This window comes from Oryx dammah, unplaced genomic scaffold, assembly GCF_014754425.2.
Source record: "Oryx dammah isolate SB20612 unplaced genomic scaffold, SCBI_Odam_1.1 HiC_scaffold_21, whole genome shotgun sequence".
NCBI lineage: Eukaryota > Metazoa > Chordata > Mammalia > Artiodactyla > Bovidae > Oryx > Oryx dammah.
Genome location: NW_024070205.1, coordinates 77,317,344 through 77,461,522, shown reverse-complemented (window position 1 = coordinate 77,461,522; position 144,179 = coordinate 77,317,344). Strand labels below are relative to the sequence as shown.

General features: G+C 39.6%; 3 protein-coding genes across 14 annotated transcripts; all 3 read left to right on the top strand.

Moving 5' to 3' along the window:
• Positions 1-30,391: 30,391 nt before the first annotated feature.
• Positions 30,392-73,475, top strand: ZC3H11A (zinc finger CCCH-type containing 11A). 12 transcript variants are annotated; one of them, XM_040263019.1, is made up of 20 exons: positions 30,404-30,555; positions 31,051-31,112; positions 36,460-36,513; positions 37,845-37,904; positions 44,733-44,932; positions 46,052-46,171; positions 53,341-53,464; positions 54,563-54,766; positions 54,890-55,006; positions 55,281-55,361; positions 57,613-57,723; positions 58,811-58,873; positions 59,770-59,868; positions 61,313-61,381; positions 67,452-67,955; positions 68,752-68,831; positions 69,538-69,868; positions 70,389-70,555; positions 70,990-71,057; positions 71,473-73,475. In XM_040263019.1, exons 5-20 carry the CDS (start codon positions 44,879-44,881, stop codon positions 71,729-71,731), a joined length of 2,451 nt encoding a protein of 816 aa, XP_040118953.1. In that variant the 5' UTR covers positions 30,404-30,555; positions 31,051-31,112; positions 36,460-36,513; positions 37,845-37,904; positions 44,733-44,878; the 3' UTR covers positions 71,732-73,475. The 12 variants fall into 12 exon arrangements, with proteins under 12 accessions (XP_040118948.1, XP_040118953.1, XP_040118951.1 ...); XM_040263022.1 differs by having other exon boundaries at positions 30,407-30,536; XM_040263020.1 differs by having other exon boundaries at positions 30,436-30,536; positions 31,051-31,256.
• ZBED6 (zinc finger BED-type containing 6) lies at positions 31,406-36,399 on the top strand. Its single transcript, XM_040263012.1, has one exon. It carries the CDS (start codon positions 32,308-32,310, stop codon positions 35,248-35,250), a length of 2,943 nt encoding a protein of 980 aa, XP_040118946.1. The 5' UTR covers positions 31,406-32,307; the 3' UTR covers positions 35,251-36,399.
• A 9,239-nt stretch (positions 73,476-82,714) lies between the features above and the next one.
• SNRPE (small nuclear ribonucleoprotein polypeptide E) lies at positions 82,715-92,290 on the top strand. Its single transcript, XM_040263056.1, has 5 exons — positions 82,715-82,880; positions 83,597-83,623; positions 85,052-85,114; positions 86,014-86,092; positions 88,715-92,290. Exons 1-5 carry the CDS (start codon positions 82,827-82,829, stop codon positions 88,768-88,770), a joined length of 279 nt encoding a protein of 92 aa, XP_040118990.1. The 5' UTR covers positions 82,715-82,826; the 3' UTR covers positions 88,771-92,290.
• The last annotated feature ends 51,889 nt before the right edge of the window (positions 92,291-144,179 follow it).

Below are 144,179 nucleotides of genomic sequence, written 5' to 3'. Positions count from 1 at the left end.
TCCTTCCAATGAATATTCACAGCTAGTTTCCTCCAGGATTGACTGGTTGGATCTCCTTGTAGTCCAAGGGACTACTGAGAGTCTTTCTCCACTAACACAGTTCAAAAGCATCAGTTCTTCAGTACTCAGCCTTTTTTAGTGTCCAGCTCTCACATCCATACAAAACTACTGGAAAAACCAAAGCTTTGACTATACAGACCTCTGTTGGGAAAGTAATGTCTCTGCTTTTTAATACACTGTCTAGGTTTGTTATAACTTTTCTTCCAAGGAGTAAGTGTCTTTTAATTTCATGGCTGTAGTCACCATCTGCAGTGATTTTGGAACCCAAGAAAATATAGTCTGTCACTGTTTCCATTGTTTCCCCATCTATTTGCCATGAAGTGATGGGACTGGATGCTATGATCTTAGCTTTCTGAATGTTGAGTTTTAAGCCAGCTTTTTCATTCTCTTTTACCTCCATCAAGATGTTCTTTAGTTCATCTTCAGTTTCAGCCATAAGGGTGGTGTCATCTGCATACCTGAGGTTATTGATATTTCTCCCGGCAATCTCGTTTCCAGCTTCTGCTTCATCCAGCCTGGAATTTCGAATAATATACTCTCCATATTTCCCATGATGACTCTGGAAAAAGGTCAGTTTTCATTCCAATGCCAAAGAATGTTCAAACTACCACACAATTGCACTCATTTCACACTAGCAAAGTAATACTCAAAATTCTCCAAGTGAGGGTTCAACAGTATGTGAACTGAGAACTTCCAGACACACAAGCTGGATGTAGATAAGACAGAGGAACCAAAGTTCAAGTTGCCAACATCTGTTGGATCATAGAAAAAGCAAGAGAATTCCAGAAAAACATCTGTTTCTGCTTCATTGACTACACTAAAACCTCTGACTGTGTGGATTACAACAACCTGTGGAAAATTCTTAAAGAGATGGGTAATACCAGATCACCTTACCTCCCTCCTGAGAAGCCTGTATGCAGGTCAAGAAGCAACAGTTAGAACCAGACATGGAACAATGGACTGGTTTAAAATTGGAAAAGGAGCACATCAAGGCTGTATATTGTCACCCTGCTCATTTAACATCATGAGAAATGCCAGGCTGGATGAAACACAAGCTGGAATTAAAATTCCTGGGACAAATACCAATAACCTCAGGTATGCAGATGACACAACCCTTACAACAGAAAGCAAAGAGGAACTAAAGAGTCCTTGATGAAAGTGAAAGAGGAGAGTGAAAAAGTTGGCTTAAAGTTCAACATTCAGAAAACTAAGGTCATGGCATCTGGTCCCATCACTTCATGTCAAATAGATGTGGAAAAAGTGAGAGACTTTATTTTGGGGGGCTACAAAATCACTGCAGATGGTGACTGCAGCCATGAAATAAAAAGATGCTTACTACTTGGAAGGAAAGTTATGACCAACCTAGACAGCACATTAAAAAGCAGAGACATTACTTTGCCAACAAAGGTCCGTCTAGTCAAGGCTATGGTTTTTCCAGTGGTCGTGTATGAATGTGAGAGTTGGACTTTAAAGAAAGTTGAGCGCCAAAAAGCTGATGCTTTTGAACTGTGGTGTTGGAGAAGACTCTTGAGAGTCCCTTGGACTGCAAGGAGATCCAACCAGTCCATCCTAAAGGAAATCAGTCCTGAATATTCATTGGAAGGACTGATGTTGAAGCTGAAACTCCAATATTTTGGCACCTGATGCAAAGAGCTCTCATTTGAAAAGACCCTGATGCTGGGAAAGATTGAGGGCGGGAGGAGAAGGGGACAACAGAGGATGAGATGGTTGGATGGCATCACCGACTCAATAGACATGAGTCTGAGTAAACTCTGGGAGCTGGTGATGGACAGGGAAGCCTGGTATGCTGCAGTCCATGGGTCACAAAGAGTCTGACACAACTGAGTGACTGAACTGACTGAACTGAGAATGCCTTGAAAACGCCACTTATGTCGAGTTGGTTGATAGTGTTGAAGGTCATACATATGCTTACTGACTTTCCTTCTACTGGTTCTATCACCTACTCAAAGAGGAGCATTGAAGGCTTCAAATGTGATTGTGGGTTTGTCTATTTATCCTTTCAGTTCTCCCCATTCTGTCTCCATGTGTTTTGAAGCTCTACTGTTAGTTGCATGCACATTTAGAATTGTTATGTCTTCTTAGTGAGCTGACTCATAATTATTTAATGTCCCACTTTATTGCTGATAATATTCCTGGTTCTGAAGTCTATTTTATCTGACATTAATATAGCCACTAACCCCTTCCTTTCTTCACTCTTTCTTTCCTTTCATTCACTTGAAACAATGTTCAACCTTTCTTATTTTAAATTAATTTAGACTTACAGAAAAATTCCAAAGTAATACAGAGATTTCCCACATATTCTTCATCCAACATTTCCTAATGTTAATATCTTGCATAACTATGACATGATGATAAAAACTGAGAAGTTAACATTGATACAATATTGCTGACTAAACTATATGCTTTATTTGGATTTTATTAGCTTTTCCAATGTCCCTTTTCTGTTCCAGGACCCATTCCAGGATACCACACAACGTTTAACCGTAGATCTTAGTCTTCTCCAGTCTATGGAAGTTCATCATTCTTGCCTGGTTTTTCATAATTTTAACACTTTAAGTGTTAATACCAGTCATTTTGTAAAATATTCCTTGATTTGTTTTTAATATCTTCTCATGACTAGATTAAAGCTATACGTCTTCTGGCACATGTGCTCCTCTCTACATTATGTCAAGATGTCTTCTTACTGGTGGTGTCTAACTTGATCACTTGATTAAGCTGGTATCTGAAAGATTTCTCCACTATAAAATAATTATTTCCCTTTAATAATAAATAAATATGTGGGGGAAGATACTTAGAAAATATTCAAATACCTAATTTCTCCTTACATTTTCTCCTTTTACTTTTAGCATCTATTGGTGAATCTTGTCTATGACAATTATTGCTGTTATCTCATAATGATAATTTTTTATTTCCCTCATTCCCTCTACACTTATTAGCTGGAATTTTTCTGTAAGGAAGATCCATTACTTTGCTCCTACCAGCTTTCTTTTTGAATAGTGTTTACAGATTATATCCTTTTCCATTCTTTTACTTTCAACCTACCTGTGTCATTAATTTAAAACGAGTTACAGTTAGCACTCAAACAAGGTAGTTTTTTAACTGCATGCATCCAGTTCTGTGCAGACAATTTTCAATAGTTGTTTTGCCAAAAGCTTTCACTTTTGTCTCAGGTTCAAGGGATTTGTTAACAAAATAATTCACTCGTTCTATAAAAATAAATAATACCAGTATTTATTAGAGACATACCCAGCTTACTTTCAATATACTAACTTTAAAAGAATAAGAGGAATAGAAACAGCAGAGGATGCATCACCAAATTGGCTTTTGACCAACATCCAGACTCCAACAACCCTGGGAAGGCCCATGTCGCAGCACATCTGGAGTCTCAGCTGGGAAGAGGTCCCCGCAGTCCTTCTGCTCCATGGGTGGGACTTCAAAGACTGCAGTCTGGGGGTTCCCGTTTATAACCTCAGGATGCAAACTGATGCCATCATCAATCTGTGAACAAAACTGCAGCTCTGGTATTATATTAATTGTTTACAACGCTGTTTGCTTTGTTCTGCACATCTTGGAATATTGTTAAGCCTGGGGCTTGGTTGGCCAGGCCCCCTCCAGGGACTCAACAATCTCAACATTCTTTTCCCATCTTATCTGTGGTGCCCCAAGGCTTGCATTCATAGCAGTTAGTCACTCAGAGACACTAACAGGGCAGTATCCATGCAGGTTGGAGGTAAGGTCAGAGGCCTGCTCTGTTTTGCCTCAGTTCAGTTCAGTCGCTCAGTTGTGTCTGACTATTTGCGACCCCATGGACTGCAGCACGCCAGGCCTCCCTGTCCATCAACAACTCCCAGAGTTTACTCAGACCCACGTCCATCGAGTTGGTGATGCCATCCAACCATCTCATCCTCTGTCGTCCTCTTCTCCTCCCACCTTCAATCTTTCCCAGCATCAGGGTCTTTTCTAGTAAGTCAGTTCTTCACATCAGGTGGACAAAGAATTGGAGTTTCAGCTTCAGCATCAGTATTTCCAATGATTTTCAGTATTGATCTCCTTTAGCATTGACTGATTGGATCTCCTTGCAGTCCAAGGGACTCTCAAGAGTCTTCTCCAACACCATAGTTCAAAAGCATCAATTCTTTGGCACTCAGTTTTCTTTATAGTCCAACTCTCACATCCATACATGACCACTGGAAAAACCATAGCCTTGACTAGACGGACCTTTGTTGGCAAAGTAATGTCTCTGCTTTTAATACGTTGTCTAGTTTGGTCATAGCTTTTCTTCCAAACAGCAAGCGTCTTTTAAATTCATGGTTACAGTTACCATCTGCAGTGATTTTGGAGCCCAAAAAATAAGGTCTCTCACTGTTTCCACTGTTTCTCCAACTATTTGCCATGAAGTGATAGGACCAGATGCCATGATCTTAGTTTTCTGAAAGTTGAGCTTTAAGCCAACTTTTTCACTCTCCTCTTTCCCTTTCATCAAGAGGCCCTTTGGTTCTTCTTCACTTTCTGCCATAAGGGTTGTGTCATCTGCATATCTGAGGTTATTGATATTTCTCCCGGCAATCTTGATCCAGCTTGTGTTTCATCCAGCCCGGCATTTCACTTGATGTACTCTGCATATAAGTTAAATAAGCAGGGTAACAATATACAGTCTTGATGTACTCCCTTCCCAATTTGGAACCAGTCTGTTGTTCCATGTCCAGTTCTATGCGTTGCTTCTTGATCTGCATACAGATTTCTCAGGAGGCAAGTCAGGTGGTCTGGTATTCCTATGTCTTTAAGAATTTTCCAGTTTGCCGTGATCCACACAGTCAAAGACTTTGCCATAGTCAATAAATCAGAAGTAGATGGAACTCTCTTGCTTTTTCAAGATCCAATGGATGTTGGTAATTTGATCTCTGGCTTTTCTGCCTTTTCTAAATCCAGCTTGAACATCTGGAAGTTCACGGTTCATGTACTGTTGAAGCCTAGCTTGGAGAATTTTGAGTATTACTTTGTTGGCGTGTGAGATGAATGAAATTGTGCAGTAGTTTGAGCATTCTTTGGCATTGTTTTTCTTTGGGATTGGAATGAAGACTGACATTTCCAGTCCTGTGGCCACTGCTGAGTTGTCCAAATTTGCTGGCATATTGAGTCCAGCACTTTCACAGCATCATCTGTTAGGATTTGAAATAGCTCACTTGGAATTCCATCACCTCCACTAGCTTTGTTCATAGTGATGCTTCCTGAAGCCCACTTGACTTCGCATTCCAGGATGTCTGGCTCTAGGTGAGTGATTATTTGGGTTGTGAAAATCTTTTTTGTATAGTTCTGTGTATTCTTGCCACCTCTTCTTAATATATTCCGCTTTTGTTAGGTCCATACCATTTCTGTCTTTTATTGAATCCATCTTTGCATGAAAATTCCCTTGGTATCTCTAATTTTCTTGAAGAGATCTCTAGTCTTTCCCACTCTATTGTTTTCCTCTATTTCTTTGCATTGATCACTGAGGAAGGCTTTCTTATTTTTCCTTGCTATTCTTTGGAACTCTGCATTCAAATCGGTATATCTTTCCTTTTCTCCTTTGCCTTTAGCTTCTCTTCTTTTCATAGCTATTTGTAAGGCCTCCTCAGATAATCATTTTGCCTTTTTGCATTTCTTTTTCTTGGGGATTGTTTTGATCACTGCAGCTGTACAATGTCATGAACCTCTGTCCATAGTTCTTCAGGCATTCTGTCTGTCAGATCTAATCTATTTGTCACTTCTACTGTATAGTGTAAGGGATTTGGTTTAGGTCATACCTGAATGGCCTAGTGGTTTTTCCCACTTCCTTCAATTTAAGTCTGAATTTGGCAATAAATGATTTGAGCCACAGTTCCCAGTCTTGTTTTAGCTGACTGTATAGAGCTTCTCCATCTTTGGCTGCAAAGAATATAATCAATCTGATTTCAGTATTGACCATCTGGTGATGTCCATGTGTAATATTACTCAGCCATAAAAAGCAACACAGTTGATTTAGTTTGAATGAGGTAGATAAACCTAGAGCCTATTATACAGAATGAAGTAAGTCAGAAGGAGAAAACAAATATTGGCTACCAATGCACACACATGGAGTCTGTAACTGGTAAGAGGAGTCTATTTGCAGGACAGCAATGGAGAGGCAGACATGGAGAATGGAGGGGGTGTGCCTATGGCTGATTCATGTCGATGTGTGACAAAAAGCCAGCACAATATTGAAAAGCAATTATCCTCCAGTTAAAAACAAAAGAATTTTAAAGAAGAACTGGGGAAGTTTTAGCTTATTATTTCTTCCATCAGGTGAGTGTGTATACCCCTCGGTTCTGTCTTGTCACAACAAAGATTTGGAGTGACGGACATTAAAGCCCTCAGTGTGTCACAGCTCTCAGGTCTTGGACAGACCGTGTCATAGCTCTCAGGTCTCAAACGCACCGTGTTATAGCTCTTAGACAAATCAGTGTTACAGCTCCGTATTACAGCTCTATTTTATTTAGATAATAACAGGAAAATCCATCCTCAAGGCGTGAGGGCATGTCGACCCAAAGATGTGAAGAGAAGAGCCTCCTAGCGCAAGGGGGAGAGAGAGAGAGCGAGCGAGCTAGTTTTGGCTCCTCTTTTTATATGTTTTTCTCTTCCTGGGCCTGTCCTATGTAAACTGGGCCAGCCAGGAGTGTTGTCTGTTTTACCTGAGATCCTCATTCCGGGCCTCAGATCTTCCTTTGCTCTATTTTCCCAGGCTTTTCTCTTCCTTATCTTTTAGCCACCGCCATTCTGGACTCCTTTTCCCTATTCTAACTACCTAACACTTCTGACATATTTCTGCATCAATTTGTCTTTCCTCTTTGCAACTCCAGTGTCATCAACATTAGGACTTTTGATATCATTACACAGAAACCTGAGATTCTGCTTATTTTTCACCCAACTGTTTTTCTCTTTGTTCTTTCAGATTGAATACACTCTACTGATCGATTTTCAGGTTTACTGATTCTCTTTTGCAATCAGTGTAAAAATTTTTTGATCTGATTCTTCTTTATAGTTTTATTTCTCTTCCAAGAACTTCTATATTTCCATTCACATCAGTTATGTTTACCTTTAACTCATGAAGCACAGTTACCGTAACTACTTTAAAATCTGTGTGATAATTCTAACATCTAGAATTATCTGGCATTAGGCTGGCATTTGTTAATTGTTCCCACAACTTTTTTTTAATACCAAGTAATTTGGGATTATATGCTAGACATTTTTAATATTGTGCTGTTTAATATCTGGGTCCAATTAAAATCCTCTGAAGAATGTTTATAGAGCTTTTCATTATAGCAGATAATCAGTGCAGTGAGGGTCAGACTGCTAGTTCTGCCTTACCTTCTGTGAGCAGTAGTTTCACTCTCACTTGACTTTTCAAAGACATTACTGTACTGATTTCAGTCTGTCCCATGCAAGCACTGTTCCAGTATCAACCCATGACATGCATAGGTTCACACAGAGAGGCAGGTGCTCCCTTCTCCCACTCTCTCCTCCTCATGAGTCCTCTCACACTCTCACGTGCTCAGAACCACCTTTTCTAGTTTCTCTGGCCAGATAGGACGTCTCTATGTTTTGGGTGTGCTGAGTCTTTGTTGCTGTGTGTGAGCTTTCTTTAGTTGCAGTGACTGGGGTCTACTCTCTACTTGCAGTGCACAGGCTTCTCACTGCAGTGGCTTCTTCTGTTGCAGAGCATGGGCTCTAGGTGCATGGGTGCAGTAATGTCGCAGACAGGCTTAGTTGCCCCTTGGTATGTGGGATCTTCCTGGACCAGGGATGGGGCCGAGTCTCCAGCATTGGCAGGTGGATTCTTAACCACTGGACTACTGAGGAAGTTCCAGATAGGATTCTAACTGAAATTTTAATTGCCTACATTACCATCCTGGAATGCGAGGTCAAGTGGCCCTTAGGAAGCATCACTATGAACAAAGCTAGTGGAGGTGATAGAATCCCAGTAGAACTATTTCATATCCTAAAAGATGCTGCTGCTAAAGTGCTGCACTCAATATGCCAGCAAATTTGGAAAACTCAGCAGTGGCCACAGGACTAGAAAAGGTCAGTTTTCATTCCAATCCCTAAGATAGGCAATGCCAAAGAATGTTCAAACTACCACACAATTGCACTCATCTCACCCACTAGCAAAGTAATGCTCAAAATTCTCCAAGCCAGGCTTCAACATTACATGAACTGTGAACTTCCAGATGTTCAAGCTGGATTTATAAAAGGCGGAGGAGCCAGAGGTCAAATTGCCAGCATCCACTGGATCATGGAAAAAGCAAGAGAGTTCCAGAAAAACATCTACTTCTGCTTTATTGACTATGCCAAAGCCTTTGACTGTGTGGATCACAACAAACTGTGGAAAATTCTTGAAGACATGGGAATGCCAGACCACCTTACCGGCCTCCTGAGAAATCTGTATGCAGCTTAAGAAGTGACAGTTAGAACTGGACGTGGAACAACAGACTGGTTCCAAACTGGGCAAGGAGTACGTCAAGGCTGTATATTGTCACCCTGCTTATTTAATTTATATGTGGAGTACACCATGCGAAAGTCTGGACTGGATGAAGCACAAGCTGGAATCAAGATTCCCAGGAGAAATATCAATAACCTCAGATACAGATGACACCACCGTTATGGCAGAAAATGAAGAACTGAAGAGCCTCTTGATGAAAGTGAAAGAGGAGAGTGAAAAGGCTGGTTTAAAACTCAACATTCAAAAAACTAAGATCATGGCATCCAGTCTAATCACTTCATGGCAAATAGATGGGGAAACACTGGAAACAGTGACAGACTTTATTTCTTGGGTTCCAAAATCACTGCAGATGGTGACTGCAGCCATGAAATTAAGAGGTACTTGCTCCTTGGAAGAAAAGCTATGTATGACCAACCTAGATAGCATATTAAAAAGCGTAGTCTTTACTTTGCTGACTAAAGTCCATGTAGTCAAAGCTATGGTTTCTCCAGTAGTCACATATGGGTGTGAGAGTTTGACTATGGAGAAGGCTGAGTGCCGAAGAATTGATGTTTTTGAAACTGTGGTGTTGGAGAAGACTCTTGAGAGTCCCTTGGACTGCAGAGAAATCCCACCAGTCAGTCCTGAGGGAAATCAGTCCTGAATGTTCATTAGAAGGACTGATGCTGAAGCTGAAACTCCAATACTTTGGCCACCTGATGCAAAGAACTGACTTGTTGGAAAAGACTCTGCTGCAAAAGGTTGAAGGCAGGAGAAGGGGACGACAGAGGATGAGATGATTGGATGACATCAGCAACTCAACGGACATGAGTTTGTGAGAGCTCCGGGAGCTGGTGATGGACTGGGAAGCCTGGTGTGCTGCAGTCCGTGGTGTCGCAAAGAACTGGGCACGACTGAGCGACTGAACTGAACATTTCCATCACAACTCCACAGCTGGGGCCCAATTTCAAAGAAAATGTAAGAGAGGGGGAAAAATGAGGATTACGTACACATACGCTCTTCATCCTCTTTTCCTGGTTCTTCTTTTTAGAAAGGTGGAGTTTCTACCTTAAATACAGCTTCTTCTTTCCCCACCACACAGCTTCCCTGGTGGCTCAGACGGTAAAGCGTCTGCCTGCAATCCGGGAGACCTGGGTTCGATCCCTGGGTCCGGAAGATCCCCTGGAGAAGGAAATGGCAATCCACTCCAGCACTCTTGCCTGGAAAATCCCATGGATGGAGGAACCTGCTAGGCTACAGTCCGTGGGGTCACAAAGAGTCAGACACGACTGAGTGACTTCACTTCACTTCACTTCCCCGCCACACACTTGTGTAACTGGTACCTGCTCTCAGGTCAAAGCTATGAGAAAAAGGAGGAAATTTTTTTAAAAAACAAGAGACTCACCTCTCTATGGCTCATTTCTCAAAGTTTTGACTTCTCCTCATCATTCATCTTTTGTTTAATTTCTAGATTTAGTTGCTTTTCATGTTGTGTTCAGAGTTGTAATTCATAAGAGAGAGGCTACAGTGGGCTATTCCATCTTGGAAAGAACTAGAAGCCTCACTTTTATTAATTTTTGAGTTATTTGATTAAAAATAAAAGTGTTTTGGCTTGTTCAACCTAATATCAAGTTCATTCTGGAGTCTCTTATATAATGTCTTCTTTCAGATATTAAAGCAGATAGGATAATATTCCTTGAAATGTGATGGTTGGGATGTTACATAGAAAGGTTGAGAACCACTGTCTGACAACTTATAATTCATCTTCAGTTAGTTATGGCCATGCTGTTACCCAAAGGTCAGCAGAAACACATTCAACTGGCCACCTTCACTAGGGCTTGGGCCAGTGCTGATTGTTTTTAAATGCTATTTTCAACAGGTTTAGCCTGTTAATTAATTAAAGAATGAAATTTTTCTTGTGTTTTCCCCTGTTTTATATGTCTTAAGCCCTATTAGATTGCACTGTATGTATGCCCAGGAATATCAAGCAATTCTTAAACGAACAAAAATAATTAACTCTTGAATGACTCCCAGAAGCCCATGTAAGAAAGAGAGCCTATGTTATGCTTTTGCACTTTTATTCTTAGCCCATGTTCAGGTCTGGATTCTTCACCTGCTCAAATGCAGGATAGAAAAGCAGATGATGGGGAAGAGAAGACTCTTCATGTATCAGTCAATTCAATCAGCAGACCCCATGAAGACTGGATAAGTCAGCTGATGCTCACTCTCTCAAATGACGCTTTGGCAATACATGGATGGATCTGACGGCTTAAAAAGCCAGCTGCTGGGAGATCTGTCCTGCAGCCTTGGGGCAGAGCAGCACAGTCCCAAGCCCTTTTCACCATCACACTTCCTGAAGAACTGTAGTAGGCACTTTCACAAATATTATCTTGTTTCATAGGCAAAGACTTATCTGAATGCCACTTTGGGGTGACCCTGAGTTATTCAACAGTTGAAGAAATCTGCTTGATCTAACATTAGATTTGATAACCAACACACAGGGAGAATTTTTACCAATCTTTTTACCAAGATCTTTAATCTCTTACTTGTGAGAAAAGAATTCATCTTCAACATAAAGTTCTCCAGAAACCTTTGCCTTTGGCAGAGTTTACATTCTCAACAGTTGTCCTAACCTTAGGGCGTGTTAGGGATGACTCCTTGGTTTGGGGCCTAAGCAAATAGATAATCAGTAGCGTCATTGGCTGGGGTAGGGAAGACTATGGAGAAACAAGTTTGGGAATGGGGAATTAAGAGCTCTATTTTGGATATATTACATTTGATATACTTACAGACAGCCAAGTAGAGATGTGAAGTAGGTGATTAGATGAAAGTTTGGAGTCGAGGGTGTCACAAGCCCACAAATAGAATTTAAAGCCGTGGAAGGGGAAGTGGTCCCCTGGGGAGAGGATCAGGATAGAGGAAAGAAGGAGATGCAAGCCCCAGTCCTGGAGCTCTATCATTGGAAAGTTGGAGCAAAGGGCAGGGAAAGAGACTAAATTGCCTGATGCTATAGGGGGAAGACTGTGAGAGTGTGTTGTTACAGAGGCCGTGCAAAGAGAGTGCTCCCAAGAATGGTATCCATAGTCAGTGATGCTGAGAGGTTGAGTGAGAAGGGGCATGGAGATGTTCTTTGGGTTTGTCAACACAGAGCACAGAGTGACTTGAGTTTCTCTGTCAGTTAAGTGGGCTGTTTTGAGGATTATAGATTATAGATTATAGAGAGTCTGTATCTAAGACGTCATTAGCTTGAGTTCAAATGATTTTACTTTTAAAAAATTGAAGTATAGTTGATGTACAATACTATAGAGGTGTATAACAGTGATTTACAATTTTTAAAAGTTATATTCCATTATAGCTATTATAAAGTATTGGCTCTGTTTCATGAGTTGTACTGTTTATTATTGCAGCTTATTTATTTTGTTCATGGTGGTTTCTGCCTCTTAGTCCCCTTTCCCTACCTTGCTCTTCTCCCCCTTTCGATCTCCCTACTGATTTTTCCTCTGTATCTGTGAGTCTGTTTCTTTTTGTTATAATCAAGTTTGTTTTGTTTTTTGAATTTCACACATAAATGATATCACACAGTGCGGACAAAGAATGTCGTTTGCATTTCAGTAAACAAAGGATATTGCAGAGATAAAGACATCAGCTACTGCAACAGCCCCTGACGGTGCAACCTGAAGGGAATTCAGGATAGAGAAAAACAAGATGCTGGCCCTAGATACTTAAAATGCATATCAAAGGAATATCGGCAATGAGCCAGATTCTTGCATCTTCCCATTAATAGAAAGGTACTAAAATCATTATTCGTCAGTAATCTTTTGATGTTTGAATACATGGCTTTTTTATTTTCCAGCAAAAACTCCTACATGTCCTGGCTCCTCCCTTTCCTCTTTGGAACAGTCTCTCAGAGCTGTTTCCCAGATTTAAGTCCTCAGTACGTCTGCCAAATACAACATAATTCTCAGACTTCTCTGGTGGTCCAGTGGTTGGGAATCTACCTTGCAATGCAGGGAACACAGGTTCATTCCCTGGTTGGGGAAGATTCCACATATCAAGGGGCAGCTAGGCCATGTGCCACAGCTGCTAAGCCTGTGCTCTAGAGCCCATGAGCCGCAACTGCTGATGCCCACATGCCTAGGACCTGTGCTCGGCAACGAGAGAAGCCACCACAACAAGAAGTCCAGGTACCACAACTAGAGAGCAGCCCTGTTTCATTGCAACTAGAGACAGCCTGCATGCAGCAATGAAGACCCAGCACAGCCAAAAATAAATAAAATGAAATAAATGTGTGGATGTGAAAAAGCAGACCATCACAAATGTTTTTTTAAAAACATAATACTTTTAGGTTATGCAATTTTTTTCCAGTCAAAACTGTACTTGTCATTCTAAGTATAAATTATTTTACTTTGCAATGATATTCTATCAATGATTCTCAAACTTTAATATTTAGTTGAATCACCTGTAAGATTTACTAAAGTACAGTTTTTCTGACTCAGTAGGTCTGAGAATTGTATCTCTAACAACACTCCAAGTATTTCTGAGTCTCTGCCTGTCTGACTAATAGGAAGCCACAGCCTTTTCCAGGGGTTACTTTCTGCTGCTGCTTTTGATAATCCCCATGATGCTAATATGGCCATGAGTAAGCCTTGATACTGCTTGGTACTTCAGCCCATTGGTGAAAAGGAGACAAAAATACACTCGGAACTGGGCCCAAGTTCTGGTTCCCTAACAGCCCCTCAGAGACACCACTTTGACCAAGTTACTCCTGCCTGCTGGCCTGTGCTCCAGAGTGGGCAGGCAGGCACCTGCTGCTGCTGCTAATAATGGAACCACTCAGTAAAGCTAGAAATCCATCAACAGCACTGGTGTCAGTTTTCTTGGCTCCAACCCCAGCTATGCAGAAGGAATAAAACCCTAGTCGACTGCTACTGGCCTTAGTTTAGACCTCTCTAGGTTTCCCCCAACAGTACAACTTTGATGAAATGGGAGAGAACACACTCCATCTCCACTAAACCCATGGAGAAGCTGCCTGACTCTCCAAGTGGGGTGTGTGTGTGTATGTATGTGCACACTCAGTTGGGTCCAACTCTGCAACCTCATGAACTGTAGCCCAAGAGGCTCCTCTGGCCATGGGATTTTCCAGGCAAGAATACAGAGTGGGTTGCCGTTTCCTACTCCAGGGGATCTTCCCAACCCAGGGATCAAACCCACGTTTCCTGCCTGGCAGGGCAGATTCTTTACTACTGAGCCACTTAGGAAGCTCCTCCAAGTAGGGTAAGTTCATTCAACTCACATGCGTATAACTCCTCTAGAGTCCCCTCCACTCAATACACTGTCAAAGAGGCTCCCTTTTTGGTCTTTGAATTGACGTCACTGGCCCCAAGTCCATTTTACATTGTAGGGATTTTAGGAACCTGATTGTCCTTTCCTGAAACCTTACTTTGGTTGGGCCTTCCCCATTCATCAATCATGTTTTTGTAACCTTAAATTTCAGTGGGCTCAGAGTTCCTGCTCCCTCTGTTTTGTGGGTTAGTTTCTAAATAAATTCTTGGCTGCAGAAAGATACCAGTGTTTACACCAGAATCCACCAACCACAACAATCAAACCCCAAAAGCAAACAGATGCACTGGGGCAGGAACCTTGAACTTTCAACAAGAGCTCAAGGTCCACTCAGGCCTGTAACATGCTTGCATGTACATGGGATAGATGTTCAACAAATGCTACTATCATACTATTATTGCTTGCTTCTGCCTATAAACTCATCCTTCTTCCCAAACCAGCTTCTCCTTAGACTTTCCCTACCCATCCCAGGGCCATAGCCCTAATCTTAGTACTCCTTTCTTTATACCAGTGCTGCTCCCAACATTTGACTGTCTAATCTTTCTTCCTCCAGAATCTCTCTCCCCAATTCCATTCTATCACAAGAAACAGTGATTTTTTATTTGTAATTACCCAAATTCCTCTCCCTGGTTTTCAAACTCTATTCCTCTATCTACACAGTTTAGCATTTACTCCCCCAATTTCATTCAAACACATATTGAATGCCTTCAGGCACTGGGGCTATGAAGATGAGCAAGATGTTGCTGTTCCCAATGAGTTTACAGTGTATGGAAAGAAGGAAATGAGCAAGATGCCAATTCCTAAACCAGGGGACAAAGCAGAAGCTGCTGGAACTCAGAGGCTCAGTAGGTTGTTTGAGGGTGGAGAAAGGATATTTGGGGGCAGAAGAAACTATACGTGCCAAAGTACAAGGACTTGAGAAGTAGAATACATTCAGGTTACTGCTGGTTATTCAACAAGACAAAGCAAAGAACTAGAGGAGGAGAGTGGACTAATAAGTTTTTGAGATGAATAGATAGGCAGGAGTAAGATTTTTAATAATAACTGATATTGTTATTAGAAGCTTACATTAGAAGTGTTGAATTTATCCTAAAAGCAGCAAGTAAAGTTTAAGTATGTGTACTTTCTAAGTTGCTTCAGTTGTGTCTGACTCTTTGCCAACCCTATGGACTATAGCCTGCCAAGTCAGTGATGCCATGCAACCATCTCATCCTCTGTCATCCCTTTCTCCCACCTTCAATCTTGCCCAGCATCAGGATCTTTTCCAACGAGTCAGTTCTTCTCAACAGGTGGCCAAAGTATTGGAGTTTCAGCTTCAGCATCAGTCCTTCCAATGAACATTCAGGACTGATTTCCTTTAGGACTGACTGGTATGATCTCCTTGCAGTCCAAGGGACTCTCAAGAGTCTTCTCCAACACCACAGTCTCAAAAACATCAATTCTTCAGCACTCAGCTTGCTTTATACTCCAACTCTCACACCCATACATGACTACTGGAAAAACCATAGCTTTGACTAGATGGACCTTTCTCAGCAAAGTAATGTCTCTACTTTTTAATATGCTGTCTATGTTGGTCATAACTTTTCTTCCAAGTAATATCTCTGCTTTTTAATATGCTGTAATGATCTTTTGCGTGTTCATGTGCATTAATACACAGAGGTACAGAGTACAAAGTACATCATTCTTCTTCATGACAGCATAGAACTTCATAGTATAGTTATACTATTTTTGTATGTGGCCATTTGGAAACAGTAAGAGACTTTATTTTCTTGGGCTCCAAAATCATTGCAGATGGTGACTCCAGCCATGAAAGTAAAAGATGCTTGCTCCTTGGAAGAAAAGCTATGACAAACCTAGACAGCATATTAAAAAGCAGAGACATTACTTTGATGACAAAGGTCCATCTAGTCAAAGCTATGGTTTTTCCAGTAGTCATGTGTGGATGTGAGAGTTGGACCATAAAGAGAACTGAGTGTCAGAGAATGGATGCTTTTGAACTGTGGTGTTAGAGAAGACTCTTGAGAGTCCCTTGGACTGCAAGGAGATCGAACCAGTCCATCCTAAAGGAAATCAACCCTGAATATTCATTGGAAGGACTGGTGCTGAACCTGAAACTCCAATACTTTGGCCACCTGATGGGAAGAGCTGACTCTTGGAAGAGACCCCAATGCTGAAAAAGATTGAAAGCAAGAGGAAAAGGGGAAGACAGAGGATGAGATGGTTGGATAGCATCACCTACCTGATAGACATGAGATTGAACAAGCTCTGGGAGATGATGATGGACAGGGAAGACTGGGGTGCTGCAGTCCATGGGGTTGCAAAGAGACATGACTGAACGGCTGAATTGAACTGATTACAGTATTTATAGGCAATTAAGCTATATCACGGGGGCTTCCCAGCAACACAGTGGTAAAACATTCACCTGCTGATGCAGGAGATGCAGGGGACGTGGGTTCGATCCCTGGGTTGGGAAGATCCCCTGAAAGAGGAAATGGCAACCCACTCAAGTATTCTTGCCTGGAAAGTCCCATGGACAGAAGCGCCTGGCAGGCTACAGCCCATGGGGTCGCAAAGAGTCAGCTGGACATGACTGACTGACCACATGTGCAGGTTATACTGTATCTATGTACATATGTCACTTTTGCTCACATGCAAGTATAGGATAAACTAAATGTGGAATTTCTGGGTCAAAGTATAGAGAAGTCATTTTTTAAAAACAGTTTTTGTATGATAAAAGTGATACATATGTATAGTAAAATAACATTTGAATCAGTACACAAAAATACAAAACATGTCTCCATTCCATCTCAGGACATCCAGCTCCTTTCTCTTCAATTAACCACCATGAATACCCTCCTCCAGAGAATTTTCTGTGCATAAGCAAGTGTGTGTGTGTATGTTATTTAGATTGCAGTTGCAGTTTGGAAAGAGAAGTTCTGTGGTGAGGAGAGATTCTGTTTGGAAGGGAGAGTAAAGAGAGGGAAAGATGGGGAGGCAGTAAAAACAACAAAGAGGCTGTGGCAGCAATCTGGAAAATGAGCAGTAAGTGACAAAGGCTCAACCTAAGCAGAAGCAATGAGAATGGAAAAGAAAAAGGAAGATTCAAGAGCTATTTAGGGAGAACTTCTCTGGTGGCCCAGTGGTTAAGAATCTGCCTTCCAATGCAGGGGATGTGGGTTCGATCCCAGGTTGGGGTACTAAGATTTCATGTGCCATGGGGAAAGCCCATGGGCCAAAACTAAAACCCAACATAGCTAAATAAATAAAACTTTTTAAAAAAGAGATATTTAAGAGATTTCCTTGGTGGTCCAGTGGTTAAGAATCCATCTTCCAATGGAGGGGAGGTGGATTCCATCCCTGGTTGGGGAACTAAGATCCCACATGCCGCAGGCAATTATTGAGCCTGCGTTCCATAACTAAAGAGAAGCCCACACATGGAAACAAAGAGCCTGTGCCCAGTAATCAAGAGCCAACGCAGCCAAATTTTAAAAGAGAGAGAGAGAGATTTAGGAGGTTAAGTTGATTGATAGGATTTCCTAAGTATTTGAATATGGGAGGTGAGAAAAGAGAAAAGTCTTCACTGATTTCCAGATTTCTGACTTCAGTAACTAGGTGGATGGTGAGTGGCACCGTCCACTAAGACAAAGACTTCAGGAGGAAGAATAGATGTTGGAGACAAGAAGATGATTTCAGGTTTTGTTTGGAATTTAAAGCGCCTCTCTAACATCTAATCAAAGATTCCTAAAGCCAATTAGAGAGAGATCTGGGTCAGAGATACAGATCTCGGAGTCACCACATTTAATCAATTCATAGTCAAAGCCAAGGAAATGAATGAAATAACCCATGGAGACAATGCAGAGTGAGAAAAGATGGGAGCTGAGGACTGAACCCTACGGAATATCAACAACTAAACGAGAGATAGCGAAGAAACCTACAAAGGAACTAGAAACCAGGCAGCCAGAGAATTTGGAAAGAAATTGAGGTAAGATTTTGTCCTTTAAACCAGGGCAGGAGGAGTTTAAAGACAGAGAAAATGGTGAGTGAGGCCCAATGATTACATAATGATTAGGAGTTGGACAGACCCAGGTGTAAATCCTAGTTTTGCCAATTACCAGCAATGACACCTTGGACACACACCAAACTTTATAAGCATTTGCAAAAAAAAGATGAATAATATTACTCACCTAATAGAGTCATTTGTTTTTGTTATTCAGGTGCTTATTCGTGTCTGATTCTTTGCAACTCCATGGACTGCAGCACGCTAGGTTTCCCTGTCCTTCACCATCACTCAGAGTTTGTTCAAACTCATGTTCATTGAGTTTGTGGTTCCATCCAACCATTTCATCTCCTGTCATCCCCTTCTCCTCCTGCCATAAATCTTTCCCAGCATCGGGGTCATTTCCAGTGAGTCAGTTCTTCCCACCAGGTGGCCAAAGTATTGGAGTTTCAGCTTCAGCATCAGTCCTTCCAATGAGTATTCGGGGTTGATTTCCTTTAGGTTTGAGTGGTTTGATCTCCTTGCAGTCTAAGGGACTCTGAAGGGTCTTCTCCAACAACACAGTTTGAAAGCATCAGTTCTTCAGTGCTCAGCCTTCTTGATGGTCCAACTCTCACATCTATACTTGACCACTGGAAAAACCATAGCGTTGACTAAGATGGACCTTTGTTGGCAAAGTCAAGTCTCTGCTTTTTAATATGCTGTCTAGGTTTGTCATAGCTTTTCTTCCAAGGAGCAAGTGTTTTTTAATTTCATGGCTGCAGTCACTGTCCACAGTGATTTTGGAGCCCAAGAAAATAAAGTCTGTTACTGTTTTCATTGTTTCCCCATCTATTTGCTATGAAGTGATGGAACTGGATGCCATGATCTTAGTTTTCTGAATGTTGAGTTTTAAGCCAGCTTCTTCATTCTCCTCTTTCACCTTCATCAAGAGGCTAGTTCCTTTTCACTTTCTGCCATTAGGGTGGTGTCATCTGCATTTCTGAGGTTATTGATATTTCTCCCTGCAATCTCGATTCCAGCTTGTGCTTCATCCAACCTGGCATTTCACATGATGTCCTCTGCATATGAGTTAAATAAGCAGGATGACAATAAACAGCCTTGATGTACTCCTTTTCCAATTTTGAACCAGTCCATTGTTCCAGGTCCAGTTCTAACTGTTGCTTCTTAACCTGCATACAGGTTTCTCAGGAGGCAGGTCAGGTGGTCTGGTATTCCCATATCTTTAAGAGTTTTCCAGTTTGTCATGATCCACATAGTCAAAGGCTTTGGTCAATGAAATTGAAGTAGATGTTTTTCTGGAATTCTCTTGCTTCTTCTATAACCAAATCTTGTTTTTCTAGAATATAAATCTTGCTTTTTCTATAAACAGATGTAGGCAATTTGATCTTGGATCCTCTGCCTCTTCTAAATCCAGCTTGTACATCTGGAAGTTCTTAGTTCACATACTGCTGAAGCCTATGTTGGAGTATTTTGAGTATGACTTTGCTAGCGTGTGAAATGAGTGCAATTGTGCAATAGTTTGAAATTCTTTGACATTGCCCTTCTTTGGGACTGGAATGAAAACTGACTTTTTCCAGTACTGTGGCCACTGCTGAGTTTTCCAGATTTGCTGACATATTGAGTGCAGTGCTTTAATAGCATCAATTTTTAGGATTTCCAGTAGCTCAGCTGGAATTCCATCACCCCCACTAGCTTTGTAGTGATTCATCCTAAGGCCCACTTGACTTCGCATTCCAGGGTATCTTGTTCTGTACAACCACTATTGTGGCTATCCAAGTCATTAACATCTTTTGTACAGTTCTTCTGTGTATTCTTGCCACCTCTTCTTACTATCTTCTGCTTCTGTTAGGTCCCTACCATTTCTGTCCTTTATTGTGCCCATCTTTGCATGAAATGTTCCCTTGGTATCTCTAATTTTCTTGAAGAGATCTCTAGTCTTTCCCATTCTATTCTTTTCCTCTATTTCTTTGCTTGGATCATTGAGGAAGGCTTTCTTGTCTCTCCTTGCTATTCTTTGGATCTCTGCATTCAAATGGGTATATCTTTCCTCTTTTCCTTCGCCTTTCACTTCTCTTCTTTTCTCAGCTATTTGTAAGGCCTCCTCAGATAACTTCTTGGGTTGTTTTTTTTTTTTTTTTTGCATTTCTTTTTCTTGGGGATGGTCTTGATCACTGCCTCCTGTACAATGTCATGAATCTCCATCCATTGTTCTTCAGGCACTCTATCAGATCTAATCCCTTGAATCTATTTGTCACTTCCACTGTATAATCGTGAGGAATTTGACTTAAGTTATACCTGAATGGCTTAATGGTTTTCCCTATTTTCTTCAATTTAAGTCTGAATTTGGTAATAAGGAGTTCATGATCTGAGCCACAGTCAGCTCCCAGTCTTGTTTTTGCTGACTATATAGAACTTCTCTATCTTTGGCTGCAAAGAATATAATCAATCTGATTTCGGTGCTGACCATCTGCTGATGTCCATGTGTAGAGTCTTCTCTTGTGTTGTTGGAAGTGGATGTTTGCTATAACCAGTGTGTTCTCTTGGCAAAACTTTGTGATTAAATTGGATAATGTATATAAAACTGTTAGTACAGTGCCTGATATATAATAAACTCATTAAATGCTGATTTCTAATAAGAAGAAAAATAAACACTGAAAGAAATTCATTCAATTTAAAACTAGTGACCCTGTCACAGTAATTTCAGAGAAGCCATGCAGATATAAATCCAAATTAAGCATATTGAAGAGTATATGAGAGGAGAAAAAGGAGTCAGGGAATTCGATATTAAAGATAAAATGATAAAACAGATGTGCCAGAGGGAAGCAAGGAATTGAACATAATATTCCCTTACACCCCCACCCCAGCCTTTTCAGAATATAGAACGTGTATATTATTAGGCTTTGGGGGACAACTTGCTCTTGTTCTTTAGTTGCCAACTCTTTCGCAACCCAATGACTGCCTATAGCCCACCAAGGTCCTGTATCCATGGGAGTTTCCAGGCAAGAGTACGGGAGGGGAACAACTTAGAGAGGGACAAATTTAAAATATAAGACATAACTTGGGTTGGAAAAATTAATATTGTTAAATGGCCATTCTGCCGAAGGCAATCTACAGATTAAGTGATATCTCTGTCAAATTACCCTTGACATTTTTCACAGAACTAGAACCAATAATCCAAAAATTTATATGGAACAAAGAAACACACAGAAGTGCCAAAGCAATCCTGAAGAAGAAGAACAAAACTGGAGGCAGAAACCTCACAGACCTCAGACAATACTGCAGAGCTCGGTAATCAAAGCAGGGTGGTATTAACACAGAAACTGACATAGGGATTAAAGGAACAGGATGAGAGCCCAGAAACAAAGCCACACCCCTACAGTCAGGTAATCTTCTACAGAGGAGGCAAGGGTATACAGTGGAGAGAAGAAAGTCTCTTCAGCAAGCGATGTTTGCAAAGTTGGCCAGTTGCATGGGAATCAATGAAGTGGGAACACACCCTCACACCATGCACAAAAATAAACCCCAAATGGCTTCAAGACATGATACCATAAAACTCCTAGAAGAGAGCATAGGCCACACATTCTGACATAAATCATATCAATGTTTTCTTAGGTCAGTCTCCCAAGGAAAGAAATATAAGCAAAAGTAAAAAACTAACCAAACTTGCAAGTTTTGCACAGCAAGGGAAGCCACAAACAAAACAAAAAGACAACATACAGACTGGAAGAAAATATTTGCGAATGGTGCCAATGATAACGGCTTACTTCCCAAAACATACAAACCACTCATACAACTCAATAACAAAAAAGCAAACACCCAAGTGAAAAGTGTGCAGAAGACCGAAACAGACATTTACCCAAAGAAGACATACAAACGACCAGTAGGCCCGTTACTAAGTGCTGCGTCACTTTAGTCATGTCTGACTCTTTGCAACCCTAGAGACTGCAGCCCGCCAGGCTCCTCTGTCCATGGGATTCTCCAGGCAAGAATACTGGAGTGAGTTGCCACGCCCTTCTCCGGGGCCCTCCCAACCCAGGGACTGAACCCGTATCTCCTATGTCTCTGGCATTGGCAGGTGGGTTCTTTACCACTAGCACCACTTTACCACTAGGAAGCAATAGGCACATTAGGAGATGCTTAACATCTCTAATTATTGGAGAAATGCAAATCAAAACTACAGTGAGTCAGAAATTACACTCAGACCATATCACACTGGTCAGAATGGCTGTCATTAAACAGTCCACAAATCACCAAATCTGGTGAAGGTGTGGAGAAAAGGGAACTCTTCTACACTGTTGTTGGGAATTTAAGTCGCAGCCACTATGGAAAACAGCATGCAGCGTCATTAAAAAACTCAAAATAGAATTGCCATACGATCCAGCAACCCCACTGCTGGGCATATATCTGGAGAAAACTATAAGGTGAAAAAATACAGGGACCCCAGTGTTCATAGCAGTACTATTTACAATAGCCAAGATATGGAAACATCTTAAATGTCTACTGACAGATGAGTGGATCAAAAAGATTGTGTGTGTGTGTGTGTGTGTGTGTGTGTGTGTGTTGGAATACTACTCAGCCGTAAAAAAAGAACGAAATAATACCATTTGCAGCAACACGGATGAAACTAGAGATCAACACACTGACGTGAAACAAGTTACAAAAAGAAAGACAAATACCGTATGATATCACTCATATATGGAATCTAAAATACGACACAAATGAAATTATTTATGAAATAGACATAAAAAACAAACTTACAGTTACCAAAGAGAAAAGAGGGTAGAGGAGGGGTAAATTAGCAATTTCAGATTAGCAGATACAGACTACTACATATAAAATGGGTAAACAACAAGGTCCTACTGCACAGCACAGGGAACTATATCACTATCCTCTAATAAACTGCAATGGAGAAGAACATGAAAAAGAGTACGTATGTATATGTATAAGCGAACTCTTTGCTGTACTCTAGAAATGAAAACAACATTGTAAATCAACTATAGTTCAATAAGTTTTTTTAAATACAACAGACAAGAGGTGGTCATGGGTCAGATCAATACGGGACCACTCCTTGATACTCCCATTGATTCTTACTGCCATTACTCCTGCTGAACATTACCGCTAGTTTAGGCTTTATGAAACACAAGTCCAAAAATATCCTCTGCTTTGTTGTCCCTGTTTCAAAGCTATCAAGAGATTCCTGTGGTCCAAGGAATATTATTGAAATGTCTTCCCAACATTCAAGGCGCTCCATAATCTTGCTGTTTACAATGCTGTCTTTCCCTATAATCTGTAGACTTCCCCAGCTGAATTTCTCTCCGAGCTCCTTCAGGGATCCCCCTAGCAGTGTCTTCACTTACCTCTTGTTCTGTCCTAATTGAAGGTCAGCTTATACCTCCAGAAAGTATGTCCTGGAACACCACACTTTTCAATGATCCCCTCTTCCTTTCTAACTCTCCTAGAACTAGAGTGACAAACCAGGCCATGAAGTGATTTTTTTGTTTGTTTCATTTTAAGTAGTGTAATCAGAAGTTTTCACATAAAAATCTGAATTTCTGTCTTCTTTTGAAAAATCAGAACTTCTCTCCTGGCAAGTCTGGACTGGAGTTGAATGTAAAGTGGGCCCTTCAGCTAGGGTGTGCATTCTTAAGTTTTAATTTTATACCTGGCTCATCATTCTCATACACACTTGTGCCTGACTCACGTAAACATTTGAGTTTATAAACCCAAGTCTAAACTGTAGCTGGACGCTTGGTGTACACTACATGGCAATTATTTATCTTTACATTTCTCATGTTTCCTGGAAAAGTTCCACATGGAACTTTTATGCCTACTTGGGATTCCCCACAATGCTTAGCATAGCAACCTAAACATAGAATATTTAGCATAAGATAAATGGGGTCCCATCACTTCATGGGAAATAGATGGGGAAACAGTGGAAACAGTGTCAGACTTTATTTTGGAGGGCTCCAAAACCACTGCAGATGGTGACTGCAGCCATGAAATTAAAAGACACTTACTCCTTGGAAGGAAAGTTATGACTAACCTAGACAGCATATTCGGAGAAGGCAATGGCACCCCACTCCAGTACTCCTGCCTGGGAAATCCCATGGACAGAGGAGCCTCTTAAGCTACAGTCCATGGGGTCGCTAGAGTCAGACACGACTGAGCGACTTCACTTTCACTTTTCACTTTCATGCATTGGAGAAGGAAATGGCAACCCACTCCAGTGTTCTTGCCTGGAGAATGCCAGGGACAGAGGAGCCTGGTGGGCTTCTGTCTATGGAGTCGCACAGAGTCGGACACGACTGACACAACTTAGCAGCAGCAGCAGCAGCAGACAGCATATTCAAAAGCAGAGACATTATTTTGCCAACAAAGGTCTGTCTAGTCAAGGCTATGGTGTTTCCAGTGGTCATATATGGATGTGAGAGTTGGACTGTGAAGAAGGCTGAGTGCTGAAGAATTGATGCTTTTGAACTGTGGTGTTGGAGAAGACTCTTGAGGGTAACTTGGACTGCAAAGAGATCCAACCAGTCCATTCTGAAGGAGATCAGTCCTGGGTGTTCATTGGAAGGACTGATGCTAAAGCTGAAACTCCAGTACTTTGGCCACCTCATGCGAAGAGTTGACTCATTGGAAAAGACCCTGATGCTGGGAGGGATTGGGGGCAGGAGGAGAAGGGGACAACAGAGGATGAGATGGCTGGATGGCATCACTGACTCTATGGACGTGAGTCTGAGTGAACTCTGGGAGTTGGTGATGGACAAGGAGGCCTGGCGTGCTGCGATTCATGAGGTCGCAAAGAGTCGGACACGACTGAGCGACTGAACTGAACTGACCTGACTGAAATGGGAATGAGAACCTAATCTGCCTTTTCTTAACTAATCCATCACCCAACAAAACTACAGTTATCCCATTCCAAAAATAAATTCCAAGGAAAAAATTCTGTAGTTGGAAACAGGAAAGCACTGGAAGTGAAGAGGGGAAGGCAGTCCTAGAAAGGTTGATTTCAGTGATACCAGCTCTGGTCTTGCAGCTAGAGCAAGAGGTTTGAAATTTATCCATTGCAGTTAGCAGATATTTGTGACTCTTACCAACGCTTCAGGCTAGGAGACTCTGTTGATTCTTATTTCTTCACTCAGGTCAGATGGTTGAGACTCAAAGGCAGAAAGAAAAAGAGCAAGGATGATGGCTAGTGGTGATCAGAACCGCTTATATGGTGGTTCCTCTCCCACTTTATTCTCTAATGTGGGAAGTACAAACAGAGGGCTATTGCCGACTTGTAGAGCCTAGAGTTGATTAGAGCTTCAGGGGAGGGACAGGCTAGGATTTGAATCCTGATCGTATGACACCACAGTCAACACATCCTAACACTATGCCAAGAAAGGAGGATTTACCATGAAGTCAGTACTCTTGCCTGGAAAATCCCATAGAAGGAGGAGCCTGGTGGGCTGGAGTCCATGGGGTCGCTAGGAGTCGGACACGACTGAGTGACTACACTTTCACTTTTCACTTTCATGCGTTGGAGAAGGAAATGGCAACCCACTCCAGTGTTCTTGCCTGGAGAATCCCAGCCTGGTGGGCTGCCGTCTCTGGGGTCGCACAGAGTCGGACACGACTGAAGCGACTTAGCAGCAGCAGTAACCAACTTTAACCTTCAGGACCACTTCCTTGCACAACCCCTTTTCAAGGCTCTGGGCAAGGCCTTAGCAATGTGCTCATACAGTCATTATAAAATCCTACAAGTAAAGTATTCTCATAGCAATGATTAAGATCCCTGTATCCTTTCACTCAGACTCTCTGTCCAATACCTTCCCCCTGTTAAACATTTCTGGGATCTGCTAAGAGGAAGTTGAGTTGGGATACAAATATTTTGAGCTGTATTTATGTGGTATACAGTCATTTTCACTTAGTCATTGCCACACATGTAAATGTAGAAATGGCTTTGAAGAATATCTCTATTACCTGCTATGTAGACTCATTTGGCATTATGGCCCATAGTTGTAGGACCAGAGGTCACATCTTGATATAAGTGGCATGTAGATTGTGGAGGAGAGACAGGTTTGAAAGTTATGTAATCAGAAGTTAATTTTTGGAAAAATCTTCCAATCACCATATGTGAAAAATTTCTAACGGAGGATCATTAACACATGATACAATAGCAAGCATTCAAGATAATAAGCTCTGTCTCCTGTAATTCACACCCCACTCCCCTCCCACATTACGTCAGTGTTGCTCAATAGAATACAGAAGAGGTGGTGGCGTGTCACTTCCAAGGCTAGGTCAGGAAACCCATTGCAGCTTACACCTCCTGTCTCAGTCTCCCTCTTTCTCGCCTTCTTTCTCTCCCGCTCAGGAAGGAGCCAGAAGCCCATAAGATGAGCTGCCTGGTAGAGAGGTCCATATGGTAAGAAACTGAGGTCCCCTGTTAACAGTTACATGAGAGAATTTTGAAATGGATCCTCTAGCCTCAGTCAAGTCTTCAGATGGCTGACAAACCGATCACCACTTTATGAGAAAACCTGAACCAGAACCACCCAGCTAAGCTGCTCCTGAATTCCTGACCCACAGAAGCCATGGGGTGATAAATGTTTGTTGTTTTAAGTCAGTAAATTTAGGGATAGCATATATAGCAATAGATAACTAATATATCTACCAAAAATGATTGTTCTCTCTTGGCCAAGAATATATTAAGTAATTCAATATTAAGTCTACAAAGTTTTAGTGCTTATATATGTAAGAAACTTGATAGAAGTTTCCCTAAATTTGACAACAATCTAAAATTGTCACCAATTTTACCAGTAAGTTGTGAAATAGACTTTTCTAAACTATCATGGATAAAGCTACTTTTATTGAAAATGCCAGAGTGAGGGCTCCCTGGTGGCGCAGTAGATGAGAGCCCACCTGCCGAGGCAGGGAACAGGTCGATTTCCAGTCCAGGAAGATTCTACATGCTGTGGAGCAACTAAGTCCGAGCATCACAAATACTGAGCCCATGCTCCAGAGCCCGCGAGCCACAGCTCCTGAGTCTGTGTGCTGCGCCCACTGCAGCCCAGGCGCCTAGAACCTCTACTCTGCAACAAGAAGAGCCACCACAATGAGAAGCCCGTGCACTGCAACCGAGAGTAGCCCCCACTTGCGGCAACTAGAGAAAGCCCCAGTGCAGCAAGGGAGACCCAGCCAGCCAAAAAATAAAATAAAATGCCAGAGGGAGGACCGGTCTACTTTTATACTCTTTATAGAAGATATTACAAAACTGTCATATGAAAAGACAATCAAAGACTATGTAGCGAAACATAGAAAAATCTATTATAGAAGATTATAGAGTTTATTGGTTAAAAAATGACTTTTTTAGTTTGTAGTGTATATGGTTTAAGATAATTTTTATATGCAGTTTATTGTTCCTCATCTAAATAAATGTTCACTTCTATTTTATTCTTTTTTTTGGCTGTGCTGGGTGTTCATTGCCGTGAGGGCGTTTCTCTTGCTGTGGCAATTGGAGGGCTACTCTCTAGTGTGTGCTGCCTTCTCATTGTGGTGTCTTCTCTTGTTGGGGAGCACAGGCTATTGGGCATGAGGGCTTCACTAGTTGCTGTACGTGGGCTCAGTAACCGTGGTTCCCGGGCTCTAGAGCACAATAGCTGTGGTGTACATGCCTAGTTACTCTGCGGTATGTGGGATCTTCCTGGATCAGGGATCGAACCTGTGCCTCCTGCATTGGCGGGCAGATTCTTTACCACTGAGCCACCAGGGAAGCCCCAAATAATCACTTTTTAATCTGATTTTCTCACAGTCCTGTCCAACTCTGCAGTCCAAAACCCACGGACTGTTCATGGCATTCTCTAGGCCAGAATACTGGAATGCAAGGCCTTTCCCTTCTCCAGGGGATCTTCCCAACCCAGGGATCAAAGCCAGGCAGATTCTTTACCAGCTGAGCCACAAGGGAAGCCCAACAATACTGGAGTGGGTAGCCTATCCCTTCTCCAGGGGATCTTCCTAACACAGGAATTGAACCCTGGTCTCCTACATTGCAGGCAGATCCTTTACCAACTGAGCTATCAGGAAAGCCCAGAGGGCTAAGCTACAAAACCTTTGCTCTGACATTGGACACCGTAAAATGTTTTGTCAATTATTTACTAAAGAGGTCTTTATTTACTAAAGAGGTCTAAAGATTGAAATTCATTTAGAATCGAGGGAGTGGGTGTGAGTAGAGAAAATCTGGCATTGTGCATTTGGTCTAGATAATTTAACCCTTTTTAACAAACCAAGGGCAGGCCCACATTTACCCTCTGAGAATTCTGTTTGTATATATGGAGTTGGGTGGGGGGTTCTCACCTGGACTTCAGAGGATCTCTTGACAGGTTCTCCTTCTTTCTAATTGCCCTAGCTTTTAATTTCTGACCCCTTCAGTATCCCTAATAGTCCATTATTTTTCCTTCCCTCTTTGGGTGAGACTAAATAATCATGATTATTTCCATCAAAAAGGAACTGGGGCAGTTAACCGCAAAAGAGACTTACTGTGTTACCAGAGCTGCTAAAAAAGAATATGGTAGGCCTCTAAGAATTGATGACCATCAAAAGATATTCAAGATATATTGTAAAGGGGGGCTGGGGTGAGGGTGGGGGAAGCAAGTTGCAAAACAATATGCATAGTTGTAGCCTGTTCTTATCCTAAAATTACTATATTTCATTCATTCTAAGATACACACACATACTATCAAATTTTAACATCTCTGATCAATGGCCTATCAGAGTTTAATTGGCAGTTTTTTCTCTTAGAGGTCTATAAAATAAAATACATAATCAATGATACCTTAGATTTTATGAAATACAACAATTGTTAAAGAACAAAACTTGAACTAAATAAATTTAAAGATGAAATTTACTTTATTCAACGATTCATGAACCAGACAGAAGACAAATAGAAGGACAGAGTTGTACAAAATGGAAGTTTTGCTAAGAGGAAATAGAAGCTTTTTACAGGCAGAAAGAGGGTAGGACAAGGAAGTTTAAAGTGGATTATTTGGGGAAGTTTACCTTTTCTTTGACAGGTGGGTGGAATCTTAGTAGGCAGATTGCCTCACTAGTGCAGACCAGGACATTTCAGACTGATTGGTTTAAAATGTCTCACTCCTGGGAGAAGCCAAAACTACCTTAGGTATAAGTCTTGGTAGTGCTTAGCATAAGTGACCCCATTTGGGGGCTCCTGCTTCTTTTTTAACACTGTATATAGCACACTAATCAGACCAGGATGCATCTTGAAAGCCCTAGTCTGGAAAACCCTTCAGCTGTTTAGAAAGCCTTCTATTAAACTGAAAAACCCTAGGTGTTGAGGCACAAACAGAAACTGGTTACCAAGAACCTACTTGTAGGGCTGGTTGACATGGCAATCAGAGGATTGTCATGTAAGGGAGTGATTGGGGCTGGGATTCTAATGTTGTGGCTTCTCACTTTGAAAGCAGATAAACGTCCAAGTGTGAAGAGACTCAACACCCTTCTGACCTGATTCATGCCCAGTCCTGGACTGGCTGGGACTCTCTCATTAAGCTGGTAGCTGAAGGAACAAGACCAAGAGGAAATAAAAGGTGCTTGGAGTCTCAACTGCTTTACCATCAAAGGGTATCCTTTCTTAGTAGCAGGACTGTATCCTTTATCCAAGTTCAGTAAAATGTTATCCTAAGCATGTTCTGTTGAGCCTATAACCCTAGGGGGATCTTGGGTTCCTACTATATTAGTGTAATATATTCAAATGTATTTGCATTCAAAAAAGTTAGAATACAGGATAAATTAATGAGAGATTATTTCTCAGGAATGAGGTTAATGGAGATTTAAACTTCGTACTTTTATATTTCCCTATTATTACCTTAAAAAAAAAAACCCTCACTTAAATTATACCTTTATAATCGAATAAAAAAGCTAAAGATATTCCAATGGGATAATACAGGCTAATATTAATAATTAAGTGGGTAAGCAACTGATGTTATTTCCTTTTCACATCTTAACCCTCAACTTTCTAATGAGCATGAATTGTTTTTTCCAATATGAAAATTTGTTTTAATAAATAAAAGAAACTCCCTTCAAACACATTTCACTTCTGCAAATAAAAATAAACGCACAAATTCTTCAACATCGCAAGGAAAAAAACTGTTTATTTCTAAATCAGATTTACACAGGATTTGGATTTACTCATTAAGCAAACCCGTTGGTGAGAATAAACTGAGTGCCTACTGTCGGGTTAGATAAAACTCTCGCGGCTTTCTCGCTTATTATGTCAATTTGGTTTTTAAAATGTTTTTTATAAAAGACAGTTTCAAGAAACCTGTACCTTTCTAAAACTTCTAAAAGATAAGGGATGCTGCGGCTTAGCGCCTCCCATCTCACGTGACCCTCCCAAACGGGGAAGCCATCTTAAGCATCGCCTCATAGAGGAAACTACATCTCCCACAATCCTTGCGGCTTGCGTCGTGCTGGCACTTTTACTGGCAGGGTCTTAGAGCTGAGCCTGTAGCCCGGCGCCATCTTTGACTCTGGCAGTCTTGGATTTCTGCTGGTGTTGCTGCTGAGAAGACGGCGGGCGGCAGCGGCTAAGAAAGAAGAAAGACGTGGCAGCAAGCGGGAGTCGGGGATAGTGTCGACGGTTCGGTAAAGTTTCTGTTCTCTGGTAACTAAACCCGTTTTTTTGCTTCCCGGGTGGCTTGGGGCCGGGGAGGTGGGGGAGAGGGCGAGGGGAGTGGCCGCGGCCTCCCCTCGCCCCTGGGTCGCGGCCTAGCCCGGAAAGTCAGAGCGGGTCCTTAGGTCTTGCGGTAACGACCCCCTCCTCCACCTTCCAGCGGCCGCCGTCGCCAGGGCGGGCTGGGGGCCCCAGGTTCCCGCTTCCAGTTCCCGTCCACCCTGCCCCCACCCCGCCCCCGCCTCACTTCCACCCCCACGGCGCCTGCTCCTTTCCCAACCTTCTTCCCCTCCCCCACATCCGGTGTTGGCGAAACTGGGATCCCGGAGCAGCCCCTGGAAACCGACTTGTTACCCTACCTCCAGAGACTTGACACTAAATTGGTTTCTTCGGGGGCAAGAGAGTTTCCCTAGTTTAGCAGACCCCTGCTACGTAAATCGGATTGAGTGCTAGGAGCTGATTTTACTTACTCTCATTCCTCTCTAGGGCCCCACTACTTGGGAGATTTTCTCAAACTCCACACACAGAAAGCCACCGACCTTATTCCGGTATCCTACACCCCTCCCGTACCTTAATTACACTTCCCACCCCCAGCCCTCAGCATCGGAATCAAGAACAACAGGGACACTTCCGTTCTCCTTGTGGGATTGATGAAACCGTAATGAAGAACACCCCCTAAACTCCCATAATCGGTGCGGATTCCTATGGGGAAGGCTCATATTGTTGACATCTTCCAGCCCTTGGTTCTGGACCTTGAGAAGGAGGCTGAACTAGTGATAGCGATGTTTTTTAGGATAAATGTGTGTAGGTACTGGGGGAAGGGGAGGGATCAACCAAGAAGGCATGAGAATGGTTTAAAGCTAGTATTTCATTTTTTGCTGCTTATATAGAGTCCAACTTAGGAGTTACTCATTTATAGGCTGTACAGCTTCTCCAGTCTAAACATGTCTGAAAACCAAGCATGGATTAACTCTTGATACGAAAAATAAATTGAAAAGTCGCTTGTGAGTAAAATTTTAAAGTTTTACTCTCAAAGCTTTTTTTTTTTTTTGCTGCCCATATTTTTAAAAGAACTGTGTTACTGTTACTGTTTTAGAGTTGAAAGGGCTCAAATAGCATTTTGCTGTTAATGACCAGTATGTGGAGTCTGATTTAACTGTCCAGAAATGACGTTTTGAGTTGTATTGCCAAATTGCAGTCCTAAATGGTGAATGTTGAATGATGCACTATGTTTTTGTTTAAATGAAATTTACGGAAAATAATTAACTTCATTTAGAATTAGGGGAAATTGATGTTGCTCTCATGAGGCAGCATTAAAAAAAATACATATTTTAAAAGCTGAAGACATTTCAAGCAGGTTTAGTTTTTGATGAAAGAGAAAGAACATGGACCTGAGATTTAAAAGACCTGGTTTCTAGCTGCTACTTATCAACTTTATTACACTGGGAAAGTGGGCCTCAGTTGTTTTTCTGTAAACATGAATAAATTGGACTATTTGAATTCAGAACTCAGAAAGTTGGAAGGGATCTTAAAGCCCTCCATGAAAAAGTTTGGGAATGTTCTCCATTGCTGTCATTTTTCCTCCAAAAATAACCTGGCTTGGAAGTCATTGGTCCAAAGGGAATTTGACTCCCCATAGAAATTGGAGAAAAGGTAATGCAAGTAGAGAGGAACAGCTGTGTATATGTTTGAGGAGTAAACTCACTAACAGATTCTGGTACGAATTTTGGAGACTTAAAAAGGATGAGTGTATGTACCTTAAGTGTACCAGTTTCCTCACTTTCTCCTGGTAGAAGACGTAGCACTTTTAGTGGTGCTGGGGTTCTGGGGTGTGTTCCTATTCCTTCTAATACAGATGAAGAAGATGTGGTAGAGGGAAAGATGGTAGCAGAAGGCATGGATAAAGAGGCAGAATTGCCCACTAAAAAGAAAAGAAAGAAGGGTTTGCGAATTAAGGGGAAAAGGCGACGAAAGAAACTGATCCTTGCGAAGAAGTTTAGTAAGGATTTGGTATCTGGGAGGCCAGTTGCAGATGCCCCTACCTTGCTAGCTTCTAGTGCCCCTGAGCAGGATGAAGAAAGTCTCTTTGAAAGCAATATAGAAAAACAGATCTATTTACCTAGTACCAGAGCCAAGACTTCCATTGTGTGGCACTTCTTTCATGTGGACCCGCAGTATACCTGGAGGGCTATTTGTAACCTCTGTGAAAAAAGTGTTAGTAGGGGGAAACCAGGTAGCCATCTCGGGACATCTACTCTTCAACGACATCTGCAGGCAAGGCATTCACCTCACTGGACAAGGGCCAACAAATTTGGAGTTACAAGTGGGGAGGAAGATTTTCCTTTGGATGCACCTTTATCTCCTTCTTCTGCTGGAAGCAGTGGAAGCTTTGAATATATCCCTGCTGATCCATTAGATAATGGAATGGGTAAGAAACGTGATAAATCAGTATCTGATGCCCTGAGGGCACAAAGAGGGCGATTTCTCATTAAAAGTAACATTGTCAAGCATGCCTTAATTCCTGGAACAAGAGCCAAGACATCTGCAGTTTGGAATTTTTTCTATACTGATCCTCAGCACATCTCAAGAGCTGTGTGTAATATATGTAAACGAAGTGTGAGCCGCGGTAGGCCAGGTTCTCATCTAGGAACTTCAACACTTCAACGACACCTGCAGGCCACTCATCCCATCCATTGGGCAGTTGCCAACAAAGACAGTGGTGCAGTTGGAAATGGATTAGATGAAGCTGAAACTGAGAGAAATGATCTCTTGAGTGACACTTTGCATGGAGAGAAGTCTGCAGGCGGCCAAGATGTAGCAGCTGAGCACCTTAGTGACTCTGATTCAGATGAACCTCCTGTATTAGAGGTTGAAAATAGAAGATCTGAGAGTCCTACTCCCGTTGCAGAACAAGACACTCAAATGCATGCACAAGAGCAAGAAACAGCATACTGTGAAAATTCAAATTCAAGTCAAATAAGTCAGGCAATTATTCAGATGATTGTGGAAGATATGCATCCTTACAACTATTTCTCAACCCCAGCCTTTCAGAGGTTCCTGCAGATTGTGGCCCCTGACTATAAGTTACCGTCTGAAACTTTCTTTTTCACTAAGGCTGTACCTCGATTATACGATTCTGTCAGAGAAAAAATTTTCTTAACTTTGGAGAATGTTCAGACCCAAAAGATTCACCTGACTGTGGACATATGGACCCATGACCCATCCACTGACTATTTCATTGTGACAGTACATTGGGTCTCTTTGGAAACTACAGCTTCTTTCAATAACGGCAGGATCCCCAACTTTAGAAGGTGGGCAGTTCTTTGTGTAACAGGTTTAGCCAAAAACTGTTTGATAACCAACATTTTACAAGAATTAAATGACCAGATTGGTCTGTGGCTTTCTCCTAATTTCCTCATCCCTAGCTTCATTGTTTCTGACAGTTCTTCTAGTGTAGTACACGCAGTCAAAGATGGCGGTTTTACCCACGTGCCATGCTTCCTGCGTTGTTTAAATATAGTCATTCAGGACTTTTTCTGTGAGCACAAAAGCATTGAGAACATGTTAGTGGCTGCCAGGAAAACCTGTCATCATTTTAGTCATTCAGTCAAGGCCCGTCAGATACTGCAAGAGTTCCAAAATGATCACCAACTTCCATGGAAAAATTTGAAACAAGATGAAGCTGGCCATTGGATTTCTACCTTTTATATGTTAAAATGGCTCTTGGAGCATTGCTACTCAGTTCACCATAGCCTTGGTAGAGCCAGTGGAGTTGTGCTCACCTCCCTTCAGTGGACTCTAATGACATATGTTTGTGATATTCTTAAACCATTTGAGGAGGCCACCCAGAAAGTGAGTGTGAAGACCATAGGATTGAATCAGGTGCTACCCCTCATCCATCATCTACTCCTTTCCCTGCAGAAACTCAGAGAAGATTTTCAAGTTAGAGGTATTACTCAGGCCCTCAATCTGGTAGACAGTTTATCTCTGAAACTTGAAACTGACACCCTACTAAGTGCCATGCTCAAATCCAAGCCCTGTATCTTGGCTACTTTGTTAGATCCTTGCTTTAAAAACAGTTTGGGAGACTTTTTTCCTCAAGGTGCTGATTTGGAATCTTACAAGCAGATCCTTGCAGAAGAAGTTTGTAACTATATGGAATCTTCCCCAGAGGTCTGCCATATTGCAACTTCAGAAGCTTCTGGCCCCTCAGCTATAGTAGGAGCTGATTCATTTACCTCATCTATAAGAGAAGGCACCTCCATTTCAGGATCTGTTGATAGTTCAGCTGCAGATAATGTTGCCGTTGGAGGCAAAAGCTTCATGTTTCCTTCTGCTATGGCAGTGGTGGATGAATATTTCAAAGAGAAGTATTCAGAGATCTCAGGGGATGATGACCCTTTGTTTTATTGGCAGAAGAAGGTGAACGTATGGCCAGCTTTGACCCAAGTTGCTATTCAGTATCTGAGCTGCCCCATGTGTAGTTGGCAATCTGAATGTGTCTTTACTGCAAATAGCCACTTTCATCCAAAGCAGATCATGAGCCTGGACTTTGATAATATAGAACAGCTGATGTTTCTGAAAATGAACTTGAAAAATGTTAACTATGATTATTCTGCATTGGTTCTAAGCTGGGATCCTGAGAATGAAGTTATTCAAAGCAATGAAAAAGAAATATTATCTTAATTTCTTTTTCCTTTCTCCATTTAAAATGGGCAACTTATTGCTATGTTAGTGTATCCTAATTGCTATAATTGTTATATGTAGTTATACTAATTATTCTTTATGCACTATCTGGGGAAACCTGAAAACACAGAAAGGGCTGAAAATTCCTCAGAGGTAATACAGTATCGACAAAGTAAAGATTAACTTTGAAGATTTCATAGTAGTAATTCAGTATAGCTATCACCTGAAATTTTGTTTGTTCCAATTGAGAGGGGAAAAGAGATATTTTAATTAGAAAAATATAGTGCAGCATTGAAAGGCCTTAGGCTATTTCTGGCTGGTAGATTGAACTAGTAATTGGTTTTAAGTTAAAGTTTCTCTCAACTTGGGAAGGTTGATTGCTCTGAAACCAATAAAACAGAGAAAAGGCAGGACTGTATAGTCCATGGGTTCGCAAAGTCCTATGGAGCTGAGCGACTTTACTTTGATACTAAACTGATATATCTCCGCCCCCCCCCACCACTTCTATTTTTCTATTTCTTTAAAAACCCTGATTCATACTTACAGCTGGGCAAAAACAAAAGTTCACAAAATTGTTTTATACTTCAGAATTTCTAATTGCCTCCTCATACTGGTCAATTTTATAATTGAAGTGTGATAGAGTTGCCCTTTATATTTAAGATTGGTTCTATATGAAACGGAAACATTAAAAAACAATTAGAAAAAGATACTTTTAGTCTTTGAATTGTCCTGTTTAACTTTTATTGTAAAAAGAATAAAAGATTATATAGGTACTTTTATATAATTTATGGGTAAATAACAAAAAAATTACAGATTTGGAGAAGATTAAATGGGAATAAAAATGAAAGCCCCATGAGCATACTGTGGCAAAACCAGTATCCATTTCCCAAAGAATGTTTCTCTGAATTTAAGTGATCATAAATGTCTTCTTAAAAATTACATCGAATGACCCATAATACTATATTCTTAACTGTGAGATTATTTTGGCCTTAACTCTTATTTCAAAATAAGCAGTCAATATTTTCATGTGTTAGTAATCATTGCCTCACTGGTAAAATGAAAGAATTGATCTCAGTTGATTTTGTCCCTTTCCACTCTGAGAATATTGTTTTTGTGATCGAGTGGGAGGCCAGAAATGATGACTTTTAGTAAAAGTTTCAGACCGAATAACTAATGTAAGATCCCAATTTTTCCTTTTTTTCATTTTAGATTTGGGGATATTCCCTGCCCAAAAATTTCCTGGAAAATTGACTAGTATTAAGTGTGAGTAAAAGGTGTCCACTTTTTTTAAAGTTTTGATTTTAGTTTTGTCTTGGATAGTATTTGGCAAGATTTAGCCTAGAAATTATGTAGTATTTATTACATGAGAATCAAATTGCTTTGTTACTGGGCTGGTTTCAAAATTTAGAACTCATTTCTATGTATCAAAATCGCTCTTCATTTTTGTTTTTTTGAAATTCTTAAATGGTAAATGTACCATTGTGAAATGAAATTTCAACTCCAAAAGTTTACCCTTTTACTGAATGGAGTAAATGGATAATTACAAAGTCTTTAGTTGTAGCCATTGCTAGTAAAGAATTTGGAACTAGATTGCGTAAGCCTTTGCAGGGCCACCACTGAATGTCATGCCAGTGATACTGGTGTTATAAAAGAAGAAAAAAATCTTCCCTTAGATAGAAACTTTCTATATTTTGACAGTGCCAGTTCAGGATGGCTGTAATGCTGCTCTGCCTTCTACAGCTTGCTGCACCACTCTGTAGTTACTCTGTAACTATACATTTCTACCTTTTTTGGTTAAACACTCCCTGAAGATGATGAAAGATGGTGTGACAGTATGCATACGTCCATATTATACACATCGATATATGTGTGAGGATTTCCCTTCATTTTTATTTTGTGGGCCGGGCAAGATTTAGTGTAACATTAAAATACTTCATGATACTTTGGTATAAGAGGAAATTCACTATTTTTATAATGACCCAAATTTGAAGGCTTTTGTAGTGTATTTTAAAAGGGAAAACTTACCCAGATGTTTTATTTCTACACATTTGTGTACGTGTGTGTGTGTTTATAAGCCAGTTAGTATATATGTATATGTATATTATACATAAAACACTATATTTTTACATACAAGTATGTTTTTATTATACAGATAATAAAGATGGGGGAAGGTTTCTGTTTTTTTCTTAATAGGTGAAGAAATCTTGAAGACCAGAAATTGGATCTTATTGAATTTTGGTGTTTTTTTTTTTTTTTTTTTCTTTCTTTCTTTTTTCTTTTTAAATTACTTGTTCGGCTATGGAAGATTGATCTTTTTTTCTTTTTAATAATCCTTTGAATCTCAAGTTCATCTTTATATGAACTCTTTTTTTGTTGTTTTTTTGTTTTTGAGGAGATAACTAACCCTAGCTGTCTCCAGTTTGACAAAGGTTATTTGAATGGACTTAAACTCTCAGTAGTTGAGAGATATTTTAAAAACACATCCTGTGTTTGAATTGTGGCTGAGAGGTTTCCTTGGCAATGTGAGGAGGAAAATTCTTTCTGCCTCTAATATTATTATTAATTCATGGATTGAGTGTTGGTTCGACCTACAGGCGTAATAAATTGGAACTCAGTGAAGACACAGACATTCCTGTTGAGATCAACCAGCTAATGTAAGTGTGGAAATGGGTTGTTGTTTTTTTTATAATCATTAAAGGGGTAAACATTTTTGTAATTTAGGGCATAATTTTCCTGAACCAGTAAGAAATCAAAAAGATAATTGTCAACACATTATTTTTTTCTTGTAATTGTTTACAAGTTTTTGGGCTTTTTTGATAGGAATATCACTACCCCTTCTTTTTTTCTTGATAATATGTACTTAGAATAAAAGTAAAAGCAATATAGACAAGGTGGATTCTTCATGTAATTCTGCCTCCTCAGAGAAAACCACCGTTGACAGTTTATTGTGGCATAGTTCCATGTCCATACTCATAGCTTTGCCTCACCTCTTTTTAATGGCTGTGTTTGTTGCTTTATAAAAATGGATATACAATAACTTAGTATATCCTTCATTGATGGACATTTGGGTTTTTGCCATTGAAAACAAAAATAGCCCCTTATCTAAAAACAGCTATATATATATATATACATACACATACACATACGTGTGAACTGTTTCTTTGAACCAGTTCTTAAATGTGAATTTGTAGAATTGTTACAATTCTCTAAGGAGTTTATACCAATTTACTGTATTAGTGAAGTCTTTTTGATTTTTAAAAGTTCTTAACACATCCCTTTTAGTGAAGGTATTAATCCTTGGCCATGTTGCTGATCTTTTGCTGTATGAATGGTTTTCATTTTATGTAGTCCTATCTATGAGTTTTGTCTTGGTTTGTAACTTTGGTGTCATGTTTAGGACAGATTTTTTTCATCCTGAGCTTATTAAAAAAAAATAACATGCATTTCTTTCCAGTACTTAAGTGTTTACATGTTTTATATTAAAATGTAATCTAAGGATTGTAGTTACATGACATTGCCTGTCTTCCTCCCCTTAAGCATTGTCAAAAATGCTTTTTTAGCTCAGCTTAGTTATGAATTTAGAGACTCTTTCTTATATAGTGCTTTTAGTGAGTTACAGCATCTTTGTCATCCTTGCTTTTGTTCTCCTGGAACCTTTTTTGTATGATATAGAATTTATTTTTTTTTTCAAATGGATGGCTAAATTTATTTTGGTTAATTTCAAATGCCACTTTTTCCAGAAACTGCCTGAATCCTGTTTATCTTGTACTCATTCATTTGCCAATATTACATTTAAATGTTATATTTCACACCTGTGGTAATTACAGGAAGCCCAGGGCCCTCTCATTCTTCTTATGATTTTCTTAGATAATTTTGCAGTCTGTCAGGTTCCAATAATAAAGTATCATTGAGATTTTGAATTGAATTGCATTCAGTCTACTTAAGGTATTTAGGGGAAAAGTAAACTTCTTTAAGTCTGTACTCCATTATCTCTCCATTATCCAGGTCTTCTTGTGCCTTAGTAGTTTAATAGTTTTGGTTTTGTTTCTAATTTGATGGGGTCTTTTATATTTCTTTGTTTTCTTCCTATATGTTTTAGTTTTATTGTGACTAGGACTCTTGTTATCATCTAAATGATTGTTGTTGGAACATAAGAAATTTACTGATTTTTAAAAACATGTTGATTTTAAAAATTTACTTAATTGATTGTTAGATTGTATAGTTTGCAAGCATATAATCTACAGATACTAAATTTTTTGTTTCATCCTTTCTAATCTTTATACTTTTTTGCCTTATTGCATGCATTGAACTCTGAAACAGTGTTGGATGGTAGTAGAGACAGGCTTTTTTTTTTTCCCTTGAGTGATTTACTTGTAATGTTTTACCATGTCACATATGATGATAGTTTCTGATCAATTAGTACATTTATGCTAAGAAGGTTCCTTGTAATTTACAAAGAGTTTTTATTGGGAATAGATGTTTGTAGCTATTTTTTAAAAGCCATTTTAACTTAAAAAAATATATAGTTTTAAATATTTTTTCACCATTTTTCTGTTCTTGAAATCTTAAGATACCACAGAGTTTCCTCTTTTAACCCTGTTAATTCTAGTAATGAATTTCCCAATGTTAAACCACTCTTAGTTCTGGAATAAACCTCCTTTGATCATGTTTTGTTACTCTTGATCTACTATATGGTTCACTTTATTTAGAATTTATCAGCTGTATCATAAATCAGACACCCCCAAGTAGTTGCTTTAAAACTGAAAAAGAAATAATGAGATAATGCCTTTTCATTGTTTTGTTCTTTTTCTACTACTATTTATTTTTTCTAATTTTTTTTTCTGAAGTTAGACTGCTTCCTTTAGTAATTTTTAAAAGAATACGTGGAGTACATATATGATATATACTTTATGAGACTTTCTAAAACCTTCTTCCCAGTCCTGAGCTTTTCTTGAAATGTAATTTGAAAAGTTCAATCTAGGGTCATAATATCACCTTTAAATTCTGGATATTTTGTCTTTTGAAATTTTAGAGATTCAAATAATGTTTCAAATGTCAAGTCTGATTTTCTTTCCTTTGTTTTCAGTCTGCTTTTTCCTAGAAGTCTGTATAATTCTGCTTTATCATTGGAATTCAAAAATTTCACCATTATATATATATATGTATGTATATATATATATGTATATATATATATATGTCTTTAAAGAAAATTTCTGCCTGGCATTTGATGAATCCTTTAGTTAAAAGACTTAAGTTCATCCAGTTTAGGGAAATTTCTGTATTGTTATTATCATTTCTACCAGTTCCATTCCATCATTGTATTTTATTATCATTTCTACCAGTTCCATTCCATCCTTGTCTTAATTTTCATTGTGTAGAAATTGAATCTTCTGGAATTATTCCTATTTTATATATCTTTCCTCTCACATTGACATCTTTTTGCATTCTGGGGAATGTTCCGATAGTAATATCCTATAATTCAGTTTTGTCTTTTTCATCAGTGTTTGTTCAGATTTTTCTTTATCTTGGGTACTATTTCTTTTTTTTTAAAAAGGGAGTGTGCACCATGGTTTTGGACTTTTATGTAGTAATAATTACAGTCAATTTTTTACCTCTACATTTTTGGGGGCTATTTTCTTGCATAGCAGTTATATCCTTCTCCCCACCCCTCAGTCCAAGTTTTAGAAGTTCAGTATGTAAAAGGGATATATGAAAAAACTGTTCTATTTAAACATTAGTAATGTGGTGCATATCTATTCAGGATTCAATCTCTCCATACCTTGCCTTGCCTACCTCAGGGTGTTTTACAGAATCGATTTCGAAAAAACGGTGGGTGGCGGGGGAGTACAACTCGTGCTCTTCTACTATTTCATACATCTCATTTTGTTTGATTAATATGTAGCAGTCTTACTGAAACCAACAACAGTTTCATTTATGTTCTTTGGGATGTTGATTTCAGGGATGAAAGGGACACCAAAAGACCTTTCTATTGTAAAATGTTTCCATTCTTTTCTGACTAATCCTTTTTCTTATTGTGTGTGTCATTGTAGTTAATTGAACATTCCTAGAGACCTTATCCCATTGGAGGCAATTTTTTAGTTTGTATTTTATGTTGTGGTAGAGTTGATTTACAGTGCTGTGTTAGTTTCAGGTATACAGCAGAGTGATTCAGTTGTGCATACACATATATCCATTCTTTTTCAGATCCTTTTCCCATACAGGTTATTACAGAGTAGTATAATATACTGTGCTATGCAGTAGGTCTTTGTTGATTATTTATTTATATGTAGTAGTATGTATATGTTAAACTCCTAATTTTTCCCGCCTCTAAATTTTCTTTCTTTTCTTTGGCCGTTCTGTTTACAGAATCACCAGGGATTGAACTCAGGCCATGAAAGTGCCAAATCCTAATCACTGGACCACCAGGAAATTCCCTTTATTCCTCTGATTTTTAAAGTTACCTTTTGGTGTACCCTAGATGGTGGAATGCATTCTCTTTGTGGTTAGAGGAATGTTGGTAGTGGACTGGTGAAGTAGTATTAAAGACCCAATCCTTGTTCTGTTCTGTAGTATATCAACGATGGTCAGGTCAGTTAGGGTAGACTTGAATTTTCTGTTACATCTGTGTTTCATCATATTAGAAAATGTAGTGTTATTCTCAGCATAAAATAATAAATAGCCACCTGTAATCCTACCACCGTGATTATAACTACTGCTAACCTTTGATCTGTATTTTTCTAGCTTTCTTCCTGCTACCACATCCTCACCAGCACTTGGTGGTGTCAGTTTTTGGATTTTTGTCAGCTATTCTAAAAGGAATTTGCAACTCCCAGTGATACTGAGTGTCTTCATATGCTTGTTTGTCATCTGTATATTTTCTTTGGTAAGGTGTCTGTTTAGATCTTTTGCCCATTTTTAAATTCGTTTTTAACTTATTTTTTTGGCTGTGCCCCATGGCATGGGTGATGGGATCTTAGTTTCCCACCAGGGATCAAACCCGTGCTCCCTGCATTGGAAGCGTGGAGTCAACCACTGGACCACTGGGGAAGTCCCTGGTTTGCTTTTCTTATTGTTGCATTTTAAGGGTTCTTTGTATATTTTGAATACCAGTCCTTTATCAGTTATGTGTTTTGCAGAAATTTTCTCCCAGTCTGTAACTTGGCTTTTCATTCTCTTAATAGTGCTTTTAAGAAGTGGAAGTTTTTAATTTTAATTAACTCCAACTTATCAATGGTTTCTTTAACGGACTGTACATTTGGTGTTATGTCTAAAACCACACCCAGAATCACCTGGATTTTCTCGTTTTAGGAGTTTTTTAATTTCACATTTGTGATTCATTTTAATTTTTGTGAAAGGTATAAGATCTCTATCTAGATATATTTTTTTGCATGCAGGTATCCTCTTCTTCCAGCATTGTTTGTATATTGAAAAGACTGTCCTTTCTCTTTTGAAATTGCTTTGCTTCTTTGGCAAAGATCAGTTGACTCTGTTTGTAATGTATATTAGTTTCCTAGGGCTTCCATAACAAAGTACCACATACTTGGATGTCTTAAAGCAACGGAAGTTTATTATTCACAGTTTCGGAAGTTTATTATTCACAGTTTCGGAGGTTAGAAGTCTGAAAAGGTGTCGACAGGGTCATGCTTTCTTTGAAACCTGTAGGGAAATGATCCTTCCTTGCTTCTTCTAGCTTCTGGTGTTTGCTGGCAGTCCTTGTGATTCCTTGGCTTATAGAAGCATCAGTTTTTGAACATGTGGGTTTCTAGGTGTTTTTTCATTGTTAGAAGATGGTGATGAACTTTCTTATGCACTATTCTTTTTCATATTTGTTGCATATTAATTCAGTTCAGTCAGTCGTGTCCGACTCTGCGAGCCCATGGACTGCAGCATGCCAGGTCTCCCTGTCCATCACCAGCTCCCGCAGTTTACTCAAACTCATGTTCATTGAGTCAGTGATGCCATCCAACCATCTCATCCTCTGTGTCCCCTTCTCCTTCCGCCTTCAATCTTTCCCAGCATCAGAGTCTTTTCAAATGAGTGTTCTTCGCATCAGGTGCCAAAGTATCCAATGAATTTTCAGGACTGATTTCCTTTAGCATTAACTGGTTGGATCTCCCCAAGGGACTCTCAAGAGTCTTTTCCAACACCACAGTTCAAAAGCATCAGTTCTTCTGTGCTCGGCTTTCTTTATAGTCCAACTCTCACATCCACACGACTCCTGGAAAAACATAGCCATGACTAGACGGACCTTTGTTGGCAAAGTAATATCTCTGCTTTTTAATATGCTGTCTAGGTTGATCATAACTTTTCTTCCAAGGAGTAAGCGTCTTTTAATTTCATGGCTGCAGTCACCATCTGCAGTGATTTTGGATCCCCCCAAAATAAAGTCTGTCACTGTTTCCACTGTTGAATATTAATCTCAGGATAAATTCTGGAAATAGAATTGAAAGTCATACAGTATTTAAATTTTGAAGGTTTCGAGTGTATTTAGTAACATAACTCTTCTAACCTAGGTTGCTGAGTTAAAGGCTGGTTTTACTATGGCCTGCTATTCTTGAATTAGGAATTGTTAGCGGAAAATGTGAATAAATTTGATTCATCTTAATTTCAAGTTGTAGATCAGTGTTTCTCTTTTAAGATCTTTTTGTTTTGTCTTGGCCAAAACCTCTTGGTATGCGGAACTTCCCCAACCAGGGACCAGCTCCACACTCTGGGTGGTGGAATTGCGAGTCTTAACCACTGGACCACAAGGGAAATCCCTAGATCCATGTCTCTGAAACTTTATCCTCTGATGTAGGGGTTTGTAGAAACCCCTTCGATCCTGACATGTGCTCTTGCCATGTATTTTTACTTCTGTCGAAGCTTGCTTTCTTGAACCCTTTAGTGTGAGAACTGTGGTATGGCAAGGACTAAGGGGGAGAGGGAATGCTGGTCATTCGGCATAAGCGCTAGTTTAGGGATAAGCCCTGAGAACTTCTTTTGCTCCTTGTGTGTTAACTGGTGTGCAGCTCTTGGGTCATCTTCATTGTATTAGCTCTCTGTGCAGATTTTTCAAGGGTAGTGGTTCACCAGCTATTCCAGCGAGATAGTTTTTTCCACATACTTAGAATTATATACTTTTGAAATAACAAAAGTGCTTGTTAACATATTGAAACGTTTGTTAGATGAAAAAAGTCTAGGTTGTCAGAAATACAAATTGAGCAAATTATCTTGTGTAAAATAGTCCAAGTTAATAATCTAAACTGCAGATCATTTGTTGAGTATATAATGCTTACATAATTTATGCTGAAGCACCATAGAGAATGCAAAGAAAGAAGCATGGCTCTTTAACAAAAATTTTGCATTGTAGATGAGAATGTACAACATTCACAGATTAAAATATGAATCAGAATTTTCATAAGGCTCTGCTCATTGGTCAGGGTGACTTGGAGAAGATTGTTGAAAGAATTTACCTGAAGTCATTCATTGTCTTCTCATTTTAGGATTAACATTTAAAAGACGATTTCTGTGATTGACTTGTCTTTCGGAAGATTAAACCCATATCAAGAGGACTTGGAGCTGGTCCTCGCCTAGAGGAAGCAGTGGCTTGTTTTCAAAAAGCCACTTCTCATCTAAGGATCTACTCAGCATGCCTAATCAAGGAGAAGACTGCTATTTTTTTTTCTATTCTACTTGTACTAAAGTAAGAATTAGCATCTCTAAATCAGTTCTATGAGTTCCCTAATAAAATTGAATAAAAATTTCCCAGCATACCAAGTTGTCTTTTATGTTTTGCTCAACTGTTTATTATCTGCTGTCAATTTTTAGTAAAGGATAGCATTCCTAAGCAAATTCATTACTCATCGTTTTTTTTTCCTGTTCATTTTATGTTCTCCATACTCTCCAGAAGTAAAAAGATAGCATTTAGTCATCATTCAGTGTTCTTATAGCTATAATTAATCTGTTCAGGGTGCTTTTAAGGAATTAGGAACACTTGACTGTGGCTTGCTAACTTTGATCTTTGTGTAGTAAATTTACTTTGTAGTAAATGAATGGGTGGATTGTATTGTATTTATAGAATTGTCATGGATTGAATTTGACTTCTCTCTTCAGATTTCCTGCTGAATCCTAAAGCCACTTTTCTAAACATGCTTTTGCAAGTTTATTAGAGCTTTTTTCTTTGTTGGAGCTTCCTGTTTTTCAGCTTGTTTCTTCTGCAGCTCCATTTAGATTTATTCATTAATTTCTGTTATTCCTTTATGACTAATTCTATACATGTGGTTTTTTTCCCCCCAAGTACTTTTCTTAAATCATTTTGGTGCTATATTTTAAATTGTTAGTTTTGCGCAAAGCTTTGAGTTTATGTAACAAGTTATACAACAGTAGCATTTTGTTTCAAATAGTAGTAGTGTGTGAAATTTATAGTGAAACATGGAATTATACTTAAATTCAAATCAATTACTTTCTAATTTTCCATTTAAAGCTAGTTATACAACTCAGGATATATGAAATGGTTTTGAAGATTAACTGTAAAACATATTTTTTAAGGGTACCTAATATTCCCACTTGTATTTTTGAACCCCATCTCTCAGCTTGTGTCATTCATGTTGTCAGATCAGATAAAGGATACTGTCAAGAAATTGGTTTTAGGAAATTAAACATTTCTTGACCTCAGATTGTTCTTACCATCCCACTTCAGTTGTTCTCTACCTGTCTCTCCTTACTCTTCTGTGTTTGTCTAGGTACCGAGAAACAGTGAGCGTTTTGCCTGGGGGCTGGTTTGATCCCACAGTTGTTTCTGTATTATTTTTTCTGTTCACAGGGTGACAGCTGTCCATTCCGTCACTGTGAAGCTGCATTGGGAAATGAAACTGTTTGCACATTATGGCAAGAAGGGCGCTGTTTTCGACAGGTGTGCAGGTTTCGGCACATGGAGATTGATGTAAGTCTTCAGTTGGTGTTTCAGTAAGTAGTCTTGTGTCCTGATGGGACAATAAAAAATATGGCAGTAAAAAACATTTTATGTAACGTGGGTTAAATTCTTTTTTAATGACCTAGTGAAATGTCTGTCATTAATGAAATGCTCACTTAATATCGAGATGCTTGATGGTATGAATTAGTATCATATTTCATAAAGGCCGTTTGGTAATCTGTCTAAAGTGTAAAAACCATATATATATTTAGGGAGTATTTAATTTTTGTGTTTATTTTAAAACAGTCTGAACTTAGAGAAAAGTTGCAAGTGTAGTATGAAACTTTCCACTAAACCATAACTGTGATAAACCATCAAAATTAGAATATTAACATATATTACTCTCATTGAATCCTCAGATCCCATTCAGGTTTTGCCCTTGAACTGGTGATGTTCTTTATTGCAATAGGGGGAGTGAGTCCAGAATCATGTGCTGCATTGAGTTGTCATAGTGATTTGGCCTTCTGTCTAGAACAGTTGATCAGTCTTTTCTTGCCTTTCATTGACCTTGATATTTTTGGTCACTATAGGACAGTTATTTTGTATAATGTTCCTCACTTTGGGTTTATCTAATACTTCCTCATTGCTAAATTCAGATCTTACATTTTTGGCAGGAATAGCACAGAGGTGCTCTTCTCACTGCTTACCACTGAGTGGTGTACAGTTGTAATTACCCCATTACTGATGTTAACTTGCATCACTTCATGAAGGTGGTAGCCACCAGATTGCTTCACTATACATTTTTTTTTTTGTAATTAAGTATTTTGGAAAGGTACTTTGAGACCTTGTAATTATCCCATTTCATATCAAATTTTGAATGAAGTTTTTTTTTCCAGCTTTTTATGTGTGGCCTCAATGATTTCCTGTTTTATTCAGTGTGGTATATGCCATTACTATCATTTTTTTCTCCTCAGATGTTTGGCCAATAAGAGCCCTTAAAGCTGATTTTTGAATCTTTGCGATGTTTCCAGCCTTGTTTGAACACTTCTTCACTTTCTGGCCTAACAGAATTGTCCAGGTTCACGTGCTCTACTTGTTTGCCCACCCTGCTCGTTCTCTGACGACACTAGACTCCCACTCAGGAAGATCCTCCCTTCCTCACCCTGCTTAGTCTTTGATGCCCCTTCTAGGCTGACCTCCATGAGTACACCCTCCTCACCCTATAATGAGATTGCTTCTGCACAGAAGCCTTCCTACCCTTCTCAGGCTCCAGCATTGTGCTGGCTATCCTCCTACACAAATGCTTTGCTAACTCTGACAACTTGTGCCGATTCCACTTCATCCCGTGGACACCTTCCTCATCTCAGTCAGCTTCCGCCACTCTGCTCTGGGCCACTTGCCCTTCCTCTCCCAGCAGCTGTTCCTACCTCTCTCAGCCTCACATAATGACTTTATGAATTGTTTGAGAAGGGGTGGGGAGAGAAGAAAGAGCCTGAGTGTGCAGTTTGTAGGTCTGGGGCTGTGTGGCCACTCCATTCTGGTTTCATTTGAGCACCTGGTGGCTCAGTGCTAAAGAACCTGCCTGCCTGTGCAGGAGACGTGGGCTCGACCGCTGGGCCAGAAAGATCCCCTGGAGAGGGAAATGGCAACCCACTCTGGTATTCTTGCCTGGGAAATCCCATGGACAAAGGGGTCTGGTGGTCATGACTTAGCAAATAAACAACAACATTCTGTGCTGTCTTCCAAATAGCAGATTGACTAAGTACATTCAGAAAAAGAAATGCTCTTGCAACTTTCGAAAAATCATGCTGTAACATTGCAAGCAGGGTAAACTGGCACAACTCTTAGGAAAGCTGTGCCAGTCTCTAAGAACATATGTTAGATTGGTGCAAACGTAATAGCTGTTTCAGACTGTCAATTTTAAATCATTATAACTAGCTTGAAACACATCTTTATTAATCAAAATAGAATTAATGACAACACATTTTGCCAATGAGAAATAAATTGCTTCGGGATTTGAGGAATTCCTGAAAAACATTTTCTGCATCCTGCTGGTTGTGAAAGCATTCTCCATGCAAAAAGTTGTCCAGATGCTTGAGGAAGTGATGATTAGCGAGAGGTCAGATAAATATGGTGAATGAGGCAAAACTTCATAGCCCAGTTTGTTCAACTTTTGAAGTATTGCTTGTGCAGTGGTTGGGCGTTGTTGTGGAGAAGAATTGAGCCCTTTCTGTTGATCGGTGCTGGCTGCAGATGTTGGAGTTTTTTGTGCATCTCGTTGATTTGCTGAGCATACTTCTCAGATGTAATGGTCTTACTGGGATTCAGAAAGCTGTAGTGGGTCAGACTGGCAGCAGACCACCAGTGTCCATGACCTTTTTTTTGGTGCAAGTTTGGCTCTGGGAAGTGCTTTGGAGCTTCTCCATCCAGCCGCTGAGCTGGTCATCATCAGTTGTATAAAATCCACCTTTTGTTGCTCGTCCCAATATGATCGAGAAATGGTTCGTTGTTGCATAGTATGAGAGAAAACAACACTTCAGAACAGTGATATTTTTGATTTTCGGTCAGATCATGAGGCTCCCACTCTTCAGGCTTTTTCACCTTTCCAATTTGCGTCAAATGCCTAACAACCACAGAATGGTCACCTTTGAGTTCTTTGGAGGATCAACTTGAATGATCACTCTCAGTTGGTCATTGTCAACTTCTGAGCCAGCCACTCTGATCCTCATCTTCAAGGCTTTTGTCTCCTTGGCAAAATTTCTTGAACTACCATGGCACTGTATGTTTATTGGCAGTTCCTGGGCCAAATGCATTGTTGATGTGAGTTGTCTCCGCTGCTTTATGACCCATTTTGAACTTGAATAAGAAAATCACTTGAATTTTCTTTTTGTCTAACATCATTTCCCTAGTCTAAAATAAATATAAAATAGCATTAATAAGTCATTAGCAGAAAGACATAAAGTGAGAAATGCACATTAAAATTATGTATAACATAATCACGTTTATTTAAGAATATATTCCAGTATGAAACAGCAACTTTCAACAGTGGAAAAACCACAGTTTTGCATCAGCCTAATACATTTGGAATTCTCTGGAAAACTCAAGAGACTTAGCATATGGCTTATGCAAGCATTCATGCATGCATGTGTGTGTTCTTAGTCGTGTCTGACCTCTTGTGACCCCATGAACAGTAGTCTGCCAGAGTCCTCTGTCCATGGGATTTTCCAAGCAAGAATACTGGAGTGGGTTGCCATTTCCTTCTCCAGGGGATCTTCCCGACCCAGAGATTGAATATATATCTCCCACGTTTCCTGCATTTCATGTGAATTCTGATTTATTACAGTGATAGAGTAAGGATACACTGATTATAAAAGACAGTCATAGTCTGGAGTTACTCATATATGCGTTTCTGTTATGATCTCTGCGTGAGGGTTCACAGAGAACATACGCTTCTCCCAACAGTGAAAATGCAGCAATATGTGTGCATGTTTTTGCTCTGGGAAGCCCATTATATGGTGCTTCCCGGTGGCTTAGTGGGTAAAGAATCTGCCTGCAGTGCAGGAGACTTAGGTTCAGTCCCTGGGCCCTTAAGGGACAGAATGGTTCCTATTCCTTAGTTAAGTGCTTATGGTAATTTTATAGTACATGAACTGCGCCAGATGGTGAGCCTTCACTGTGTGTCTTTGGGCCAGCTGTATATCTTTGAACCATGTGTTATATATATGGCCTTTTTAAAAGCTAAAGAAATAATCATGTAGGAGAATATTACTATGAGGGTGTGTTGCTAAGTGAAAATGTACAGAATTATATGGAAAACTTTTAAGTGTGAATCAATACATTTTACAGTTGTTTATTTTTTTTTTTAAGAATTCTATAACAAAATAAGTGATTCACTGTGTAATGGCATAATAGGTATTAATTTTATTTTCCAAGTCATCTTTATTGTTTGTGTATTACTTTTTATTTTGAAATAAAATTCAGTAATGGTATTAAACACGTCAGATAAATGTCCTGTGACTTCAGTTTAAAGATAATGCTATCATATCCAATAATTTGAAGGTTGCTTTTACGAAAGAAGCAAAGACAGATCCAGGAGCAGGGAAGATTGGCATTAGATGCTACCTCAAGAAGTAATTGTATATTTGTTATTTTAAAGAGCAATGGTAGCTTTGGGTTTTTTTTTTTTTTAACATGTATTTATGTACTTATTTATTTGGTTGCACTTCCCTGGTGATAACAGTGGTAGCATCTGGTAGCTTCATGGGTTTCCCTGGTAACTCAGCTGGTTACAGGTTCAGTCTTGAATCCGCCTGCAATGTGGGAGACCTGGTTCGATCCCTGGGTTGGGAAGATCTCCTGGAGAAGGGAATGGCTAGCACTCTAGTATTGTGGCCTGGAGAATTCCCTGGACTGTGTATAGTCCATGGGTCCCAAAGAGTTGGACAGGACTGAGCGACTTCTCGTCTAGTTGCTTGGGGTCTTTGCTGCTCCTCACGGGCTTTCTCTAACTGCAGTCAGCGGGGCCGCTCTTCACCGCAGTACACGGGCCCCTCGTGCGGCAGCTTCTCCTGTTGCGGAGCACAGGCTTCCGTACTTGAGGCTCAGGGACTCCAGAGCGTGGACTCAGCGCTCATGGCGCATGAGCTTAGTGTGCCGCACAGCACGCGGAGTCTGCCCAGACTAGGGACCAGACTCATCATGTTCCCTGAGTCAGGCGGATTCTTACCCACTGTACCACCAGGGAAGGGCAGTGGTAGCTATCAGACCTAACTTTTAAGGGTAACGGGATACTAGTAAATACTATAAAGTTCAGTAAGTGCAGGACATAACTCTTTTACATTGTTGTTGCTTAGTCTCTCCGTCATGTGTGACTGCAACTCCATGGACTGCAGCATGTCCGGCTTCTCTGCTCTTCACTATCTCCCAGAGTTTGCTCAAACTCATGTCCATTGAGTCAGTGATGTCATCCAACCATCTCATCTTCTATCATTCCCTTCTCTTCCTGCCCTCAGTCTTTCCCAGCATCAGGATCTTTTCCGATGAGTTGGCTCTTTGCATCGTGACCAAAGTACTTTGCAGGTGACCAAAGTATTGGAGCTTCAGCATCAGTCCCTCCAGTGAATATTCAGAGTTGATTTCCTTTAGGATTTGACTGGCTGACCTCTTTGCTGTCCAAGAGACTCTAAAGAGTCTTCTCCAGCACTATAGTTCTAAAGAATCTATTCTTCAGTGTTCAACCTTCTTTATGGTCTAACTATCACATCCATACCTGACAACTGAAAAAACAATAGCTTTGACTGTACGAACCTTTGTTGGCAAAGTGATGTCTCTGCTTGTTAATACACTGTCTAGGTTTGTCATAGCTTTTCCTCCAAGGAGCAAACATCTTTTAATTTCACGGCTGCAGTCACCGTCTGCAGTGATTTTGGAGCTCAAGAAAGTAAAGTATGTCACTGTTTGCATTGTTTCCCCATCTATTTGCCATGAAGTGATGGGACTGGATGCTGTGATCTTACTAGTGTTTTTGAATGTTGAATTTTAAGCCAGCTTTTTCACTCTCCTCTTCACTTTGATCAAGAGACTCTTTACTTCCTCTTCACTTTTTGATTATAGAGTGGTATCATCTGCATATCTGAGGTTGTTGATTTTCTCCTGGCAATCTTGATTCCAGCTCGTGCTTCATCCAACCTGGCATTTCGCATGATGTACTCTGCATATAAGTTAAATAAGCAGGGTGACATAATTTTTACCAAACCACCTTTCGGAGATGTTGAGGTAGTTTACGTTTCTGTTTTCAGTGTGTGGGACTCATGATTCTTCCATATTCCTACTGACACAGTGTATTATCAGTCTCCCAGTATAGCAGATATTGGGATCATTGCCCTTCTTGATCCCTTAAGGTTCTTTTTGTTTCAGGCATTGTTTCTCTATTTGTTTCTTCCATATTGAAAAGTGGAAGTTTTTGAATAGTACAGCTGTTCTTGTCTTGAAATTTAAAGCTTACGCTGCTTTATTATGAGAGATCTAACATAATGCAGATTATTAATCAGACATTAATTACTTTTCAGAAGTGCTTATCGGGACTTTTTTGAGTTACATAGAAATGTGCACAAATCATTATCTTACATGTTGAATTTTCATTGAGTGAGTGTACCTAATAGACCAGCACCCAGATCACGAAATAGAACATTTCCAACCCTGTCTTCCCCCTTTATCTCCTCATTGTCATTCACCACAATCCCAAAACTAGTCACCATCTTGACCATTCTGCCATAGTAAAGTTTTGCCTGTGTGGTTTTTCTGTAAATAGAATTATACAGTATGTGCTATTTTGTTTGGCTTCTTTGATTTTGCACCCATGGTATTGTTTATCCCCTCTTACTACTGGATAGCATTGTATTTTATGAATATACTGCAAAGTATTCCCGAATGTATATACTGGAATATATCCATTCTAGTGTTTGTACATTAGGTTTGTTTCCATTTTGGAGCTCTTTTTAATAGTGTTGCTTTGAAATTCTTTATATACATCTAATGTAATGTCTGTGTTAGAACTAATATGTATTTCTCTTGGACATATATCTTGTGATCCAGCAAATCATTCTATTCTTGTTTTTCTTGTTCCTTTTTATAAAAGCAAGGTAGCTTGGGAAGGAAACCTTTCTAGTGTGTTACATGAGCCTTTGAGAAATCGTGAATGGGAAGAATGTTTTTATCTAAGTCGTGAACTCTCAGCTTCAGATAACAACGGCAGTTTATTGATTCTTCTATCACTAAGTGCTTCTTGTACATTATTTCATTTATTTCTCATAAGAACCTGATTAGATAGCTACTGTACTCCCATTTTATAGCTGAGGAAAGTGAGACTAAGAGCTATTATTTGTCTGACATTACGCGGTCAGTAAGTAATGCGATAGAGAATCAAACACTATTATGTTGGACTCCATAATCTAACCTACTATACTACCCCACTTTTCTAAATTATGGACATTCAAGATGAGGGCAAGGAGGAGAGAACAGCAAAGTTCTTCCCTGCTCTTTCATTTCTCCATCATGCTAGGATATGTCACTTGCAGCAACCCCTTTTCCTCATACTCAAAATCATCACATGCCTCAGACTTTTTAACTTTGTGTGAACTTTGTCCAGAAAACATGACCAAATGAATACAGGTCATCCTGATGTCTTTTTCCTCTTACAGAAAAAACGCAGTGAGATTCCTTGTTATTGGGAAAATCAGCCAATGGGATGTCAGAAACTAAACTGTGCTTTCCATCACAACAGAGGACGATATGTTGATGGCCTTTTCCTACCTCCAAGCAAAAGTGAGTTTCGTTTTTTAATTTGAAAAGGCTAGTTGCTATATAATGAACACCTACGTGCATACTTTATAGAGTACTGTCAACATTGCCCTCTCTGTAGTCTTGTGAGAGAGCAGTTTTATTTTCACTTCAGATGAGGAAACTGAACTTTATTAAGGTTAAATGACTTGTGCACAGTCATAAGCCAGTAAAGTAGCAGTCATGATTAAAACTTTGTTGACAGAAGCTGTGCTGCTTCACAAATGTTTCTTGGCATGGCAGTTTAGGTTACTTTAGCTTACGTCATTTCCCATTTTCTTACCATGCTTACAGAGATTTTCAAAAGAAACTTGATTGTCCGGGCCAGGGTTTGGCAATCCTGGTCTTTCACCTGTATTACAAAGTAAAATGTTATTGAAATGAAGCCCTGCCCGTTTGTTTACATATTTTCTATGGCCAAATTTTGTGCTACTGCTGCAGAGTTGAGTAGTTGAAACACAGATCTATAAGGCTTAGAATATTTATTGTATACTTCTTTATATTAAAAATTTTGCTTATCCTGCTCTAGGGTATAATCTAAAATAAAACTTACACTCTGTAAAAAGCTAGTATTTATTTCCTTTTCAAGTAATTTCCTAATGGAGTGATCAGCCATTTAAAAGCCACATCTGCTGTGTGATTAAAATCTGATGGCTGTATGTTTTTATCCTCTTTAAGGGGAAAAAAACGCTCACTCCTTTCTGATTTGATTCAAAAGTATTAATTACCCAGTGTCTCTTTAAAAAGCTGCTTCTTGATCCTACAGCCTAGAATTTCAGTGTTAAAATCTAATGTCTAGAATGTGTAAATAATTACTATGCATCTAGCTTTTTTTCTTTGAGTGCCCACTTTGTGTTTACATGGAGTGAATAGTTTTTAGCTAGAAGCCACATTTTCCCTCCTGAAAGTTTAGAACCTAATTGGGAAAATGGGGAAATTAAAAATTAAATTAAATTTTAATTAAAAGACATAAATTTAAAAAGACAATGCTCAAATCACCAAGCTTATTATAGAGAGTTGGAGATTTTTTGATTAATTGGGACTTTTTTTTTTTTTAATTTACAACTGATTTTTTATGTCTAGCTGTGTTGCCCACTGTGCCTGAGTCACCAGAAGAGGAAGTGAAAGCTAGCCAGCTCACAGTTCAGCAGAGCAAATTATCTGTCCAGTCTAATCCCTCTCCTCAGCTGCGAAGTGTTATGAAAGTAGAGAGTTCAGAAAACGTTCCCAGCCCTACACACCCACCAGTGGTGATCAATGCTGCAGACGATGACGAAGACGACGACGGTGAGCTTTAGCTCTTTCTTTAGGACAAGTAAAAGATCAGGGTGACTTAGTGAGTTAGCATCAGATTTGAAACTCTACATCTGTTTTTTAATTGGAAATTTGCCTTAAATGTTGACAATATAGATCAATTTTCTGAGGAAGGTGATGAAACCAAAACACCTACCCTGCAACCAACTCTTGAAGTTCATAACGGATTACGAATGACTTCTGCCCGGAAACCTGGGGTCAATTTAAAACAAGGTAGGAAGGGGCTATTTTGAGGCTAGTTTCTGCCCATAAATCTTACAGCACTATTGAATATGTCCAGACTATCTTAAATACCTTTGAAATTTAGTTCATGATTACCAGCACCTCCCTCTTCCTTGTGTCCATTACACTCATTCACACATACACACTTACATATACTTTCTCTTATTCATTGAGAAAACACTTGAATGTCAGCTATGTATGTACAAATAAAATGCAAGGGTAAAATGGTGCTAGTTCCTCACGTGCTTGCTATTTGTGTTCCTAGGTGAAAGTTTGAATTTTGGAATAAAAACTCTTGAAGAAATTAAATCAAAGAAAATGAAGGAAAAATCAAAGAAGCAAGGTGGTGAGTTTTCAGGAGTTTTAACATGGAGAATTGAATGTTGCTAGAGAAGACTAAAAAGACACTTGGCATGAACCAAAATGAGCAAATAGATTTTGATTTTTGTGGCTTGTTTAAATTAAAACATAGTCTTATTTAAATCATAGTTGCTTTTTTAAACCATTGCAGCTGTGTTTCAGTCCTTAACTATTCAGAGCTAGGCACACACAATAAAACCCTGAAAGAGCTTGTTTGTTTTGAGAAATATAACTAAAGAATAGCATGTAAACTTTTTGGCCATGTTGCGTGGCTTGCAGGCTCTTGGTTCCCTGACCAGGGATTGAACCTGTGCGCCCTGCAGCGATAGCTCAGAGTCCTAACCACTGAGCCGCCAGGGAATTCCCTAAACTATTATTAAAAGAGGAAAGACTATTTTGTAGTAGGTGAATTCTTCCTCAGGAACTGCTAGAATTTTCTTCTAGCGCTTGCCTTAGTCTGGTTGATCTGTATTTCCAACCATAAAAATATTAGGTTAGTGCAAAAGTAATTGCGATTTTACATTGTTGAACTTTGCTGTTTGATATTGGGATACATTCTTAAATAATGTGTGTTATACATCATTTAAATGTCCATTTCTCACTTTGTTTTTTTGCTGGTGACTTATTACTTGCTATGTATTTTATATTTATTTTAGACTAGGGAAATGGTGTTAGACAAAAAGTAGATTCAACTTTTTGATTTTCTTACTTCAAGTTCAAAATGAGTCATAAAGCAGCAGAGTCAGCTCTCAACATCAGCAACACGTTTGGCCCTGGAACTGCTAACAAGCATAACAGTGCAGTGGTGGTTCAAGAAGTTTTGCAAAGGAGACTTGAAAATGGAGATCAGAAGAAAAAAAAGAAAATGAAGATCATAGTGGACAGCTATCAGAAGTTGACAGTGACCAACTGAGAGCAGTCATTGAACTTGATCCTCTTAGAGCTACATGAGAAGTTGCCAAAGAACTCAATGTTGATCATTCTGTGGTCATTTGGTGTTTGAAGCAAATTAGAAAGGTGAAGAACGTTGTTAAGTGGGAACTTCATGCATTAGCTGACCCAAAACCAAAAAAATCGTCATTTTGAAGTGTGATCTCCTCTTATTCTACACAATGACAACGAACCATCCCTTGATCATATGTAACACATGTACACATTCCTCGATCACATGTAACAAAAATTGGATTGTACATGACAACAGGCAGCAACCAGTTCAGTGGTCGGACTGAGAAGAAGCTCCAAAGGACATCCAAAGCCAAACTCGCACCGAAAAATGGTCACGGTCTCTCTTTTGTGGTCTGTTGCTGGTTTGATACACTCCAGTTTTCTGAATCCCAGTGAAACCATTACGTCTGAGAGGTATGCTCAGCGAATCAATGAGGTGCATTGAAAACCCCAATGCCTGCAGCTGACTTTGGTCAATAGAAAGGGCCCAGTTCTTCTCCACAATGCTTCAAAAGTTGAACAAAATTGAGCTCTGAAGTTTTGCCTCATCTTCCATACTCATTTGACCTCTCGCCACCGATAACCACTTCTAAGCACCTTGACAACTTTTTGCAGGGAAAATGGTTTCACAACCAGCAGGATGCAGAAAATGCTTTTCAAGGCTTCATCGAATGCATGGGTTTTTACACTACAGGAATAAACTTATTTCTCATTGGCAAAAAATGTATTAATTGTAATGGTTCCTATTTTGATTCATAAAGATGTGTTTGAGCCTAGTTATACTGATTTAAAATTCATGGTCTGAAGCCGCAATTACATTTGTACCAACCTAATAGATATGGTGTGAAATGTAGTTAGAAAGAATCAGAGGATTGGTTCTAAGCACCTTGTTAAAGCTTGTTCTGTAGCAACTTTGGATTTATGTTTTGCAGATGATTGAGTTTAGAAGGAAAAAATTGAATTGACACACCTAATAGCTGATGTGCTTCTGAGGTTAACTTTAGTATAATGTTAGCCTTACTAGTAAGTAAATAAAAGCAGATTGAGTGCCTGAGTAACTCAGAACAGTTTATATTTTATTTTCACATTGTGCCAAAGGCAGATAAGAAATAAGATTATCTCCCTTTCCCTACTCCCATTTCACTGTAGGCAAACAGGAACAGAAAGATTGCTTGGCTTGTAGTCCAGTGGTCTGTATTGGACTTACCTGGTCTCAAAAAACAAAATTTCTCGATTTGTGATAGCTTCATTTTTCATGGATTATTTACTGTTCTTTGACTTACTTTCTTTAGAAGTTTCTTCGGGAGCTTCCAGTCTTGTACTCCAGTCACAGCCCATGCCAGGTCCTGAAAAAGAGAATGTCCGGACTGTGGTGAGGACAGTAACTCTGTCCAGCAAGCAAGGTGAGGTACAGGTATATCTGAGCAGCTGTAAGTTCCTACTTTTAAGTAGGAGAACAGAATCCTTGGGTTTGGTGTATTGGTGGGTTTGCAGGGAGATTTTGAGTATGTTGATTGGATAGAAGGATGAGAATTAGTGCATTTGACTCTATTGTTTAAAAGGTTGAAATTGTTAATCATGCAGCTTTCATATTTATATATTTAAGTTTTACATTGTTTATTTTATCCAGCGAATTTATTGACTGTCCATTGTAGGTAAAGAACTATAATAAACCCTTTCATTTAGAGAGAAATGTAAAAGTCTTTTCCTTTAGTAGTTTTAAGTCTAATAAGGAATATGACAAAAGTAATTATATAGTATGCAGATACATTTAAATGTTTGTGTTGTTTAGACAACAAAAAATTAAGAAAAGAGCTCACTTCTTGCTGGATCAAGGAAGGTTATATAGGAGAGTTAGCAGTGAAGTATGGAGAAGGCAATGGCACCCCTCGCCAGTACTCTTGCCTGGAAAATTCCATGGATGGAGGAGCCTGGAAGGCTGCAGTCCATGGGGTCACTGAGAGTCGGACACGACTGAGGGACTTCACTTTCACTTTTCACTTTCATGCATTGGAGAAGGAAATGGCAACCCACTCCAGTGTTCTTGCCTGGAGAATCCCAGGGACGGGGGAGCCTGGTGGGCTTCCGTCTATGGGTTCGCGCAGAGTCGGACACGACTGAAGTGACTTAGCAGCAGCAGCAGTGAAATAAAGTATGATTTTATTTAACATATGGGAGTGCACAAGCAAAAATATAGCTTGGGTTTTGTAACCGATTGGTTAGATACAGCTTGTCTTTGTGTTCTTGGTTACTGTTAATAATTAGGACTGTTATTGCTTCCTTTGGACTATTCGTTTGGTTATTTGAATTATTACTCAATAGGTTGATTTTTTTTTTTCCCCTTTAAATGTCAGTAGTCTATTTCTCAAGACTAAGATCTGATTTCCAAGAGACTTTCCTAATATCAAAGCATACTTGGTATCCATTAGTAGTTACTGAATACAGGAAAAATTGGATGATGATAGAGAAATTCCGTTTTTGCCCTTTTAGGGGACGAACCTCTGGTAAGATTGAGTCTAACCGAGAGACTGGGGAAACGAAAATTTTCAGTAGGTGAGATAAGTTTTATGCATATTCTTTGTTTTCTTTTTGCTTGTGCCCAGTCAGTGTTGATATCGACTCCTTGTATTTCTGGTTGAAAGCATGTATAAAGTCTTTTTATGTTTTTAACATGCGCAGTCATACAAATTTAAAATTCAGTTAAATTTATTAGTGCTGCTTTATATTTTACCATGTAACTAAATTATTGTGTAGTGACCCTAGTGTGTCTGTCTCAGGAGAGTTATTTTGAAAATCTTAACTGACATCAGAGCTTCTTTCATACTCGTTTAGCATGTGCTTATGCACAGGAAATCTTAACCTGTTTTGTTTTATACCATTCTTGCTGCCTGAGAAATTTTAGGTAAAAAATTATGAAAATAATCTCTTAATATCAGCATATGTGTTAACTTTTTGATTTTTTTGGTTGTATATTCAAAGTATAAATAAGAGGAGACAGAAAAGTATACTCTGTATAGGGTCTTTAAAGTTTTTACAGAACCCTGCTATGGTTTATCTTCAGTTAAGTGATCCAAAGAATAGTTTTTTAAAACTTCTGACATTTAAATAGCTTGTATTGACCAGTGTAATGTAATAAACCAGGAGTTAGGAATCTTGGTTTAGGTCCTGGCTCTATCCCTGACTGATACTTTGGGGGTGAGATACAGCATCTTTCATAATCTTAGCTTTCTTATCAGAAATTGAAGAAAGTGAGGTTTTGTGCTTCCTAATTTTTGTCGTCTCTTTTTTCTGGTACCTTTTTATTCCTTTTCTAACATTGAGTTATAAGGAAGTTAGAAGGTGAACACATCATATACATGCAGAAAACTTGCAGAATTATTCTATATTGTATTTCTTGACCTTGCTGAAAGTTGACTTGAAATCTTAAGCTGAGTTCCCTCTGTTTATAGGTGGTGACAGTGATCCTCCATTAAAGCGTAGCCTTGCACAAAGGCTAGGGAAGAAAATTGAAGCTCCAGAGGCTAACACTGACAAAACACCAAAGAAAGGTACCTATGTTGCAATACACTTGTTGTGTGTAATCCTGATGCTTGTCTGTTGTAATGTTAACAGGTATGGTTTGTCGTTCTTTTTGCTCAAGTGGATTAGATTATTATCTTCTCATGTCTATTTTTTCATTCAGCAAACATTTGAAGGTTTACTCTGCTGGATTCTAGGTCACCGTTGAGTTAAAAACACTATCACAGTCTTCAGGAGCTTGTAGTCTCATGGTAGATAGGAATACTTACATATATTGTGATAAATTCTGTGACAGGAAGTGCACAGTGTCACGGGAGCACATAGGAAGGGCACCTGATCTCACCGTCTGTCTGACACTCAGACCTGAAACATGGTTTATCCAGGTAAAGTTGAAGGGTTAGAGGCTGAGAGTGTAACACGTGCAAGGCACAGAGCTCAAGGGACTCACTTGTGACTAAATCAGAATTTGGAAAGAGGAGCATGATAACAGGAGAGGATGAAGGGACTGCTGGTCATACAGAGTATTTTGAGCCTAATATGGCTTAAATATTAGAGTTTGGGCTTATCCTAAGATAGTAGCAAACAATGGGAAGGTTATTAACGAGGAACAGGGTGCCCAGATTGGCATTTTGGAACCACCACCTTGTCTAAGATATGGAGAAGAGGGTTAAGAGTGCTCTCCAGGAAGGATTTGGCAGGCTTTCAACGTAATACAGGTAAGAGGAGGTAGTGGCATGGATTTAGCGTTCTAGAAGTTGGTATGAAGAAGCGTGGACTAATTTGAGAGGTAGTTGGGAGTTAGAATGATTTTATAGTTGAAGTTTTATGTATAGAAAGAAGTGGTTGGATTTTTATTTTTTCCCGTTATATGACATGCAGTTGAAACAATGGTGTTAAGTACTAAATAAATAAATAAGGTGTTGTTTCCTTGTTGTATTTAGTTTTAACTTCTCCTGAAGATAAATTTCTTTCCACGTCTTCCCTAGCGCAAGAGGCTTTGATAAATAGACCGTCTCGTTTGGTCTATATTCTTTCTTAACATTCTCAGACCTGTAAACAGAAGTTGCTTTTTTTCTTTGCAATCAAATGTCCTTTCCGGTTGCCTATTAATTACATTGAAGACTCATAGCTAAAGAGCGTATTTTAAAAGGCAGGGTACTTTTTGATGCCAGTAAGATTTCAGAATGTCGTACAATAGCAAAACTACTCCCTGAAATTAAGTAGTTTTTGCTTTTCAGATGTAAAGAGGTAACTTTTTTTTTTGAGCTTTCCAAAGTGCTCTAGAGAATCCGTGATTTCCTATAAATCTTATCTATACTGTGAAGAAGACAAGTTTTTAAGACCTAAAGAGATTTTTCAAAAGCATTTTCCTTAGAAAACAAGTGTAATAAGTCTGATTTGTAACCTTTGAAAAATATTTTTGATCTCTAAGAAGTCTAACTTCTTTTTTAAATCGTTTCTTTTTTTAAACAGTCCAAGTTTCCAAGTCTCTGAAGGAGCGATTAGGCTTGTCGACTGGTCCAAACAGTGAGGAAGCAGCAGGTAGGTAAACCCTGATGCTAGCTCCTGATAAGTTTTCCTTACTTTAAGAATCTTTTTCTCCAGTTTACCTTTTGACTTAGGTTGAAGGTTCTGGGTTTTTTTTTGTGGGTATGGATTTGTTTGTCTTTTAAGTAATATTTTTCTCACTGGTATGAATTCTCTTTTTGTGGTTAAAGATGGCAATATGATTTTTTTTTTTATGATAGCAGTAACAACTGGAAACTAGAAATAATCTATTCAACAAAAAGGAATTAAGATAGTTACGTGTTAAAATAGTTGCTGTCATGAAAAGTCATATTCTGAACAATAGCGATATCGGAAGCTTAGCCCCTTGTTTTGAATGAAGAAAGGTTATGAAAGAACACATAGTGCTTTTGACTTAGAGCAACATAAACTTTTTTGGTGAGAGGTGGGTAATAAATTTTATTTTCTTATTATAGAAACATATTCCTCAGAAAATGTCCTTATGTATGAGATGATTTCCAGTTTTATAAAAATAAAACTAAATGCCTAGAAAGAAAAATACACCAAAGTGTTAACATTGGTTTTTATCTGGGTGTTGATAAAAAATCACTAAAAGTAATTTTAATTTTTAATTTAAGTAATTTTAATTTTCTTCATTTAATTTTCCTCTTGTGCTCTAATTTTTATTGTTGTTGTTCTTTTGCTAAGTCATGTCCAACTCTTTGTGATCCCACAAACTACAGCACACCAGGATTCCCAGTCCTTCACTATCTCCTGGAGTTTGCTTAAATTCCTGTCCATAGAGTCAGTGATGCTGTCTAACTGCCTCAACCTCTGCCGCAGTCTCCTTTTGCTTTCAGTTTTTCCCAGCATCAGGATCTTTTCTGTTGAGTCGACTCTTCGCATCAGGTGGCCAAAGTATTGGAGCTCCAGCTTCAGCATCAGTCCTTCCAATGAATATTCAGAGTTGCTTTCCTTTAGGTTTAATTGATTTAATCTCCTTGCAGTCCAAGGGACTGTCAAAAGAGTATTCTCCAGCACCACAGTTCTGAAACACCAGTTCCTTGGCTCTCAGCCTTCTCTATGGTCCATTTCTCACACCCATACATGAGTACTGGAAAAACCATAGCTTGGACTATACGGATCTTTGTCAGCCAAGTGATACATTGTCTAGGTTTGTAATAGGTTTCCTTCCAATGAGCAAGTGTTGTCTTTAATTTCATGGCTGTAGTCACCGTTCACAGTGATTTTGGAGCCCAAGAAAATAAAATCTGTCACTATTTCCAGTTTTTCCTCTTACATTTGCAATGAAGTCATGGGACCAGATGCCGTGACCTTAGTTTTTTGAATGTTGAGTTTTAAGCCAAGTTTCTCACTCTCCTCTTTGACCATCATCTTTAGTTCCTTGTCACTGTCTGCTGTTGGAGTGGTATCATCTGCAATTCTGAGGCTGTTGATATTTCTCCCAGCAGTCCTGATTCTAGCTTGTGATTCTTCCTCCTTTAAGAGTTTTCTGTTTCTTCCTCTTAGGCGGGACTTTGGTATGAGAGATCTAAACATGGATCTTTTTGTTCATTATGCTTAGTGTTCAGTGGGAGTTTTGAATCTTTAAGGACTTAACTTTTTAATTGTAGCAAATATTCCTCTAACTTGTCTGAGTATGTCCTCCGCACCCTTTTATGTTTTCTCTTTATGAAGTTCTTACTAGATGTGGGAACTTTTGGACGTATACTCCACATGTCTTAACCTTGCCGTCATGCTTTCTGTTCCTTTGCTTTTTGCCTCACATTCTGTTATTTTTGCTTGGCTGTTTTCTGGATTAAGAATTGACGTACTTTTTCTGTGAAGGATTGGATGGTAAATATTTCAGGCTTGAGGTCCACAGTCTCTTGCTGCAACTACTCTTCCACTAATGTGAAAGAAGCTGTTTGCAGTATATAAATAAATATGAGTATGGCTGTGTTCCAGTAAAGCTTTATTTATGAAATATAGATCGTGACCAGATTTATTTGCTGACCCTATTCTAGATGGCTGATTTTCTACTGGGCTTGCAGTTTTGTTGTTGTTTGGTTAGATTTATTTTGTCACTTGGATTTTTATTTTTCAAGAACTTTTCTTACTGAGTTCTCTGATTTGTCCTTTTCCATAGCTTGATATCTCGCAGTTCTGAGGGTTTTTTTTTTAATTTGTTGCAGTATGCTCGATTTACAGTGCTGCATTAATTTCTGCTGTATAGCAAAGTGATTTAGTAACACATATATTCATATCCTTTTTCATATTCTTTTCCATGTGGTTTATCACAGTGTATTGAATATAGTTTCCTGTGCTGCATGGTAGGAAGCACTTTGTTATTTATCCATTCTATGTGTGATAGCTTGCATCTCCTAATCCCGGGCTTCCTATGCATTCCTCTCCTACCCACGCCTGCACCCTCCCACCCCGCCCTGGCAGAGCTGCAACTCTGTTCTCTGTGTCTGTGAGTCTGTTTCTGTTATGTGGATAAGTTCATCTGTGCCATAGTTCGGGTTACATACGTGAGTGACAGTGCCTGGGATTTGTCTTTCTGTTTCTGGGTGATGGGTCCACCCGTGTTGCTGGAAATGGCCTTACGTCACCCTTTCTTGTGACTGAGTGGGAGTCATTGTAGCCGTCACATCTCCATCCATTCCTCTGTCAGTGGACATCTAAGTTGCTTCCATGTCTTGGCTATTGTAAGTAGTGCTGCAATGAATGTTGAGGTGCCTTAACATTTTTGAATTCAGTTTTCTTCATATATATGCCCAGGAGTGAGATTGCAGGATCACGCGACAACTCGGTAGTTTTTTTTTGAGGAAGCGCCATACTGTTTTCCATAGTGGCTGCAGCAGTTTACATTCCCACCAACAGTGTGGGAGGGTTCCCTTTTCTCCACAGCCGCTCCAGCATTCGTTATTTGTCAACTTCTGGATGATGGCCATTCTGACCAGTGTGAGGTGCAGTGCCTTCCTATAGTTGCGATTTGCATTTCTCTAGTAGTTGTTGATGTTGAGCATCTTTTCATGTGCCTGTTGGTCGGCCATCTGTACATCTTCTTTGGAGAAATGTCTGTTTAGGTCTTCTGCCCATCTTCCTGTCGGGTTGTGTGTTTTTGTCGTGGAGTTGTATGAGCTGTGTGTGTGTGTTGGAAGTTAAGCCCTTGCTGATTGCATCGTTTGCACATATTTTTCTCTCAGGCTCTAGGGTGTCTTTCTCTTTATGGTTCCTTTGCTATACGAATGCTTATAACTTTGACTAGCTCCCATTTGGTTGTTTTGTTTTTGTTTGCTTTTATTTCTTTTGTTTTGAGAGACCAACCTAGGAAAACTGGTACAATTTTATGTCAGAGAATGTTTTGCCAGTGTTCTTTTCTAAGAGTTTTATGGTGTCATGTCTTACATTAATAAGCCTTTAAGCCATTTTGAGTTTTTCTTTCTTTTTTTTTTTAGTTTTTCTTTGTATGTGGTATGTGAGTGTGTTCTGACTTCATTGATTTGTGAGCAGCCATCCAACTTTCCCTGCACCACTTGCTGAAGAGACTGTATTTTCTTCATTGTATATTCTTGCCTCTGTCAAAGATTAGTTGACTGTAGGTATGTGGATTTATTTCTGAGCTATCTATTCTGTTTTATTGATTGGGGTTTCTAATTTGACTCTTTTCTTTTAATGGGTGTATGTGTTATTTTGTCTTCTTCATTGATTATCTTCATTTCGGTTCATTTTTAATGTTGCTTTTTCATAGCTTAGGTCTAGGTTTCTACTGTGATTCTAAAGGTCTTTTCCCCAGTAGTCCATTTTCCTGGCTGGGAGACCTCTGTCTTAGTGAGAGAGGGTACACCAAGTGGTGTCTTATGTTGGTTATAGGCTAGAAGGCTGAGGGCTCATATAATTGCTATAGTAAAAAAGCCTTGGTTTACTTTCAGAGTGCAACTAGCTGTTTTCTAGGTTTACTTTTCCTTTTCTCCCTCATGCCTCCTTTTTTTGCCTGGCATTTGGGAAAGCCTGAAATTTCCACGTTTCACTTCTCTTTCACCCAACATAGTTGTAATGTGCTTCCTTTCCTTACAGAGTCTTCTCTTTTTAGAGAGCAGTTCTTAGGAGAAGGTCTTCACTGACCCAACTGTTCTGTAAATGATCCTTTATTTCTACCACTGTTAGTTTTCATACTAGTTTGGCAGATTTTTTTGTCTCTTTGAGAAAGAACAGATCTCACTCCTATACTTTTATCTGTTCTTCTGTTTCTGTAATTTCAGTCATCTTTCTGTCTCAGATTTCTCAAGACTTATGTTCTGCCACTGGCATCCTTGTTTTCCATGGCTATTGTGGGTTTATTCTTTTAATGTCTTTGTTGTTTTGATGAAGTTTTGTAGGGTAGGGAAATGGGGTCTCTGTGTCACTGTTCATGTACTTTCTTAAAGTGATAATTTTGAGATGAGACTACCATCTTGAAGAATTTTTATTTAAAAAAACCTTAGAAATATCACTGAGTGAGTGCTTGCCCTGTAATGGGTTCTGTACTGAAACAAATATAGTCACTGTTTTCATGACGTGGAAATAGAAGCAGTTAATGTACTTTGTGATCAGTACTGTGATCAGAGAAACAAACTAGGTTGCAGGGTGTCAGGTTCTAAGCTGAGCTCACTCTAACTAGGCAGCAGGAGAAGTATGACCAGTAGGGACTCTTCCATGTAGAAGGGATAGCATTTTCAAAGATTCAGAAGATGAGACAGAACGTGGTATGTTTAAGGTTGTAAAAGATATTTTTTGTTTTTGTTGTTTCATTAAAAGATGTTACTTAGTGATTAAATATGTGTGTGTGTAATCTGCATATTCTTATTTTTCTCACATTACTTCATTATTTCTTTAACCCCTGCCAAATACGAAATTTGCTTTTTAGTTTAAACACATAAAGAATGATTAATGTATTTTGAAAAATAACTCTTCAGTGGCATGCCAGTCTCTGGGCCTTTTTCATTTTTCTTCTGTCTTAACCTGTTTTTACCTCCTTTTCATTCTTTAAATATCACTTAAATATCACTTACAGTGAAAAGCTCCCCTTAACCAAACTCGAGATGTTCTTGCTGGAGAAGGCGATGGCACCCCACTCTGGTACTCTTGCCTGGAGACTCCCATGGATGGAAGAGCCTGGTGGGCTTCCGTCTATGGGGTCGCACAGAGTCGGACACGACTGAGCAACTTCCCTTTCACTTTTCACTTTCACACATTGGAGAAGGAAATGGCACCCCACTCCAGTGTTCTTGCCTGGAGACTCCCATGGACGGGGGAGCCTGGTGGGCTGCCGTCTATGGGGTCGCACAGAGGCGGACACGACTGAAGCGACTCAGCAGCAGCAGCAGCAGTTCTTGCTGTATACTTCTACATAGCATTACATAGTTGCCTTCAGCCACATGGGTTTGAACGGTGTGAGTCCTCTTATATGCAGGGTTTTTTTTTTCCGTTAAGTACTTATTACAGTACTACCAGATCTGTGCCGGCGGTTGAATCCACAGATGCAGAACCATGGATGCAGAGCCCAGTTGTAAAGTTTTATATGGGGGTTTTCAACTGCACAGGATTCGGTGCCCAGATAATCGCACCCCAATCCCTGCATTGTTCAAAGATCAACTGTACTTCTTTTATCAAAGCTGTTATTATTACCACACTTTGTTGTTGCTTAATTATTCATTTGTTAGACTGCAGACTACATGTGTGGGCAGTTTACATTTTGCTTACCATTATATTGTAGTATCTGGCAGATGTTTGTATCTATCCATGAATGGAAGAACTAATTTATTCTTTTTAGTAAGATTTATAATGACAACCTTCTCCAACTAGTAAAAGGCTTTCAGAATCCTCAAGAATAAACTTCTGAATAGAAATCCAGATCAGTCATTTTTGCCTCCTACATGTTTTCCTTGAGGACCACTCTCTAAAATTGAGGTTGAAACTAATGTGCTTTTGTTCATTTTAATTTCTTGCCTAAATTATATGACTCTTATTGGACTCTGTCCTGATCCAAGAATAAAGAGATCATAAGTTGTTAAGAGATGAACTCCAAAATCAGTGATTTGTTTTTCCCCCATGAAAACAGAGAAGGTTACTAAAGTTGGTGAGATTCATGTGAAGACATTAGAAGAAATTCTTATGGAAAGAGCCAGTCAGAAACGTGGAGAATTGCAAACTAAACTCAAGACAGAAGGACCCGCAAAAGTTGATGATTCTACATCAGGAGCAAGAACCTCCTCCACCATCCGAATCAAAACATTCTCCGAGGTCTTGGCTGAAAAGAAGCACCGGCAGCAGGAAGCAGAGAGACAAAAGGGCAAAAAGGACATGAGCTGTGTCAAGCTAAAGACTGACAATGAAATTAAAAAAACAGTGATTTTGCCACCCACTGTAGCCAGCAGAGGACAATCAGAGGAACCTGCAGGTAGAGCAAAGTCTATGCAGGAAGTGCATATCAAGACGCTGGAAGAAATTAAGCTGGAGAAGGCTCTCCGGGTGCAGCAGAGCTCTGAGAGCGGCACCAGCGCCCAGCCTCAGCCTGAGGCCGTGCCAGCGGCGAAGCGGCTTCTCCGGATCACTAAGAAAGCAGGTAACAAAAGAGCTTGATCTGTAGTACCTTTTCCCCAGATAATATTTCAAATGGCAGTATTCCACACAGTGAGAACTTCTTCTTTACTCAGATAACTTTGAAAACCACTGGATTACAAGAAATTATACTGGTCCAGTGGTTAGGGCTCTGTACTTCCACTGTACGGAGACACGGGTTCCATCCCTGGTTGGGGAAGTAAGACCCTGCAAGCCACATAGCACCCCGCTCCCCTCTCCCCACAACACACGCACACAGTGAAGCCATTTCTTCATAGCAGTGTTATAGAGAGCTTTGATATCTTAATGTGCATTTTGAATCTGTATGTGAACTAAAATTTTGTCTACAGTTTTATTTGGCCTATCTTTATTCTTAAAAAAAAATTTTTTTAATTGATTATTTTTTAATTTCTAGCTGTGCTGGGTCTTCATTGCTGTGTGCGAGCTTTCTTTAGTTGTGGTCGGCAGGGGCTGCGCTACTTGGGGTGTGCGTGCTGCTGCCTGCGGTGGCTTCTCTTGTTGCAGAACACAGGCTCTGGGGTGCTCAGACGTCAGTGGCTGTGGCGTTCAGGCTCAGTAGTTATCATAAGAGCTTAGTTGTTCCAAGGTATGTGGGATCTTCCCCAGATCAGGGATTGAACCTGGGTCTCCTGCATTGGCAGGCGAATTCTTAACTGCCTCATTAAGAGGATACCAGAGAAGTCCTCCTTACTTTTTTGAAGAAAAGTTTTCTTTAACTTCATCTGTTATTAAGTTGCAGCATGAATGAAATTATTAATGGTGCTTTAATGTGAATCTAGGTATAAAAGAAGAGAAGAAACTTCAAGAAGAAAGTGATGTTGCTTCTCAGAGCAGTGTTTCTAGAACAGAAGCTAAAAAGGTGGGTTTATTTAGATAGATTTTATAGGTTTATCCATGGCAGGCAAAGGTTAGATGAATGATAAGTGTTCTTCCAAGTTTCTGTTTAATACTTCACTGATATATCAGGTAAACAGTCTTTCACTGTGCTTGTAATTTTCCTTCAGAGTTTTCTATACTTTTATGTGTATCAATATTTAATGCCCTTTTAAGGTGTTTTTGAAAAGTGTTAGTTGCTCAGTCATTTCCCACTCTGCAACCCCACAGACTGTAGCCCACCAGGCTTCTCCATCCATGGGATTTTCCAGGCAAGAATACTGGAAACTGTTTTTAATTGGCCATTAATATTTTTTACAGTAAGTTTTTCCCCCTGCCTTTCAGAGTAATGCTACTCATTTGTAAAACTAGGGATTTTCTTTTTTAAGAATGAATAACTCCTTAATTCTACAATCCGGATGTTACCACAGTTAGTTTTTTTATGCATTTCTTTCAGGCCTTTTCTTTTATTAGAAGAATACTCATCTGTTTGGCTGCCTCTGGTGTTAGTTGTGGCGTGCAGGCCTTCATTCCGGCGTTCAGGCTTTGCGCTGCACTGAGTGGGCTTCAGCAGCTGGATCATATCTAGTAACTGCTTGACTTAGATGTTAGCCTGTTAACTTATAAGTAATTATCATACAGATTGTTAGAGGTACTGGATTTTTAATTCTGTCATTTAAATTTATCCATAGGCTTCAGATGAGACCACAACAGTTGGCATCACTAAAATTCAAGACAAGAGATGTAAGACAATGAGAGAAAAGTATATGCCGAAACTGCCAGAGAAAGGAACCTCACAGAAGGAAAAATCAGTTTTGACACCCCTTCGGGGAGATTTACTCTCTTACAGTACCGAGTTAGCTGAGAAACCAGTGCTCACCACCATGCTAGGCATCACACGGCACCTGACTAAGCGGCTTCCTTCAAAGTCATCCCAGAAGGCAAAGGTAGAAACCTCAGGGATTGGGGACTCAATATTGAATGTGAAATGTGCAACACAGCCCTTGGAAAAACGAAGTAAAGGTGAGTATTTTTGCTAGTGCATCTTTCTTTAGAATTTCAAAGTTACTGAGTTTCAGTGACTGCCTGGCAATAATTGGGTTGAATTTCATTTGCCTTTGTTTACTGGTCACACAGGTGGATAGTGATATTTCTGTTTTTCAAAAGACAAAAAGACTAGATGAGTTCCTTTCTTACAACTTAAAATTGATCTTTATAAAGCTTTATCTAAAACTTTCCATGGTGCATTTTTTTCCTCTGGTTTTGAAGGAGAGAAACACTGGGGAAATGAGCAAGTAGCAGATTCAAAAGCCATTGAAATGAATTGTTTCATGAAATAATTATGTGTGCGTGTGTGTGTTTATGGCTGTGTGTAGTACATATTGCTGATGGGTCATCTTTAATCTGGTTTTCTTGTTTGGTTGGTTTTTAAATTATTTGTGATACTACTATTGCTGAGAAGGAATTTTGATATTCCAAATTTTATTCTCCATGTAAAAAGGGGATTATTTTAGCTTCTAATCAGATGTTTTCTGTCTTGTAGCTAAACCTAAAGTGAATGTGAAGCCATCTGTGGTTAAAGTTGTCTCATCACCCAAATTGGTCCCAAAACGTAAGGCGGTGGAGGTCCACCCTGCTGTCATTGCAGCTGTGAAGCCGCTCAACTCCAGCAGTGTCCTGCTGGAAAGCCCATCCAAAAAAGCAGCTGTGGTAAGAAGTAGATCAACTCAGGGGCGCTTTAGTCTGTGTGATAGGAAAGCGAGGAAGATGCTTTTTTAGCTCTCTATATTATGTGTAGTATCTTCTGTCATTTCCTAAGTATTTTTTTTAGTTGTTTAGGTAGTTACTATATTTTATATTTACAGCTTAGGCAGGGTTCTCTGGGGGGTTTTTTAAGCCTTATAATATTTTGCTTATTTGTACATTCTATCTTTGGATTATTGATTCTTGGATTGATTCTTGGATTCCTAGTCTTAAAGAATGGTAGCCGTGATTCTAGTGAAAAAAAAGTGAAAGTCGCTCTGTCGTGTCTAACACTTTGCAACCCCGTGATTCTAAGAAGGCAGCAAAAAAAAAAAAATGAATCTGCTCAAATTTAAAAGTCTTGACTTTCCCACTGAGTTACCTTACTCTCACTTTTGTAGGCTATTGTCCCACTTCTCTCTGAGGACAAATCAGTCACTGTGCCTGAGACAGAAAAACCTAGAGACAGGTAATGCCTTCCAGTTCTTCTTAACCACAGTTTAGACCACTATTACCATTTTTGTTTTCTAAGAATATAACACTGCTAGATAATTTGAAATATTTACAATTTAGCTACATCTAAATAAATCTGTTAAACTTCAAATTAACTGCAAAAAACCCTGATATTCAGGGTTGCTGTTCTCTTTTGATGCTGTTGTTTGTATTTTGCCTGTGTTATTAAAAAAATGTTTTTAAACACCTATCTGAATTCTCCTTTAAAGGATGAAACGGGTTTATCCCAAATCAGTAAAACAGTTCTTTATGTGTTTTCTCAAAAACAACTCTTCACTAAAATCCTTTGTGTACCTGGGACCAGGTGATCCGACCTGCCAACCATTGACAAAGGGCAGTTATCTAATAACCTTTTGGGTTTTTTCTTACAGTTTTGTACTGCCTCCAGCCCAGTCCTCTTCAGAGCCTCCCCCACCGGAAGTATCTGGCCCTTCCTCATCCCAGATGGCCACAAAAACTCGCCGACTCAGCTCTGCCTCAACAGGAAAGCCCCCACTTTCTATGGAGGATGATTTTGAGAAACTAATATGGGAGATTTCAGGAGGCAAATTAGAAGCTGAGATTGACCTGGATCCTGGGAAGGATGAAGATGACCTTCTGCTTGAGCTATCAGAAATGATTGATAGCTGAAGGTGGTGGTAGAACATTTAAAGCAAAACAAACAAAAAAACTCACCAAAAAACTGGACTTAGTTTCATCTATTATCACATTTATCCAAAATGATGATTTCTTTAGTCTAGAATTTGCCCCAAATCAGAAGTGTACGTCTGAATTATCCACTTGAGTCCTGGATTCCTTGGGGTCAGATTTTTAAATCCCTTGGTAATCATTTTGTCCATTTGATGCCGTTGTTCAGCATCTTTGAGAAAAAAGTTCTGTCTTACCCCTCTCTCCACAAAAAGACTGAGCGGGAGACCTAAGTGAAAGGGTGCAAGAAAACTTAGTGACTCCTTGAGGTGTTTGTCAGTTTTCACCTTTTTTCCCTTTATTGTATAATTTCTTTTATGTATTGTCTTAATGTACCTATTGTTAACCTGAGTTCAAAAAGGGTGAAGACAGCTGCTACCATTAAGGACCAAATTTCATGCCACCGCTAAAAAAAATATCCACTCAGTCTGTGTTAAATTGTATGTCTTTTTAAAGGTATTTGGAGAATTCAACCAAGCTTTTAGAAACAGCTGAGCAGCTCAGGAAACCTGTAATTTGGACATAACTTTTTGAACCTGATTTTCATGCTTCTGCTCTGTAAGCCTCTGAAAGGCAATAGCTAATTTATTAATACTGTAATTTTTTAAGGCTTTAAAGTGCCTCAGGGGTCCTCTGAAACTAATTTTCTATTTCTGGGATTCCCTGGATTCTTAAAAAGAGATGGTGACATAATGATTACAGGAATTTATTTTTTAGCAAGAAAGTTGTCCCTTCTCTTCTTTAGTACTTGCTTCCTTACTGGTGTTGTATTATCACAGGGATAAAAATTCGTTAATTTTTTTCATTTCTGATTCTCCTTGCAAACTCCTCTTGCCCAGTATTTATTTGGTGCCCTTTACCCACCTGAGGGGGAAGAACGAGCTCACTCAAGCTGCCATTATTTATCCATGGACTACAGCAGTACCCGGAATTGTGCTGTAGCAGGAGTTACCAAGATGCCCTGGGGGTGTATTGTATGCCTTCCGGTTTTCTTCATTTCTGAATTGAATTTTCTTTTCTTGATGTTCATCTCCTTCATATCACCTCAAGGTTTAGACTTGTGAAGGAACAAGTACGATGGGGATAATAGTCTTGAAAGGAGACATATTGTACATACATAATCAAAAGGAAGAGGAAAGGACGTACCCGTTTTGATACTTTGCTGTAGGTGGCCAGTTTTGTTTCTCAAAAGGAAATATGACCCACCTGTCATGTTGGCTCCTAAGGAACTGCTGTTGTAAGCGGCTCATCAAGAGTTGAACCTCATGTAGCCTTGTTGGGAATATGGAAAGGAAGAAAGCCACAGGACTGCCCAGTTCAGTCTTGGGAAGATCTGGATGATTCTACACAAGCAAAAATGACTTGAAATTTATGTATAGATACTTACCTACCAGTCCATCTTCAGCTGACTGAGTGTTGTCTAATAGCCCTTCTCCAAAGCAGGGGTGAAATGTTCTGGTTTCACCACAGATTTTCTACTCATTTCGTTTTTGGAATCGGCTTGTAGATTCCAGGTCCCTTTTGTATATAACCTTTATTCTTTTGCTTTTAAAAAAAAATTTTGTTTCATATTTAAAGCCTTGTGTTAGTCAGTGCTTCATGTTGACCATTATTTGAACAGTTTGCCATTTCAGCAAGATAAATACTTATTTGTGTTTTAAATAAAACTGGTGTAGGAACGTCTTGATGTTGTGAGTTAAGTAGTCGTACATCACTTCAGGCTGAGATCTGCCTCAGTAGAGGCCCAATTAGAATGTTGTTGAACCTTTGTGTACGTGATCCAATTTCACAGATTCTATTTGTCTTTAGAAACCTTTTACAAGGACATGGTGCCAAACTTCCCCACATGTGAAGACTTTTTTCTGACAGTGATGCTTACCCATTATTATTGTAACTCAAGTAGTGTCATTAATTCTTTTAAAGAAGAGAGGGTTTAGAAGCGATCATTAGATGGCTTCAACAATTTAGAATTTTCAAGCATGAAAGCATATATGAAATTTTTAGTTCAGGGAAGTCCAGTTTTTTGTTATGGAAATACACATAAATTTGTTAACCACCAAAGAATATAGGCCTTCCCAGATGGCGCAGTGGTAAAGAATCTGCCTGCCAATCAGTGCCTGGGTTGGGAAGATCCTCTGGAGTAGGAAATCGCAACCTGCTCCAGTGTTTTGCCTGGAAAATTGAATGGACAGAGGAGCCTGCTGGGCCAGCGTCCGTGGGGTTGCAGAGACATGGCTGAGCACACACAACATAAATTTTTCCACATTGTCTAAAAGTCGTCCCCAACAAGTTGAATCAACTTGTCACAGAAAGCAAAAGATCGCATATTCAGTTTTGAGTGATGATGGTTTTCAGTTTTAACAGGGAAAAGGTCCAAACGTACAATTTGGCAATAGCCAGAGATTTCACACTAATTTGCAGCTTCTGTGTGTGTGTGTCAGTAAATGGCCCCTCAAAGCTCTGGCCCTAACCTCCAATCCCAGGGGCCCTCTCTCGTGTCCAGAACATGGTTTATGCTCCTCATGGCCAGTCTGTGGTCAGTGTTTAGACTCAGTTTCAGAAATAAAGCTTATTCTCCATACTGATCAAAGTTTTACGATCCTTTTCTAAAATTGTGGCTTCATTTTGCCAGACTATTTCTGCAATTCTTTAAAATATTTGCTTTGTCAAGAACCAAGAGGAACTGTGGTCTTCAGTTGCCATGTTACACCACTTTAGCTGACATGTACTGAGATGTACTGAGTACTTACATGCCTATGAATTAACATATCTATTTCGACACTAATCCTATACTGCATTGGAAGATGACTGTTTTTATCCCCACGGTAGTGTCGAATATTTTCAGATATAACAATAAGAAAGGATATTTTTATGTGCAGTTGGGTTTGATTTGTTGAACCTTTCAAGAACTTGCTTAAATCAAATCTTTGAAAGCTGCTGAATAAATATATGGAAGTATCCATAGGTTATACATCTGACTGTGTTAATAATTCTCTAAACTCACTGAATTCTTTAAATAAAGCTACAGGCATCAATGCAAAAATACTTAATATTTTCTTAACATTTTACAATAAAAGGGTCAGAGTATAAAAAGGCCCCCAAATAACAGCAATTCAGAATTTATGTTTTTACCCAAATAGGCAAAAGCCCAAGGTGGCTCCATTCTTTTCAGGTTTAAAAAAAAAATGTGTTTTTAAAAATAGGAATCACTAAGTGGGCCCGTTAGTAAAGTTTGGTTGGGTATGGCTGGGGAGGTGTTGCTGCACTGGAATCCGTCGGAATGAGCAAAAAGTGGGTTAAAACTCAGTGATGCCTGTTCCCGGCTTTTTGTTCTAGATTCTGTGACTGATTTGTCTTCAGATAGGAAGACAACGGTCTGTTAAGATGAAGGGTAAACTCACCCAACATTGAGAGTGCAGAGGTGGAAAAATGCTCCGTGGAAAAACGCTCCAGTAAAAGATTATTGTAGGACTTGCCTGGTGGTCCAAGGGTTGAGACTACACACAGCACCTGGGAACCATCTATAGATAGCATCATCCATTTAATACTTACACCCATTTCATTCCTGTTGCTTTTTCCTTAAAAGTGTTTCAAAGCTGGGGTGTGCTTCATAAATTCACTACATGCTTCCACTGCGGCAGGCACAGGTTTTCATCCCTGGTCAGGAAACAGATTCTGCATGCCATGGCCAAAGAAAAATCGACTGCTGAATAGACAAATGACTGAGATAGGGCATTGGATGGAGGAAGAGAAGTTTCAAGGGAAAAGAGAAGTTAAATAGAGGGATCCCTTCCCTGGTAGGTTTATTTGTTACTGAGTTCACTTATTTGGCTTGAGAGGTCAAGGAAGATAGTCAAGTTTAGAAAAACTGAGGAAATGTGAAAGAAATACATTGGCATAACTGCCACAGAAGTATTTTGGACTACCCTCCCTCGAAGAGGCTCAAATTAGAACACAAATTCTTACCGTCATTAAACACTGCTGACCGCTACGGACAGAGAATTTATGAAGCAAATCCCAGCTTGGAAATACTTCTAAGGAAAAAGTAAACAGGGATGAAATGGGTATAAGTATTAAACGGATGGTGCTATCTATAGATGGCTGCCAGGTGGTGCAGTGGTAAATCCACCAGCCAATGCTGGAGATGCAAAAGATGTGTGTTCAACCTCTGATTCAGGAAGATCCCCTGGAGTAGGAAATGGCAGTATTCTTGCCTGGAAAATTCGATGAACAGAGGAGCCTGGCAGGCTACAATCCATAGGGATGCAGAGTCAGACACCACTAAGCCTGACCGAGCACAGAATAACATCTATAGAGAGGAGGAGGAGAAATCCGTGAGTTCCAGACTGGCCAGAGGAGGTTTCCTTGCGATATTAGATCTGGAGTTTTGTGTAGTTTAGTAAAGGAGATGATTTGAGCTGCAAACAAAGCCAAAAATTTGAGCAGCTAATGTTTGTTTTTAATGACCTCTGATCATCCCATTGGTAGTCTCAGAGTCTGTCATTCTTGCTCAGATTGCTGACAGCTGTTCTTGGCCAAAGAATAAGCTATTAAAAAAAAAAAGAAGAAGAGGATGTATTTTAAATGTGAATTGGAGTCACTCTGCTCATAAAATCCTCACGTGCCTTCCCCTTCCCTCCAAAATTAAACTCAAGTCCGTTAGCACAGCATGCAAGGCCCTGTTGTACTCGCCTCTTCCGTCATTCACCCTTCATGCTCTACACGTGCAAAACTACTGGCAACTGACTTTCCTTGTACACTGATCTCACTGTTTGCCTTTGTTAATGCCATCTTCTCTTTCCTCGCCTTTTTTTTCTGCTAACTCCTACATACTGTACCACTTGCAGATTACCTCTGCCTATACCCTGCTCTCCCTCTCCCAAACTGGGCTCTGATACCTGTCTTCTAGGCACACACTTTGTTTAACCTTCATTGTTTTGAAAGTACCTGTCCATCTTCCTCAGCGGAATATACACTGCTTCAGATAGAGGCTCTTACTAACCTATATATTCTCAGCACCTACTACCGATCTGGCTCTGAGAAGGAACGCCACAGCCTGGGTGGCTTAAACAACAAGAGAGGTATTTTCTCACAGTTCTGCGGCTAGAATCCCACCATCATGGTGTTGGCTAGTTTGGTTTCTTCTGAGGCCTTTCTCTCTGGCTTGCAGATGGCCCCCTTCTCACTGTGTCCTCTTATAAGGCATGGTCTTCCCTCTATGCCCATGTCTGTGGCTTTTATTTATACTTATTTATGGCTGTGCTGGATCTTCGTTGCTGAGTGTGGGTGTTCTCTAGGTTCAGCAAGCAGGGGCCACTCTCCAGTCATACGAGGGGTTCTTGCCGTGGCTTCTCTTGCTGCAGAGCTTTAGCTCTAGACCTCATGGGCTTCAGTAGTTGGGCACATGGTCTTAGCTGCCCCATGACATGTGGAGTCTTCCCAACCCAGAGATCGGACCCCAGTCCCCTGCATTGGCAGGTGAATTCTTAACCACTGGCCCACCAGGCAAGCCCCAAGTGTCTGTTCTACTCTGTAGAAGGACAGTAGTGACCTTGGATTAGGGCCCACCCGTGGCTGTGTGCATTATGCACTCAGTCATGTCCGACTCTTTGCAACCCCATGGCTCATCTGTCCATGGAATTTTCCAGGGAAGAATACTGGAGCAGTTTACCGTTTCCTTCCCTGGGGGATCTTCCCAATCCAGGGCTCAAACCCACAAGTCCTGAATCTCCTGTACTGGTAGCTGAGTTCTTTAACAGCTGAGCCACCAGGGAAACCCACCCATAGGACCTCATATACCTGAATTTCCACTTCAAGGACCTATTTCTAAGTAGTCACATTCTAGAGGTACTGAGTATAGCTTCAATACATGAATTTTGAGGGCCACACTTCAGGTCATAATAGAAAGCATTCAGTAAATACTGCTGAATGAACGAATAAGTTCTTGACCCATTTCAGGGGCTATTGATCTTTGCTAGAGTGCCTCTATCTCTTCCCAACCCCATTCTTTGTCATGCTTCATTCCTCAAGCTGTGAGTCTTCTGGTTGAGATGCAAGAACTTTAAACTGAGAGAAAGGATATTCTTCAATATGTCTCTGTGGGCCAGTTGATTTGCAGATACCTGAGAACTTCAGATTTTACAAGAACATCATAACTAGTTGGAACACACAGAAGGAAACAAATGTGCCATAGTCCTTTTCACTGATAAGTTCATTGAACCAGTGATCAATTCATTCACAAGTTTCAAAATTCAAAATGTATGTAAGGGTAAACAGCCAAAGTCCTCCCTGCTCCTGCCCCAGCTCCCTGCTTCCCCAAGGCCAGTTCTGTTTCTCGGTTATTCTAGAGAGATTTTAGGTTCATATAAGCAAATATATTTCTCTCTAATATATAAAATATATCACCTCAATTTTATTATATCATGAACAGTCTTAAATTATAAATTACAAATTGATGACAAATCCTGTTTCACCTATACCTATACCAGCTATCCACCCCCTGTTCTGGCCCCCAGTACTAGGGCTAGAGTTGGGTGAGCAAAGTGGGCATAACTTAAGGGAGCACTCACTCTCAGAGTTGTACTTGCACATGCAAGCGTGATGACTTACATTTTGCTCCTTAGGCTTGCCCCATCTGAGATCCAGCTTTGCTGGCTCTGCTAAATTATTTTGAAGTAAACCTCAGATACATCATAGCTTACTTTTTATCTTACTGTATATTAGATATCTTTTCATATGAGGACACAAAGATCTTCAATTTTTACTATAATTGCATGCATAGTATTACACGCTATGAACATGCAATAATTGAGCTAATTCCTATTGATAGACATTTAGGTTGTTTCCCATCTTGGTATTTTAAACAATGCTGCAATGATTATATCACATATGTAAATTTATTTGTATGATTAAATATCTAGAAGTGGAGCTTAATAATTTATATTACCACCACTTTCTGATCTTTGCCAGCCTAGTCCGGGAAAACGACTTCTTGGTAGTTTAGTTTGCATTTCTTTTATAATGAGTGAAGTTGAACCTCTTTTCATATGTTTGAAGAAATCTGTATTTCCTTTGCTAAAATTGCCAATTTTTATTTTGGGTCTTTGTGTCAGATTAGAAATGGCTGCAAATTCTTTAAGGCACTTCTTTAAAGTGGGCTTTAGGGACTTCCCTGGTGGTCCAGTGGCCAAGACTCCCAGCTGCCAATGCAGGGGGCCTGGATTCAATCCCTGGTCAGGGAACTAGATCCTGCATGCCACAGCTAAGACTGGCACAGCCGAAAAAAAAGAGAGAGAGAGATGGACTCTGTTTTTCCAGCCCTTGAGTCTGGCCTGCGGGGTGAACATTATACTAGCTCTTGACCTGGCCTTTCAGGGTACCGTTAGCTTCGATCTTGGCTTCTTAGAGCCTTGAGCCCCCACATAATAAAGCACACCTCACGGCCAGAGAGATCATGTGGTGAGGCCCTGAGGCTACATAGACATGGAGGCTGATTCAGGTGGGGCCAGCCTTCCAAAGACACATGCCAAATCCTTAGATACACCTTCCGAAACCCAAAAATCACCCAGATGACCCTCTCCAAACGCTTGACCCACTAAGGTCACAAATTTTTTTTTAAAAAAGGCTGTCTTAAGCCATTAACCTTTGTTTCTTATGCAGTAATTTTTTTTATGTATTAGTAAAATTACCCATTTGTTTGATGTAGTGTAAACATACTTTACCCAGATCTTCTCATTTTGCTTATTTTGATGGCTTTTTATTCATGGAAAACTATATAATTTTTATATAATTGAATGTATTACTTTTCTCTTCAAAACCAACTAGAGCATACATATGAGTAAAATACACATTTTCAGAACAAGAGAGATGAACTATCATGATTAAACTAGATGAACTACAAAGAAATTAAAACTAAAGAAAACTAATGCCTGTGTACTCAGTCATATCCAACTCTCTGCGACCCCATGGACTAGCCCGCTAGCGCCTCTGTCCACGGGATTTTCCAGGCAAGAATACTGGAGTGGGTTGCCATTTCCTCCTCCAGGGAATCTTCCCCACCCAGGGATTGCATCTGAATCTCCTGCATTGCAGGCAGCTTCCAGGGAAACAAAACTAAAAATTTCTCAAAGAATCAAAATTTGAACAAATAGCCACCATGTACTTAGATTTTAAAAAATTAATTCTAAGTTGTTCTAGGTTTAATGTAATCACAGTAAAAATACCAACAGGACTTAACTTACCTAATTTTTAAAAGTCCTGTTGGTATTTTTACTGTGATTACATTAAACCTAGAACAACTTAGAATTAATTTTTTTTAATCTAAGTACACGGTGGCTATCGGAGAAGGCAATGGTACCCCACTCCAGTACTCTTGCCTGGAAAATCCCATGGGCAGAGGAGCCTGGTAGGCTGTAGTCCATGGGGTCGCTGAGAGTTGGACACGACTCAGTGACTTCACTTTCACTTTTCACTTTCATGCATTGGAGAAGGAAATGGCAACCCACTCCAGTGTTCTTGCCTGGAGAATCCCAGGGACAGGGGAGCCTTGTGGGCTGCCGTCTCTAGGGTGGCGCAGAGTCGGACACGACTGAAGAGACTTAGCAGAAGCAGCAACATTCTAAAGTTTTAAGGAAAAACAAAAATAACTAGGAAAATTCTATGAACTTTTTGTCCTGCCAAATCAAAATAACAGTGATACTAGTCTAAAAAAATACTAAGATCAACTGAACAAAATATAAACTCTATACATAAAAACACATACCTACACACACACACTTGATATACTATAAATGTGGCATTTAAAATTGAATGAGGAACAAAGGGTTATTTTATTTTTTTGCAATAGTGATGGACAAGTGGGTAGCCACCTAGAAACTTTAAAGAGGTATCTGTTCTAGGATATACTGGTATAAATTCTAGATGGATCAAAGATTTACATGGAAAATGGCAAAATCATTAAGGAAAAGTAAATCTCTTCTCATAAGTTATATGAGTCAACTGACTGGTTGTAAAGATCAATCCTTAAAAGTTAGGAATCGTCCCTTCAGAAATAGGAAAATGTAAGAACAAGTAGCTAAGCATTTCTGCATCTGAGATCAGACGGGTATACTGGTGTGTTCTATTCACACTGTCTTCAAATTCAGCAAATCTCAACTTTTCCATGTGTCTTCTAGGTCCTTTTAAAAAAATTAACTTTCATGTCCTTTGATCTCACATTTATTTTTATGAGGTTATTAATATTATGCTCTTTAAACAGAAGATCTTGAAACTGAGCCAGGACTCTGTGGGGCCTTCCAAATGACAGACCCCTTTGTATCCCTTTCCTCTTATTTATAGAAAAGCTTTAACCTCCTAGGCCTTCCCTGAGTTTCTAAGAGTAAATTTAATTTGAGAAGTGAGAAAATGCAGAAACAAAGGAAAACAGTCAAACAAGACAAAAATAATGAGTTTAGCCATGAAACAGAATCAAGGGCTACAGATAATATCCTGAGCCATATCTCTGAGTTGTTTTGCAGGTACTAAAACCAGGGAGAAGAAGCGAACTACCTCGTGACCATGAATACATAGCCTTCAGACTGGCTGGGGCCTGAGGATCTTTAATACTGACCCTTGTGACCTCAGCTGGTTACCTAACCACCCAGTGAGAGAATTGTGCATGAGCTGATCATGTAGCCTCAACCTTCTCCCTTACTTTCTCTTTAAAAATCCTCTCCTAATCCTCTCCTAAAAGTCACTGGGGTGTTTGGGTCTTTTGACGGTGAGCTGCCTGTTCCCCCGGCTGTCCTTCACCACGAACCAGTGTCAACAGCTTGGCTTTGCTGCTCCTCCTCGGAGCAGACCCAAGTTTGGTTTGGTAACAATCTCAGTTAAACAAGTTTCGATTCTTCTGCTTGCAGAAGTGTGCCTGCTGCTGCTAAGTGGCTTCAGTCGTGTCCGACTCTGTGCAGCCCCATAGAGGGCAGCCCACCAGGCTCCCCCATCCCTAGGATTCTCTAGGCAAGAATACTGGAGTGGGTTGCCATTTCCTTCTCCAATGCATGAAAGTGAAAATTGAAAGTGAAGTCGCTCAAGTGGTGTCTAATCTAAGCGGTGTCCCCTTGGACAAGTTCCTTCGACTCTGAGTTTCAGTTTCCTCATCTATAAAATGGGTATTCCAATTAAAGGAAATTTCTGTCAGCCCACAACCCAGAATATAGCCTAACCAAGTCCGACCCCTCCCCTCCAGCTGTGTTACCCAGGAAACGATATGTTGGAAGGCTGAGACCTTAATGTGTACACACGTACACTACTTCTTCATTGTATCTTTAAGCCCATGAGGAAGGAACATTTTTATCTCCATTTTGTTAATAACTAAGCCAAGACAGGGCGAGGGTGAGTAACGTTCTTGGTCATCACACACTGTAAGAGTGCAGGATTGGAGCCTAGAAATCAGGTTTTAGGGTTTTCATTCAACATTGATCCTCCGCTGCCACCTAACAAAGAGCTCTCCAAAAAGCTGATGAGAGTTGAATCAGTTAGTGGAGTAAGCACAGCACCCGGCTTTGAAATCGTACCGTCTGTAGCCCAAAGTGTCAGCTGCGGGAGCCCTGAGTTTGGGCTTCTTGCGGCCCTACCCTGTCCACTACGACGCAGCTGTCAAGCCTAAATCCCAGGGAAGCAGGCCTTAGAAAAACCACTGAACCACACCAATTCAGAGGAGGTACGCAGGAACGATCCGGCTCGTAAAACCGACTCCAAAGCGAAGTCGCGATGGGCAGCCGCGGCCGCCGCACAACCGAAGCCGCGCTCCCCCTCCAGCCTCCCTCCAGGTGGCGCTGCAGGACCAACCCGCCCTCCGAAAGGGAGTCGCCGCCGTGCGGCCTCCCCGGGATGCTCTGGAGCATCGAAATAACCGACTCCTGTGGCTAGAGAGGTATTTTCCAGGAACCGCCCACGTCGCCGCCTGAGCACCGCGCACTTCCGCTTCCGGCTCGGTGTTCCGGAAGTTGCTCTCTGAGAGAGAGAGTGTGGAGTAGTGTGGTGCTTGTAAGCTTCCAGCATGGCGTACCGGGGCCAGGGCCAGAAGGTGCAGAAGGTGATGGTGCAGCCCATCGTATCCTGCTCGATGCGTGAGCAGTAGCAGCTTTGGGCCGGGAAATGAGGGGCGAAGGAGGAGACGGAGGAGGCCCGAGGGAGCCGAGTGCGGCCGCTCGTCCCATGAGCCCCTGGGGCGGCCGAGGCGAGGAGAAAGCGCGGGGAGTTGAAGAACCGGTTACGGGCGGGAGGTGGGCTCGGGCCGACCCTGCGCCGGAGAATGCGGTAGTGGTGGGGTGAGCGGGGAAGACGACTTTAATTATACACTGACTGAAAGCGGGTGTTACCGCTTTCCACCGGGTGGGAGACCTCGGCGCGGAAGAAACTCCAGGAAGATGAGAGTGGGGAGCTATTCCTTTATAGTATTTAGTGATGTCCTAATGGGTGTTTGGACTTTCCAGGTGGCTCAGAATCCGTCTGCCGATACGGGAGACGGGGTTTTGATCCCAGAGTGAAGAAGGTCCCATAGAGAAGGAAATGGCAGCCCACCCCAGACTTCTTGCCTGGAAAGCCCCATGGACAGAGGAACCTGGGGGGCTACAGTCCATGGGGTCACAAGAGTGGGACAGAACCTAGCGACTGAAGAGCAACAGTGGGTACCTAGTTGGGCACTTTCTTTGCTTAGGCACAGAGTTCGCGTTCAGAAAAATGCGATGCGGGTAGATTTAACGAGTTCCAGGAAGCAGAGTCTATGCTTGCGTGTGTTTTTTTTTTTTTCCTTAACTCTTGCTGCAGAATCTCATCTTCAGATACTTGCAAAATGTAAGTTGTTCTGTTTTATTTTCAAGTTAAAGGTGAATTTATTTGGCTGTTTGTATCATCCTGTCTGATGATTGTTCTAGAGTCAAAAAATGAAACGGGATTGGGAGGGCGTTTGAGGAGGAGTGCGAGGAAAGCTCTGATGTGACAAAATGGTATGTAGCTATGCCATGGGCTTCCCTGGTTGCTCAGACGGGAAAAAGTACTTCCTGCAGTGCAGGAGACCCAGCTTGGATTCCTGGGTGTGGAAGATCCCCTGGAGAAGGGAATGGCAACCCACTCCAGCATCCTTACCTGGAGAATTCCATGGATAGAAGAGCCTGGAGAGCTACAGTCCATGGGGTCTCAAAGAGTTGGTCATGACTGAGCCCCTAACACAGCCATGCCAACTCCAGGCATGCAAAGAACTGTGTTGTTACTACTTTGCAAGACCAAAATTACTAATTTCGAAAAGTAATTACTGGCTGACATGATAGTGGCACGTGGGTATTGGTACTTTTCTTGGGATTATGGGCAAGAACATTGGACCCTTTCCATGGCACCTCAGGATGAGACCCTGGAAGAAAATTTCAGTCAGCTTTTATTAGGTCAGAAGGTGGGGAGGTGGAGACACACTTACTGATAGAAGACACTGGAAAAGGAAGATTGGAGGGATAGGTTCAGAGGATTTAGTGAACCTTTTTACTCCCTTTCCTTTGGAGGGATTTTTATCAACTCACAATTTGACTTGGCAGAGCAGAGTATCCCTGAAAGAAAATGTGTTTCCTGTGGTTCTGATTGCAGTATGTGACAGCTTAATAGAAAAGCATTAATTTCAAGCCATTGTAATTTTTAATCACAGGAATTGAGGGTCTCACTCTGGTTATTAGGGCTTCCCAGGTGGCACTAGTAGTAAACAACCTGCCTGCCGGCGCAGGAGATGAGAACAGACTTGGGTTCCATCCCCAGGTCAGGATAGTCCCCTGGAGGAGGGCATGGCAACGCACTCCAGTATTCTTGCCTGGAGAATCCATCCCTCGGATAGAGGAGGCAGGCTACAGCCCATGGGATTGCAAAGAGACGGACACAACTTACGCATTCCTGGTTATTATGTGTGAGAGGTGGAAAACTGAGACACTAGAGAAGACTGTCTTGCAGCTGGAGTTTGCTCTGGTAGATAAGAAAGAAGCCCTTTTTGCTATCTTGTCACAAATTTTCACTCTAAATATATAGAGACTATAAGCAACAGAAATATGATTGAGTCTCAAAAACACAGGAATATTATTATTAGTTTCAGTGTAACATTTATTAAGTGAGAATGTTTCGTGGTAAGTAACTTATCTTGGCTTTTATTTGTCAAAGTTTTTTAGGAGCCATATTTGTCTGTTGTTTGACCAAAGTGTTTACTTTGTTTACTTAGTTCTTAACATTTTTCTGTTTTTCTGATTTCAGAGATCGCGGATTCAGGTGTGGCTTTATGAGCAAGTGAATATGCGGATAGAGGGCTGTATCATTGTAAGTACCCAGGGTATTTTACATCAGAGCATTTTGTTCAAAGAAAAAAATTTCCTAAAAGATGGCCAACAGAGCAATATCAGAGACCCAACCCACGGAAAGTCCTTCAGGACTCATTGTCCTTGTCTCATTGTTCTACTTAATAGGGATTAGGTAATTCACAAAAGAGAGGGAAAATTAATTTTATTAGCCAACCAAACAGTATTAGTCTTTAAAGGAGGAGTCAAGAAATAAAATGAAAAGGGAGAAAGATGAGAATTCTTGGTTAGTGATACCTGAATAGAACTGGATGGGGTAGTTAAATAAGATGTCCAAGGTAGCAAAGTAACTTAAATAATGTTTTAAAGAAAGAAAATATGGGTGGAAGTGTTATACTAAGAGTCTGGTATTTCTTTTAGACAGTGTAGTAGATTCCATCAGTAATTTCCCCTTCCCCTGTTTGTTAGTTGAAAAAACAAGCTTGGTGGTTGGTAATGATAGTGTCTTTGTGGGAACATGGGAAAACTGAGTAGGTTATAAAAGATGTGGATGATGACTTTTTGGCATAGTTAATGAAGACTAAAGTCCCCAAGTTCCAGAAGTAATTTGAAGTACATTCCCTCTTTCGTTGTTATTTAAAAAGAAACTTAGGGAGTTTCCTAGTGGCAAAGTAGTTACAATTCCAGGCTTTCAATACTGTGGCCTGGGTTCAATTCCTGGTTGGGGAACTAAGATCCTGCAAGCTGTGTGGGGCACTCCCCCCCCCAAAAAAGAAGAGGCTTGAGATGTGGTGTTTCAGCTGGAAGATCAGTGGAGAGATGAATTTCTGAATTTGCGTTTTTATGTATGGCCATATTAATTTAGAACGGTTTGGATATGATTTTACATGAAGATGACAGTCAATTGACTTATTTTTCTAGGGTTTTGATGAGTATATGAACCTCGTATTAGATGATGCAGAAGAGATTCATTCTAAAACAAAGTCAAGAAAACAACTGGGTAAGAATATAGATGGCCTTAAAGAATTACAGATATTTTTATTCACTTGCAGAATTGAATGAATTGCAACTTATTTCATGTTTAAATTTAGTTTGTATTTGAGAAATTATTGGGGAGAGTAGCCTGGTGGGCTACCGTCTATGGGGTTGCACAGAGTCGGACATGACTGAGTGACTTCCCTTTCACTTTTCACTTTCATGCATTGGAGAAGGAAATGGCAGCCCACTCCAGTGTTCTTGCCTGGAGGATCCCAGGGGCGGGGGAGCCTGGTGGGAGGCTGTCTGTGGGGTCGCACAGAGTCGGACATGACTGAAGTGCCTTAGCAGCAGCAGCAGCAGTATATTCTTAGTCATCTTTTGCCACTTATTGTTAATCTCACTCCATTTCTACTTCTGTCTCTCCAGTTGAGAGCTCTCACCAAGGTTACCAAAGGCTAATGGTGTTAAATCTAATGGTCCCCATTTTATTGAGCTCTAAACAGCATTTGGCTCTGTGATACTATAGTCAGCTTTTCACTTTTCATTACTAGTTGTTCCTTTTTGAGACTTCTATATATTCATACTTTAGAACCCAGCCATTAAATGTTTGAGTTGCTTAAGTCTTGGTTCTCAGTCCTCCTATCACTCAATGTTATTTTTCCTAGGTACTCAAGACTGCACTAACAGTTATATTTATATGTTGACTTGCAAATGTAGATTTGTAGCCCTAGACCTCTCTCAACTTCTTCAGCATTTCTACTTGGATGTCTCAAAGGCTCCTCAAAATTAGCATATCAGAATCAAACTCAATTCCAAAGCCTGACACACTATTTAGAGCTATTTTAGTGTTTCCTGGCATAGCAAATGGGACCAGTTCTATTCAGTTTACTAATAAATTTCTCTGCAACTCCAATTTTCTCTGTAGACTCCAGTCATCTTTTTAAAACACTGACCTGAATTTGTTATCTCTTTGCTTGAAATCCTTTGGTGGCTTCCTGTCGCTCATAGGATAAGAAAATCTTTAATATGTCCTTTAAAGTCTTTCATGATCTGGCTTTACCTCCTTCTGCTCATTTTGTATCACTCTGTACTTCATTTTCTGAGGATCATCCGCACTTTTTTCAATTCTTGAAATCTGCACATTTGTCTCATAAATTTTTGTGTATGCTATCCCCTGTGTCTTTGGGACTCAGGTCAAATACCACTTCCTGCCAGGGTTAGATTTTGTTTTGCTTGGGGTGGGGATGGAGGGAGGGTATGCTGTGCTGAATTTGTAGCAAAACATTCATTTTGGGGATTGTTAATGTCTGCCACTGGACCACAGGCTCCACTAGTGCCTGAGTCCTCTCTGTTTTGCTCCCTGATACACTTAGTGCATGCCACGTAGTAGAAATTTTAAAATCTTTGACTAGTGAAGTCAGTTTCTTGACTCATGTTCTTTAGGATTTATGGCTTCCTCAAGGCTTAAATAATCTCTGTTAAAATTCCATGAAGTTGAGGTTTATTTAGGCGTTTTTTCTTTAGCTGTTTAATGCCCCAGTTGACGGCTCACTAGTGTTTTTAGAAGTGGTACTTTTCAAGTGCCTCTTTTTTCCAGTCCTGAGGATTCTCTTGAGCCTTATCCTAGCTGTGTGCAAAGTAGATTCTGAGAGTGGCATAATGTTTTGCTTAGCTTCTTCCTGCCTAGGCTTTTTGAAAGCCTGGATTTTTCAAATATAAACGTCTTATCAGGAAGTGCAAGCTCACCTTACTGAAATTATTTATAAATTATTTGCAAAGTATTGATTGCTCATGGTAATATCAACTGTAAAACAGGTTAATATTACTTCTTGTGGAATTGCTGATGGTGATGATTAACATTTCTCAAACTGTTCTTTTGAACACCAGTGTTCCTGCAGATATTTATAGATATTTCTCAGGAAGAGTGTCCTTTGCTTAAACAGATTTAGACAGTGTTAGGTAAAACTTAAACAAGTTTGTATATCACAGGATGAAATCCTTATTAAGAACTCTTAAGATGAGGTTATAGTATGCTGCTGCTAAGTTGCTTCAGTTGTGTCTGACTGTGCAACCCCATAGATGGCAGCCCACCAGGCTCCTCTGACCCTGGGATTCTCCAGGCAAGAACACTGGAGTGGGTTGCCATTGCCTTCTCCAGTTGCCATTGCCTCTCCATGAAAGTGAAAAGTGAAAGTGAAGTCGCTCAGTTGTGTCTGACTCTTCGAGACCCCATGGACTGCAGCCTACCAGGCTCCTCCATCCATGGGATATTCCAGGCAAGAGTAATAGAGTGGGTTGCCATTGCCTTCTCCATATAATAGGCTGCAGTTCCTAAAAAACTCATTTCTCAGCTTCTGCAGAATCAGCTTTAGGAAATGTTGGGATAGTTGACTTAGTCTACAGAAACTGTACTTTTCATAAAATAACATTTCTCTGCCTTCATTAGGTTATTGTTGGAAAAGTGAATATGTTCTGATAGGCACAGCCTTTCAACATTGGAAAATGTCACATAATTTCACAGACGAGAAAGCATTTTTAGAATCACTCAAGAACGATCTAAAATTCTGAAACTAAAAGTTACAGTTTTCTGAATGACTATTAATGGCTTCGTCGTCGTCTTTTTTTTTTTAATTTTGTGTTGCAGGTCGGATCATGCTAAAAGGAGATAATATCACTCTGCTCCAAAGTGTCTCCAACTAGAAGTGACAGATGAAGTGGGAAATTGTTTGGCAATACCAAACAATTGGGTTTTTTAGGTCTCCTTTGTTAGAGATGTAGTTCTAAAACGTGTATTCATATTGTTCTGCTCACCCTTATGTTATTACCAGATGACAATAAATGCTGTGGGACTGTTTGTATCAAAATATTTACCTTATTTTTTCTATCCAGTTACAGAGTTTTTACACAATGTCACTGTTAGCTGTTAGTGTTTATTTTAAAGTTTTCTGAGGGATGGCACTTGCCCTGAACATTGGTTTTTCACAGAACTGGGATTTGTAGATCCTTAAGGCAAAGACAAGGAATTCTACCTGATGTGGCTTCTGATACTGGGTGGTGTAGCAAGGGAGCGTTCACAAAAGTGAAGATTATGGTGCTAATATATGTTTTCATCATCAGTTCTAATTCTGGAAGCTGGGACACCAGGGCTTCTAGCCACAATATGTTGAGAACATTATAAGGGCTCAGTATCTGCTTAGCACTCTGTTAGAGTTACTGTGTGAGGTCTTTGTGTATTCTTTTATCCCTAAGATCAGAATGTGAGGAATATTTGGATATAGACAAAGAATGAAGGTTTTAATTAAAAAGGGGTTCTGTTAAGAGTTAACCAGAGGGAGACTTTGTGAGATTGGTAATCTGAAAAAGACCCACAGGAAACACTGGTTAACTACTGTTAGGCAGAATAATAGAATGTTAATTGAAGAAACACCTCTCATACTCTTATCTCCAAGGATTTTGGTTCCTCCCCTAGTAATTGCTTATTTCCTAATCATGTCGTTAGTTCTCACTTCCCCCAATATATCAGGGTTGTTCTGATTAGAATTCTTCTATTAAATGGTTATTGAGCATCTGCTATTGGTTGAATACATACAGTGAAACAGACTGACAAACATAGCCTCAGTACCAGGTACTAAGTATTATTTAAGTTGAATCTTGAAAGATGAATAAGACCTACCTTAAATTCTGATAATGGGCAGTGTTACTAAGGGTAGCTGAGGAAGAACCAAAAAGTCCAGTTCTTGTTTTGCCAAATGCCTGTGAGGGTGATATAGAACTTTTCTTTAAACTGAGTAGAAGAATCACTTTGTGAGGTAGAGAAGATTTGTAGGTGAGTGTAGAAATCAGTCCAACTTAGAACTTGGCATTTTAGCTGTCCCACTCTATTTAAAGTTGTGCCTTTTTGGTCATGTTTTCTGAGTAAAGGGCTGGTTTAGCTCTTTTGACATATCTTAAGTTGGAAATTCTATTGAACCTGCTATAGCATGCAAAGAAAACCTCAAGCAGCAGAGGGAGTTGCAGCCCTGAGACTGCTTCAGCCTTTCTGGTGAAAAGCTTTTTGAGAGCAGAGCAAAGACCTCCCTGCAGCTTTCTTGGCACCAAAATAGCTGAGAAGAAGGATAAAAGCTGGAGCAATATAATCCCTAAGAAAACCTGCTGGCTGCTTTTTCTTTTCCCCATGCTGCCTTTCTGACCTGCCCACCCTATGTAAGCAAAGCTGTTCCTGCTGTGGCTTATTCTGAATGGCTCAAGACATGGAAGTGTCTATTTTTGACAGAGCAAATGATGATAGTGAGAAATAAAGGTACAGTGAACTCTTAAAATTGAGCTCTGTATTTAGAAATCCCTGCTTGCTTTCCTGCTGTACTGGAACCTGTGGTGTTTGCTTTTTAAGTTGTACGTTTCCACAGTCTGTAGATCTTTTCTTCCAACCAGAATTTATATTATAGAAGGCATTGCTCTCTGCTTCATTAAGGTTATTAGTATGTACTGCCAGGAATCTGCTCTTGGCAACTCTTGGTATTTGAGCAGTTATTTTTCTGGAATGGTTGGTTTCTGAAGGGGTGTTGCTAACCACTCAGTAACTCTCATAATATTGTTGAAGTGAAGGATGGGAGGAGAATAGCCTCTGAGACAGTAAGTGCTGATTCGGGCCTGGTGTTCTGTTGGTAGTAAGCAGGGGGAAAGAAGGGTCAGAATAGTTGGAAAACACTGGAATTCTGTATATGCAGGCACTAGCTGTTCTTGAGTCACATTTGTCAGTTTCAGGATTAGAGAGTGAGTGGGTCTCAAATTTGGACTAAGGCATTACTGCCCAGGAAATGCAATAGGCATTTCCTGGGGGAAAGCCTAACAGCACCATCTCCTGTTAATTGGTTGACCCAGGATCTTTTTCCTTATTAATTATTCCATAATTTATTATTCTTATTAGAACTGATCATAACCACATAGGAAAAAAACATATCCAGTGAAACTTTTAAAACTTCAAACTACACAGAAATATGTAGAGCAGAGAACAAATCCCCCCTTTCCCCATCAATGTTCTTCATGAAAATCCACGGTTAGGAGTTGGATGCCTTCTGAGCTCTTTTTTAATATGTATAGCTTGGTTTCTCATTTTGGTGTTTTTACTTTAAAGTTTCTTTTAATTAAAAACTTTAATTTTGGTAAAATATACACATATAATATTTGCTATCTTAACCATTTTAAAGTGTACGGCTCAGTAATGTTAAGTATATTCACATTGTTACACAGCCAATATTTGGAACTTGTTTTTTATCTTACAAAAATCAAACTAGACCCATTAAACAATAACTTGTCACCTCTCCCTCCCCTGAGCCCCTGGTGACCATCATTCTTTCTGTTTCTGAGTTTGATTAGGTGCCTCATATAAAGAGAATGTGTCAGGATTTCCTTCCTTTCTAAGGATGAATAGTATTGCCTGTATGTCTACCTTATTTTGTCTATACTTTTAACTGTCAGTAGGCATTTGGGTTGCTTCCACTTTTTTACTTATGCTGCTGTGCATCTTGAGACTCAACTTTTAGTTCTTTTGAGCATATGCTTACAATTTTTTTTGAGGAACCATCATACTATTTTCACAGCATCTTCACCATTTTACTTTCTCATAATTAGTGCACAGAGGATTCAGTTTCTTCACTTCCTTGGTAAAACAACTTTTTTAATAGAGAAGTCTGTGACTTTTTGGCCAGGCAGGCTGCGTGAAGGGGACGAAGCAGAGGAGTGGTCCCGATGCTGGCCTAGCTGTGCAGGTGATTGTGTGGCAGTCTTGCCCTTGTGGATGCCCTCCGCGCTGCCCGTCTGAGGCGGGGTGCTTGGGTCCTGCAGGCGGCTTTGCCGCCTCAGGCTTCTCCTTGGGTGGTGCCTCCCTCTCGGCCTTACGCAGGTGCTGTAGCAGGGAGTGCTGCTTCCTCGCCAGGCCTGGCTCAGCAGCTGCTGGGCCCTGCGCAGCTGTACCAGCTCCTTGTAGGGCAAATTGCAAAAGGTCTGATGCTGCTTCTCCACTTGTGCAACCGTGTGGATTCTTCTTGGAGAGGCAAAACTTGCTTTTGAGAGTAGTCATCCTAATGGTTGTGAGGTTGTTGGTTTGGTTTTCATTTCCATAATAATTAGTGATGTTGAGTATCTTTCCATGTGTTTATTGGTCACTTGTATGTCGTCTTTGGAGAAATGTCTTAAATAAAGTGCTCTTCCCATTTTTAAATAGGTTATTTTGTTGTTGTAATTTGTACTAGTTCTTTACATATTCTTAAGTGATTTGCAAATATTTGCTGCCTTTTCACTCTATTGATTGTCTTTTAATACACAGTTCCAAATTTTGATGCAGTCCAATTTATCTGTTTTTGCTTTTGTAGCCTTTTGGGGAGTGGGTTAGGGGCTTGCCACACAGCTTATAGGCTCTTAGTTCTCTGACCAGGCATTGAACACGGACCCTTGGCAGTGAAAGTACAAAGTCCTAACCAGTGGACCACCAGGAATTCCCTGTTGCCTTTGTAGTGTCATAGGTATCTTTATCTATGTACACATGCTCTTTGCAGCTTCACTGTTATCAACAAAACTTGTACCTAGTTGCATGTTAAACAGCTGTGATGTATTCTAATATATATATGAGTCTCTCAATTTAAGTAGTCACATCCTATTGATAGGTATTTTAGGCTGTTTCTTATTTTTTGCTGTTAAAAAAAAATTGTAATTGACATTTTTATGCTTGTTTTTGTCCACTTAACATTTCCTGAGATGAATTCTTAGAAGTAGAATTGCTAGATCACAGGATATGCACATTTAAAAAAAACTCTGTAATTTTAAATTGCCTTCCAAAGTACTTGTGAGAAAATTGTTTTCCTCATACCAGGCAACCATCAGGCAACAGCATTAATGAAACACACAGGCTTATTGTGAGGATACTATGAGATAGTGATTGCCAGCATCCTGAGGATGCCAGAGGAGAAAGATGGAAGAATTTGATCTTTAATGAATTTGCACTACTGAATCAATCAATTCTGAAACTTCCTTGCCACCTAACTTCTTATGTGAGAGAATAAAATTCCTGATTGGGTTTTCTGTTACTTAGAGCTAAAGCATTGTAACTCAGTACAGTCTCAGAACAGGGTTACTTGTCTTCAGTACCTCTTAAACTTGGAGGGGATTAGTTGTTTTACTGAAGATTTGTCAAATGCCATAGTTGAGAAGGTTGGCAAACTTGGACCTATATGAGGGAATACAAACGAAGGGATGTGACCGATGTTATTCTGTAAAACAGTAAACTTCCTTAGTTAAAATAATTTTTGAGAAAAATGATATTGGATCATCATGTCTGGAGAAATTACTGTCTCTGGAGTACTAGCAGAGTACCCTCATTCCCAGGGCCATCTGAGTTTGAGATGTTTTGCTTGGCTGAGAAATTGCAGAGGAGTGAGGGAGAGTTATTAATAACAAATAAGTGCCTCCTTTTGATGAACTGTGTTACTAAACCAGAGATGGTAGGAATAGAGTGGGAAAGGGAGGATTTTCCCAAAAAAAGCTTTATTCTTTAGATCATATACTTGGTAAGGTGAATTTGGGAAGATATGGCTTCTATTTTCCCAATGTCAGCTTTTATTAAGATGTATGTATTAGACATAGTGAAAAAATTTAAATTTAGTCCTTGTCTTTGGGGAGCTGGGAAAGCAGTGTGGTAAAGAGGGAAAGATGACCTTGGTAGTCCACGTACCTGGCCTTAAATGCCAACTTTAGAATTATCCAAATATCTCAACCTCAGTTTCACAGGGTTGGTGGAAGACCTATCAAGCCTCAGGAATGCTCAAGAAGTATTCTTTGTCTCATTAGAAATGATACTTTTTTGTCTAGTTATAAATGTGGATAGTTTTGTAGTTTAAAAGATTTAGGAATGTGTGAGGAAAGGTAAACTTGTTCTACATAGAGCAAGACATATCACAACTTTTCCATACAGATTTCAGAATCAGCTTGTCAATTTCTATTAAAAAACTCTACTGGGATTTTGGTTGTGATTATTTCATGCTATAAATAATTGGGGAAGAATTGACCATTTTCTGTTGACAAACATGGTCAGTCAGTTCAATCGCTCAGTTGTGTCCGACTGTTTGCAATCCCATGGACTGCAGCACGCCAGGCCTCCCTGTCCATCACCAACTCCCGGAGTTTACTCAGTCTCATGTCCATTGAGTCGGTGATGCCATCCAATCATCTCATCCTCTGTCGTCCCCTTCTCCTGCCTTCAATCTTTCCCAGCATCAGGATCTTTTCCAGTGAGTCTGTTCTTCGCATCAGATGGCCAAAGTACTAGAGTTTCAGCTTCAGTGTTAGTCCTTCCAATGAATATTCAGGACTGATTTCCTTTAGGATTGACTGGTTGGATCTCCTTGCAGTCCAAGGGACTCAAGAGTCTTCTCCAACACCACAGTTCCAAAGCATCAGTTCTTCAGTGCTCAGCTTTATTTATGGTCCAACTCTCACATGCCATACATAGCTACTGGAAAAACCATAGCTTTGACTAGATGGACCTTTGTTGGCAAAGTAATGTCTCTGATTTTTAATATACTGTTTAGGTTTATCATAGCTTTTCTTCCAAGGAGCAAGTGTCTTAATTTCATGTCCGCAGTCACCATCTGCAGTGATATAGGAGCCCAAGAAACTTAAGTCTGTCACTGTTTCCGTTGTTTCTCCATCTATTTGCCATGAAGTGATAGGACTGGATGCCATAATCTTAGTTTTTTGCATGTTTTAAGCCAGCTTTTTCACTCTCCTCTTTGACATTCGTCAAGAAGCTCTTTAGTTCCTCTTTGCTTTCTGCCATAAGGGTAGTGTCATCTGCATATGTGACGTTATTGGTACTTCTCCCTGCAGACTTTTTTTTTTTTTCATCCCTGCAGTCTTGATTCCAGCCTGTGCTTCATCCATCCTAGCATTTCCCATGATGTACTCTGCATATAAGTTAAATAAACGGGGTGACAATATACAGCTTTGACGTACTCCTTTCTCAATTTGGAACCAATCCATTGTTCCATGTCTGGTTCTAACTGTTGCTTCTTGACCTGCATACAGATTCCTCAGGAGGGAAGTAAGGTGGACAGGTATTCCCATCTCTTTAATTGTCCACAGTTTGTTGCTATCCACACAGTCAAAGGGTTTAGTGTAGTCAGTGAAACAAAAGTAGATATTTTTCTGGAACCCTCTTGTTTTTTCAGTGATCCAGTGGATGTTAGCAATTTGACCTCTGGTTCCTCTGCCTTTTCTAAAACCAGCTTGAACATCTGGAAGTTCTCAGTTGACTACTATTGAAGCCTAGCTTCAAGAATTTTGAGCATTCGTTTGCTTGTGGGTGAGATAAGTGCAGTTGTGTGGTAGTTTGAACATTCTTTGTCATTGCCTTTCTTTGGGATTGGAATCAAAACTGACTTTTCCCGTCCTGTAGCCACTGCTGAGTTTTCCTCGCTGGCATATTGAGTGCAGCACTTTCACAGCATCATCTTTTAGGATTTGAAGAGCTCAGCTGGAATTCCATCACCTCCCCTAGCTTTGTTTGTAGTGATGCTTTCTAAGGCCCACTTGACTTCACATTCCAGGATGTCTGGCTCTACGTGAGTGCTCACACCATCGTGATTATCTGGGTCATGAAGATCTATTTTGTACCGTTCTTCTGTGTATCCTTGCCACCTCTTCTTAATATCTTCTGCTTCTGTCAGGTCCCTACCATTTCTGTCCTTTATTGAGCCCATCTTTGCATTCAGTGTTCCCTTGGTATCTCTAATTTTCTTGAATTTTCTCTAGTCTTTCCCACAGGCTGTAGTCACGTGGGCTCAGTACTTGCTGCTCGTGGGCTCTAGAGTATAGGCTCAGGAGCATGGACTTAAGTTGCTCCACAGATCCTGGATCAGGGATCAGACCTGCATCCCTGCATTGACAAGTGGATTGTTATCCACTGTGCTACCGAGGAAGTCTCTTTCTAGGTTTCTTATATCGTTTTTCTGACATTCTCCACATCGTCCGTATTTTTTGAGCATTGTTAATGCATATGTTAGACTTGGTCTTGTAGGTCTGCAATTAGGTTTTTCTCAGGGATAGTTTTTATTGACTTAATTTATTCCTTTCAATGGGCTATACTCTCGTTTCCTTGCATGCTTTGTGTTTTTTGTTGTTGTTGAAAATTAGCTATTTGAATCTAATAATGTTATCCCTGGAAATCAGATTTTCCCTCTTACCTGAAGTTTTTTGTTGTTACTATTTTATTGTTATGGGTTGTCTCTGTTCCAAGGATCAGCTGCAGGTTTAAATTTAAGGTCTTCTCATTTCGTTTTTGAGCCTGTACACTTTCTAATTTTTCCCATATATGTATTTGGTTTTGAATGTCCTAGTCTTTTGATGTCTGGCTGCCAAAATGGGAGAAAGAAAAAAATGAAAGGGAGGGAGAAAAGGGCACTGACACTTTAAATCACTTATAAGGTCCCTTCAGCCATAGGAGAGGAGGCTTACAACAATGGGTGGAAGTGCAACAACAATGGGCCTCCTAGCAGCTATCACCAGTTAGAATATGACTTCCCAATATTTGGAGGACAGAGTCCGTTTTACCCATCCAGGATGTGTGCAGACTGCATCGGGAACATATGCACAGCTGCCTGCCTTGGAGATGGGGGATTGTACTGTGCTAAGAGCTGAGACTGACCAAAAATAACCATAGTTTACCTTCCAAGCCTTCCTCCGGAAGTTGTAAACCTTCAGTCAATTTCAGAATTTTAAGACAGATAGGTCAGAGGAATTCTGCCAGTTGTAGTCTTAAGTGGGGAGAGAGTCCTAGTGTTTCCTGCTCTGCCATCCTCCCAGAATCCTCTCTTATTTTTTAAAGGCAGTATGATTGTTTTTCAAAGGCAGTAAAAAGGCAGTATTTTGTGAGTTTGTTCCTGAGCTGAAATTCTTGACATATCCCTTCCTGTTGTGAGATCTTTTTATGAGAACTTCACCAGTGTTTTTGAGTGTGTGTGGAGATAGAGAGGGTACATGTATAAATACAATGGGGAATTATATGATATGTAGCTCTTCATAAAGTTCTGAGACCTGTGCTGGCCAGTACAGTAGCTGTTGAGCACTTGAAATGTGGCTTCTAAGTCCCTGGTGGCTCAGACTAAAGAATCTGCCTGCAATGCTGGAGACCAAGGTTCAATCCCTGGGTGGGGAAGGTCGCCTAGAGAAGGGAGTGGCTACTCGCTCCAATATTCTTCCCTGGAGAATTCCATCTACCTAAGAGCCTGAGGGGCTACAGTCCATGGAGACACAGAGTTTAATTTAGAAAACTTTCATGGGTGAGTGAAACAACCTTGCTATGGAAATCCACTTTTTCAGCTAAACATTTAATGAAACTCAATACATATCAAGTATTACTGATAAGAATTCTGTTTTCTACATACATATTGAATATACATATATATGTATGTTCATATTCTACATACATTTCTACATACATATGTACTATGAGTGTATTATACCCAACAGATTTTGATAACTACCCCCAAAATGAAGTAAAATATTTAATTAGTAAGTTTTTATATTTATTACATGTTAATGTTTTGGATATAATGGATTAAATAAAGTGCATTTTTATAATTATTTCACTTTTTAATTTTCTCATTACTTAGGAATCTTAAATTACATATATGGCTTCTGTTGTGTGTCTTTTAGACAGCACTAGCCTAGATTGTATGTAACATGAGTTTAAAACACCATTCCCATGGCTCTCCAGTGTTGTAATATAGGAAAAGTGGTAGCTCTGTAGAGTTGGTGACATTAGAGGGTTCGGTGTTGGAAAAATAAGAAAGGAAGCCTGGAAAGCTAATGCAGACCCAGCTGGTTGGAAGAAGAATTTGTGCATTGGGAAGGTTTATTGCTTGAAAGCAACTATTACCCATTTAAAGTATGAACTGAGTACACGGTTATCCCTACATTGCTATGTTTTCTGCTTTCAGTTTATAATCCAAGAAAGTAATTTATTTTTAAAAAATAAACATGAAAGTTGAAAAATAAGGCTAAAATTAATGAGACAAAATGATTAAATATTAAAATGAAGAGGACAGAATTAACAGAAAGATAACTTAAAAAGGAAAACATATACTATTCTAAATCAAGATTTTAAACATTATATCCATGAACCCTCCCTTCCCCAATATTAGCTACAGAAGCTAGTGAACCTCGCTACAATTATAAGTAGGGGGGAACATTCATTTTTTTAGAGGAATACGAGGATGGAGTTACAGAGGAATTTATGTACTCTCACAATACTTTCATAATCATCACTGCCAAAAGAAAAAAATCACTAGGCTTCTTAATCAGGTTGAAATAAGAAGGACCACATTTGTCTTCTCACCAGAAACAACAAAAAATCTGGACAAAATTTATATGAAGCAGTAGATTTCAGACACTGGACATCAGGTGTTTCAGGATAGTGATCTATGAGGAAGGGAAAACCAAATGAGATGGGCCATATAATTGGCCATAATCTCTGGAGAGATTTCAGGTATAATGGGCAGGTATCCAGGGGAGACCAGGGGTCCCTTAAGTTGAGAAGATGGAGACAAGAATCTGGATAGGCCAATGTAAATAAGGGTTTTTAGGACACAGTGCTGAAGAAAAGAGAGCTGAAGATGTGCAGACTTCCCTGAAGGCCTGTAAGATAACCCAAGACAAGGGAATAAACACCAAAATGGAACAGAGTACACTTTCAACGTATCTCACACAAAGCTGGGAATATATTATAATCCCACCAGCCACAGAGGAACACCTCATACTTCACAGGGCATCAGAGTACTTAAGACAGCATTGTATTAGTGGGACAAAAGTAGCCCTAGATTAAGATTACTCTGGTCTCACCTAATAAAAATTAAAACATAAAAGTTATTAATAAATAGAAGTAATAAAAGTTAAACTTTTAAAGAAACAAACTATTTCTAAGTAACTTATGTGGATCCCAGGACAAATCTCAAGATATTATAAAAATGGAAAAATATCTGGAATACAATAAAGTAAAATTCACAGTGTCTGCTAACCAGTTGGAAATTATCCATCATGCAAAGGAAAAAGAAAATACAACCTGTAGTGAGAAAATCAGTAGCAACACAGTTGGAAATAACACCTGATAGGATTTGATTTACAAAGACATTATGTTCTATATGTTCAAGGAAGTAGAGAAATGCTTGAACATTAAAAGATTAAAGAAACGAAAAGATTCAAATTAAACCTCTGCAAACTCCAATGTCTGAGATGAAAAACATACTAGATAGGATTAACAGCAGATTCAGTTCAGTCGCTCAGTCGTGTCCAATTCTTTCCAACCCCATGAATCGCAGCATGCCAGACCTCCCTGTCCATCACCACCTCCTGGAGTTCACTCAGACTCATGTCCATCGAGTCCGTGATGCCATCCAGCCATCTCATCCTCGGGTGTCCCCTTCTCCTCCTGCCCCCAATCCCTCCCAGCATCAGAGTCTTTTCCAATGAGTCAACTCTTCTCATGAAGTGGCCAAAGTCCTGGAGCTTCAGCTTTAGCATCATTCCTTCCAAAGAAATCCCAGGGTTGATCTTCAGAATGGACAGGTTGGATCTCCTTGCAGTCCAAGGGACTCTCAAGAGTCTTCTCCAACATCACAGTTCAAAAGCATCAATTCTTTGGCGCTCAGCCTTCACAGTCCAACTCTCACACCCATACATGACCACAGGAAAAACCATAGCCTTGACTAGACGGACCTTAGTCGGCAAAGTAATGTCTCTGCTTTTGAACATACTATCTAGGTTGGTCATAACTTTCCTTCCAAGGAGTAAGAGTCTTTTAATTTCATGGCTGCAGTCACCATCTGCAGTGATTTTGGAGCCCAGAAAAACAAAGTCTGACACTCTTTCCACTGTTTCCCCATCTATTTCCCATGAAGTGATGGGACCAGATGCCATGATCTTTGTTTTCTGAATGTTGAGCTTTAAGCCAACGTTTTCACTCTCCTCTTTCACTTTGATCAAGAGGCTTTTTAGCTCCTCTTCACTTTCTGCCATACGGTTGGTGTCATCTGCATATCTGAGGTTATTGATATTTCTCCCAGCAATCTTCATTCCAGCTTGTGTTTCTTCCAGTCCAGCGTTTCACCTGATGTACTCTGCATAGAAGTTAAATAAGCAGGGTGACAATATACAGCCTTGACGTACTCCTCTTCCTATTTGGAACCAGTGTGTTGTTCCATGTCCAGTTCTAACTGTTGCTTCCTGACCTGCATACAGATTTCTCAAGAGGCAGGACAGGTGGTCTGGTATTCCCATCTTTGTCAGAATTTTCCACAGTTTATTGTGATCCACACAGTCAAAGGCTTTGGCATAGTCAATAAAGCAGAAATAGATGTTTTTCTGGAACTCTCTTGCTTTTTCCATGATCCAGCGGATGTTGGCAATTTGATCTATGGTTCCTCTGCCTTTTCGAAAACCAGCTTGAACATCAGGGAGTTCACGGTTCACGTATTACTGAATCCTGGCTTGTAGAATTTTGAGCATTACTTTACTAGCGTGTGAGATGAGTGCAATTGTGCGGTAATTTGAGCATTCTTTGGCATTGCCTTTCTTTGGGATTGGAATGAAAACTGACGTTTTCCAGTCCTGTGGCCAATGCTGAGTTTTCCAAATTTGCTGGCATATTGAGTGCAGCACTCTCACAGCATCATCTTTCAGGATTTGAAACAGCTCAACTGGAATTCCATCACCTCCACTAGCTTTGTTCGTAGTGATGCTTTCTAAGGCCCACTTGACTTCACTTTCCAAGATGTCTGGCTCTAGATTAGTGATCACATCATCATGATTATCTGGGTCATGAAGATCTTTTTTGTACAGTTCTTCCGTGTATTCTTGCCACCCCTTCTTAATATCTTCTGCTTCTGTTAGGGCCATACCATTTCTGTCCTTTATCGAGCCCATCTTTGCATGAAATGTTCCCTTGGTATCTCTAATTTTCTTGAAGAGATCTCTAGTCTTTCCCATTCTCTTCTTTTCCTCTATTTCTTTGCATTGATCGCTGAAGAAGGCTTTCATATCTCTTCTTGCTATTCTTTGGAACTCTGCATTCAGATGCTTATATCTTTCCTTTTCTCCTTTGCTTTTCGCTTCTCTTCTTTTCACAGCTATTTGTAAGACCTCCGCAGACAGCCATTTTGCTTTTTTGCATTTCTTTTCCATGGGGATGGTCTTGATCCCTGTCTCCTGTACAATGTCACGAACCTCATTCCATAGTTCATCAGGCACTCTATCTATCAGATCTAGACCCTTAAATCTATTTCTCACTTCCACTGTATAATCATAAGGGATTTGATTTAGGTCATACCTGAATGGTCTAGTGGTTTTCCCTATTTTCTTCAGTTTAAGTCTGAATTTGGCAGTAAGGAGTTCATGATCTGAGCCACAGTCAGCTCCTGGTCTTGTTTTTGTTGACTGTATAGAGCTTCTCCATCTTTGGCTGCAAAGAATATAATCAATTTGATTTCGGTGTTGACCATCTGGTGATGTCCATGTGTGAGTCTTCTCTTGTGTTGTTGGAAGAGGGTATTTGCTATGATCAGTGCATTTTCTTGGCAAAACTCTATTAGTCTTTGCCCTGCTTCATTCTGCATTCCAAGGCCAAATTTTCCTGTTACTCCAGGTGTTTCTTGACTTCCTACTTTTGCATTCCAGTCCCCTAGAATGAAAAGGACATCTTTTTTGGGTGTTAGTTCTAAAAGTTCTTGTAGGTCTTCATAAAACCGTTCAGCTTCTTCAGCAGATTAGACATTGCAGAATGAAAGATTCATAAACTTGAAGATAAAAAACAGAAACTATCCAAAGTGAAACAATACAGTAAGTTCCCTACATACAAATCTTCAAGTTGTGAACTTTCAAAGATATGAACATGTGCTCACATGTCCAATCACATGAGTTAGTTCACTTGTCTGGTGTTCACTGTCACATGCTTGCATCCTCTCCGAGTGGTTTGCTTTTGTGTACTTTACTAAATAGAAGATAGAGTAGTAACAGTATCTATTTGAAGCCTAGGATGCCCAGAAGCAAACAAGCACAGCAGTGAAGTAGTTGGTCCAGCAATAGGTTAGATGTTTTTGAGGCATGGGACCTAAGTGTAGAGTGGTACACGAAGGTTGCCCTTCAGAATAAAACCCAGTGTGACTGTGTCATCTCTGACAAGAAAAAAAGACCTACTACCCAGACGTCACTGGGTGGTTTTTCAGGAGTGTCCGTGTGAACCGGGATCTGTGCCATCAGCATCATGTGTGAGTGACATTCCCGCTTGCCCTCCATTTCCTGTTACTGCTGATCCTTCAGCTCTACTGTCTCTCTTCATTCTCTCTCTTATAGTCAGTAACTCTTGCCTGTTCACCCGATGCCAGCACCTCGTATGCCAGCCGTTGTACTACCCCACTATACTTTTTAAGGGACAGTATTGTAAGATTAAAGGTTTTTTCCTTATTTTTTGTGTTTGTTGTGTATTATTTATGTGAAAACTGTTATGAACCTATCACAGTACGGTACTATATAGTTGACTGTGTTAGTTGGATACCTAGGCTAACTTTGTTGAACTTACAAACTGGACTTATGAACATGCTCTTGGAATGGAACTCGTTTGTGTGGGAGGGACTTCACCGAAAGATTGAAGAGCTCTACAGTGGATTGTGGAATTGTAGGGCAACGTCAAATGATCTAATATATGTGTAATTGGAGTACCCAAAGGACAGCAGAGTATAGGACCAAAAAAACATTTGAAGAAATACTTACTGGCCAAAGAAAATTTCAAATTTGATGACAACTATAAGCTCGTGGATCCAAGAATCTCACTGGACACCAAGTACAAGAAACATGCCAGAAACTGTGTGAAAGCAGATAATACTCAATTTCTTCAAACCAGAGATTAAGAAAATACTAAAGATAGGGCAAAAAAACCCAAAGCCTATAGAGAAACAAAGATGACAGCATAGTTTTCATCAGACACAATGCAAATGTGAAAAGAGTGGAGTAATATCTCAAAGTACTGAAAGGAAAAAAAAAAAAAAAAAACTTGAGGTCTATGCCCAGCAAAAACATCTTTCAAAAACTGTGGTAAAATTGAGCAATTCAGACTTACAAAAGTTCAAATAATTCATCACCAGCAGACTCATGCTAAAAGAATTGTTAAAGGAACTCCTTCAAAAATAAGAGACAAGATACCAGATGGAAATTTGGATCTACATAAAAGAATGAAGAGTAAATTTCTTTAAAAGATAGATACAGTTGACTCTTTAACAACACAAGTTTAAACTAATACAGAGATCTACCTATACATGGATTTTTTTTTCAATATATACATACTACTCTACTACATAATCAACAATTGATTGACTCCCTGGATGTAGAACCACAGAGAGCCAGCTATAAAATTAGAGTTTTGACTCTGCAGGGGGCACAATACCCCAACCTCCACCTTGTTCAAGAGTCAACGGCATTGCTTAAATGAAAAGTAATAAAATTAACCATGGCCCTATAATATATGTAGAAGTAAAAAGTATGACAAAAATAGAACAAAAGTTTTTATCTGAAGGAGAAAGTAAAAGTAAAATATAAAAAATATAGAAGTAAATGTGTACAACAGACTTCTGGTTCAAGATGGCAGAGTGAAAGAATGTGCTCATCTCCTCTTGCAAGAGCACCAAAATCGCAGCTAGCTGTTGAACAACCATCAACAGGAGGATGCTGAAACCCATCAAAAAGATATCCCATGTCCAAAGACAAAGAAGAAGCCGCAGGATATGGCAGGAGGAGTGCAATCACAATCAAATCAAATCCCATGCCCACCACGAACTAGAAAACAATAATACCAGAGAAGTTCTCCCACTGTTGTGAAGATTCTGAACCCCATGTCAGGTTTCCCAGCCTGGGGAACCCCAGGGAATCTGACCTTGAAGTTCAGCAGGATTGGATTATAGGATTTCCACAGGACTAGGGGAAACAGGGGAACCTGGTGGGCTGCCGTCTACAGGGTCGCACAGAGTCGGACACGACTGAAGCGACTTAGCAGCAGCAGCAGCAGCAGGGGAAACAGAGACTCTAGTCTTGGAGAGCACAAACAAAACTTTGCATGAACCAAGACCCAAAGGAAAGGAGCAGTGACCCTGCAGGAGACTGAACCGAAACTACCTGCTACCATTGAAGGGTCTCTTGTGGAGGCATGGGTCAGCAGGGGCTCCCCACACGGATGGGGGCACTGGCAGCAGCAGTCCTGGGAGGTCCCCCTCAGCATAAGCCCTCTTGGAGGTCACCATCAACCCTACCATAGAGCGCATAGACCCCAGGGCTGGGGTGCCTCAGATCAAACAACTACCAGTGAGGGAGCGCAACCCCGCCCATCAGAAGATAATTGGATTAAACTTTACTGACTAAGGCCCTGCCCACCAGAGAAAGACCTAGTTTTTCCCACCACCAGTCCCTCCCATCAGGAATCTTACACAAGCCTCTTAGCCTCCTCCATCAGAGGGCAGACAGAAGAAGCAAGAAAAACTACAGTCCCACAGCACCTAGAACAAAACCACATTACATAGTTAATTGAGATGAAAAAGCAGAAAGTTATGTCCCAAATGAAGGGAGGACAATAAGACCCCAGGAAAACAACTAAATGAAGAGGAGACAGGCAAATTTCCAGAAAAAGAATTCAGAATAATGGTAATGAAGATGATCCAGGCTCTCAGGAAAACAGCAGAGAAAATGCAAGAAATGTTTACCAAAGACCTGCAAGAACTAAAGAATAAACAAACAGAGGTGAATAACAGAAGGAATCGAAAGCAGCATAACTGAGACGGAAGAATGGATAAATGGCCTAGAAGACAGAATGGTGGAAATCACTGCCACAGACCAGAATACAGGGAAAAAATGAAAAAAAGAAACAGCCTGAGAGACCTCTGGGACAACATTAAATGTACCAACATTCACATTATAGGTATACTTTATTCTCCCAGAAGGAGAAGAAAGGACCTGAGAAAATATTGGAAGAGAAAGTAGCTGAAAATTTCCCTAACATGGGAAAGGAAATAGTCAACCAAGTCTAGGAAGCAAGAGAGTCCCAGGCAGGATAAACCTGAGGAGGAATATACAGGGACATAGTATTCAAATTGACAAAAATTAAAGATAAAATATTAAAAATAACAAGGGAAAAACGGCAAATAACATTTGTTGACAATGTTTGTCTATATTTGTCGATAACAATGTTGACAAATAACATTCATCTCAAGACTCTCATTGAGATGTGATGGATAAATCAAAAGCTTTCCAGGCAAGCGAAAGTTAAGAGCATTCAGAACCACCAAACTAGCTTTATAACAAATGCTAATAGAACTTCCCTAGACAGGAAACACAAGAGAAGGAAAAGACGTACAAAAAATAAACCCCAAACAATTATGAAAATAGTAACAGGATCATACATATCAATAATTACCTTAAAGTGAATGGATTAAACGCACCAACCAAAAGACACAGACTGGCTGGGCAGTCACCATGTGCATGCATGCAGCCCCACTCACCACCTCAGCTGGCTTGACCCCCCACAAATTGTCTGTAATTATTGTATATGGTTAGGGTAGTCGTGTTCCCGTTGTGGCTTGCAATTGTAATTATCATTTATTTTTTGTCTGGCTCGTGATTGTGAAAACTGATAAACATCTTTCACTATTGTGATTATGTAACTATTACTATTATTATTATGTAACTTAATACCACTGTGTCATGCCTGGTCAATAGAAAAATAATAGAATTCTATATCACCAAAACTATCATTTAATAGAAAACCTGTAATCACTTTTTAAAATCCAGATGTATATCAGAATTATCTTGGAATTTTTTTTGAAAAATACAAATGCCCAGATATTGCTTTTTTTTCTCCAAAGCTCCAGATATGTTTCTAATAAGCAGCCATGTTTAGAAACAACTGGACTATATGATGATCCTTTTACTTTTATCCAGTTTGTTTCACTTTTTCTATTTCATATTCAGTGCTCCCATCTCAAGTGGTTTATGTTTTCCAATTTCTCATCTCTTCTTTTTTTCTTAATGTTCTTTCTCAAGCCTTTATCAAGCATAGTAGAAAAGCTTTTGTATACATATATATAAATAGTACGTATAATATATATATTTTAGAAAACTTACAAATTTTGCCTAAGAAAATTATGACATTTTCATTCCACTTGTTTGACTTAGTATGAATAGAATGCTAGATTTCTAATTTAAAAATATACATATGCAACAAACAACAAAGTTTTACTGTATAGCACAGTGAACCATCAGTTTCAGTTCAGTTCAGTTCAGTCGCTCAGTCGTGTCCGACTCTTGGTGACACCATGGACTACAGCACTCCAGGCTTCCCTGTCCATCACCAACTCCCAGAGTTTACTCAAACTCACAGAGTTTACTCAAACTCACATTCATTGAGTCGGTGATGTCATCCAACCATCTCATCCTCTGTCGTCCCCTGCTCCTGCCTTCAGTCTTTCCCAGCATCAGGGTCTTTTCAAATGAGTCAGTTCTTCGCATCAGGTCCCAAAGTATTGGAGCTTCAGCTTCAGCATCAGTCCTTCCAATGAGTATTCAGGACTGATTCCCTTTAGGATGGACTGGTTGGATCTCCTTGCACTCCAAGGGAGTCTCAAGAGTCTTCTCCAACACCACACTGTAGTCAATAACTTGTAATAACCTATAATGGAAAATAATCTGAAAAGTAATATATATGTGTATATGTATGACTGAATCACCTTCCTGTGTACCTGAAACATTGTAAGTCAATTCTATTTCAATAAAATATATAAATTAAGGAAAAAAAAGTGTATGACATTAGGACAAAGACCAGGAAGAAGGAAAGGGAATTTTCAGGGTGTAAGAGTCTTACCCCATATAAAAAGTGATGTATTAGTGGAATGTAGTACATAATAATTTAAAGATTGGTGTATAAGATAAATCCTGAAGCATTCACAAAAATTGTAAGACTGATAAGCTAATAGAAGACATATAATAGAATCCTTAAAAATGCCCAATCTGGGGACTTCCCTGGTGGTTCAGTGGTTAAGACTCCACTTTCTAATGCAGGGGATGCAGGTTCGATCCCTGGTTGGGGAACTAATATCCCACATGTTGGGAGGCAACTAAACTCAGCACTACAAGGAAGAGCCCATGGCCACAATGAGAGACCCTGCATGCTGCAGCTAAGACCCGACACAACCAAAAAAAATCCAACCTAAAGAAGGGATAAAGGGAACAAAGAGAACTGAGACAGACTGAAGACAAATAGCAAAATGAAAACATCTATTACCAGTCAATAATTGTACTTCATCAAAATTGTCTAAACACCCCAGTTAACATCAAGGCGGATTTAAAAAGTAAGACACAATTACATGCTGATTATCAGTGGTTTCACTTTAATAAGTGGTTCAAATAAGTTAAATGTATTAATAAAATAGTGGGGAAAATGCCCTTCTGCCTCTAATACAATATAAAGAAAGTTGGAAAGCCTGTGTAAAGAGCAAACAAAGTAGAGTTCAGAACAAAGCTTATTACCAGTGAAAAGTCAATCTTGTTATAAAGGTCAGAGGGTCAACTCTGTGGAGCTGACAATTCTACATGTTTATGTTCCTACATATTTACGGCACAGCTTCAAAATACATGCAAAAGCTGACAAAATGGTGATGGGAAGCAATATTCATAATATAGGCAGATTTCAACACTTCTCAATAACAAAACACACGAAACTAATATAATTTTGTATGTCACTTATATCTCAATAAAAACAGAAAATAAGGGTATATAAAATTTGAACCATACTATCAACCACTTTAACGTAATTGACATTTAGATAGTACTCAGGAGCAGCAGAAAACAGTTTTTCCAAGTGCACAAAGGACTTTTTATCAAGCTTGCTCATATTCTGGGCAATAAGTATCAGTATATTTAAAAGGATTAAAATCATGCAAAGTATTTTTGGCAATAAAATTAAATTAAAATTTGACAGCAGAACAGTATCTGAGAAATCTCCAAATATTTGGGAACTAAACACACTACATCCTCCAAGAAACAACAAAGAAACAAAAAGGGAAATTAGGATTTTGAACTGAATGAAAAGTGAAAATACATCATACGAGAATTTGAAAGATACAACCAAGGCAGAACTCAAACAAAAATTTATAGCATAAATGCCTGTACTTGAAAAAGAAAGTTCTCAAATCAATAATCTAAACTTCCATCTTAAACTAGAAAATTAGTGTGTGTGCATGTTCAGTCATGTCTGACTCTTTGCGACCCCCTGCCAGTAGCTGGCTCTGTCCTTGGGATTTCCCAGGCTAGAATGCTGGAGGGGGTTGCCATTTCCTTCTCCAGGGTATCTTCCCAAACCAGGGATCAAACCTTTGTCTTCCGAATTTCCTACACTGGCAGGCAAATTCTTTACCACTGAGCCACCTGGGCTAGAAAATAAGAATAAGTAAAAATACTCAAAGTAAGGAGAAGAAAGGAAATAATAAAGATAAGAATAGAAATCAGTGAAATTGCTAAACCTCTAGCTAGACTGATCAGGAAAAAAGATGACACATTTTACCAATATACCAGTAGCATTTGGGTTTTTTGTTTTTGTTTCGATTACCTGGTTTTTAGGATCTTAGTTCCCTGACTAAGGATTGAACCCGTAGCTTGGCAGTAAAAGTACGGATTCCTAACCACTGTACCAGCAAGGAATTCCCCTAAAAGCAGAACTCTCTAATCCAATCTCTAATCCTTCCAAAGGATGGCTTTACTAGTGAATTACACAATATGTTTAAGGAAGGAGAGAAAAAAAAAAAAAAAACAATTCCTTACAAAGTCTCCCAGAAAATTGAAGGGAACAGAATGCTCCCTTACTCCAGGAAACCAATTAGTATAATTTTTCACACTAACACACTTTAAAATAAAAAGTGTTCTCTCCTCAACACTTGCACTGATAAAAAACACTGATAAAATACAGCATCCATTTCTGACAATTATTCAGTTGTTACATCGCGTCTGACTTTGCAACCCCATGGACCGCAGCATGCCAGGCCCCTGTGTCCTCACTATCTCCCAGAGTTTGCGCAAATTCATGTCCATTGAGTTGGTGATACTGTCTAACCAATTTATCCTCTCCTGCCTGCTTCTCCTTTTGTGTTCAATCTTTCCCAGCATCAGGGTCTTTTCTAATGAGCTGGCTCTTTGAATCAGATGACCAAAGTATTGGAGCTTCAGCTTCAGCATCAGCTTGAGCTTCCAATGAATATTCAGAGTTGATTTCCTTTAAGATTGACTGGCTTGATCTCCTTGCACTCCAAGGGACTGTCAAGAGTCTTCTCCAACAGCACAGTTCAAAAGCATCAATTCTTTAGCGCTCAGCTAGGTTAAGCCTACCTTGAAGTATTTTGAGCATTACCTTCAGTTCAGTTCAGTCACTCAGTTGCGTCCGACTCTTTGCAACACCATGAACCGCAGCACACCAGGCCTCCCTGTCCATCACCAACTCCCAGAGTTTACTCAAACTCATGTCCATCGAGTCGGTGATGCCATCCAGCCATCTCATCTTCTGTCGTCCCCTTCTCCTCCTGCCCCCAATCCCTCCCAGCATCAAAGTCTTTTCCAATGAGTCAACTCTTCACATGAGGTGGCCTAAGTATTGGAGTTTCAGCTTCAACATCAGTCCTTCCAAAGAACACGCAGGACTGATCTCTTTTAGGATGGACTGGCTGGATCTCCTTGCAGTCCAAGGGACTCTCAAGAGTCTTCTCCAACATCACAGTTCAAAAGCATCAATTCTTCGGTGCTCAGCTTTCTTCACAGTCCAACTCTCACACCCATGCACGATCACTGCAAAAACCATAGCCTTGACTAGACAGACCTTTGTTGGCAAAGTAATATCTCTGCTTTTCAATATACTATCTAGGTTGGTCATAACTTTTCTTCCAATGAGTAAGTGTCTTTTAATTTCATGGCTGCAATCACCATCTGCAGTGATTTTGGAGCCCCTCAAAATAAAGTCTGACACTGTTTCCACGGTTTCCCCATCTATTTCCCACGAAGTGATGGGACCAGATGCCATGATCTGAGTTTTCTGAATGTTAAGCCAACTTTTTCACTCTCCAGTTTTACTTTCATCAAGAGGCTTTTTAATTCCTCTTCACTTTCTGCCATAAGGGTGGTGTCATCTGCATATCTGAGGTTATTGATATTTCTCCCTGCAATCTTGATTCCAGCTTGTGCTTCTTCCATCCCAGCATTTCTCATGATGTACTCTGCATAGAAGTTAAATAAGCAGTGTGACAATATACAGCCTTAACATACTCCGTTTCCTATTTGGAATTAGTCTGTTGTTCCATGTCCAGTTCTAACTGTTCCTGTTCCTGACCTGCATATAGGTTTCTCAAGAGGCAGGTCAGGTGGCCTGGTATTCCCATCTCTTTCAGAATTTTCCACAGTTTATTGTGATCCATACAATCAAAGGCTTTGGCAAAGTCAATAAAGCAGAAATAGATGTTTTTCTGGAACTCTCTTGCTTTTTCCATGATCCAGCAGATGTTGGCAATTTGATGTCTGGTTCCTCTGCCTTTTCTAAATCCAGCTTGAACATCAGGAAGTTCATGGTTCACGTATTGCTGAAGCCTGGCTTGGAGAATTTTGAGCATTACTTTACTAGCGTGTGAGATGAGTGCAATTGTGTGGTAGTTTGAGCATTCTTTGGCATTGCCTTTCTTTGGGATTGGAATGAAAACGGACCTTTTCCAGTCCTGTGGCCACTGCTGAGTTTTCCAAATTTTCTGGCATATTGAGTGCAGCACTCTCACAGCATCATCTTTCAGGATTTGAAACAGCTCAACTGGAATTCCATCACCTCCACTAGCTTTGTTCGTAATGATGCTTTCTAAGGCCCACTTGACTTCACATTCCAGGATGTCTGGCTCTAGGTGAGTGATCACACCATCGTGATTATCTGGGTCGTGAAGCTCTTACCTGAGCACCATGCAAAATGGGTGTAATTGTATGGTAGTTTGAACATTCTTTGGCATTGCCTTTCTTTGGGATTAGAACGAAAACTGACCTATTTCAGTGCTGTGGCCACTGGTGAGTTTTCCAAATTTTCTGGCATACTGAGTGCAGCACTTTAACAACATCATCTTTCAGGATTTGAAATAGCTCACCTGGCATTCTATCACCTCCACTAGCTTTGTTCGTAGTAATGCTTCCTAAGGCCCACTTGACCTCACACTCCAGAATGTCTGGCTTTAGATTAGTGACCACACCATCATAGTTATCCATTAAGACTTTTTTGTATAATTCTTCTGTGTATTTTTGCTACCTCTTCTTAATCTCTTCTGCTTCTGTTAGACCCATACTGTTTCTGTCCTTTATTGCACCCATCTTTGCATTGAATGTTCCCTTAATTTTCTTGAAGAGATCTTGTCTTTCCCATTCTATTGTTTTGCTCCATTTCTTTGCATTGTTCACTTAAGAAGGCTTTCTTATCTCTCCTTGCTAGTCTCTGAAACTCTACATTCAGATGGGTATATCTTTCCTTTTTTCCTTTGCCTTTCACTTCTCTTCTTTCCTCAGTTATTTGTAAAGCCTCCCCAGACAACCACTTTGCCTTCCTCCATTTCTTTTTCTTGGAGATGGTTTTGGCCATTGCCTCCTGTATAATGCTATGCACCTCTGTCCATAGTTCTTCAGACAGGATTTGATTTAGGCCATACCTGAATTGCCTAGTGGTTTTCCCTAGTTTCTTTAGCTTAAGATTCACTTTTGCAATAAAGACCTTATGATCTGAGCAACAGTCAGCTCCAGGTCTTGTTTTTGCTGACTATATAGTCTGTCCATCTTCGGCTGCAAAGAATATAATCAATCTGATTTCGTATTGACCATATGATGCTGTCCAAATGTAAAGTCATCTCTTGTGTTGTTGGAAGAGGGTGTTTGCTATGGCCAGTGCATTCTCTTGGCAAAACTCTGTTGGCCTTTGCCCTGCTTTATTTTGTACTCCAAGGCCAAACTTGCCTATTACTCTAGATAACACTTGACTTCTTACTTTTGCATTCCAGGCCCCTATGATGAAAAGGACATCTTTTTTTGGTATGAGTTCTAGAAGTTTTGGAGGTCTCTATTAGAACTGATCAACTTCAGCTTCTTTGGCATAGTGGTTGGGGCAGAGACTTGGATTACTGTGATGTTAAATAGTTTATCTTGGAAATGAACCAAGATCATTCTGTTGGTTTTGATATTGCATCCAAGTACTGCATTTTGGATTCTTTTGTTGACTATGAGGGCTACTCCGTTTCTTCTAAGGGATTCTTGCCCACAATAGTAGATATAATGGTCATCTGAATTAAATTTACCCATTCCTGTCCATTTTAGTTCACTGATTTGTGAAGATGTTGATGTTCATTCTTGCCATCTCCTATTTGACCATGTCCAATTTACCTTGGTTCATGTACTTAACATTTCAAGTTCCTATGCAATATTGTTCTTTATAGCATCAGACTTGACTTTCACCACCAGACACATCCACAACTGAGTGTCCTTTTTGCTTTAGCCCAGCCACTTCATTCTTACTGTAGCTATGAGTAACTGCCTCTACTCTTCCCCAGTAGCATATAGGACACATCTTGACCTGGGGACTCATCTTCTGGTGTCATATCTTTTTTGCCTTTCCATACTGTTCATGGGGTTCTTGTGGGAAGAATACTGAAGTTGTTTGCCATTCCCTCCTCCAGAACTCTTCACTAGGACCCCTCCATCTTGGCTGGCCCTGCATGGCATGGTTCATAGCTTTAGTGAGTTATGCAAGTCTCTTTGCCATGACAAGGCTGTGACTCATGAAGGGGATAAAATCAGTTATACTTACATAATCAATTACACTTACATATTAAGCACACCAAGTTTATTGAAGTGTTTAATTGAAATCAGATTTAATTTACAGTCAAATAAATTATAATTTGACTATATTTGGTTAAACTGCAGATGATTTTAGACAGAAAAATATAATGTTTCAATGGATATCAAATTCTGATTCTGTTAATTGAAGTCTATAATTACTGTCTAAGTTTAATCTCCCAGAGAGTTCCTTGTTGTCATGTTACATATTTGTAAAGGTTAATTGAATCTTTAAGAAACTACTGTAAGCTTGTTTCTAAAGTTATTGCTGCAATCTATCTTTAAATGAAGATTAAATGCCTCATGCCCTGTGACCAGGTTCTATCAAAAACTGAGTTATTGTGTTAACTGTACAATGACCCAATACTTAGGAATAAATTCTGTAGTAAAATTGTCATAAAATATGACTACTCATGACATGCATTACTGCTTGCAGCTAAAGCACAATGTACAATGTTTGTATGACAGTTCAGTATCATTGATAAAATGCCTTTAAGATGTTTCCCCAATCGATATACCTCTGAGCTTGCTCGTGATATCTGATTAGTTTTCTCCCAATATGGATAACTAGGCAAATGTATAAATAAAATATAAGCCTACCACTGAGAAACAAATATTTAGACCTTTTAAAGGATTTAAAAACAAAAAGGGAAAATGATTTTTAAAGATTTTCACATATCGAGGTATGTGAAACCTTGGCCATGGAACCCTATCATCAATAAAATTTTCAGCAGCTGGTTGGACTATATTAGTTGGGTCTCTTACTCTCAGTTGTGACCTTTGTGATCTTAATGTTTGTATTGGTCTTTGTCTGTTTAACCTTTTGATCAGGTTTGTGTCTTCTAGGCTTCAACAGTTTCAAATAAGACTCAAGGTGGCTCAAGGACTTCAACCCATTCTATCAGAGGGTAACCCAGGTCCCTACACGTCCCCGGAACAATCAGCAAGGGACTTCTACACCTTTAGAGTAAGCTAAGTTCCATGGGTCTGTGGCCCCTGTCCACCAGGAAGAAGTTTCAAAATAAGAGACCTTCAACCCCTTAACCTTTAAGAATAAGGGATGTAAAATCCCTCAGAGGAGAATGAGACAGGCTGGGACCTGACCCTGGGTCCCTTTTGCTGCAGTGCTTGCACCTGGACAAATGTCTCCTTCAACAACAGAATGAGGACGTATAAGGGACCAAAAATAACTGCATACATGGGCAGTTGGGGCAAATTATGAGCAACAAGATACAAAGAGACCAAAAATCCAACAGCCACTTCTGAGGTGTCAGGAATAAAGGTAGTTTATTGCACATAATCCCTGAACACAGTACCATTAATGGACCACACAGGCCACCCATACATCTCCCAAGCCACCCATATATCTCCCAAGCCACCCATACAGTCTGATCCCTAGACTCATACCCTCACCTCATTTAAGGGACCAGCTAGAGGTCCAGTGTTTGGGATTCCATGCTTCCCCCTGCAAGGGCACAGGTTCAGTTCCTGGTTAGGGAGCTAACATCCCATGTGCCACGTGGCTCGGACAAAAAAAAAGAAAGACCAGCTTGCCCCACCCCACTATGGAATAAGCAAGAGAAGCTATTACTTAGTTCTCTCATGAGTCCCAATAAAGTCTTGCCTCACTTTCTTTTTTGGCCTGTTATCAATTTCAGTTGATTCGAGTCCTAGAACCTAAGTAGATAACACTGAGAGGAAATATAATTCTGTTTACTCTTTTAAAAAAAATTGAGGTATACACTCTGCAGGGAACATTGATAATAGAGGATGCTATGCATGTGTGTGGCAGGGATTATACGGGAAGTTTCTGTGTTGTTGTTATTGTTTTAGTCATCAAGTTGTGTCCAAGTCGGTGACCCCATGGACTGTAGCCCACCAGGCTCCTTGGTCTGTGGCATTTGCCAGGCAAGAACACTTGAGTGGGTTGCCATTTCTGTCTCTTGCACTGGCAGGTCAATTCTTCACCTCTGAGGCACCAAGGAGGCCGCAAATTTCTGTATATTCCCCTCAAATTTGTTGTGAACCTAAAACTACAAGAGTAAAGTCTTAAAAATATTGAGGTACAGTTGATGGAGGAGACTTTTGAGAGTCCCTTGGGCAGCAAAGAGATCAAACCAGTAAATCTTAAGGGACACCAACCCTGAATATTCGTTGGAAGGACTGATCCTGAAGCTGAAAATCCAGTATTTTGGTCATCTAATGTGAACAGCTGACTCCTTGGAAAAGTCCCTGATTCTGGGAAAGATTGAGGGCAGAAGGAAAAGAGGGCATCAGAGGATGAGATGGCTGGATGGCGTCACAGATGCAATGGACATGAACTTGGGCAAACTTCTGGAGATAATAAGGGACAGAGAGGCCTGGCATGCTGCAGTCCATGGGGTTGCAGAGTCGGACACAACTGGCTGACTGAACAACAACAACAACATGGTTGACGTGCAATATTATGTGAATTTTCAGGTATACAACATAGTAACTCACAGTTTTTAAAGGTAATACTCCATCTATAGTTTTTATAAAATGTTGGCTATATTCCTTGTGTTGTACAATACATTCTTAAAGCTTTAACTTTATTTACTCTTGATTTCTCTGTCTTTATTCCTGACCCTGTGTTTTTATTTTTGTTTCTGGTTCTTGGCTAAACTTGGTTCTAGTTGTGATTTGCACATATTTGATAAGCTATTCTCAACAGCAGCAATTGCGGGTCTGATTTTCTAGCCTGAATATATGGTTATATTAGCATGATAGGAGATTATACCCTGTTAGCTAATGATCACAGAATATGGTTTATTATACTTTTCTGTTTTGAATGCTTTCCTATTAGAAGGCAATGGCAACCCACTCCAGTGTTCCTGCCTGGAAAATCCCATGGACGGAGAAGCCTGGTAGGCTGCCATCTATGGGGTCGCACAGAGTCCCACACGACTGATGCAACTTAGCAGCAGCAGCATTGGTGACTTCAAATTGATTAGGAAGACATTTTGTGTACAATGGAAAGGTAAATATTCATTTGAGATCAGGACTGTTGAGATTTTGTGTATTGTATTTTCTTTGACCCATAGCTGCCATTGGGCTTCACTGGTGGTTCAGACGGTAAAGAATATGCCTGCTTTGCTGGAGACCTAGGTTCAATCCCTGTGTCAGGAAGATTTCCCTGGAGAAGGGAATGCTATCCACTCCAGTATTCTTGCCTAGAAAATTTTATGGACAGAGGAGCCTGATGGGCCACAGTCCATGGGGCCACAAAGAGTCAGACACGACTGAGTGACTAACAATAGCTGTCTTTATAGAACTAAAGCTGTAGGCTTTCAATGGGTCTCTGTGTCTATATGAGAAAATTCTTTACCTCTATATGAATTTGTAACATTTTCTTATCTCGGCATATATTAATAAATTACATTCTTCCTTGACACAACACAAAGCCACCACACCTAGTTATTCCTTTTTATCTTGTCACCTCTTTAATGTTTTTTAAAAAGGTTATGTATGTTGATGTGTACTTGAATATGTTTGTGTATATGTCTCCAGTAATTTGAATTGTTTACAATGGAAGAGGATGAAATTGCCTAATAAAATACAGGATACCAGTTTAATTTGGAATTCATAAAAACAATTTTTTGTATGAATATGTCTAAAATTCAAATTTAATTGGCATCTTGTTCTGTCACTTGTTAAGTCCAGCCTTCCTGATGGGAGGTACAGTCAATCCAAATAACCTAGACTATCATTATTAGGAACAAATATATATATACATATATTTTTCAAATTCTCAATCTTTGGGTGGAAATTTTAGACATTTAAATTTATGATTTTCAAAGAGATCATTCTTGTTTTTATATTAAAAATATATATATATTTGTTTGTTTGACTGTGGGGTTCTTAGCAGAATGTGGGATCTTCAGTTCTCACTGCTGCATATAGAATCTTTTAGTTCTGGCATGTGGGACCTAGCTCTCTGGCTAGGGAGTGAACCGTCGTCCCCTGCATTGGGAGCATAGAGTCTTAGCCATGGGGCCACCAAGGAAGTTCCAGTTTTTAAAGAGAGTACCTCTAGCTTTTATCTATTAAGTAGAATATTGGCTCATGATTTGAAATACACTTCTTAAAATTAAGAACTGTGTAAAAAAGGATTATCCTTATCGAGCAGATGTCTGGCCTTTGCACTTCAATACTGGGAAGCTAATCTCTAGCTCCTGACTGATAAGAATATCCTGCCTTATAGAAGTGTTTTTGTTTGTTGGGGGCTTTGACCACCAAATAGTTTAACAATGTGATTTATGTTATGGGCTTTGGGCCACACAATTAGTTCCAACTTCCAGGGGAACTAATGCTCGCATAATCTTGGAAGGGATGGACAATAAAGCCATATGGGCAGTAAGTGCTTGAGCCCTAATAACATTCTAGACACCAAGGTCTCAGGCGAGCCTTTCTGGTTGGCAATACTCCATACATGTCACACATTGCGACTAGAAGAAGGGGATACCATACATGATTCCATGGGGAAAGGATGGCTGGAAACTGCATTTGAGCCTCCTCGGGCTCTGCCCATCTCTTCCATATCCGATTTTGGTTTGTATTCTTTCTTTGTAATAAACTGTAGCCATGAGTATAAAAGCTTTAGGTGGGTTCTGGGTCCTTCTAGAAAATTATCAAACTGGAGGATGGCTTTTGGACTCCCCCCCCCACCCAATTAATTAGTGAGTTAGTGAGGCTCGTCTTGTGAGCTCTTGTCCCTGAAACTTTACAGTTTTGTTAACTCTGGGTTGATGCATCTATACTGTTAATGAGAATGTTGTTAAATTTTATTTTGCCTTCTTTTCAAACTTCTATTGAAATGATCAGTAAGTTTACCTTATCTGATATAGCTTTTAAAATATTAATCTGTCGTCAGAGGTGGGTCCAAGGCTTTGTGAAAGCTGACATATTTACCCCTCATTTTATCTTTCAAGCACTTTCTTGCTTTTGGCACTAAAAGATGCTTCAGCACTATCTTGTGTCTTTCCTACCCCAGCCCTGAAATCCCATTTGTTCAAGGAACACTGGTTCATTGCACAGGAGAATGGTATTCAGAAACCAAGATCTGGGCTCAGGTGTGCTCATTGCTACTGAGATGTCACTGCTTCTTGACTATTTCAACAAACATAGCCCCACAAAATTGCTTTATATAAATTTATATAGAGTTATATAAATATAAATTTAAGTTAAAATGTAAATATATTTATACACATGTAAATTTATATAAAGTTATATTTGTATATAAATATAAATGGGCTTCCACGGTGGCTCAGCAATAAAGAATCTGCCTGCAATGCAGGAGCTACAAGAAACACAGATTTAATCCCTGGGTCAGAAAGATCCTCTGGAGAAGGGCATAGCAACCCACTCCTGTATTCTTGCCTGGAGAATCCCACGGGCAGAGGAGCCTGGTGGGCTATAATCCATGGGGTTGCAAAGAGTTGGACACGACTGAAGTGACTTAGCATGCACACACACATACATACAGATGTTTATTTGATTATTTTTAATAAACTTTTAATTTATGGAATAAGCTTAGATTTAAAGAAAAGTTGCAAAGATAGTACTGAGAATTCCTACATGGCCTTTGCCCAATTTTCCCTAGTGCTTACATATTAGGTATATTTGTCAAAACTAAGGAATTTACATTGGTACATTATTATTAATTAAACTTTTAATTTTATTTGAATTTCACCAGTTTTCCCACCAATGCCCCATTTTTTGTTGTTGTGGGATCTAATCCAGGATAACATTACATTTAGTTGTCCTGTCTTCTTATTCTTTTCTGGTATATTTTTTTAATTCACAAATAATTCCTTTATTTAATACTCAAATAAATTGCCTCATTGTTTCATTTTAGAGGCTCAAAAGCATTCAATGACTTTTCCTGGTTCATATTGCTGTTGAGTTGCTCAGTAGGGACTTACTTGGTTTTATCTGATTGCAAAGACTGTGCATACTCTAACCACTCTACATGCTACCTCATGAGCTGTGTATGAAAACCCCAAACAAGTACAAAATGAAGGAACTAAGGGACTACCCTGAGTTTAAGTTAGAACGAGCGCCACCCAGGAGTCAATGACTTCCAAGTTCACCTCTCTAGCCCACATGTCAACTGTGCTCTAGAGCATAGGTGGAGATTGGCCCCATTGGCCAAATTTAACTATTTGGCAATCTCTTGGATGGCCTATGAGATCTTGACTCAATACATCTGAAACAAGATTCACGGCCTTCCTTCTCAAAGCTGGTCTTCTGGTTTCTTCTTTCCCAAACCTGGTTTCTGATGATATAAATGTGGAGTGGGGACCCTAAGGAGTCATGGGAACACGAAGGCATGGGAAAACATTCACATGAATAAGAGTAATTCTAGGACAGAGAGAGGATATAGACCTCTTCTATATCTATCTTTCCTTCTATGGAAGGAAAGAATCAGGGATCTCTAAGCAAGAGTGAAATGGATTAGACAGTTGATGAGTGGCTGAAGTATGCTCAAAGGGTGAGGGTGAGGTGCCAGAGGGTCTATTCTCAAATTCCTTAACTGCCCCAAATTCCTTCTTGCCTTTGGTTTCTGTGAGATCATCTGACTTTACTAAGTTCCTGCTATTTCTGAGCACAAGTAACCATGGCTCACTTGCTATAAATCCCCACTACTTAGAGGTTAATGGAGTGTGCTAACCCTCTCCTTTCTGACCACCCAAATAACCCAATTGGAACCTTACACAGTTGTAAAACTGTGGCACATTGTTATCTTCTCAAGAGGCATATAAGGAGGGTCTTAATTCAGGGTTTCACTAATTTTCATAGGATTTTACAGTTTCTCCTACTTCCCTTGCTCCTGCTCTGGGTGGTGAAGTGGAAATAGTCAGGTGCACTTGAATTCCAGCACTCTTTTTGTTGTTTACATCAGAGTTTTTTTTTTTTTAATGATGTAGTAAAACAACTAAATTATTTCTTCTTTGAGAAAATAATAGAAAGTTATTTGAGGAGGTATTATTTTTTATGTATGGCTGTGTTATTAAGAACACAGATTCTACAGTCAAATCCTAGCTCTACTAGATAAATCAGGGAATGACCGAGACAGTGGAGTAGAAAGACCTTGAGCTTACCTCCTCCCATGGGCAACTATTTATACCAAAATTATAACTATTTACACAACACCTATTCATGAGAAAGACCAGAATACTAGCAGAAAATATTCTACAACTAAAAATGTAAAGAAGGAACCACAATGAGACAGACAGGAGGGGTGGCAATGCGGTATAGTAAATACCCATATCCCTATGCCAATGACTCACAAATAGGAGGATAATTACAATTACAGAGATTCTCCCCAAAGAGTGAGGAGTCTGAGCTCCACATCAGGCCTCACCCAACAGTGAGCAGGCATCAGCTGTAGGACCTTTTGGGCCCCAGCCCCGTTGGCTAGTCAGCAGACATCAGCCCTAGGACCAACTCAGTCCAGCAGCCTGCCATGTCAGGACCCACCAACAGTGGGTCCACCAACCCACCAACAGTCCAGCACCAACTTTGGAACATGTTAGACCCTTCAACCAGCCACCTCAGAATCCATCCCCAATAGCCAACAGCTGACACCAGCTTTGGGACAAACTGGACCCTGTAACCAATCAGGAACCAGCATTGCCCACAGTCAGGTCAGCGTTAGACCCAGGACACCCAGTCCCACAACTACTCACCACAGAACCTGGCTATACACACCAGTGGGTTAACACTAGCCCTGGAAACCACTCCCCCCACCCATGACTCTTCAGCCAGCCTCCTCATGACCTGGTCCTGCCCACCAGTGGCTGGAAGGTTCCACATAAGGTAGGGACTGGTAATTATTGGGCCAGGGGCCAGTCACACATGCCAGACTTGCCACAGTAGTCAGCCTGTTACAACAGCAGGACTCATGCAGCCCACATAGGGGGCACCCATATAACTTAATGACCAGAAGGGAACCTATAGGATGTCTCCTAAAAAGGCCACTTCTTCAAGGTCAGGAAGCATAACAAACCTACCAAATACACAGATATAAAAATAGCAAATTAGCAAAAGGAGGCAACAGAAGAGTATGTTCCAAACCAAGAAACAAGGTAAAACCCAGGAAGAACTAAGTAAAGTGGAGGTAGGCAATCTACCCAATAAAGAGTTCAAGGCAAGGATTGTAATGATGCTCAAATAATTTGGGAGAGATTGGAGGAACCGAGTGAGAAGTTAGAAGTTTTAAACAGAGTTAGATAATATAAAGAAGAACCAAACAGAAACGAGGAGTATAATAACTAAAAATACACTAGAAGGAATCAACAGTAGATTGGATGCTACAGAGGAACAGTTCAGCTAGCTGGAAAACAGAGTAGTGGAAATCACTGGAAACAGGAAAAAAAAAAAAGTGAGGACAGTAGGGGATATATATATATATATAGCCTCCCAGGAGGCACTAGTGGTAAAGAATCTGCCTGCCAGTGCAGGAGATGTAAGAAACATGGCTTTGATCCTTGGGTTGGGAAGATCCCCTGGAGGAGGGTATGGCAACCCACCTCAGTATTCTTGCCTGGAGAATCCCATGGACAGAGGCGCCAGGCAGGCTACGGTCCACAGGGTCACAAAGAGTCAGACATGACTGGAGAGACTTAGCATGCACATACATACATATATATCATGTCTGACTCTTTGTGACCCTGTGGACTGTAGCTTACCAAGCTCCTCTGTCCATGGGATTTTCCAGGCAATAGAACTGGAGTGGATTGCCATTTCCTTCTCCAGAGGATCTTCCCCACCCAGGGGTTGAACCCGGGTCTCCCGCATTGTAGACAGACGCTTTACTGTCTGAGCCACCAGGGAAATCACACACACACACACGCGCGCACACACACACACACACACACACACACACAGTTATGACTGATTTATAATGTTATATGGCAGAAACCAACACAACATTATAAAGCAATTATCTTCCAATTAAAAAATTTTTTTTCAAAGAAATGACAATTTGAGACTTTCGTAGTAACACTCACATTAAAATGGTCCCAAAAGAAGAGAGAGAGAAAGGAGAAGAGAACATATTTGAGGACATAATAGCTGAAAATTTTCCTAATCTGGAAAAAGAAACAGACATCCACATCCAGGAAGCACAGACAGTTACAAACAGAATCAACCCAAAGATAGCCACATCAAAATACATAGTAATTAAAATAGCAAAAATTAAAGATAAAGAGAATATTAAAAGCAGCAAGGGAAAATCAACAGGTTACATACAAGGGAACTTCATTAAGGCTATCAGCTGACTTGCAGAAATTCTGCAGGCCAGAAGGGAGTGGCATGATATATTTAAAGGGATAAATAGGGAAAACCTGCAATCCAAGAATACTCTACCTGGCAAGACTTTCATTCAGATTTGATGGGAAGATAAAAAGTTTTACAGTCAAGCAAAAACTAGAAGAGAGCAGCACCAACAAACCAACTTTACAAGAAGTGTTAAAGAAACTTTTCTAACTAAGAAAGAAAAGATCACAAATAGAAATATAAAATTATGAATAAAAAAATCTCATTGGTAAAGTCAAATAGATAGTAAATGTAGTAAGTCAACTATGCATAAAGGTAGAGGAATGTTAACAGACAAGTAATAAAATCACCTATATCCATGACAAATAGCTAAGGAATACACACACACACACAAAAGATGTAAAATATGATTCAAAAATAGCAAACATGGGGAGGGGGAGTAAAAGTGTAGGACTGGAAAATGTGTTTGAACATAAGAGATGAACAGCTGAAAATAATCATGTATGTATATATAGATTTCTATACATAAACTTCATGCTAACACAAACCAAAAAGCTATAATAGATATATACACACAAAAAAAAGAGAAAGGAATCCAAACATAACACTGTGGCTAGCCATCAAACCACAGGAGAAGAGAGTAAAAAAAAAAGAAAGGAGTAAAAAATAACTACAAAAACAACCCCAACAGTTAATATAATGGCAATAAGTAAATAACTATCAAGAATTTATCATTTTTATTTTTTAATTTTTTATTGGAGTATAAGTGCTTTACAATGTTGTACTGGTCTCTACTGTACAACAAAGGGAATCAGCTATGTGTATATATATATATATATATATATATATCCCTTCTTTTTTGAATTTCCTTCCCATTTAGGTCACCACAGAGAATTGAGTAAAGTTCCTTTTGTAATACAGTAGGTGCTCATTAGTTATCTATTTTCTACATAGTATCAATAGTGTATATATGTCAATCTCAGTCTCTCAATTTATCCCTCCCCTCTTTGCCCCCCTTGGTATCCATACATCTGTTCTCGACATCTGTGTCTCTGTTTCTGCTTTGTAAAAAAGATCGTCTATACCAAGAGCACCAGTATCACAACTAGCTGTTGAAAACCATTAACAGGAGGATGCTCCCAACACGGAAGTATCTAAATATATAAAACAATTGTTAACACGTTGTTAACTAGAGATGTATTACAGCCACAAGCATTAGTTTCTGCAAAAATCCCCTGGTCAGTAATGTGTTAACAAACATTAAGAGAGAAATTGAGAGTAACACAGTAATATTGGAGGGCATTAACATCTCACATACATCAATGGACAGATTATCTAGACAGAAATTGGTAAGGAAACATTGCCCTTAAATGGTACATAAATGAACTATATACATATATATAAACATTATACATATAAAACATTAAATATATATAATACATTATATATGTGAAACGTTCTTTCCAAAAGCAGCAGAATATATACATTATTTTCAAGTGCACATAGACCAGTCTCCAGCATGGATCACATGGTAGGCCACGAAGCAAGTTTTGGTAAATTTTATAAAACTAAAATCGTGTCAAGCATCTTACCAACCACAGTCTTACGAGAGTAGAAATCAACTACAAGAGGAAAACTGCAGAAATCACAAACACGTGGAGTCTAAACAATATGCTACTAAACAAAAATCACTGAAAAAAACCAAAGAAGAAATTTTGAAAATACCTGGAGATGAATGAAAAGGGAAACACAATGATCTAAAATCTATGGAATGAAGCAGAAGCAGTTCTAATTGAAAAGTTTATAGTGATACACACTTACCTCAGGAAATTAAAAAAAAATCTCAAACAGCCTAACTTTACACTTAAAGGAACTAAAAAGAGGAGAAGAAACAAAAATCCAAACTTGGTAAAAGGAAAGAAATCTTTATGCTTTATTTATTTACTTCAGAGCAGAAATAAATGAAACAGAGACCAAAAAACCATAGAAACAATCAATGACACTGAAGAGCTGATTCTTTGGGGAAAAAATATGCAAAATTGATAAACATTTTTGCAAGATTCATCAAGAAAAAGAGAGAGGGGCCCAAATCAATAAAATCAGAAAGGTAAAAGAAGTTATAATCAACACCAAAGAAATAAAAAGGATCATAAGAGACTAAAACCAATTATATGTCAATAAAATGGACAACCCAGAAGAAATGGACAAATTCCTAGAAGTGTACAGTTTCTCAAGAATGAAACAGAAAAAATAAAAAATATGAACAGATCAATTTCATGTAATGAAACTGAATCAGCAATAAAATTTAAAAGTCCCAACAAAAATAGTCCAGGACCAGATGACTTCACTGGTAAATTCTACCAAACATTTAGTTGGAGTTAAGACCCATCTTTCTCAAACTTTTCTAAAAAACTGCAGAGAAACTGGAAATTTGTTCTACGAGGCCAACATTACCCTGACACCAAAACTGGACAAAGATATCATGCAAAAGAAAACTAAAGGCCAATATCACTGATGAACACAAATGCAAAAATCCTTAGCAAAATATTTGCAAATTGAATTCAACAATACTTTAAAAGGATCAAACACATGATCAAGTGGGATTCATCCAAGGGATGCCAAGATAGTTCAATATCCACAAATCAATGTAACACCATGTTAACAAACTGAGGTATAAAAATCATTTGATCCTCCAAATAGATGCAGAAGGAGCTTTTGACAAAATTTGGCATCTGTTTATAATAAAAACCCTCCAGAAAGTGGGTATAGAGGGAACATACCTCAACAGAATAAAGGCCATATATGACCAATATCATACTCAACAGCAAAAAGCTAAGGATCTTGTTCCTCTAAGATCAACATTCAAAAAATTGAGATCCTGGCATGCAGTCTCATCACTTCATGGCAAATAGATGGTGAAACAATGGAAACAGTGACAGACTTTATTTTCTTGGGCTCCAAAATCACTGCAGATGGTAACTGCAACCATGAAATTAAAAAGATGCTTGCTCCTTGAAAGAAAAGATATGACAAACCTAGACAGCGTATTAAAAAGCAGAGACGTTAGTTTTCTGATGAAGGTCGATATAGTCAAAGCTACAATTTTTCCAGTAGTCATGTACAAATGTGAGAGTTAGACCATAAAGAAGACTGAATGCCAAAGAATTGATGGTTTTGAACTGCGGTGCTGGAAAAGACTCTTGAGAATCCCTTGGACTGCAAGGAGATCAAATCAGTCAATACTAAGGGAAATCAACCCTGAATATTCATTGGAAGGGCTGATGTTGAAGCTGAAGCTCCAATACTTTGGCCACCTAATGGGAAGATCCAACTCATTGGAAAAGACCCTGATGCTGGGAAAGATTGAAGGCAGGAGGAAAAGGGGATGACAGAGGGCGAAATCGTTGGGTGACATCATCAACTCAATGGACATGAGTTTGAGCAAACTCTGGGTGATGGTGAAGGTCAGGGAAGCCTGGTGTGCTACAGTCCATGAGGTTGCAAAGTCAGACACGACTAAACAATTGAACAACAACAAGATCAAGAACAAGATGTGTATCCCCATTCTCACCACTTTTATTCTATCAATACTGAAAGTCCTAACCACAGCAATCAGACATGAAAAAGAAAAAAAGTGGAAAGGAAGAAACGAAGCTGTCACTGTTTACAGATGATGTATTACACATAGAAAATCCTAAACATGCCACCAAAAAGTATTAGAGTTCATCAACATTGCAGGATACAAAATTAATATACAGAAATCTATTGCATTTCTATATATCAACAGTGAACTATCAGAAAGAGAAATTAAGAAAACAATCCCACTTAAAGCTGCATCAAAAAGAATAAAAGACCTGTACTCAGAGAACTATAAAACACTGAGGAAAAAAATTAAAGATGAAGCAAGCAGATGACTGGTAAAACTAACATTCTTAAAATGACCATAATACACAGGCAATCCACAAATACAATGCAATCCCTGCCAAAATATCAATGTCACTTTCACAGCACTAGAACAAATATGGAAACACAAAAGATCCTAAATAGCCAATACAATCTTGGGAAAAGAAGAACAAAGCTGGAGGTATCATCATGCTCCTTGATGTAAAACCATACTACAAAACTATACTCATACGGTACTGACACAAAACCAGATATTTAGATCAATGGAACGGAACAAAGAGCCCAGAAATAAAACTACACTTACATTTGCAATTAATCTATGACAAATGAGGCAAGAATGTACAATAGGGAAAAGACAAGCTATTCAATGAATGATGTTTGGAAAACAGGAAAACTACATGCAAAAGAATCAGATTGAACTGCACTCTCATACCATGAACAAAAATAAGCTCAAAATGGATTGAAGATTTAAATGTAGGACCTGAAACAACACTTCTGGAAGAAAACACAGGCAGAAACTATTTGACATTGGTCTTAGTAATATTTTTTTTGGATATGACTCTTCAGGTGAGAGAAACAAAAGCAAAAATAAACAAGTGGGACTACATCAAAATAAAAAGCTTTTGCAGTAAAAGAAAAAGACCACCTACTGAAGGGAAGAGGATATTGGCAAACAATATATCCAATAAGGGGTTAATATTCAGAATATACAAAGGACTCATACAGCTCAACATCAATAAAGCAAACTACCAGATTTTTAAAAAGTGTATAGAATTTGAATAGACACTTTATGAAGATGTACAAAAGGACGACAGTCACATAAAAAGACACTTTACATCAGCAAGTCAAACTTACCATGAGATATCACTTTATACCTATTAGAATGGCTATCATCAACAAATAACAAGTGTTGGGGAAGACATGGAGAAAAGGAATCCCTTCTGTTGTTGGTGGGAATGTAAATTGTTGTGGTTATTATAGAAAACATACGAAGATTCCTTTTAAAATTAAAAATAGAACTCCATATAATCCAACAGTTATCAGAAGAAAATGAAGACACTGTTATAATTAGAGAAGATACATGCACACCTGTGTTCATTGCAACATAGATATGTTGCAACATACAACAAGAAAGATATGAAAGCAACCTAATGCCCTTCAATAGGTAACCAGCTAAAGAATATGTGGCTAATATAGCAAATGGAATATTACTCCTTGATATTCATTCTTTGAATGAATGAAATCTTGCTATTTGCAACAACAATGGCTGGACCCAGAGGCATTATGCTATGTGAAACAAGTCAAAAAGAGAAAGGCAAATACTGTATGACTTCACATAAATGTGGAATCTAAAAAACAAATTAAAAAACAAAGCAGAAACAGAGTCACAGCTACAGGGAACAAATGGGTGGTTGTCATAGGCTGAAGGAATGAAAGAAGAGAAGTAGGTGACAGAGATAAAGAGGTACAAACCTTCCAGTTGCAAAACAATCGATCCATGGGTATAAAATATACAGTGTGGGGAATATAGTCAATAACTATGTCTAATATCTTTGTATAGTGACATATGGTAAGTAGACTTATTGTGGGGATTGTTTTGAAATGCATACACATATTGAATCACTATGTTGTGTCACAGCAACTAACATATGTTATATGTCAATCATACTTCAAAAACAAACAAGCAACTCATAGAAAGAGAGATCAGATTTGGGATACCAGAACTGGCAAATGAGAGGAGGGGGGAACTGAAAAAAGGCAGTCAAAATGTTGGACTTCTCTGGCAGCTCAGTGGTAAAGAATCCACCTGCCAATGCAGGAGACGCTGGTGCAATCTCTGGGTCGGGAAGATCCACTGGGTAAGGAAGATCCACTGGCAACTTAAGTACTCTTGCCTCGGAAATCCCATGGGCCGAGGAGTCTGGCAGGCTATAGTCCATGGGACTGCAGAGTCAGACACGAATTAGTGATTAAACAAAAACAGCAAGTCAAAAGGTACAGACTTCCAGATATAGATAGGTAAGCACTTGTGATGTAATGAATATGATAAATGTAACTAATACTGTTGCTGTTGTTCAGTCACTTAGTTGTGTCCAACTCTTTGTGACCCCATGGATGACTTCCCTGTTCTTCACTGTCTCCCAAAGTTTACTGAAACTCATGTCCATTGAGATGATGATGCAATTCAACCATCTTATCCTCTGTTGCCCTCTTCTCTTTTTGCCCTCAATCTTTCCCAGCATCAGGGTCTTTCCTGATAAGATGGCTCCTTGCATCAGGTGACCAGAGTATTGGAGCTTCAGCTTCAGCATCAATCCTTCCAATGAATATTCAGGATTGATTTTCTTTGGGTTTGACTGGTTTGAACTCCTTGGAGTCTACGGGGGCTCTCAACAGTCTTTTCCAACACCACAGTTCAAAAACATCAATTCTTTGGTGCTCAGCTTTCTTTATAGTCCAACTCTCACATCCATACATGCTTACTGGAAAAACCATAGCTTTGACTAGACTGTCCTTTGTTGGCAAAGTAATGTCTCTGCTTTTTATTTTTTATTTTTTTATTTTATTTTTTTTAAAAGAATAATATAGTCCAGTTGTTTTTATTTTTTATTTTATTTTACTTTTTTTTTTGCTTTTCGGGGGAATTTTACTCATAGTGGTTCATTTCGAACACTCTCTAAAAACTTCCTATACTATGATAGTTGCCACTGTACCATCATATGGACAATTAACTTTTTTTTTTCCCCTATGTTATTTTTTTTAATTTATTTATTTATTTTTAATTTTTACTTTACAATTCTGTATTGGTTTTGGCATAGATTGACATGAATCCACCACAGGTGTACATGCGTTCCCAAACATGAGCCCCCCTCCCACCCCCCTTTGTCATAGCTTTTCTTCCAAGGAGCAAGTGTCTTTTAATTTCATAACAAAAGTTACCATCTGCAGTGGTTTTGAAGCCCCCAAAAATAAAGTCTCTCACTGTTTCCATTGTTTCCCTATCTATTTGCCATAAAGTGATGGAACTGAATGCCATGATCTTAGTGCTTTGAATGTTGAGTTTTAAGCCAGCTTTTCCATTCTTCTTTTTCACCTTCATCAAGAGACTCTTTAGTTTCTCTTTGCTTTCTGCCATTAGGGTGGTGTCATCACATATCCAAAGTTATTGATATTTCTCCGGTCAATCTTATTTCCAGCTTGAGCTTCACCCAGTTTGGCATTTCACATGATGTACTCTGCACATAAGTTAAGTAAGCATGGTGACAATATACAGCCTTGACATACTCCTTTCCCAATTTGGAACCAGTTTGTCGTTCCATGTCCAGTTCTAACTGTTGCTTCTTGAGCTGCATACAGATTTTTCAGGAGGCAGGTAAGGTGGTCTGGGATTCCCAGCTCTTCAAGAATTTTCCATAGTTTGGATTTTTCCATAATACACACAGTCAAAGACTTTAGCAATGAAGCAGAAATAAACGTTTCTCTGGAATTCTCTTGCTTTTTCTGTGATCCAGCGGATGTTGACAACTTGATCTCTGGTTCCTCTGCCTTTTCTAAATCTGGAAGTTCTGGATTCACGTACTGCTAAAGCCTAGCTTGAGCCTTACCTTGATAGCATACAAAATGAATACAATTGTGTGGTAGTTTGAACACTTTGGCCTTGCCTTTCTTTGGGATTGGAGTGAAAACTGACCTTTTCTAGTCCTGTGGCTACTGCTGAGTTTTCCAAATTTGCTGACATATTGAGTGCAGCACTTTAACATCCCTTAGGATTTGAAATAATTCAACTGGAGGAATTCCATCACCTCCACTAGCTTTGTTCGTAGTGATGCTTCCTAAGGTCCACTTGACTTCACACTCCAGGATGTCTGGCTCTAGGTGACTGATCACACCATCATGGTTATCTGGGTCATTAAGACCTTTTGTGTATAGTTCTTCTGTGTATTCTTGCCACCTCTTAATATCTTCTGCTTCTGTTAGGTCCATACCTTTTCTGTCCTTTATTGAGTCCATCTTTGCATGAAATGTTCCCTTCGTATCTCTAATTTTCTTGGAGGGATCTCTAGTCTTCACTCTATTGTTTTCCTCTCTTTCTTTGCATTGTTCACTTAAGATTTTTTTTAATCTCTCTTGCTATTCTTTGGAACTCTGCATTCAAATGGGTATATCTTTCCTTTTCTCCTTTGCCTTTAGTGTCTCTTCATTTCTCAGCTATTTGTAAGGCCTCCTCAGACAACCAATTGCCTTGTTGCATTTCTTTTTCTTGGGGATGGTTTTGATCACCACCTCCGATACAATGTCACTAACCTCTGTCCATAGTTCTTCAGGTACTCTATCAGATCTAATCCCTTGGATCTGTTTGTCACTTCCACAGTATAATCATAAGGGGTTTGATTTTGGTAATACCTGAATGGCCTAGGGGTTTTCTCTACTTTCTTCAATTTAAGTCTGAATTTTTCAATAATGAGTTCATATGTTATATGAGAAAATTGTTAAGAGAATAAATCTTGAGTTCTCATCGCAAGGAAAAATATCTTTTTTCTGTTCTTTAATGTTATATTTATTTGAGATGATGGCTGCACACCAGGGCTTCCCCAGTGCTCAGATGGTAAAGAATCCACCTGTCATGCAGGAGACCTGGATAATCCAGGAAAATCTTCTGAAGAAGGGAATGGCTACTCATTCTGGTGTTCTTGCCTGGAGAATTCCATGGTCAGGGGAGGAGCCTGGTAGGCTACAGTCCATGAGCTCACAAACAGTCAGACACAACAGAGAGACTAACAATGCTAACTAAACTTATTGTGACAAATTCATGATTTATGTCAGATCATTATGTTGTGCATCTTAAAATTATGTAGTTATATGTCAATTTTATCTCAATAAAATTGGAAGGAAAAAACTCAAGCTCTGTTAGTCATGTCTCTTGGGCATGTTACTTAAGAGCAGTGCCCTGGTCTAGGTGGATCTCTGAATCTGTGGCCATTTGGCGGCTTGGTTGGCTGCTGGATGACCTAGGATGACCTCACTCATATATCTAGTAGTTTGCAGACTGCTAGCCAGATCATGGAAGTGACCATGGGCAGGGTCTCCTGTCTCTTGCCACCCATCAGTCTCACCTGGTCTTCTTTCAGTGGCAGCTTGAAGTTCCAAGAGCACAGAATAAGTTCCGCTATACAAAAACTTCTTCCACTTATTTCTTGTTTGCTAAAGTCCAAATCAAATAACAAAGAAATAGAGGAAAAGAATAGAATGGGAAAGACTAGAGATCTCTTCAAGAAAATTAGAGATACCAAGGGAACATTTCATGCAAAGATGGGCTCGATAAAGGACAGAAATGGTATGGACCTAACAGAAGCAGAAGATACTAAGAAGAGGTGGCAAGAATACACAGAAGAACTGTACAAAAAAGACCTTATCTGTTTGACCCAGATAACCATGATGGTGTGGATTTTTTTTAAGTTGAATACCAATCTGTGAATGCAGAGAACAAAACTCTTTGAGACTGGGCAACGAACTAATGAGAGGTAATAACATGATCAGTTCCAGAGAACACTTGGAGTTGGGAGGCATTTGAATTTCAACCAGCCAGAGAGAGAACTTTTTAAATACCTGAAGCATTTAGCAGAGACTCCAGAATAATGAATACTATGAAGTGAAGAGAAGTGAAGTGAAGTGAGATTGCTCAGTCTTGTCTGACTCTTTGATACCCCATGGACTGTTGCCTACCAGGCTCTTCTGTCCATGGGATTTTCCAGGCAATAGTACTGGAGTGGATTGCCATTTCCTTCTCCAGGGGATCTTCCCAACCCAGGGATCAAACCTGGGTCTCCCGCATTGTAGACAGACGCTTTACCATCTGAGCCGCCAGGGAAGTACTATAGACCCCCTCTAATGATGCTTCAAAACAAATCTTGAAAGGATCCAGAAATTTGACTGTCAGCTAAAAAGAAATTAACATTTTAAAAAAAAAGGAATAAAATCCATTGCTCCACACTGAAACATTCACTGTGTCTAGCACTCAATTAAAAAATATCAGTTTGCATAGAAGGAAAAGGTGACCCATACTAGGAGAAGGTGGTCAATAGAAATAGAGCGGAAATGACAGGAATGACGGAATTAGTAGCACAGAATTTTAAATTTATTTTAAGTATACCCAAGAATTTAAAAGAAGTTAATATGAAGAGGTAAATGGAAGCTTTAAGGTGAATCAGAATCTTTAAACTCCTCAATACTTATTAAAAAACTGTAGAACATTTCAACTCCAACCATTTCCTTCTGAACTTATGTGCTAATACTGCCACGTATTTTAATTTTAATCTCATTTTTTTAAAACTTTCTGGAAGCATTTTTATTTTTATTTCATGTGGCTGATGTTTAAATTGTCCTATATTTTCATCATTTTATTCTTTATTATGTTCTTTCATCTTACACCACCCATCTGTTCTCACTTTCTTTCTACCTAATGTAAACATTCTACCTAAAGTAAACATTCTAGAATTTCTTTTAATGAAGAGCTATAGTGACTAACTTTCTGCTTTTGTTTGAAAAATATCTTTATTTACCTTCATTCTTAAAAGATGTTTTCACTGCTCATAGAATTTCAGGTTGACAGTTATTCCTTTCAGCACACTGAATACTTTAAAAACATTGCTTCACTATCTTTTAATTTCAGTAACTTCCGTTGTTGCAGTTGATAAGTCATATGTATATTATTCTAATTATTGACATATGTGAGAGTAATCTCTCTTTTTCAATAACTGCCTCAAATATCTTTTTTTTTTTTCACTCTGTAGTTTCCCTGTCATAGGTCTGGGTATAATTTTCTTTTTAATTGTTTTACTTGGTTTTCATTGGATTTCTTGGATCTATGAATTTTTTTCTTTCTTTAGTTCTAAACGTTCCTAGCCACTATTTCTTCAGTTATTGCCTCTGCCCCATTTTTCTCTTTCCTCCTTCTGGAGATTTAAATAGTCATTATAGTATATCCTGAGATATATTGTTAGATTCTTACAATACAGCCTCCAATATCTTTTTTGTATTTATCATCTTTATCCCTTGTTCTATATAATTTTTTCAGATCTATCTTCTAGTCTACTATTTTTGACTGTGAACCTGAAGTCAGGTGGGCCTTAGAAAGCATCACTATGAACAAAGCTAGTGGAGGTGATGGAATTCCAGTTGAGCTATTTCAAATCCTGAAAGATGATGCTGTGAAAGGGCTGCACTCAATATGCCAGCAAATTTGGAAAACTCAGCAGTGGCAACAGGACTGGAAAAGGTCAGTTTTCATTCCAATCCCAAAGAAAGGCAATGCCAAAGAATGCTCAAACTACTGCACAATTGCACTCATCTCACATGCTAGTAAAGTAATGCTCAAAATTCTCCAAGCCAGGCTTCAGCAATACGTAAACCTTGGACTTCCAGATGTTCAAGCTGGTTTTAGAAAAGGCAGAGGAACCAGAAATCAAATTGCCAACATCCGCTGGATCATGGAAGAAGCAAGAGAATTCCAGAAAAACATCTATTTCTGCTTTATTGACTATGCCAAAGCCTTTGACTGTGTGGATCACAATAAACTGTAGAAAATTCTGAAAGAGATGGGAATACCAGACCACCTGACCTGCCTCTTGAGAAACCTATATGCAGGTCAGGAACAGGAACAGTTAGAACTAGACATGGAATAACAGACTGGTTCCAAAGAGGAAAAGGAGTATGTCAAGGCTGTATATTGTCACCCTGCTTATTTAACTTACATGCAGAGTACATCATGAGAAACACTGGGCTGGAAGAAGCACAAGCTGGAATCAAGATTGCAGGGAGAAATATCAATAACCTCAGATATGCAGATGACACCACCCTTATGGCAGAAAGTGAAGAGGAACTAAAAAGCCTCTTGATGAAAGTGAAAGAGGAGAGTGAAACAGTTGGCTTAAAGCTCAACATTCAGAAAACAAAGATCATGGCATCTGGTCCCATCACTTCATGGGAAATAGATTGGGGAAACAGTGGAAAGAGTGTCAGACTTTATTTTGAGGGGCTCCAAAATCACTGCAGATGGTGACTGCAGCCATGAAATTAAAAGACTCTTACTCCTTGGAAGGAAAGTTATGACCAACCTAGATCGCATATTGAAAAGCAGAGACATTACTTTGCCAACAAAGGTCCATCTAGTCAAGGCTATGGTTTTTCCAGTGGTCATATGTGGATGTGAGAGTTGGACTGTGAAGAAAGCTGAGTGCCAAAGAATTGATGCTTTTGAACTGTGGTGTTGGAGAAGACTTTTGAGAGTCTCTTGGACTGCAAGGAGATCCAACCAGTCCATCCTAAAGGAGATCAGTCCTGGGTGTTCTTTGGAAGGACTGATGCTAAAGCTGAAACTCCAATACTTTGGCCACCTCATGCGAAGAGTTGACTCATTGGAAAAGACTCTGATGCTGGGAGGGATTGGGGGCAGGAGGAGAAGGGGATGACAGAGGATGAGATGGTTGGATGGCATCACTGACTCAACGGACGTGAGTCTGAGTGAACTCTGGGAGTTGGTCATGGACAAGGAGGCCTGGCGTGCTGTGATTCATGGGGTTGCAAAGTGTCAGACACGATTGAGCGACTGAACTAACTGAACTGAAGGTAACTCATCTGATAAAGAATCTACCTGCAATGCAGAAGACCCCAGTTTGATTCCTGGGTCGGGAAGATCCTCCAGAGAAGGGATAGGCTACCCACTCCAGTGTTCTTGGGCGTCCCTGGTGTCTCAGCTGGTAAAGAATCCACCTGCAATGTGGGAGACCAAGGTTCAATCCCAGGGTTGGGAAGATCCCCTGGAGAAGGGAAAGGCTACACACTCCAGTATTCTGGCCTGGAGAATTCCATGGTATAGTCCATGAGGTCACAAGGAGTCAGACATGACTTAGTGAGTTTCAGTTTCAAAGATACATCCAGAAAATTTAAACCCATTCAGAAAGTTTTATTTATTTATTTAATTTATTACTTTTTAAACTTCTTTTTTGTTTCTTTTCATATATGTTGGCTTTAAACTATATTTTCAATTTCCCCTTTTATTTCTAGAAATTTATTAAGTATACTTTAAAAATTTTCCTGTTTGGTGTCTGGTAATTCCAACCTCTGATGTCTTTTCTGTCATTTCTGCTGACTCTTGCTCATGGTACTTTGTTTCCTGATAGTTTTGTGATTCAATTTTTGTTTTGTTTTGTTCTTGTTGTTTTACTGTGAACTGATTTTTTAAAAAACACCTTGTTTAGGAAGTTTTAATGCCTGAGATAAAGATGAGTTCCTTTAAAGGGATTTGCTTTTGCTTCTTTTGGGCACCTGAGGGCATCATTGTACTAGGACGACTTTAAATCTAAAGCCTGGCTTTAGACTTTTTAAGCATCCAGGGTGTAGGTGTTTGGGCTGCAAACTTGCATTCAAGTTCTCTGTGATTATAGACTCTTAGGGGATAAAATCTCCTTCTCAACTTGTAAAGGATATTGAGATGAGTAATTTTTGTTGTAGTCTCCTGGTGATGATAGTTCTGGTAGGGAAGTGCATAATTCCTAATTTGTCTCACACTGAGAGTGTAACACTTTGAGGACTCATTTGTACTGGGTGGAGAGGGTGGTTGAAGAAGAATCTCCTAAACTGAGATTGCCTACAGGACTGGAAAAGGTCAGTTTTCACTCCAATCCCAAAGAAAGGCAATGCCAAAGAATGCTCAAACTACCACACAATTGCACTCATCTCACATGCTAGTAAAATAATGCTCAAAATTCTCCAAGCCAGGCTTCAGCAATACGTGAACCGTGAACTTCCTGATGTTCAAGCTGGTTTTAGAAAAGGCAGAGGAACCAGACATCAAATTGCCAACATCCGCTGGATCATGGAAAAAGCAAGAGAGTTCCAGAAAAACATCTATTTCTGCTTTATTGACTATGCCAAAGCCTTTGACTGTGTGGATCACAATAAACTGTGGGTAGTTCTGAAAGAGATGGGAATACCAGACCACCTAACCTGCCTCTTGAGAAATCTGTCTGCAGGTCAGGAAGCAACAGTTAGAACTGGACATGGAACAACAGACTAATTCCAAATAGGAAGAGGAGTACGTGAAGGCTGTATATTGTCACCCTGCTTATTTAACTTATATGCAGAGTACATCATGAGAAACGCTGGGCTGGAAGAAGCACAAGCTGGAATCAAGATTGCCGGGAGAAATATCGATAACCTCAGATATGCAGATGACACCACCCTTATGGCAGAAAGTGAAGAGGAACTAAAAAGCCTCTTGATGAAAGTGAAAGAGGAGAGTGAAAACGTTGGCTTAAAGCTCAACATTCAGAAAACAAAGATCATGGCATCTGGTCCCATCACTTCACGGGAAATAGATGGTGAAACAGTGGAAAGAGTGTCAGACTTTATTTTTTTGGGCTCCAAAATCACTGCAGATGGTGACTGCAGCCATGAAATTAAAAGACTCTTACTCCTTGGAAGAAAAGTTATGACCAACCTAGATAGCATATTCAAAAGCAGAGACATTACTCTGCCGACAAAAGTCCGTCTAGTCATGTATGGGTGTGAGAGTTGGACTATGAAGAAAGCTGAACGCCGAAGAATTGATGCTTTTGAACTGTGGTGTTGGAGAAGATGCTTGAGAGTCCCTTGGACTGCAAGGAGATCCAACCAGTCCATTCTGAAGGAGATCAGCCCTGGGATTTCTTTGGGAGGACTGATGCTAAAGCTGAAACTCCAGTACTTTGGCCACCTCATGAGAAGAGTTGACTCATTGGAAAAGACTCTGATGCTGGGAGGGATTGGGGGCAGGAGGAGAAGGGGACGACCCAGGATGAGATGGCTGGATGGCATCACCGACTCGATGGACGTGAGTCTGAGTGAACTCTGGGAGTTGGTGATGGACAGGGAGGCCTGGCGTGCTGTGATTCATGGGGTCGCAGAGTCGGACACGACTGAGCGACTGAACTGAACTGAACTGATTTTAGATGCTCCTGGGCTTTGAGTTCTAACTTGCATGCCATGCAACACTATAAATATTGAACCTTAAGCTCTTCCAGTTTTTCTAGACATCTTATTTCTCTCATTTCTCACTTTATCATATTTCATTATTCAAAATATACACTCTTTCACATTTTAAAATTTCTGAAATTAGTGTTCATCTTAAATTGGTGGCATCCTACAGTCATGGTCAGCCAGGGTCAGCCATAACATAGATAAATACATTTTTTATGTGTGTATGAATATCAAAAGTGAAGCATCAAAACTTGCAGGATAAACATCAGTGGCTTAGAAGAAGAAAATCTTGAGGCTGATAATAAATATATTTTAACCCCTAGGGATCAATGTCTACAGAGAAAAGCTGTCCTCTTAGTGAACCAGACATATTCAGCAACATTCCTGAAACATAAGTCAAAAGTTAAGTTGCCTGTGTGTTCAGTCATGTCTGACTCGTTGTGACCGTGTGGACCATAGACCATCAGGCTCTCTGTCCATGGGATTCTCCCGGCAAGAATACTGGAGTGGGTTGCCATTTCCTCCTCCACGGGATCTTCCCAACCCAAGGATCGAACCTGCATCGCCTGAGTCTCCTGTCTCCTGCTTTGGCAGATGAATTCTTTACCACTGAGCCAACTGGGAATCTTCAAAAATAAGTTCAGTTCAGTTCAGTCGCTCAGTTGTGTCCGACTCTTTGCGACCCCATGAATCGCAGCACGCCAGGCCTCCCTGTCCATCACCAACTCCCGGAGTTCACTCAGACTCACGTCCATCGAGTCGGTGATGCCATCCAGCCATCTCATCCTCTGTCGTCCCCTTCTCCTCCTGCCCCCAATCCCTCCCAGCATCAGAGTCTTTTCCAATGAGTCAACTCTTCGCATGAGGTGGCCAAAGTACTGGAGTTTCAGCTTTAGCATCGTTCCTTCCAAAGAAATCCCAGGGCTGATCTCCTTCAGAATGGACTGGTTGGATCTCCTTGCAGTCCAAGCGACTCTCAAGCGTCTTCTCCAACACCACAGTTCAAAAGCATCAATTCTTCAGTGCTCTGCCTTCTTCACAGTCCAACTCTCACATCCATACATGACCACAGGAAAAACCATAGCCTTGACTAGACGGAGCTTTGTTGGCAAAGTAATAACAAAAATAAGTTATTACTGCATAATTGCAAAGTCAAGCTTAAGAGTCCAGTATTCTTTTAAGGATTATTTTCTGAAATAATACATTACCAAGTTTCTTGATGTCACAGAGTATTGATTATGTGGAAAAGTAAGACTAACTGGCAAGTTTTAGACATAACTTCAGCGATTATAATATTAACATATAATGCTAATATTTTAGTTTTTATGTATGCCCAAGAGTAATATATGATAAAAATAGATGAATAAATCTAAAGAGCTCCTTCATTATATGCAATATTGTTCTTTACAGCATTGGACTTTATTTTTACCGCCAGATACATCCACAACTGGGATGCATTTTAAATTACAAGAAATCTTTATGTCATAGTTTGACAGCATTTTCTTTCTTTCTTACTAGTAAATAAAATAATGATAATTCTTTCAACAAGTGATGCCTCAGAATATACATCGTACATTACGCTGAGTTGTGTGCTCAGTTGTGTCCAGCTCTTTTGCAACCCCATGGATTCTAGCCTGCCAGGAATTTTCCGGGCAAGAATACTGGGGCAGGATGCCAGTTCTTTCTCCAGGGATCTTCCCAACCCAGGGATCAAACTCACGTCTCTTGCATCTCCTACACTGGCAGGCGGGTTTTTTGTTTCTTTTTTTGTTTGTTTTTTTACCACTGTCGCCCCCTGTGAAGCCTCATAATACATTAAGTAATCTTTTATTTTTGTCCACTTCGGATCATATTTGAACCTAAAAAATGCCGTAACTTTAGTTGACTGTAGGTGATTTAGTCTTCTGGTCTGTTAAAGTATCAGAAATGTAAGTCTTGTATTACTTTTGAAATCAGAAAACATACGTTATTAAAAAAAAAAATGTTTAGTTTTGAGAGAGTCTTTCAAAAGAAGGGAGAAAGAACTATAGTAAAAGAAAGGGTTTCCTCTTTAGGACAGGGAAAAATTTGGCTTGTTTGTGCATTACCTCGTTTCTAGCGCTTTATGTATTTTCTCTCTCCTTGATTAGATTTGCCAGAGGTTTGTCTATTTCATAGTGTTTATATAATGATATTATTTTTATTTTCTAATAATTTTTGTTTTGGTCTTAATTATTCCCATTCTCCTATTCACTTCTGAGGAGTTTGTTGTTGCTTTTTTACAATCTTTTTTCTCTGTCAAGATAAAATAATATATTAAAACTCTACATTTTCCTTCAAATACTGCTTTGATTTATCACAAAGATTTAGATAGTTGGCATTTCTTTAGTTTTTTAAAAAATAGTAGCTAATAAAAATTGCTAATATTTGCCATACACTTTTATAACCTACAGTGCACTCTCTTTTTATGTTTTCTCTTTCTTTTTGTCCAAGTTCTTCTTTGTGGCTATTTTACAGGTGATTAGGGGCTATTTATAAGAAAATACACATGCCGCTACTGTTCAGTTGTGGACGCAAAATACAGCCCATAAAATATTTGACTTTATTGCCTTTAATGAAAACTTTCTCCATGACCAAGGATGCTCAGTTTCTACACATGAACATGTGTAGGTATTATTGTAGAAAATAAAATCTGAAATAATGTTCTACATTATGAATATTTTAGATCTTCCGTGCAAAGGCATATATTATCTGTTTAACTTGTCAATGATACTTAAGTATTAAAATCTCTCACTATAATTGTGTTTTTATTATTTTCTCATTAGAAACCTATCAATCTACATAATATATTTAGATGCCAAGTTGATCCATATCAATTATTTATTATTATATTTTCACTATTGACTACCTTTTCTGATATGCAATAACTCTACCTGTCTTAGTGCTTTTTTTGCTTTAAGTTCTACTCTATCTGACATGGATATTGCTATCATTGCTTTCCTATTTTTATCAGTTTAGTTTATCTTTGGCCATTTCCTGATGTTTAGCCTTCCTAGATCTTGTGACTTTTAAATACCCTGGTTGCTCAGTGGTAAGGAATCCACCTGCTAATGCAAGAAATGGGAGAGACACAGGTTCAGTCCCTGGGTTGGGAAGATCCGTTGAAAAAGGAAATGACAACCCACTCCAGTACTCTTGCCTGGAGAATCCCATGGACAGAGAAGCCTGGCAGGCTACAGTCCATGGGGTCACAAGAAGAGTTGGATATGACTTAGCAACTAGGCAGCAGCAATTAATAATATATTCTTTAATTTTTAAATAATTTATGCTGTTTTGCCTTCTAATGCAGGATTTCAACTGTTTACAATAATTTTAACTGCTATGCTTGGTTTATCGTTCTTTTTTTTTTTCTATTCTATGCTTCCTAACTTTTATTTTTGTTTCTTCAGTTTTGCCTTTTAAGTTTGATTTGTTTATATTTGTCTTTTAAATCAATTTGCAAAATCTTGCAATTTTATTTGCAAGATAAATTTAGCAGCTTGAATAGCAAACAGCTATTGTATCACCCAGTTTTGTGTCCGGAATCTGGACGTGGTCCGGCTGGGCATTTCTTACGTAGGCTCTGTCAGGAGGCTGCAGTCCACTATCACCTGGTGGCTTTAGCCTTTTGACAGCTTGACACAGAGGGGCAGCTGCTGCAAGTTTCCTTCCAAGTTCAGTCAGTGGCTGTTGTCAAAAGGCCTTGGTGGCTTGGTTGTTGGAGGCCTTGCTCCTTACCTCACGCCCCTCTTAGCAGGACTGTTCATGACATGGCAGCTGGCTCTCCACAGAGCAAATGACCCAAGAGAGACTGAGGCATCAAGATGAAACCGCAATATCTTTTATAACCTAATTTCCCAAATGACTCACTATCACTTTTGCTATATATCCTATTTATCATACAGATCAGTCCTAGGGTGATGTGGGAAAGAGCACAACAGTGTAAGTATAGGAGGCAGAGACATTGGGAGCTATCTTGGAGGCTGTCGACCTCAAGCACACCGTATTTTTAATTCTACTGGTGAATATCTTAAGTCCAGAAACATACTTAATGCTATATTTACCTACTTTTAACTTTAATAAAAAAAGAATTTGCCTCCTAAATTATAGGATGAACAGGTTAGGACATTTGGCTTCTTTACCTTATAACTCTCTCATGCCTTCTCATTGTTTGCTAATTTACTATGAGGCTTTATCTGTCCTGAAGCACTTTTTCAGGACTTCCCTATAGCTCAAAAGGTAAGGACTCTCCCTGCAAAGGCAGGAGACAAGGGTTCGACCCCTGGGTTGGGAAGATCTTTTGGAGAAGGGAATGGCAACCCACTCCAGTATTCTTGCCTGTAGAATCCCATGGACAAAGAAGCCTGGTGGGCTACAGTCCGTGGGGTTGCAAAAAGTCGGGCATGGCTAAGTGGCTAACACACACACACACACACGAGGCTTTACAGTTTCTAAAATCAATCTCTCTTTGATATCTCTTCCTAATATCAATGAAGATGACTTGTCAACTGTAGTTAATAGCACTGTTAGTCAGGTTAAGAAAGAGAACCAGTAGGAAAGAGGTATTAGTAAATTCATCGCAAGAGATGAACTTTTGTAATTGTAGGGATAAGCATGAAAAGTCCAAAATCTATAGAGTAGGCCACCAGGAATGCCAAGCTGAAATCCCTTGGTGAGCTGAATGTTCAGTCCTGGAGTGGAATTTTGTCTCAATTCTCCTCTTATGAGCTTTTCACTGATGAATTAGACCTACTCAGATTATTTAGAATAATCTTCTTTACATTTATCTCCTTTACCTGTAGATATTGTAGTCAATATCTACAAAATACCTTCAGAACAATACCTAATTTAGTGTTTGATTGAATAATGGGGTTAAGCCTAGCCACGTTGACACATAATATAGCACTTTTCCTCAAAATCACTTTTCTTCGAATAGTAGCTTTCAAAGCTTTTGGTGCTTTCAAAGACATCAAATACACAAGGCCTTATAGATTTTATTAACACTTTGCCAAACTAATATTGCTTTCCTGGTCCACTTATTTACAAATGAAACTTATATTTGAAATAAATTATTTTTTCTCTCACTTTCCTTAAGTTTTGTTTTAATCGCAAAATAGAAAGCTGCTCTAATTTGCAGAGAGCTTGCTTTTCTTTTCAGGTTGGAAGATTTAGAATATTTCTTTTTTATCAGTAATTTAATTTATTTTTCCAAAGCCATGGTCTTGGTCTCTGCTAGCTAACTTTGATTTCTTCTGACCTTTTTTTGTGTCTGATATAAATTCTTTTTGGGAGTGAAAAAATATTCTTTTATACCTTGATTGATCACACCTGTGACTGTTTTTCTGTATTCTTTGAGACTTCTATTATTCAAAGTTTGGTTCTGCCTTCCTCTTTCATTTTCTTTTAAAATCTACTTATATTTTTATTTCCCAATGCATTTCTCTAAATTATTTTTCACTTCAGTGATTCTACTTTTTCCTGTTGGGTCCATTTTGCTTTTCACTGTTTTGCACAATTATCTGGCTTGGAAATGTGATAATCCAATCAGGTGTTGAGTTGGTAAGTGTGTGTGTGTGTGTTCGTCACTCAGTCCTGTCAGAGCCTTTGCGACCCCATGGACTGTAGTCTGGCTGTCCATGAAATTCTCCAGGCAAGAATACTGTGGTAGGCATTCCCTTCTCCAGGGGATCTTCATGACCCAGGCATCAAACTGGGTCTCCCACACTGCAGGCAGATTCTTTGCTGTCTGAGCCACCAGGGAGGCCCAAATCAAGTCTCTAGGTTGATAAGCCTTGTGTAGACAAGGCTAAACAAAGGTGGCTCCAGATGCCTTTCCCTGAGTAGATGCAGAGAGTGTGTTAGTCGCTCAGTCTGACTCTTTGTGGCCCCACAGCCAGGCTCCTCTGTCCATGGAATTCTCCAGGCAAGAAGACTGGAGTGGGTAGCCATTCTCTTCTCCAAGGGATCTTCCCAACTCAGGGATCAAATCCAGGTCTCCCACGTTGCAGGCAAACTTTTTACTGCCTGAGAATATAACTATATATATATATATAGTTGAACCCACTTTGCATTCACTATGGTAAAATTCCTTTCTCAATCTCCTCAGTGGTGTCCATTATGTTGGTTTATATCATTTTCCTCCATGTCTTTATACATTTATTATATACTATAATATAGTAGTTGAGCTATTTCAAATCCTGAAAGATGATGCTGTGAAAGTGCTACACTCAATATGCCAGCAAATTTGGGAAACTCAGCAGTGGCCACAGGACTGGAAAAGGTCAGTTTTCACTCCAATCCCAAAGAAAGGCAATGCCAAAGAATGCTCAAACTACCGCACAATTGCACTCATCTCACACGCTAGTAAAGTAATGCTCGAAATTTTCCAAGCCAGGCTTCAGCAATACGTGAACCGTGAACTTCCAGATGTTCAAGCTGGTTTTAGAAAAGGCAGAGGAACCAGAGATCAAATTGCCAGCATCCGCTGGATCATGGAAAAAGCAAGAGAGTTCCAGAAAAACATCTATTTCTGCTGTATTGACTATGCCAAAGCCTTTGACTGTGTGGATCACAATAAACTGTGGAAAATTCTGAAAGAGATGGGAATACCAGACCACCTGACCTGTCTCTTGAGAAACCTGTATGCAGGTCAGGAAGTAACAGTTAGAACTCGACATGGAACAACAGACTGGTTCCAAATAGGAAAGGGAGTACGTCAAGGCTGTATATTGTCACCCTGCTTATTTAACTTATATGCAGAGTACATCATGAGAAACACTGGGCTGGAAGAAACACAAGCTGGAATCAAGATTGCAATAACCTCAGATATGCAGATGACACCACCCTTATGGCAGAAAGTGAAGAGGAACTATAAAGCCTCTTGATGAAAGTGAAAGAGGAGAGTG

Excerpts from the sequence above, each read along its gene's own strand:
- ZC3H11A (XM_040263014.1), top strand. The coding sequence starts at position 44,879 with ATGCCTAATCAAGGAGAAGACTGCTATTTTTTTTTCTATTCTACTTGT. Across the intron at positions 55,362-57,612 it reads AAAATCAAAGAAGCAAGGTG|AAGTTTCTTCGGGAGCTTCC; the intron begins GTGAGTTTTCAG and ends TACTTTCTTTAG. Across the intron at positions 71,058-71,472 it reads ACAGAAAAACCTAGAGACAG|TTTTGTACTGCCTCCAGCCC; the intron begins GTAATGCCTTCC and ends TTTTTCTTACAG.
- ZBED6 (XM_040263012.1), top strand. The coding sequence starts at position 32,308 with ATGAGTGTATGTACCTTAAGTGTACCAGTTTCCTCACTTTCTCCTGGT.
- SNRPE (XM_040263056.1), top strand. The coding sequence starts at position 82,827 with ATGGCGTACCGGGGCCAGGGCCAGAAGGTGCAGAAGGTGATGGTGCAG. Across the intron at positions 82,881-83,596 it reads AGGTGATGGTGCAGCCCATC|AATCTCATCTTCAGATACTT; the intron begins GTATCCTGCTCG and ends CTCTTGCTGCAG. Across the intron at positions 86,093-88,714 it reads AAAGTCAAGAAAACAACTGG|GTCGGATCATGCTAAAAGGA; the intron begins GTAAGAATATAG and ends TTTGTGTTGCAG.